At 43.9% G+C, this 132576-nt stretch overlaps 2 protein-coding genes and 1 long non-coding RNA gene across 7 annotated transcripts; 2 read left to right on the forward strand and 1 right to left on the reverse strand.

Moving 5' to 3' along the window:
• The first annotated feature begins 2418 nt into the window (after positions 1–2418).
• On the forward strand, positions 2419–65269 carry PRDM15 (PR/SET domain 15). Of its 2 annotated transcripts, none has more exons than XM_030577257.1 (24): positions 2419–2499; positions 22009–22054; positions 25449–25542; positions 28273–28426; positions 31133–31385; positions 35064–35162; positions 36153–36377; positions 38576–38711; positions 39979–40160; positions 40713–40807; positions 42105–42192; positions 44429–44596; positions 46071–46165; positions 47083–47214; positions 48489–48623; positions 50270–50433; positions 51066–51145; positions 57841–57960; positions 58676–58807; positions 59270–59353; positions 59536–59711; positions 62481–62561; positions 63983–64189; positions 64638–65269. In XM_030577257.1, exons 2-24 carry the CDS (start codon positions 22018–22020, stop codon positions 65112–65114), a joined length of 3414 nt encoding a protein of 1137 aa, XP_030433117.1. In that variant the 5' UTR covers positions 2419–2499; positions 22009–22017; the 3' UTR covers positions 65115–65269. The 2 variants fall into 2 exon arrangements, with proteins under 2 accessions (XP_030433117.1, XP_030433128.1); XM_030577268.1 differs by having other exon boundaries at positions 39982–40160.
• A 17224-nt stretch (positions 65270–82493) lies between these two features.
• On the reverse strand, positions 82494–85625 carry LOC115658428. Its single transcript, XR_004002277.1, has 2 exons — positions 85246–85625; positions 82494–83149 (listed from the first exon to the last, which is right to left on the reverse strand). It is a non-coding gene; the product is annotated as an uncharacterized LOC115658428 (long non-coding RNA).
• Positions 85626–85771: 146 nt separating this feature from the next.
• LOC115658415 (histone H4 transcription factor-like) lies at positions 85772–104215 on the forward strand. 4 transcript variants are annotated; one of them, XM_030577279.1, is made up of 10 exons: positions 85772–85884; positions 87136–87312; positions 89643–89866; positions 94910–95024; positions 96127–96279; positions 97262–97339; positions 98399–98519; positions 100203–100341; positions 102500–102615; positions 103010–104215. In XM_030577279.1, the coding sequence occupies exons 2-10, from the start codon at positions 87162–87164 to the stop codon at positions 103407–103409; spliced, it is 1497 nt and encodes a 498-aa protein (XP_030433139.1). In that variant the 5' UTR covers positions 85772–85884; positions 87136–87161; the 3' UTR covers positions 103410–104215. The 4 variants fall into 4 exon arrangements, with proteins under 4 accessions (XP_030433139.1, XP_030433170.1, XP_030433161.1 ...); XM_030577310.1 differs by having other exon boundaries at positions 87160–87312; XM_030577301.1 differs by having other exon boundaries at positions 85772–85879.
• Positions 104216–132576: the final 28361 nt, after the last annotated feature.

Below are 132576 nucleotides of genomic sequence, written 5' to 3' on the forward strand. Positions count from 1 at the left end.
AAAAATCAAAATGTTTTGGTTCAACTTTTTCTTTAAAACAATTTTTTGAAATTTTCAGAATTTTTTTCAATCAAAGCACTTGGGCAAATTTGACCTGTTCACAAAATTTTGGGGGTCAACCCAAATCTGCGTTGTTTGGTGACAAAAAGTTTTGTTTGAAAAATTTCACTCAGCTCTACTTCTGGATAATCTTGCCAGCCTTTTAGCAGCTTCAATGCACATTTTAGCACTATAATTATTCACTATCCTCTTCCCTCTCTCAAAAGGTATGTAAATAGAACTTGTTTCTGAAAAGGATAGTGTTTTGATTTGTGTGGGGGTATGAAGCCAGGGAAGGGTTGGTTGTAATGATTTTTGTTCCCCCCCCCCACACACACACATTTTTCTGTGGTGACTCTTTGCCTAAACTGACTATTTTTTTCTGTGGGTTTGGCATACTGAACTAGAAATCTATCCAGTGGCCCCCAAAAATGCAGTTAGTCTTGCTTGATGGTATGTTGCCTCATCCAGTATATTGAGTTGGGCAAAACTCAAACTTCTGAAACAGGGTCTTGTAGTGGGAAGAGCCAGGCAACTTTAAGCATGGCCAGTGCTTGCAGTCTCAGCTGTAATAGCATTGTGGAAATAATTTAATGGCTTAATTTATTAATTCTGTGTAATCTGTTTCAACAGTCATATTACAGTAGCCATCCTACCTGTTTGTGAATGTGCTTTGTAACACATGGCATGGTGGCTGGGACATGTGAGGGTGTGAGTAATGCCCCATTGTTTACACTAACCGTGTACTGTGGGAAGGCTCCAGCCTGTTTAGTAATGCAGAAGATCTCATGTTTGTGTTAGCATCTATGGGTTTAATTGTATGGTGCTGGTGTTTAAATCCAGAGTATTCCAGTTAAAGCATAGAAGTATGTCTACACTACAAGCACTATGGTAGAGGGTAGACCCTTGCTACAGTGAGGGAAGTAACTTCTGTTACTGTAGTAAATCCAGGCTGTCCCTTATTTTAAGATGTATTGAAATGTATTAAAACCAAAAGCTTCCATTTAATATTTAAAATGGTATTTAACTGCATTGTATACAATAGAGCGGTGGAAATGTACACTAGAAAGAATATATGATATCCTAAGGGCAATGATGTTTCCCTGACATGTCCTTTAAATTAAATACAGCGTTGTCTTGTATTTTTCATGTGGTTTTCCCTTATTTTCATACACCACAGGTGGGCACCCTAATCCACCCCCTGTGAGGCAGGAGTTGGTCAATGGAAAAATTCTTCTATGGCCCAAGCTGTGCTTACTGAAGGGGTTAGGTCATCCTAACTGCATCATTTCCACAGCTCTGAGCGATGGAGCAGGTGGCTATAAATCAAGAGTTCTCAAACTAGGGGTATGTCTACACTACAGCATAATTTCGAATTAACTAAAACTAGTTTTATAATACCGATATTATAAAGTCGATTTTATGCGTCCACACTAGGGCACATTAATTCAGCGGTGTGCGTCCATGGTCCTAGGCTAGCGTCGATTTCTGGAGCGGTGCACTGTGGGTAGCTACTGTAAAAGAATGAGGCCAATAAGGTCGATTTGTGTCCACACTAACCCTAAATCGATATAGTAATATCGATTTTAGCATTACTCCTCGCATTGGGGAGGAGTACAGAAATTGATTTTAAGAGCCCTTAAAATCGATTTAAAGTGCATTGTAGTGTGGACAGGTATCGATTTAAAATCGATTTAACTGCGTAGTGTGGACCAGGCCTAGGGGTCAGGACTCCTCGGAATTGCCAGGTTATTATATGGCAGGGGCGTTGCAAGCTGTCAGCCTCCACCTCAAACCCTGCTTTGTACCCAGCATTTATAATGTTAAATATATTAAAAAATGGTTTTAAGGTATAGGAAGGGTCACACCCAGAGGCTTGCTGTGTGAAAGGGGTCACCAGTACAAAAGTTTGAGAACCACTGCTATAAGTGCTGGGGCAGAGCAGGGCTGGTCTGTGGCAGCCACACTCACACTGGGGTGAGCACCGGCCGCGTGGGGGAGCTGCAAAGGATCCCTAGGTGTGCAGCGAGAGAGGGGCCAAGAATAAGGAGAATCGTTGCACGAAGACGGGGAAAGCTGCCAACCCAGCTACAAAGCACGGACATAAGGGAGGGTCCCTTAAACTGGGGCAAGCGCCCCCTCCGCGCTGCACGCGAGCTTGCAGGGGCAGTGGCTGAGCTCTGCCAGGCAGCCCCGCCGGCGCGTACAGCGCCCTGCCCAGGGGGCCGCGCCCTGCCGGCTGCGGAGATCTCGGGGCGCGACTGCACCAGCGCTATGCGATAGCCCCGCCCCCACAGCCCGGCGCGGCGCAGGAGTAAGCGGCCCCCTCCCTCGCGAACTACGACTCCCATGGTGCTTTGCTGGCTAGGGGCCGGGCGGGCTTCCGGTGACGCGTGGTTTCCGGAGCGGATCGGAACCTGGAGTCCGGATTCGATCCGGGTCGGAACATTCCAAAAGCAGGTAACGCAACCCCCGGCATTCCAGCGCGGCGCGCGGCGCTGCCCGCCCCTGGCCGGCGCCCCCCACCCACCCCTACTGCCCCGCCGCCGCGCGGCCCCCGCCCCTGGGGCTGCCCCTGGCGCGCGGGGCCCCCGGTCCGGCAGCGCCCGAGCCGCCGCCGCCTCCATCTCCAGGCCGCCTGGTCTTTGTTACAGCGGCCGCGCCGCCGCCGCCGCCGGGGGGGCCGGGCGGGTCCGAGGCAAAACCCGGCGGAGCCGCTCCCGGATCCCGGCCCAGCCGCCCGCCCCCGCGGCGCCTTGGAGCTGCAGCCCGGAGCCGGGAGCGGCCGAGTCAGCCCCGAGTGGGGCCGCGCGGAGCCCGGCTGGGGCTCGGCAGGTGTCGAGAGCGCGGGAGGCTGCAGGCCCCATGTCGCGCTCTGATGGCTCGTGTGCAGAGCACCCCCCCATTTCCCCGGGCGCGGAGTGTAAATGATCCGCCCCCCCACCCCCAATCCCTTCCCAGGGCTGCAGCCGCTGTAAATCCGGGCAGGAGCTAGACGCGGGTAAATCCGATTTTAAATACAGCTCCCCCTCGCCCCTTCTGGAGAGCCCGACACAGACTCGCTGCTGAGACCGAAGAGAGATTGTATCTGTTGTCGCAGGGGTGAAATCACCGTAACTTAGGTGTTGATTAACAGACTCGTTGTGAGTCTTTCCAGTCCATAAATGCGCAAGCTGGTTATTTAAACAGCGTATTAAAATACAACGTGAAAACACTTTGCACGTCCACAGAGAGGCAGGATTTATTGTATATTTCCGGGGAGGGTTGTTTTTACTATTGTGTCTGGATACACAAGCCCTTTATGAGCTCTGTGAAGAGGTGAGATGTTTTGACTTCCAGTTTTAAGGGATTTGCTCTTCTGTCTTTGGGCTACACATTATCTAGACCTGAAAGCAGTTAGCTGTGACAAAGCATTATTCTGCCACATAAAGTGAAACCTGTGCTAAAGACCCCACCTCCAGTGAGGGAAACCACAGCTGTCAGAAGAAGCCATTTCAAAATCTCTCCAATTTTATTCGCACTTTAAAGGCCACCTCTACCAGGCAGTTGGGCTTTTTCTGTTTGGTCCCTTATATATTTTTGAAGGATGACTCACTACTCTCTTGCATTTAATATAAACAGGATCTTAGTTGGCAATGTTAACAGATAGGATTGCATCCAAAGCAATCTTAAAAGTTAAATTGCTATATACATTTCTTAGTAGTTTTACATTTAAAATAGCCCAGCTCTATTGGCCTCCATGGGAAATGTACTTTTCAGGCAGTGGTGGTGCAGATGAAAGTAGTCTGGTCCTCTCCACCCTGTAACTGTCATGGTTAGTTCTGTATTGTCATTCTGGCCTGTGGAAATGGAAGACACTTGAAAGTTTTGCAGTAACCTTATTTTATTTTGTAACAGTTAGATTTTAGCCTAAAATGTAATATTGTGGCCCTATTAGTATCCCATCTATATTTCTTCAAAAACATTTATCTGTTTATTGGGGTGCATTAAAATGGTATAAATGAATGTATCTGATACCTAGGTTTATTGCTAAAGTATGTGGTTTAAAGTCAGGAAGACAGAACTAAGGGGAGGGCAAGATAACCTTTGATGTTACTAGGAAGTGCTTTGAGTTTTCTGATGGCAGTTGGCAGTGTAATATTCTGGTTTTATTTCAAGCCATTTAAATTATAAAACATATTGGTCCTATCATTTTGATCCTGCTTTATAAGTGCTCGCCTATAACTAAGAACAAGGTGTGATGCTGTAGATTGAATTATAGAGGAAAAATGCCCTTTTCCTTGGTGCATTCAGTGCTCTTTCCTAGAAAACATTCATTCCTTGCTGATGCCTTTAATTAAATACTTAGTACACACAAGTGATTATCATGTTCACAGACGGTCTAAATAAAATATGCTGTTTTAAAAAGGTACAGCACAAACTCAGTACTTTACGTTTTGCTAATCTGCACTCTAAATGGCTGGGACATAAAAAATAAGACATTCTTTCCCCATCTCTCAGCAAAAAAATTAACAGTAGAATTGTATATTGAAGCCTTGTATTACTTAAACTTTATTACTTGACAAAATATACTGCAAAATATCTTTAGTATGGTAAGAAGTATTATAAGTAAACTACATCATGAAATAAGTGAACAAAGTAAATTTTCTGATGAATTTTTCTTGTTTTATGTGTGATTTGCAACCTTCATTCAGTTGTGTGTTCCAGTTATTTGTGCAAATTAGTGAAGTTCTACTCTAATATAGAAAGGGAAACCTGTATCATACACTCTCATCCTCATTTGTTTTCATGATAACATGTATCCTCATGTTGCCAGCAGATAACTGCCTGAGGCCAAGCAACAGCGGGGGGGGGGGGGGTCCGTGGCCTGGTGTGCCGCGCCAATAAACACACCAGGGTGGAGAAGCAAACCAAGTTTATTTGAGATCTCAAAGCGGTGCAGGGAGATTGACTCAGATCAAGCACACCTAAAACAAGCAGTCTGTTCCTTTATATCCATGAGAACTTTTCTCACTGACTAGCAATCCCCCGTTTCCCCTCCCTCCTCCTCCTTCCTCCCCCTGTAGCAATTACGTAAGTGCAGGTGCATTAAGTAATCTTGGCTGAGGCAGCTCGTTAGTAAGTTTTCCTTCTGCAAGTTATCTTGTCCTTCTGCTAAAGGTACACAGGCCTCATTATTTCTGCTTTAGACCAGTTAGAACTGTTGCAACTGATAACGGCTGTTACACCTGGCCTTTTAGGTCGATTAAAGTTCAAACATGGAGGGACTCTTGTCTGCTGAGGCCTAAAACCAGGAAGGCTCCATACTCTTGTGGCCTTCCACCCTCCCGAGTTACGTAGGGTTATGCTTAGTGACACCAACACTCATAAATTCAGACAGAATTAAAGGTTTGAGTCTATGCATCTTACGCTTGAGTTTTAAAAAATTATATTGTTTCCCTTTTTATCTAGGTTACTAGTTCAATTTGTGAAACCAAAATTGTGCATCTTGCCACTATGACCTACATTTTCAACTCTATGTTTTAAATATGTAACAATGTGCACTCACTCTCCTTTGCTCAGATAAATGGAAATATTTTTATAAGTGCAATTTAAATACGTAGGTTCTGATTGTGCAACTTGCACCGTGTGCCTGTATAGACCCTCAGTCAGGCTGACTTCAGTGAGGCTTCACGTGGATTTTATAGTTCGTGCATGTGGAAAAGCTTTCAGGATCGGAGCCTTAGTACAATTGGAAAAGGGGAGTTTACCTGGTTATGTGCTTAGAGCTCTTGCTTACATACAAAATTGCTCAGTTAGGTATAAAATCAGATAATAGGCATCACCTACATTTACAATCTGCCAATGATTATTACAGTAATACTGCAAATGTTTGACGGTTGGGTAAGATTCTCCCATTTACTTGCAAAATCTTACCTGATTTTACATATAATTATTTATAGAATGCTATTTATCACTTGAGTATAGTTATGTATATTGGTAACTAAAGGGACAAACCAACAGATTCTCTTCACTATTATATTTAAAGTAGATCAAGCTGATGATAGCTTGCTGTTTGTGGGCTGACAGAACTCATATGTTCCTTGGTGTAGATAATTTGCTCAAGAAACTTGGCTGTTCACACATCATTTCTTGGCCTCCAAAACAAGCGCAGGTTGATAAGTCAAAAATCTCACCTATCAGGCTGATGAGACGCCATTGCTGAGAGTACCCTCTGCACCTGTGATCTAATGGCCATTTGCCCCTGAGCTGAAATGATATTTGCAGAACTCCTCATGCATAGTGATGGCAACATTGCTGTTCATTTGCTTAGTCACCACTGTATTATTCCTGTGAATGTCGTTGGACTTCACAGAAGTTCATTATCATCTGTACAAGCAGATAACTATGTCCCGTGGAATGAGTAACTTAAGATTTCTCTGCTAGTACAAATGTTAGTATCTTAGGGAGGAAATGAATATAGTCTCAGGGTTAGAGCAGAAACTGGGAGGAACAACTACTGGGTTCTATCTTCAGCTGTGCCACACAGTGTGACTTGTACAAGTTTTTCCACCTCTTCAGGCCTCATTTACCTATGTGTTAAAGGAGTATAAAAACACATATTTCAAAAGGGTATTATGAAAACTTACTTCAGGTTTGCAAAGACCCTTGAGGTCCTTGCTTGAAAAGTTCTATGTGAATGCAAAGAATCATCATCAATCCAGTTTTAGGGTTACACTTCCTTCTAAGAATTTGGAAAAACCAAAGATGTAGATGACTAGACAGAAATCTGTATCATGAGAGTGCATATAGTAATGTACAAGCAGCAAAGAATCTTGTGGCACCTTATAGACTAACAGATGTTTTGGAGCACGAGCTTTCGTGGGTGAATACTGTCAAAGTTAGAATCAGGACTCACAATTTGTCAGACCACTCTGTTTATTAGCGCAGCGCTCCGCCAATAACATTCAGAATATGTGAGTGGCCATGCAAGGCCCAAACAGTCTTATTTATACAGATAAAAGAGCGGGAATTAGACAAAGGGACAAAGAAAGCAAAACAGGAAAATTCACCTGGGGCACAGCATGCATACCCTATTTCCTTACTAACTGTTATCGATTTAAGGCTAATACTTCACCAATTGCCCTCAAACGGTGCAATTGTTCTATGTTAATGTCTGTATTCCTGACACCTGGATTGCAGCATTCCAACAGTTTTGCTTAAAGGTACAGACAGCATTTCTTTAATCCTTTCTATTCTTACTATATAATTCATTCTACTTTCACAATCCCTCCTTTTGGTCAGGCGTACGCCATGACCAACCCTTACTGAGTTCCACAAATTAACCATTCCTTATCTCTTAGTTCATCAGCGATATTCAAAATCATCATATTAGCACTCTGTTTTGGGGCAGTCATCTGGGTGACACAATTCTGTATACAACAGGAGATTAACTGAAAGCATACAAAAATCACTAAGATTCCAAACAGGATAGTTAGGGCTCCCTGAAACAACCAGTTTCCTATGCCAGAGAAATTGAACAGGTTACTTAGCCACTTCCATAAAGAACTCGACTCTTCATGGGGAAGATATGTGATTTGTTCTAAGTGGCTATAGCGATCTATTACCTCATTGGTATTGTATAAACATAAAACATTGTTTTCCAGTGAGAGCACAGGTCCCTCCTTTGGCCGCCAGCGCTATGTTCAATGCCTGATAGTTCTGGAGGGCCACCTGTCCGATCGCCCCTGTTTCTTTGGCCAGGGCTCTTAAACTTTCTATGGTTTTATTTGCCATTATTTAACTACTTAGGAGCCTTTTTTTTTTTTTTTGCCTGGTGTATTGCTCCCCCAAGTGGGATAAAGGAACTGCCAATAGCCTCTTCCAGGTGTCATGACTGTTCCATATTGTGTTAAACGGACAAGGTCCTCCAGTGAGGTCTGGGGAATTGAGTGGGATAGCCAGGACAGGAACACCAGTTTGAGATTGGGCTGGGATGTGGCTGCAGACCCAGCATCTAGAAATAATAAGGGTCTGAGCTATCCACACTTGCTGCTGGATAAAAGAAGTGTCATTGTGGACTCCCCAGACCTTAAGATACCAGCAGCCAAAGAATAGGCACCACCAGAGGCGCATGTTGGAGGCAGGGCCCTTCTGGTTCTGACAACCTCAACTGAGGGAACTGCAGTCACAGTTTTATGTCCACCAGGCAGCAGGCGCTAAGCTCACTACTGCTTCTTCTTGGGCCTTGCTTTATGTAGTCATCTGCTTCTGGCAACCCTTACGAGAGCGTAGATTGTAAGTTATTGCAGGCTGTTCCTCTACGTCTTCTTCTAGAGTCAAAAAAATTGACTCTGCGTGGTCCTGAGATGGTGGTTGGTTCACTGGGGGTGGTGCATTCTTACACTGCGAACATGTATCCACTCTGAGGCCATGTCTACATCTAAAATTTTGCAGCGCTGGTTGTTACAGCTGTATTAGTACAGCTGTATAGGGCCAGCGCTGCAGAGTGGCCACACTTACAGCAACCAGCGCTGCAAGTGGTGTTAGATGTGGCCACACTGCAGCGCTGTTGGGCGGCTTCAAGGGGGGTGCCGGGACGAGAGAGCAAACCGGGAAAGGAAACCAGCTTCCCCGCGGTTTGCTCTCTCGGTCCCGGAGCCAGCCAGCAAACCGCAGGGAAGGAGACCTGCTTGCTCGGGGTTCCGGGACCGAGAGAGCAAACCGGGAACGCCGCGGTTTGCTCTCTCGGTCCCGGAGCCAGCCAGCAAACCGCAGGGAAGGAGACCTGCTTGCTCGGGGTTCCGGGACCGAGAGAGCAAACCGGGAACGCCGCGGTTTGCTCTCGCGTTCCCGGAGCCAGCCAGCAAACCGCAGGGAAGGAGACCTGCTTGCTCGGGGTTCCGGGACCGAGAGAGCAAACCGGGAACGCCGCGGTTTGCTCTCGCGTTCCCGGAGCCAGCCAGCAAACCGCAGGGAAGGAGACCTGCTTGCTCGGGGTTCCGGGACCGAGAGAGCAAACCGGGAACGTCCCGGAACCCCGAGCAAGCAGGTCTCCTTCCCTGCGGTTTGCTGGCTGGCTCCGGGAACGCGAGAGCAAACCGCGGCGTTCCCGGTTTGCTCTCTCGGTCCCGGAACCCCGAGCAAGCAGGTCTCCTTCCCTGCGGTTTGCTGGCTGGCTCCGGGACCGAGAGAGCAAACCGCGGCGAAGCTGGTCTCCTTTCCCGGTTTGCTCTCTCGGTCCCGGAACCCCGAGCAAGCAGGTCTCCTTCCTTGCGGTTTGCTGGCTGGCTCCGGGACCGAGAGAGCAAACCGCGGCGAAGCTGGTCTCCTTTCCCGGTTTGCTCTCTCGGTCCCGGAACCCCGAGCAAGCAGGTCTCCTTCCCTGCGGTTTGCTGGGTGGCTCCGGGACCGAGAGAGCAAACCGGGAAAGGAAACCAGCTTGATTACCAGAGGCTTCCTCCTTCCACGGAGGTAAAGAAAAGCGCTGGTAACTGTCTACATTGGATTACCAGCGCTGGATCACCAGCGCTGGATCCTCTACACCCGAGACAAAACGGGAGTACGGCCAGCGCTGCAAACAGGGAGTTGCAGCGCTGGTGGTGCCCTGCAGATGTGTACACCTTCAAAGTTGCAGCGCTGTAACTCCCTCACCAGCGCTGCAACTTTCTGATGTAGACAAGCCCTGAGATGCCAGACAGTTTAACAGCTGTCCCTTGACTCTGGCTGTAACAATGGCCTTCACACCTTGTCTTTTCCTGATGCATACATTCCTCATTCACACAAACAGATTGAGAATACAAACAGTAGTATTTTATATAGAACAAAAAAAAGCATTGCAAATTAAACCTTGGTAAGTTTTACAATTGATAACTAAGACAATTTACATTAAGACCCAGGCCTTCAATGTTTCTCTAATTTACTTAACACAGACACAATAGAGAATCCTGTTTCTTACTACCTAAATCTTAAAACAAAGAGTTAGAGAGGGCCCAATTTGTAATGCATATGGGAAAACAGAATCTTATAGTCCCAGAGGGTCATTTCTTTCTGGTATTTAAAAAAGGTGGCTGGCAGGATGAAATCAAATTATACTGTAATTCTTATGGGACATTATAAAATCCTGCTCCTACATATCCCCCTTTTGACACTAAGATTATTAATCGCCAAGATTATTAATCGCCAGTGTCACTTCTTATTTAGTCCATGTAATAGAAAATACTGGGAGATGATTTGGGCCTGTGGCTTTAGCTTTACATACATTTGTTTTATCCACCAGCACATTTTAAACATTTCAATTAAACACATACAATTTAAAACCAAAAACAATTAGGGGTAGTAACATTAGTGTGCCAGTAGTTGTGGGAGACCATCCAGAAAATATGTTATACCAATGGTAAGCTGTTATGCTTTTCTGCAGTGGCAATTCTTAACATGTCCCCATTTGCGTGTATAATATGAATGGTCCAGTTTCCAACTTTTTTTTTTTTTTTAGGAACCATGTTACCTTTTTACCTTTTAACAGATGATTGGTAACTGTTTGCCATTCAATGCCAAGATTGATAGAGAACTCAACTAAATCAGTGCTTACAGTAAGCTGAGACTCTTTTGGTGTTGTTGTTGTTGTGGCAAATAGTAAATGTGAATATTGGTAAACACAGTACTTACAGTACATTTACATTTGTCTTCTGGTAAGTTGCTAACACTTTTTAAACACTTTTCCCCAAGAATTAACACATACACATAACCCATTATACAGTACTTTGGATTATCTGAAAGACAAAAAGAACATTTTTCTACCCCTTTTGGGGTGGCATTGATTCTACTTTTTAAGGGTTATGCAAAAATTATTCCACTGTTTAGTTATTAAATTCATGAGGTGGTGTACCTCAAGTTTTGCCTCTTATATAGCAGACCAAGTTTGTAATGTTTTTCCTGCTGTGTTAAGCTTTAAGTTTATTTACAGGTAATAGCTGGGAAGCATCAGTACCATATTACTTTAAAGGATTTATTTCAAAAATCATACACACTACAAGTTGTTACAGGGGTACTTACTAACATTAAAGTTATTTTAATGTTTAATATTAACAGTAACATTAGCATCAAATTTATAAAAGGTATCTTGTTATACCATGCCTTTTATGTAGGCAGTTTGTGTGCTGACCAGGTATGTTCTTTATTTGCAGCTTCTTTTGTGCTGGTAGTTCTCACCTTTCTTTATCAGTTAGGTAATTTGCATCAACACAGGCTAGGCTTTTGGATTCAAAGCCATCAGCAGAGTTCAGAGACTCTGTCTTAACACACAGGGATCTGAAAAAGAAAACACAGCCTATTGCGGCTCTTTTTGGAGCTCTAATAGGATTTTAATTCAGCAGCACGTTTCATTTGCATTTTTTTTTTACATCCCTTTCTACAATATATGCTGCACATGTCCTACGGAAAATGCACATTCTTTCTATACTATAACTTTTCAAAAACATTAGCCATATTAATGTTTACATAAAGTATAACTGTTTCTTTTGTTCTGTGCACTTCACCTCTGCTGTTGCTTCAGAGGGTCACTGTTAATTTCTTATTCTTTCACTACAGCTCTTATCTGCTATTGTTACAAAAAAAACAAAACAAACAAACAAACAGACTCCAGAATCTCTACCTATTCTCCTGATTTTGACTGCCCTATTGCAGCCATGACTTGGTCTTTATTTAAAAACATTTTAATTTTTGTAAAGAATCAAGTTACCCCTTAAGGGTTAAATGCTAAATCCCAAAGCCAAACAACACTAATTACCTGTGTCTTGCAAAAAGGTCTGTCAGTTTTGCAACTTTGAATTAAAGAGTCAAATGAATTTTTAGTGGCATTAAAAACAAAAACAAAATCAATTTATCTTACACCTACAAAACAGTAGTTTTACAAACCAGATGTGCTGGTTTAGATTCTTAGAACTTTACATATTTTCACAGACATAGATACATACACATTTTCTTTTCCTTAACATTCCTTTACACTGTTTTGTTTTTACCTAGCTGTATATATATATGGATTATTTACAGGCACTCTTCTGGAAAAGGGCCCATTTCCCTTCAGAATGGCTGCAAAGAAACCAAGAATTCTCTCTCTTTAACATGGTCCTTTTTTAACATTTTCACAAAGTTTAACTGCTTAATTCTCTCCAGCCTTTGTAGAGTTAACTTTTCACTCTCTTTACTTAAATCACTTGTTTATGTCCCAAAATGACACCTTTATCACCTCAGATTTCACCATTTTAGGTATTGTTCCAGGGGTTCATGCCTGCACTTACTGCTTTTCTTACTTCCAACACTATTCCCTTAGGGCTTTCAACCTGTTTTTCAGTTTCTTTATCTGTTGCTTGCCTGCTTTTCTGGGCCCGATCCTGCTTTTTTTTTTTTTTTCTTCCTCCAATGAACCGTTTGTGAGTGCTATTGTGGTCACTTCACAATTTTGAAAGAAATGTTCAAGGAAAGGGACCAGGAAGGGTGGGGGCTAGTTGAGGAGCTCCCCCCGCCCCCAGCCTTGCTGAATTGGTAGTGGGACACTATAAAGAATCAGTTTCTGAGGCAGACAACAAAGGGGAACAGAACAAGGGACTTTTTGTCCTTTTTACAATGAGATGGGAGTATGAAGGGGTTTGGATCGATCCGGGGTTTGGAGAACAGGGTAAAGGGGAGCGCTCGGTCTAGTGGTGGGAGAGGAGGCTTTTAATAAAGCTTTTAACTTATTATTTGAATAATTGAGAGAGGCCAGTTTTGATTTTGTCCACCTATGATTTGCCTCTTGCCACCACTGCATGAAACAATTAACCTCTCCTTTAGCAAATTTAGTTTTAGGTTGGCCGAGTTTGTCTTTTAAGACATCCACTCAGTCTTTGTTCCAAGATTTTAACAGTGGCCACTGAGTTTTGGGATCCCCCTGAGTTAGCCTAGACCATTTTCCCAGAAATTTACAGGAGTCTGGACCCTTTTTACAGGAGTCTGGACCCATCCTAAATACATAAAATGAGCCGGCGTTCATTTAGGGAACTGTCCTGACTTAGACGTCTGGTTACCAGTACAGGAGGACTTTCACACACCAATCACACAAGAAGGAAATTCAGGTTCGTCAGAGCGATGCCTGCTGCAACACACAAAAGGAGCCCACAGGCTACTGCCTCAATTGCCCTTGCTTTCACACTAAAGGTTTTACCCAAGGTGTGGTGCGGCTGCAATTGTGCAGATTTCACTCACTCAGACCGCGGGGACAGGAACCCCTTGGTCGGCCGATCCCCAGACAGAGACGGCACCCAGACTCAAACACTCCACAAGAGGACAGATAGACACAGAGACAGAACAGTCCTCAGTCCGGACAAAACACAGAAATAATTACCTGACCAGATTCCTGATGTCAGATCCCGGGATCCCTACCAGAACAGAGTGGGAACCAACAGGTTCGATGGCGTAGACCTCACTGTGGCTGTGCGCCTTTCCGCTCTAGTGGAGGACCGCTTGGGCCAAATGCCCAGGTGCCGGCTGCCACGTTCATCCTACAAAAACAGTCAGGAATCACACAGCCCCAGTGAAGACGGTTGCCATCTCGGTGGAACCTCCAAATTGTCAAAGTTAGAATCAGGACTCACAATTTGTCAGACCACTCTGTTTATTAGCGCAGCGCTCCGCCAATAACATTCAGAATATGTGAGTGGCCATGCAAGGCCCAAACAGTCTTATTTATACAGATAAAAGAGCGGGAATTAGACAAAGGGACAAAGAAAGCAAAACAGGAAAATTCACCTGGGGCACAGCATGCATACCCTATTTCCTTACTAACTGTTATCGATTTAAGGCTAATACTTCACCAATTGCCCTCAAGCGGTGCAATTGTTCTATGTTAATGTCTGTATTCCTGACACCTGGATTGCAGCATTCCAACAGTTTTGCTTAAAGGTACAGACAGCATTTCTTTAATCCTTTCTATTCTTACTATATAATTCATTCTACTTTCACAATACCCACTTCATCAGATGCACGTGACATGCATCTGATGAAGTGGGTATTCACCCACGAAAGCTCGTGCTCCAAAACATCTGTTAGCCTATAAGGTGCCACAGGACTCTTTGCTGCTTTTACAGATCCAGACTAACACGGCTGCTCCTCTGATAGTAATGTAGAGTAGTCTTTGAAATCTCTCTCTGCACCTGAGGTGTTTCATTTAGCAAATTTTACTAGCTGACTCCCAATGGATATATTTACACAGCAGCTTTGAGTCTACTTGATACATAATTACAGCTTCTGGTTTTAAGGATTTTTTAATTTAATTTTTCAGGGCTTATTTTTAGCAAGTTTTGAGTTCCATGTAGATGTCCAAAATTGTTTTTTGGGAGGGGCTTTCTCTTTGTACATATCTGTAGTACTGTTTCCAAAACACTATGTTAAAGCGCACTAGGGAAACTTTAGTGCACCCCAGCAGTCTACACCAGTGGTGGGCATCCTGTGGCCGTTACCGGCCACTGGGAGCTGCGAGGGGCGGTGCCTGCAGATGACCAATGTCAGCAAAGTGTCTCACGCCCCACAATCAGATTACTGTGATGGGCCACAGGTTATCCACCACTGCCTTAGATACAAGCTGGAAAGCAGGTACATTGCCTTTTAAACAAACTGCACTTGGAAAGGGGTGATGTCAACATGAATTGAGTAACCATTTCTGGTGTTTTTCTGGTGTTCATGGGATAAACAGCAATTTATTTAAGTGTTTCATTGGTGAAACCCTAAAATGAGAAGCCTTATACATATTGCATTATCTGTTCTGTCTTTGCTCAACATAATACAGTAGATCATTTGTGCTAAACTTGCTGAAAAGACTTCTCATGCACCTGAAATCGTGCTGTGTAGGAAACAAAAACACTTGTTTAGAAAGGTGGACATCAAGTTGATGTAAAACATTTACTGAGAGTTGGTACCTTCCTATCAATTAATTAATGGTGTATTGGGGTGACCCCCTGTTTTCTATCCTCATCTCCTTAAAGGGTAGCATTATGATGTTACCGTATTCCCCCCTTTCTCTGTTAAATCACTTGCACTTTCCCAAAGCAAATAGCAGTTTTGGTTCTTCCACAACAGTACACATCTGCAGCCTCATTATTATCAAAAACATGTTTTGATTTATTCTGCTGTTTGTGAAAAATGCCATTCTGATAATCCTGGAGCCAGAGTTGCTTGCACAACAAGTCTGACACAGGCAGTGTGCCACACCAATGAGTCTCAGCCCAGTTCTCTACTAATCTAAAGGGATTACTTTAGGACTCATCCACATGACGTATGGAAACCATTGCAAGGGCACAGACTATGTATAACCTGGAATTCCACAAGTGTCACAGCCATTGTCAGCACTGAGCACGCTACGGAGAAGCTGTGTGGGTTCCTTTACACTAGAAGAGTGGTTCTCAACCTGTTTACCATTGTGGGCTACATATGCAGCTCTCTGTGTGTTATGTGGGCTGCATCCAGGCAATATACATACTACGTGTATGGCCCTGAGGATGTCACATGGGCTGCAGCTGTGTACTGATTGGACCATGGGTTGGGAACCACTGCATTGAAAGTACATTTCATTAAAGCTTGAATGAGTGCCAGTGGTTGGAAGTGGTGTTTGGTGGAATTAATAAGGAGACTATGGAGATCCAGATTATCATCCCAGGGGGATGTTACCTGGAGGACAGATCCAGGAGGAGTCTGAGTGACCGGACAATAGCGGCCCACCTGGTCCTCTTTCTTGCTATGGAACTTGCCCAGTGGAGTGTTAGTTCGGATCCACTTGGTAATGAAACAATGTTGTGCCTATTTGATTGAAAGTAGCTTCTTGATTTCAGGAGGAAGAACATGTTTAGTAACACCAACACCCTGATCGTTGGGGCGCTGAGTGCCTGGGACCCCTGTAACGAATGTGTACTTAGGGCCTGTGGGGTGGGCCGTCGCTATGCACGGCTCATGAGACATTTGATGGTCTCGGACACTGTGTGGTGGTCTAGGGACATTTACACAGAGGACATCACCGGCCACCGCCAATACCAGGAGTGAGCCGGCGTGGCTTTGTGCACCCACGGGCAGGAGGAGGCCTATAACCCCCCCCCACTGAACCATATCCCCTGAGCCCTAAACCCACTGAACTGGATTCCACTGTGCGTGGGTCATCCTGTCCCCATTACCCGGCCCGCTTACTTATACCCATGACTGCGTGTAACCCACTGTATGAGCGATGTACCCTCACTGCTTCCTTACTGCTTCTTGATCCCACCCACCGTACACCCCGCATTGGGGACCTTAGAGACTGTATATATTATGTGCTAACCAATTTCCAAATACCAGCATCCCCCTATACTCTGTATGTTACCCCCAATGACCAATAACTGACGCTTCAAACTCTCTGTATCATCTTTATTTAAATATTCTCTAATAAACGTTTATATCTCTGCAGAGCTGACCCTGTGTTTCCGTGATCATCAATACAGCTGAGAGCTGTAGAGGAAATATCAGATATTGCTTTCTGGCACATATATGTAATACTGGCAAGTCTGCAGCTTGGGCTATTGTGCTAGGAGTGTGAATTGCAGGGAAGTCTTAAAGGGAGAAGGGATAGCTCAGTGTCTTGAGCATTGGCCTGCTAAACCCAGGGTTGTGAGTTCAGTCCTTGAGGGGGCCACTTAGGGATCTGGGGCAAAATCAGTACTTGGACCTGCTAGTAAAGGCAGGGGGCTAGACTCAATGACCTTTCAAAGTCCCTTCCAGTTCTAGAAGTAGGATATCTCCATTAATTTATCCCTGAGGGTCAATAGAAAGAGTTGAGCATGAGTTAACCTCGCTTACATGATAGGGCTGTTGATAAGAACATAAGAATGGCCATACTGGGTCAGACCAGTATCCTGTCTGCTGACAGTGGCCAATGCCAGGTGCCCCAGAGGGAGTGAACCTAACAGATAATGATCTTTCTCCTGCCATCCATCTCCACCCTCTGACAAACAGAGGCTAGGGACACCATTCCTTACCCACCCTAGCTAATAGCCTTTAATGGACTTAACCTCCATGAATTTATCAAGTTCTCTTTTAAACCCTGTTATAGTCCTAGCCTTCACAACCTCCTCAGGCAAGGAGTTCCACATATTGACTGTGCACTGTGTGAAGAAGAACTTCCTTTTATTTGTTTTAAACCTGCTGCCCATTCATTTCATTTGGTGGCCCCTAGTTCTTATATTATGAGAACAAGTAAATAACTTTTCCTTATTCACTTTCTCCATAGCACTCATGATTATATATCTCTATCATATCCCCCCTTAGACTCCTCTTTTCCAAGCTGAAAACCCTAGCCTCTTTAATCTCTCCTCATACAGGTCCTGTTCCAAACCCCTAATCATTTTAGTTGCCCTTCACTGAACCTTTTCTAATGCCTGTATATCTTTTTTGAGATGAGACCACATCTGTACGCAGTATTCAAGATGTGGGCGTACCATGGATTTATATAAGGGCAATAAGATAGTCTTCGCCTTCTTCTCTATCCCTTTTTTAATGATTCCTAACATCCTGGACGTCTTCAGAGAACTGTTCACTGTGACTCCAAGATCTCTTTCGTGATTAGTTGTAGCTAAATTAGCCCCCATCATATTATATGTATAGTTGGGGTTATTTTTTCCAATGTGCATTACTTTACATTTGTCCATGTTAAATTTCATTTGCCATTTTGTTGCCCAATCACTTAGTTTTGTGACATCTTTTTGAAATTCTTCACAGTCTGCTTTGGTCTTAACTATCTTGAGCAGTTTAGTATTGTCTGCAAATGTTGCCACCTCACTGTTTACCCCTTTCTCCAGATCATTTATGAATAAGTTGAATAGGATTGGTCCTAGGACTGACCCTTGGGGAACACCACTAGTTACCCCTCTCCATTCTGAGAATTGGCCATTAATTCCTACCCTTTGTTCCCTGTCTTTTAGCCAGTTCTCAGTCCATGAAAGGACCTTCCCTTTTATCCCATGACAGCTTAATTTACGTAAGAGTCTTTGGTGAGGGACCTTGTCAAAGGCTTTCTGGAAATCTAAGTACACTATGTCCACTGGATCCCCCTTGTCCACATGTTTGTTGACCCCTTCAAAGAACTCTAATAGATTAGTAAGACATGATTTCCCTTTACAGAAACCATGCTGATTTTTGCCCAACAATTTATGTTCTTCTATGTGGCTGACAATTTTATTCTTTACTATTGTTTCAATTAATTTGCCCAGTACTGACGCTAGATGTACCGATCTGTAATTGCCAGGATCACCTCTAGAGCCCTTTTTAAATATTGATGTTACATTAACTATCTTCCAGTAAATGGGTACAGAAGCTGATTTAAAGGACAGGTTACAAAACCGTAGTTAGTAGTTCCGCAATTTCACATTTGAGTTCTTTCAGAACTCTTGGGTGAATGCTATCTGGTCCCAGTGACTTGTTACGGTTAAGTTTATCAGTTAATTCCAAAACCTTCTCTAATGACGCTTCAGATTTGTCACCTACAAAGTATGGCTCAGGTCTGGGAATCTCCCTAACATCCTCAGCTGTGAAGACTGAAGCAAAGAATTCATTTAGTTTCTCTGCAATAACTTTGTCGTCTTTAGGTGCTCCTTTTGTATCTCGATCATCCCACTGGTTGTTTAGTAGGCTTCCTGCTTCTGATGCACTTAAACATTTTATTATTACCTTTTGAGTTTTTGGCTAGCCGTTCTTCAAACTCCTCTTTGGCTTTTCTTTTTACATGTATATACTTAATTTGGCAGTATTTATACTCCTTTCTATTTACCTCACAAGGATTTGACTTCCACTTTTTAAAAGATGCCTTTTTATCTCTCACTGCTTCTTTTACATGGTTGTTAAGCCATGTGGGCTCTTTTAATTCTTTTACTGTGTTCTTTAATTTGGGGTATACCTTTAAGTTGGGCCTCTGTTATGGTATCTTTGAAAAGTGTCCATGCAGCTTTCAGGGATTTCATTGTAGTCACTGTACCTTTTAATTTCTGTTTAACTAACCTCCTCATTTTTGCATAGTTCCCTTGTTTGAAATTAAATTCCACAGTGTTGGGCTGCTGAGGTGTTCTTCCCACTACAGGAATGTTAAATGTCGTTATATTATGCTCACTATTTCCAAGCATTCCTGTTATAGTTATGTCTTGGACCAGATCCTGCGCTCCACTCAGGACAAAACTGAGAATTGCCTCTCCCCTTGTGGGTTTCTGTACCAGCTGCTCCAAGAAGTTAGTCATTTAAAGTATCGAGAAATTTTGTCTCTGCATTTCATCCTGAGGTGACATGTACCCAGTCAATACGGGGATCAATTGAAATCCTATTGAGTTCTTTATTTTGATAGCCTCTCTAATCTCCCTTAGCATTTCATAGTCACTATCGCTGTCCTGGTCAGATGGTCGATAATAGATCCCTACTGTTATATTCTTATTAGACCATGGAATTACTATCCATTGAGATTCCACGGAACGTGGATTCATTTAAGATTTTTACTTCATTTGATTCTACATTTTCTTTCACATATAGTGCCATTTCCCCCACCCCTGCCCCGCATGACCTGGTCAGTCTGATATATTTTGTGACTCAGAATGATTGTGTCCCATTGATTGTCCTCACTTCACCAGGTTTCTGTGATGCCTATTATATCAATATCCTCCTTTAACACGAGGCACTCTAGTTCACCCATCTTATTATTTAGACTTCTAGCATTTGTGTACAAGCACTTTAAAAACTTTTCACTGTTTATTTGTCTGCCCTGATGGAGCTTGCATGCTTATCCTATGCACATTTTAGGAGCCATCACCCAGAATGACACTTGCACCGTTCAGAAGCAAGTGTTGGTGACTCTGAGATGGTTCTTGGATATTTCTGTTTGCTGGACAGGCAAAATGCATGAAGCATGAATTTTTAAGAAATCTGGTTTGTACAAGAAGGGACAGTGTTTCCATTATCAAGGGGGGTCTCTGCCTCACAGTGAACCTGGGTGACTGCTGTGCTAGATGTATCTTTGGTGAGCGTTTCCTATGGCAGCTTGAAGACCTTTCGATTCTCAGATCAGACTAGCTTTGCTGTTTGTCACCATCTGCTGGGGGTGTCTTTAGTCTTTCTCCCTCCTCCCTCTGTTTGCAGTTTTAATCTCTCTCTCAAATGCATCCAGCCTCTTTCTCTCCTTCCTCAGTTCTTCTGCTAATCATTTTGCCGCCTCCTCTCCCACTACAGCACTGGGAAGAGCCTATCCCTTGTTCGGGGGTTCTGCTTCTCTTTCTTATGCGTCTGGATATGTCACTACAGGACCAGAATGACCTCTCGGAGTTGGGAGAGAATTGATCTTCCTGACCTTGTTTGTGCTTGCCCATTTTTTGACAGTTTACTTCTCACTGATGTCTAAATAACATAATTATCCAATGATTTTCATCCATTAACACTCAAAGTGCTTTAGAAGTGAGGGTATGGGTTCTTAGCTTCATTCACTGGTGAGGGGAGACTTGTTTGCATAGAAGTCAAGTGACTTGAGTAAGAACAATCACACAAGTCAGTGGCAGGGCTTGGACTAGATTGTGCGTTTCCTAACTCCCAGTACCTAGACTGTAAGCTCTCTGAGGTAGAGACTGTCTCTTATTCTGTGTTTGTACTGCGTCTACCACCATGGGACCCCTGATCCATGACCGGGGCTCTCAATAATAATAATACTGCACCCTCTCCATCAAAGCACACTACCTCTCTGGACCAGATATGCAAAGGCATACGTGATTTACAGCCACCAAAATTTAACCCAGCTTGTGGTTGTTCTGTATCAAAGAAGTAACTTTCCTCTCTCAAAGAGAGTTTTTCCTTTGTTGTTCTGTAATACTAGAAATAAATCAAATAAAATCAGTCTTCCACATCTGGGGTTACAGTTGTGAATGCCAGCTCCTTAGCTCTGTGTCCCATGACCAAAAACCCAGCATCGTGACTTGAGCATTGGGATTCACATTGCAGCATTTCTCCATTCTGCTTGCTGTCTCCAATCTTCCTAGTGAACATAGGATTCGCGTTACGGATTCTTGTCATTTTCGACATCCTTCTGGCTCATGAGAACGGTATTTGCAGGTGGAGGGAGAAATGATGTGATGTGACTGTGCACCACTTCAAAGCTGGCAGACCTCATTTCACGCTTGTGAAGCAAAGGCATTGAGAAATGAGTTTTCTGCTTCATGCTCAACTTGACACTTCGTGGCTGAGAGATGTGTGGTATCTGAGCTCTTTGTGTGAGGTTATGTACCATGTGCTGTACTGTGTAGATGATAGAGGGTATGAGTTCCTGAATAGTTTGTGCACACTTAAAACATTTCTGCCCCCTTTTCTGTGAACCTTGCCTTAGCTGACACATTACTAACAGGTGCTGTTGCAATGTACAGTGGAGTGCACTTAGAGTAAACTCAGAGAGAAAGTCAGCTTATAGTGAAATGGAATAAAAGTTCCATGTTGTTTAGTGGGTGTCTATCCGTAGTGAGCCATTATGTGGAAGGGAAAAATACCTGACAATAAAAGAAAAAGTTAGATTGTGTTTATGTGCCTGCTTGTAAAGGTGTGATAGTGCATGAGCTGGTGTGAACTGTTTGTTCATAAATGCTTGTGTAAGGATTGAAATAATGTATTTGTTCTTTTCATTAAAAAAACTGCACGAACCAGAGTGGTTAGGAAAAGCATGATATTTATCATAGGAGGGGTCTTGCAAGGCACCTGACATCACCCTTAATATGGACATTAATGGATCATTAACCACTTTAACTTGTGTTTTACATTCTATGAATGATATACTCTGCTAGGGTTCTGTAGTCTCTTTGCACATGCATTGGGGTCAGTTAATATTATCACTCAGCAGGCAACTCTTTCATTAGATCTGCACTTTAGAACTGTCAGGAAGCATCATTTACATTATGCTCAGTTTTCTCCTTTGTATTTTGACAGGTTTCAGAAATGGCAGAGGATGGCAGTGATGAGACCATGTTTATTTGTAAGTACTAGAAGAATAATGATGGAGTCATAATGTGACGTGTATTTTGAGAGCATTAATTTTAAAGCTCAAACCATCTTACTCTTATATTGTTTTCCCAAAGTGATTATTTAAGAGAAACTTGAATAGTTTATGGCAGCGTGGAGGGAATCACACTAAAGTTAAGAATACAAATTCTCAGTTTTTTGTTGGGAAATGCAAGAAGTGGCTAGATATGAATTAGTAGCTCAGCTTTTTAATTGCTAGCCTCCAAGAGACTAAGGGTATGTCTACATTGCAATTAGACACCTGTGACTGGCTCATGCCAGCTGTCTCAGGCTCATGGGACTCAGGCTAAGGGCTCTTTAACTGCAGTACAGATGTTCGGGCTCAGGCTTGGACCCAGGCTCTAGGACCCTGCAAGATGGGAGGGTCCCAGAGCTGTGGCTCAGCTGGAGCATGAATGTTTACACCGCAACTAAACAGCCCCTTAGCCTGAGCCCCACGAGCCCAAGTCAGCTAACTGCAGTGTAGACATATCCTAAAAGCCTAAAGGTCTTCCATGGCTAAATTGTTTCTTTAAGTTAGGTAACTGCTGACACACTGGGGAAGGAACTGAGGAGCTCCAGAGTTAAAAGCTTGAGCTGCTACAGCTTGGGCTAAAGAGTCATGACTCTCTAGCGGGGGCTATGACAGTATTGCATCCTCTGTGGATATGGCACAGAGGTGGAACTGAAACACACACTCACCAATGAGCTGCACTTACATAAGTGGACGAGACCATGATCTATCTGGCGTGGGGAGATCAAGAGCAGAGAGTGCTGCCTTGATGGTATGTGTTATAGTCTCTTCCCCTCGCAGTCCCTGTAGGTGCACTTCAGGGTTGGAGCTCCAAAAGGTCAGGACGGGACTGACTGCGACATCTTCTCGCTTTCCAAAATTTGCTCGGGTTCCCCCCTAAACAGTAATGCTGATGCAGTTGATATAGTCTTCCTTGGATTGTTCAACTCCAGAGTGAGCCTTTTTCCCCTGCTCCTCCTCAGAAGAGCTGTAGAAGCTGGAGAGGACCAGAGGAAAGCAGAGAAAAAGGCTCTGATCATTATGAGTTTCAGGGGGGACAGTTATCTTGCCAGTTCCACAGATGGTGTATGTCAGACAACCCCCCTCCCTCAACCCCAGATGGGACAAGATGGTTGAATTCATGAAGTTTCTTGCCTCCTGTGTGAGATTTTTCCACAGAATTTAAGGGCCGCTTCTGTTGCAGAAAAGTGAATTTCTAGACCTGACATTGTGGGCTTCCATAGTTACTGACCATCAGTGAGTTTCATATCCAGTTACCTCAGTTTATAAGCCAGACAACTTGTTTCTAAAACGCCAGCTCTTACGTGCTCAGTCTGGGGTCTGAAATTGTGGCTGCCTCTTTCTGTTCCATGCAGCATCACCAAAATAAGGGTTGACAGTCATGTTGGTAAAGTTGAGGCCAAATATAATATGCGGTGGCTCTTCAGCAATCATGATGACTTTGCAGTGCCAACAGCAGTGACACTTTTTCCCTTCTGAGAGCAAACTAAGCATGTGTGACTGAAAAAATGCATGTAAAGTCCCATACTTTGACTTCAGTGGGAGCAGGGAATTCTGTCTTGGAATGCAGTAGGAGCAGGATTGAGCCATCATTAGGTAATAGGAGTATGCCGTGGAGGGAGTTTTAGTCTAGTGGTTAGAGCTGGGAATTGGAAGCAGACTTCATATGTTCTGTTCATAACTCTCCCAGTGACTGTTCCAAAGTTTACACAGTTGCAAAATGGATGTAATACCCACCTCATATGTTACTGAGACTTAGTAGTTTGCAATGTGCTCTGAGATCCTTGAATAAAAAGCACTGTATAAATGCAAAATATGAAGGTTTGTACTTTTAAAATATGTATTGATTAGAGTTATTCTTCTGACATAAATTCAATTTTAAAAGGCATCTTCACTGCTAAAGCCAAACCATATACACTCCCCTTAGAGAAATCTACGGTTTATCTATTTGTGTCTGACTTTGTATTTCTTCTGTGGTCATAAGCCCTTAAGTCTCACATATGGTGAGCACTCCGATTCAGGGGAGAGTTTGGTATGAGGCATCCTGTACAGATTCTGTAGACTTCAGAGACATATGTCAGAAAACACTAATGTTCCCCACTTTGATGATTGATCATCCGCCAAAGGATTAAAGAAAATGATATATGCTTCTTGTACTCCTAAATAGTGCTGGACAATAAGAAATGTGGAGAGCCCGAGGCTATACATTGTGTGCTATCTTTGCACACGTTTCAGGCGCTCTTAATTCCAATGCTGAACATTGAGTGAAAGCTACAGCTACAGCAAATCCTTTAAGGAAGTGCTATGTAAGTTTCACAGACATGAACACTGCTGGTGAGAGTTTGGTTTCCCATTGTAAAAGCAAGGTGTTCTGTCTCACTAGCTACAGTCTGGAATTAAATTCTGTATCATGTTAATTTACAAATGTATGTACTAATATACTTGTGCAACCTTACTGAAGTCCTCAAGGTTCCCCACGTTTGACTTGAAGTAGAATTTGGCAGCTGGGGAATATCCCCTCTGTGATGACTTCTTGTCCCTATCCAATCAACTGGCTTCACAGTAACATTTTGACAACTTTTTATGACATAGAAATGTATGTTTCAACTAGTCCTAAACTGGCTCTTACTTTATCATTATCCAGGGCTAAAGATTGTTTCTTGGGATCCCTTTAACCCTGGATAACGTGCAGTATTTTAAAATAAAAGTCAGATATGGGGAACTGAAAGCTAGTATTATTTTGCCCTGTAATAAAGAATTGCCAGATTATATTGGAAAGGGACCAGAGGTCCAGAGGAGCTGTTTCCATAGTGCCAAATTTCCTTCCCAGCCATACACATTGCAAGGGAGGGTTGCACAGGTACAACTGCGGGCAGAGCTTGGTACCCAGGGGGAAATCCAGTGGCAGTTTTGTCATGGACTTCAGTACGATCAGGATTTCACCCCCGTCTCTGAGAGCCCATCAGATTTTGACTCTGCGTTTTAAACCTCTGGCTCCAGTGAACAGAATAGGGATTTTTTTTTAGCTGAGAGAGAGTAGCGCAGTGGTTGTTTTAAATCCTCCTGCCTTTAAACAAAATATTTACTAGAGTTTTGTTTAGCAAATATTTTCTTCAGGAAAATATTTACATTTTTAAAGTGTCTTCTGGTAGTCCTAGGTATATGTTGAATGTTACCTTTGATTCAATTGTGTATATCCTTTGAGGCAGTAAAAATTACTACTTTATTGAATGTCATTAGTTTGGTGTTTGAATTTTCTGTCTGGCTGTTGACTGAGAGAGCACTGCCCAAGAACAGCTTTTACTTTGCAGCTCTATGTGCTGTTTACTTACAGGGTGCGAGGATTGTGGTCAGTACCATGATTCGGAGTGTCCTGAGCTGGGCCCAGTAGTGACAGTCAAAGACTCCTTTGTGTTGAGCAGGGCAAGGTAAGTAACTTTAGAATGATTATATGGCTTGTTCGTTTTTTAAAGAGAATTTCGTCTTTGTGAAAGGTGCCAGACTGACAGCTGAAAAATGAAGTCCTCTGTGGACAAAATAGATACAACCTCAAGTAAACAAAGAATTGAAGCACATCTTAAATGATTTCCTGAATCAAGGCTTAAGAGAGTCTGTTTATGCATTCCTTGGCAACTCCGAGATTGCCAGCAGAGGAGTCAGATAGTACCAGTTTTGGTGGAGATTTGTTTCCTATATTGGTTGAAAATCTTTGACATTTATCCCGTTCCTTACAAGTGCTGCACTACATTTTCAAAATTCAAAATGGTTCATGGGAATTTCCCAGTGGTGTTAATAAGAGTTACACAGTTTTGCACTGCCTCTGTAATTCCTCTACTGTGAGAGGCAAACTTGGGAACAGTTCCATCTTTGTAAATCTTCTAAAGAGTGATCATCAGTCCCAGTTTTGTCAGTTAATCTAGGTCTATAATAAAATAGCAGAAACATTTATGCTCCCCAAAAGAAATTAACAAATTAAGTATAGATTTAGGAATAGGATAAAACAAAATTGAGGAGTAAACTTTATATTGAAGCATTAAATGTTTCCGTTTGGAATTATATTCTGATGTAGAATGTTTGATTTTTTTACTAGGGGAAAGAGAGTTCACTATAATGGCTGTTGACATATGGTAGGAACACAGGAAATCAGAGGAGGATACTGATCTCTAACGTTCAGCAGGGGGGCAATGCAGTGAATGTTTGATCACTACCAATCTGACTCATTGAGAACTAAACTGTCCATATCAACTTTCTCTTCTTCATAGTGCCTCTGGGGACAAACACCCCCCTCTTATCAACAGCAGTGACAGTAATGCTTAAATAACCCAGCTGATGTCACTGTAGAAATGTATTATAAGATGAGATGGTCCCTGTCCTGAAGAGCTTGCGGTCTAAATAAACAAGATAGGCAATGGGTGGGAGAAATATTGCCATCCCTGGTTTATATTTGGGGAGCTGAGGCTGAGCGAGATTGACTTGCCTAAGGTCAAATGGGAAGTCTGCAGCAGAGCTGGGCGTGGAACACAGATCTCTTAAGTACCAGTCTAGTGATTTAACCACAAGATCACCACTCTAACAAACGTCCTTTCCTCTCTTATAACAACATGATCTCTTAGGATATTAAAACTGCTTTTAAAACTCTCCTTTGCTTTTAACTAAAAATTTAATTGGTTTGCTTTCTGTATTTCTCTCAGCCTTGACTGTGAAAATAGACTGGTCAGATTCACCTCTGTTTATAGTTGGTTTCTAGCCAATTTCATTCTCAGGTTCTCATGCACTAGAGCCATGTTGAGAAGTTGCATAGCTTGCAATGCAGGGGAGCATTTGTCTTTTTATAAACTTGGCTTAATTGGAATTTTAAAAATGTTTGGAAACCATTTCCCTTGTGCATAGGCTTTGTAACAACTTGCTTTTATAAAACTTATATTTGGGCCAAATTTGACTAGCCAGCATAACTTTTTGAAGGTTAAAGTTCTATAAATGCATGGGGTCAGATCACTCCTCCAGTGGGAAAACACACGGGGGGAATCTGGGGAGGGGAAGAAACTTTGAATTACCCCATGTGCCCCATCCCTCCCTTCTGAAGCGAGTTATTGAGGAGGGAGAGGGGCATGGATTTTGGAAGCTCTGCCCTATGTCAGCCCCACACATCTGGAGAACTTGGGAGTATGGAGGGAAAGGAACTCGCTGGCTTTTCTTTCTTGTAACACAGCTGTTACTGGAGCTGAGTTGCCATTGCCTCAGTCCCACTGCAGGTAAGGAGCGCCGCTCTGTAGGAGGCAATGACAGCATTAGCGGTAGTATTTGCTGCCCGGATTTGCATTACGAAATCTGAGCCCAAAGGAAGGGATGGTATTATGGAGAGCAGCCCCTCCCTGGTCTCTTTTTCTTACCCTTCTACAAAGCCATGTCAGCACAGCTCTCACTGAGGGCATCCATGAGGGACTGGAAGGGGGATAGTATAGAACAATACAGTCCCCGCCCCCCCTTTCTATGCCTAAAATTTGGGCCACAATACATTAAATAGGAAAACACTTAATGGGTGTGGCTGCAACACTTGAATATAAATGCATGCTTAAGCTTCTTACACCAACATATTTTTCTTCTGTTTGTTACACTAGTATTGAAGAACAATGGAGAATGGTTTACAGTCTCTTATATCAAGTTCCCATACAACTATTACCTAAACTGCATAGTAGCTCTCCTCACAGGAAGTTATTTTCAAACGTGTGTCACATTTGGGTATGGTTCCCCTTAAAAACAGATTTGGAAAAATGGTGAGGCACCAGTGACCAAGGCATCCCTAATCTGAAGGAAAGCCACTACCTCTGGATTTAGAAAAGAGACAGGATTCTGGTTAAAGAGGAAATAAAATATCTTGAAAACAAATGATCTTTGAAAAGATACTGGTGGCTCAGATTTGGACCAAAAAAAAATTTATTTTAAAAATCAGCTTTTATATAATTGAAGCTCAGTAGAAATGTTTCCATTGTTTGTTTGCTTTTTAAATTCCAATGGAAACTAGTTTTATTCAGCATAACAATCTCCGATCATTGCAGCATTGAGAAATGGGTACTGCTTTCGTTTGGACATTGCAAGAATTGTGTTCTGCACAGCTTCTTTACATGGTATTTCGATTCTCTCATTTTTGTTTTTAATAGGTCATCCCTTCCTTCCAATCTGGAGATCAGACAACTAGAAGATGGGACTGAAGGAGTATTTGCAGTGATGCAGCTTGTCAAACGTACCCAGTTTGGTCCATTTGAATCCAAGAGAGTTGCCAAACTGGAAAAGGAGTCAGCATTTCCACTGAAGGTACAGTATGGCACCAACAAAATGATATTGACATGAAGTTAGTTTTAAGGTTGTCACCTACAGATGATGTAAAGAAGCTGATAAGTAGAGACGGGTTCAAGCCACAAAACTTGGAGTCAGATATTGAACTGTGGGGTGCTCTGGGTATTTTTAATGAAGGGTTCAATTTGATCCCACTTCTCTAATAGGTAATCACAAAAGCCAGTATGCTTTTACCTTGACAAGAACATAAGATGTGGTGGTGCTGTTTACACAACATCCAGAAGAAAAGTTTGTTTCTTTCTCATTTTTATTTTGTTCTCTTCCCTTGAAAAGTTCCAGTGAAAAACTACTTTGAGTGTTTTCAATCCATTCTTCCCTTCACAGTAATATCTGATTCAGCAATAAAGATCTAGAAACCAAATTCAAAGGTAACAAGTGTTCAGGATTTTTTCCCTTCCCCTTGATAGGTAAACAGGTTAAATGACATTTCTGTTTTGAGGAAGGAATTGTAATCTAGAGGCTAAAGCAGCTTACTTTGAGTCAGAACTCCTGGGATCTTCTCCCACTTTGCCACTAGCTTTCTTTGTGACCTTGTGCAAGTCTTTGTGCCTCAGTTTACACATCTGAAAGCGTATGTGATGTGTACCTTAAAGGAGTGTTGAGGCTTACTTTGTTTCTAAAGCGTTTTGAGACCCATGGATGAAAGGCACCATCAAGGCACAAAATACACAGTCTTATTTATTATTAATAACAATGTTGTGTTATAGGGCTGTCAATTAATCACAGTTAACTCATGCGATTAACTCAAAAAAATTAATTGTGATTAATCACAGTTTAATCGCACTCTTAAACAACTGAATACCAATTAAATTTATTAAATATTTTGGATTTTTTCTACATTTTTAAATATATTGATTTAAATTACAACACTGTATACAAGATTGACAGTGCTCCCTTTATAGTATTATTTTTATTACAAATATTTGCACTGTAAAAATGATAAACAAAAAAATAGTATTTTTTAATTTACCTCATACAAGTACTATAACGGGTTCCCTTTATTGTGAAAGTGCAACTTACAAATGTAGATTTCTTTTATTATATAAATGAGCTCAAAAACAAAACACTGTAAAACTTCAGAGCCTACACCTCCACTCAGTCCTGCTTGTTGTTTCTGAGCATGGCTGAACACAAGTTTATTTACATTTGCACGAGATAATGCTGCCTGCTTCTTATTTACAATGTCACCAGAAAGTGAGAACAGGCATTCGCATGGCACTTTTGTAGCTGGCATTGCAAGGTATTTCCATGCCAGATATGCTACACATTCGTATGCCCCGTCATGCTTCGGCCACCATTCCAGAGGACATGCTTCTATGTGGATGATGCTCTTTAAAAAAATGTGTTAATTAAATTAGTGAACTCCTTGGGGGAGACTTTTCTGTCTTCTGCTCTGTTTTACTTGCATTCTGCCATATATTTCATGTTATAGCAGTCTTAGATGATGACCCAGCACATTGTTCATTTTAAGAACACTTTCACTGCAGATTTGACAAAATGCAAAGAAGGTACCAATGTGAGGTTTCTAAAGATAGCTACAGCAGTCGACCCAAAGTTTAAGAATCTGAAGTGCCTTCCAAAATCTGAGAGGGTCGATGTGTGGAGCATGGTTCCAAAAGTTTTAAAAGACCAACACTCTGGGCTGGTCCACACTAGGGGGGGGGGGGGAAATCGATCTTAGATACGCAACTTCAGCTATGTGAATAACGTAGCTGAAGTCGAATATCTAAGATCGAATTACTCACCCGTCCACACTGCGCGGGATCGATGTTCGCGGCTCTCCGTGTCGATTCCGGAACTCCGTTGGGGTTGATGGAGTTCCGGAATCGATATAAGCGCGCTCGGGGATCGATTTTAACCCGCCGATACGACGGGTAGTCTGGACGTGGCCTCTGATGCAGAAACTACGGAACTTGAACTCGCAAAAAAGAAAATCAGTTTTCTGCAGGTGGCATCTGACTCATGATGAAAACATGCCTTGGTCCTCACTGCTTTTCATCATTATCAAGTAGAACCCGTCATCAGCATGGATGCATGTCCTCTGGAATGGTGGTTGAAGCATGAAGGGACATATGAATCTTTAGCGCATTTAGCACTGAATATCTTGCATCGCCAGCTACAGCAGTGCCATGCGAACGCCTGTTCTCACTTTCAGGTGACATTGTAAACAAGAAGAGGGCAGCATTATCTCCTGCAAATATAAACAAACTTGTTTGTCTGAGCAATTGGCTGAACAAGAAGTAGGACTGAGTGGACTTGTAGGCTCTGAAGTTTTACATTGTTTTGTTTTATGAGTGCAGTTTTTTTTTTGTACATAATTCTACATTTGTGTATTCAACTTTCGTGATAAAGAGAGATTGCACTACAGTACTTGTATTAGGTGAAATGAAAAACACTTTTTTTTACAGTGCAAATATTTGTAATAAATATAAAGTGAGCATTGTACACTTTGTGTGTTGTAATTGAAATCAATATATTTGGCAATGTAGAAAACATCAAAAATATTTAAATAAATGGTATTCTATTATTGCTTAACAGTGTGATTAATCACAATTATTTTTTAATTGCTCAGTTAATCATGATTATTTTTTTAATTGCTTGACAGCCCTAATTTATTATTGTGTTTGTATGTATTTACATTTTGTTTGTATGGGTGGCTAACAGGTTTTCCAGAAGGACGGGCCCCTGGTTTATTTTGATACCTCTAACGAAGATGACTGCAATTGGATGATGATGGTGAGAGCAGCCACTGAATATGAACATCAAAACCTGACTGCCTTCCAGCATGACAATGATATTTACTTCACCACCTCCCGGGACATCCCACCAGGAACTGAGCTGCGAGTGTGGTATGCAGCTTTTTACGCCAAAAAGATGGAAAAGCCAGTGCTGAAGCAGGTCACTAGTATTGCCAATGGTACGTTTTGGGGGCCTTTTTCTTCTTCCCTAAGGGCCCAGTCCAACAAGGTGCTGATCATCCTCCTGAGCTCAGTGGCAGTTGAGGGTGCTCAGTACCTTGGAGGATCTGGTCCTGAATCTGTAAATTGTGTAAAAAATTGGACTCTCAGATGCATTTGTGCCCTACAAGAAAGAAGCCTAAGTTCTGCACCAAGAGGTATCTGAGTCTTTAAAAAAAGATGCACGTCCTAACTGATTTTGCAGCAGCTTGAGACCCAAGACTGGAGGCTTGGTCATTAGCTGCAGAATCAGTAATTTCATCAAAACGTTTCTTCATGGAAGAGCTTTCCAGTCTCTTCCCAAAGAAATTCAAATGTCAGCACAGTGCAGACACATAAATAGATCACCTGAGAAGTAGTCGTCTTTTCTTTTAATTGCAATGAAGCTTTCTGACCTTCCCATGGGGTGTTGTACAACTGGGAGCAATTACATGCACCTTCGGAAGTCTTTATGTAGAGCTCTGTGAAACGAGATGAGTTCAAACTGAGCTTTTGTTCCACATGATTACTCAAGCTTCTGCAAAGGACGGTAGACAGCTTTGTTAGAGTTCTTTAAACTGATGTTAAAGCTTCTATGCTTTGTGCTACAGTAATATAAATAATAATTTTCCCCTCAATTCTCTTCTACCTTTACATTTCTGTAGCCAAAAAATCCACAACTTTTAACATTGCAGAAGTGTTACTGTTGCCGTTTAGTTAAGAATATACAGTGTGGTTCCTGGGCTGAGAAGAATTTCCAGGATTATGAATGTAGCCATGATTGCTTAGTGATGTGCCGGCACCATTAGTGTGCTTGGTAACTTTGTGTTCTTGACAGCGCAGCAGGCAACCTGAAATGCCGTACAGCTGATTGATATTTAAGTCATTCTGGCAAAGTAGTTTTGGTCCCCCAGGATGTTTCTCAGTGGTGTAAATTGAAAGCCTACGTTTTGTTTGGTTGGGTTTTTCTGAGCAAAAGAGCACCAGAGTTGGTTAATCTTGTGACTGTGTTGCGATATGAAATCAAATATCCTCTATCCAAATTTTCTGATTAGCTTAGCTCAAGCTTCAAGTCTGTGCTAAATATTGAATGAATATATACATTTGTAGGTTAAGCCCTTCCAAATGATTTCAAAGTATTGGTGACTTATATAGTGTTAGTGATCTTTGTTATCGAATGAAAATATGGAGACCTTACATACCTCTGTAAGGTAGTATATCCATACACAGTGAAATCCATATGTATGCATCCTGAGTGTACACCTGTGCTGTGCGATGCCGCTGTATCCTGGATTCTAAACTGGAAACTATTCTGCAGAATTCAGGGATACGTAATGTGTTGCCTTGATTAGGCTCTCTCGCAGAGTAAGTTGTCAAAGACCTGCTGGGTGTCATAGCCTGCAGCACCCACATATATCACACTGGCATGACAGCAAAGATACCAGTCAAATATTGGGAAAATAACAAAAAAGGAACTATTTTTTCCTTTACTGCAGATATATGCTTAGTAGTGATGGAATGCGACAAGAAAGGGAACAAAATCGCTTCAAAGCCTCCCAGTGCAGTCTTCTCTCTTAAAAAAATCAAGAAGTCCAGTGTGCCTGTAGCTGACTTTGCAGATAAATAAAATATTTCATCCTCTGTTTCTGTCTGTGCTGTATGGAACCAATAGTGACAGAGTAAGGGCAGATCTAAATGGAGCAAAGGAGCTGCTCAGTGCACAGTGTTTCTGCGGTGATGGAAACATCATGATTATGTGACATACAGTAAATATGTATGAGCTTAATCCATCTCTGATAGCTAATGGGGAGAGAATTTAAGTGTATGGATTTTCATTTTATTACTTTCTTGGGTGCTGTGCCTAAAAATCCACTGAAGATAGAAAAGGGAGGGAAGGGACGCTGAAACATTTTTTTAAGCAAATGTTTCTTATCCTAAATGCCACTGACTGGTTTTAATTTATTTTTCTCATGTTACTTTTTTTTTTTTTTTTTGGAAAGACTTAATATCTGAAATATGGTAGAATACAAGAAGAAAACCAAAAAGATACAGCAGAGTGGGAGCAACCCCATTTTGGAGATGGCAAGAACAGTGGTTACCCCTGAATCTTGTGTTGGCTAAAGTAGAAGGATGTAGTTAAAAATCTTAAATAAACTTGTAAGCCAGGTGGATAATATTAATAAAGAACAGATCATTTGGAAAACCTAAATGTGTTATAAAAATTGGCTCCCACTTTCCATAGGCATGAAGCAGAAAAAAATCTAATCTTTGGTAACTGGGGCAGAGAAAATTTTTAAAAAGCATTAAACTTTTAGAAATTGCCACACTAAAAACCCAAATCAGGGTACAAACATGATCCTGGAATGCAGATAAAAAAGAGATCATCTGGGATTGTTCTTTGAAAAGTAGTTACACTAACTTTTGCACATTAATATTAAAGATGTCTTTTTCTTGCTTGCAGAAGTGTAAAACAGTCCACCAGAACATCCCCCCTTTGTTAGCTCCAGTACTGTTATTGCTAGAATGTAGAGCTGGACAGGAAACTGAAATTCAGTTCTGTGAGAAATTTTAAATTTTCAGAAAATTTTTCATCCACAGTTGGGACAAAATATAAGACTCAAGACATTTTCATGGAATTAAGCTCCTGCAATATTCTGTGTTGGAAATGGGACTGTGTTTCCAAAATGAAATATGGCCCATGGGATTCCTGGCTACCCACATGGCAGGCTGTGGGATTTCAATAGATTGTGAAATATTCACCTTTGGAGATCTTAAACAATCTGCAGAATGTTCTAGATTTCTCAGGTCCACCTGATGGATCTTTAGATGACCTGTTTCGAACTTAATCTCTATTCACAGCGCACAGTTATTTAACAGTTTTTCTGATTCTGTTACCTTCCTTTTCCCTGAAAAATCCCTAATGGCATAATGTGTTGCATGGTTACTTAAAATAACGTCCTACTTTTCTTTGTTTGTATATAAGAGCTGAGAAGTTGCTTAAGCAAAACATCAATATGCTCGTCTGGCAAAATATCCAGCTCACTAAACTATTCAAATATGTGATTTCCTTATCACCACCCTTATTTATTTTAACCCAAATGTTAGTGTTTCCATGATGCTTTTCAGTCTGTATCCCCAGTTTGTCCAGAGCTGGATAACTCCGGTTTTGAAGGTGCCCAAGATTGGTTGCTCCAGTTGTGCTTTTTGTACTGTTTCTTTCATCTCCACTTAATTTAGGGACAAGGAGATCCAATCTACAACTCGGATGAGTGATAGGAAGGCTCCTACCTCATAAATCTCTCCTGGTTTTTTTTTCCAGTTTCTATTTTGGCTCCTTAAATGTAGGTATGGGAAAGTCCCGTTTGCACCCTTCTCATGGAGTAAACATTAGTCTTTGAGTATCATTTCTGGCATTTTGTACATCTTAAAGTATCTGAGGAGGTGTGGTTTTTATTCCTCCTGTTCTTTACCAGTCTGCCATACTAGTGCCACAATAGCAGCAGCTGCCTCCTTGGGTCTTTCATGACTGATTGGTTGTAATCTGGTCTTCTGCAGGCTTCCTTACAGGATAAACAAGATAGTAAATCCCAGAAAGTTGCTGAAGGGTTTGCTATCTTCATTTTCAAAACTGTTAATAATTTCTCCTTGGCATGTCCTAGTGAGCGCTCCAGAGAGTAGTGGGCCCCTTGAAGCGGAGTCCAGTCAGTGGACGTGTAAAGTGTGTTCATCTGTTTTCCCGGAACCTCAGCTACTGACAGGTAAGGGGAATATGGCATTTGTATCAAAAATATACCCAGAAATATTCTGGAAGTTCTGTCCTTCCAAGCCAACAGATTATGGGCAGGGAAGTGGCTTCACAATACCATAAATTACACTTTTGTAGATTCTTCCCCTTCCTCCCTTCCCCCCGCCCCCCCGATCCTAACCAAAAAAAGAGTAAAACCGCAGTAGCAACTGATATTGACTATAGGCATCCTGTCTGATAAAATGTTTGTGTTATTGGATCTGGAATGAAAGAAACACTTGTATAACATATGGTAGATTAATGTTACGATTGTCAAAGGATAGGGAATTGTATATGCAAAATGGTGCAAAATTAGTGATGGGCTTATGCTGAGTGTTGTTGTCAATGAAGCGATTGGAGCTGAAAGCCAGTATAAGTAAAAGCTAATGGAACTTGACATTTTCATACTTTGTGTTTATAGCTATTGAGCATAATTTTTGAGAGCACCTAAAAGACTTAGCAGTGACGGTCCCATTGACTTTCAATGAAACTTAGGCTACTAAGTCATTTTTTAAAATGGCACACTGTTAAATCATTGAGGTACATCAGTGGGCCGCAGATCTGTTCAATAAAATATAATGTAATCATCTTGGCTAATACACCGGGGTTGAACCAGGAACCTTCAGAGCAAAAAGTATGAACTGCTACAACTTGAGCTAAAAAGGCAAGGCTCTGTAGCTGGGGTGTGTAACAATTCATATCCTCTGCAGAGTGGCTCAGAAGGGGGACCTGAGCACGCACTCACCAATTTAAAAACAAGTATTAAATCTCTAAAATTTCAATCCATCTCAATGATCAATTTAATTTATAATAGCATACTTTTAGTTAGAAAAGTGTTTTAACTGCAGTGAAATACTTGATCTAGGCAAGAATCAGTTAAATAAAGGAGTTCTAATTATAAGTTTTGGTGCTGGAGCCATCTACATGTTTCATGGCTGTGTTTCCCCCACACACATGCCTGCAGAACATCTGTTGAGTCACCTGGAACAAGCCAAAGGAGTCCCCCAGACAAGCCAAAATGATGCAACTCCAGAGAAGCCTGCAGAGGCTCCCATTGCTGATCAGCCTGTAACTGGCGAAGGTGCTGGTGCCAATGTAGACTCCAGGAGGACTCCACGAAGGGGAAGAAAGCCCAAAGCAGCAAAAGCAGAAACACCTCTTGTCATCGCTGAAGATAAAGACCCAGCAGGTGAGATGAGAGAGGTTTAATAAAAGCAGTTGCCAAACGTGCTTCCACCTTAATGATCTATTCTCAGCAAAGTCTGCCGAGTTCAGAGTCTAAATGGGGAAACCTGGAGATTTTTTTAGTTCACATAGAAAACCCTAGTGTCAATACGGAAAATGATTCAGTCTTTTCTAGATGCCTCAGTGCTAAACACTGCAGCAGCTGCATTTAATCTGGTGGGCAAATTTACTACTGGGCAGCCAAAAGAAAGCCCAAACTTTCAAGTTCAGGTCCAAGTCCCTTTCCTTAGGGCTGGTTTTATTAAAGCAGAAAATGCAGAAAACCTCAAAGACACACAAAATACTGGGTAATGGAGGCCTAACTTGCTTTCCACAAGCTGGGAAGGGAAAGGACACATCCTTCTGCCTAGCCTGTCCTGGCTGTCCCATAGGCCTTCTGTCTTGTTCCCATGAAGGGACTTCCCTCAGGGTCTTGCCTTGACCCTCATCTTTCCAAGATTGAGCCAGGAACCTTCCTTTATATTGTCTCCAGTAGTGCATCACATAATGCATGATCAGCCAACCCTTCATTGACATGTGCCCTGTCTTGAAACCACTGTTCTTAAAAGGCTATGCCCCTGTGACAGACACATTGGCTGTGCCTCGGTTACAGTCTGGCACTCTGTTACATGATGTGTCTGTTATCAGTGAAGCTGTTGAATGTGCCAGTGCCGCACAGGGCATAGCACCTTTTGTCCATGCCCTGAACACCAAACTGAACAGCTCTAGCTTTAACACTCCCTAAGCCTGCAAAATAAACTTAACTCCTCGTCCTTTGCAGTACACTGTTGTATGGGTGTAAAGTTTGTCTGAGGCCGTTAGCTCAGCAGGAGGAAAAAATAGATTGGACATTAATGTGGCTAACAAGAATATCTATAGTTACATTAAATAAGATGAAAACAAAATTTGGAAAGGAGCTAAACCCCCTGCTTCTGGGAGAATAAGCCAACCTCTAACTTGAGTTTGTTGGCAGAAACGTTTCTTATGGGCAGATTTTTTCTGTAATTGCCTACTTCCAGCTAAAAATCTGAATCCTGAACACTGCTGGTGCTGACTAGAGGCTGTGACAATTCTCTTGTTCCTGTTCTTATTGTAGATCGGGGTGGGCAAACTTTTTGTCCCAAGGGCCACATCAGGATTGTGCAACTGTATGGAGGGCCAGGTAGGGAAGGCTGTGCCTCCCCAGACAGCCTGCCCCCCCTTCCCACTTCTCACCCCCTGTCTGCCCCCCTCAGAACCCCAAACCCATCCAACCCCCTGCTCCTTGTCCCCTGACCGCCCCCTTCCAGGGCCCCCACCCCTAACCACCCCACACCCTATCCAACTCCCCTGTCCCCTGACTGCCCCCTGGGACCTTCTGCCCCTAACCAACACCGCCAACCCCTGCTTCCTGACTGCCTTGACATCTATCCACATCTCTGCCCCCTGACAGGCCCCCCCCAGTAGTCCCACGCCTGTCTAACCCCCCCATTCCCCTGACTGCCCCCTCCCAGAACCTCCACCCCATCCAACTGCTCCCTGTCTCCTGACCACTCCCCTGGGGTCCTCCACTCCCCACCCCCTTACCGTGCCGCTCAGAGCAACAGGAGCTTGCAACCACGCCACTGTGCTGCCCAGAAGAAGCACTGGGCCAGAGCGCTGGCGGCATGGTGAGGTGAGGCTGCGGGGGAGGGAGAACAGCAGGGGAGGGGCTGGGGGCTCAAGGGCTGGGCAGGATGGTCCCATGGACCAGATGTGGCCTGCGGGCCATAGTTTGCCCATCTCTGTTGTAGATAGATCTGTCTGGAGACTTGGTCTCTCTTATGTAAAGAAGGGTCCTGTAGAGAAAGAGAAATGTTTTCTTTTCCTTCTGAGAGTAAATTGTTCTAAAAGAGTCCTGCCCTCCTCACATAATCGGATGGTTTTGTTTGTCTTGGAGGTGTCTGTTGAGTTGGGTTCCCATTATGAACTTGAATTTGAATCTTCATTTTTGACTGTCCTGTCTATTTTGAAGTCAATTGGATGCCAAGAGTTGAAGCTCCATTTCAGTTTATTTCTGGATCAAGAGTGTTTCAAAGTAAATATAATGGTTGACATCTGCCTCAGAAATATTCTGAGTTTTAGTCCTCTGTGTGTGTGTTTAAAACTCTTCATGTAAAAATTTTTATAATAATGTATTCACAGTGGATCGAGTAGCTGAAATTATAACAGAGATCCCCCCTGATGAGGCAGCCCTTCCCTCTGCAGCGGAAGAGAGGATTATGGAACTGGTTTTAGGAAAGCTGCCAAGCACCACAAACAACATCAGTTCAGTAACAAAGTAAGTCAGAGCAAGATGCAATCCTTCATAACTGGATAGAACCTTCTCTCCTAATATCTGTAAAGCACCATTGTAGTTTCCCCCTGTTAGCATGGAAGAAGGGCTCATTTGGAGCAAGTGATGAGAGCCATATACACTTAGACAGACTTCTTCAGAGTATAATGACTCTGATGAGAACTTGGACACATAGCCACATCCATTCAAAGCCTTCTGTCTTGCATGTGCTTGCGCACACATGCATGCTGCCAGTGGAACAGCTGGTCAAGGAGTTTCTGCACCCTTGTATGCCACAAAGGGGGATTCATGCAGGCCTAGTGCACTGTAAGCTGATGCTGGGTTGTAGCCATGGGTGATAGGAGACTGGTGACATGATTTTCACCCTTAGAGTGCAGTGCGATAGGATTATTTCTCTATCTTGCTACAGTTTTGTACAATGGGATATTTGAAACCCGTAAGAGGCTGCAAAGTTAAATGTTACTCCCACTGAATGTTGTTGCTAAAGAAGCTAAAGATATGAATGTTTAAATAACATGCCTGGGAGAGATTTTGTGTCTCACTGATATTTGTAACTTGTGAATCGCATCTCTTGCATCACTGCGAATGACATTTCAGAGTTTGTAATAAACCTTGAGCAAAGGGGAAAAATGTCTGTGAAATTTACAGAGCTTCACAGAGGCCTTTGTTGTTCATTTAATTACATATTTAAAAACTTGTTCCAGTGAAGCTAGCTTCTTGAGAGACTTGGAGGTGATCGATCCATTGCTATTTTAAGGTTCTAGTTCATAGTGCTATAAATAAATTGAAGTCCACAGCAAGTAGATGGCAATAAGAAAGTACACATTCAAAAATATGTGCAGAATGGCATTTAGGCAGTGAAACGGAACAGCGCTGCCTGATGGTTCCACGCATGCTCATTTTGTACGGTTCTTGCTTGAAGACTATAAAGTTTTTAAGTGAAAAATGATATTGAGATACGTTTTGGAGGGTGAGAAGAGCAGTTCCTGTAAGAGCCCTGAACATACAGTCTTTGACTGTGGTGGCCACTGTTTTTCTGCTTGAGGGAGACTGGAGCAAATTCTCTTCTGACAGATGAGCTCTTCTTCATATATGGCCAGGAGGAGTCACCATTGTCCGAACGAGAGGCTGACTTCCCCCTAATGGCTAAGGTAGCCCTCCTAGCCTTTGTCAGCAGATGGAAGTGTTAACTTTTTTTCTTTTTTTTTTAAACTATGGAATACTGTTCACTCCCTTTCTTTCTCTAATCCAGTAGGTTTGCTCATCACCAAAACACAATGTCCCTCAAAAGAAGTTTAATTCTCTCCAGTAGACATGGAATACGTCGAAAGCTGATAAAGCAACTTGGGGAACACAAACGGGTATATCAGTGCAACATCTGCAGTAAGATCTTCCAGAACAGCAGCAACCTCAGCAGGCACATCCGGTCTCATGGTGGGTTTGCCTTCAAGCTCCCTACCATGCTGTGGTTCTCTCCAGTCAGTTCAGGGATTCAGTAGAGGTATTCGAGATGCAGATGTTTTTCACAGGTTCCATCATTAATTACTAGAGGGCTCCTTAATCAAGTGGACAAAAGCATGATAAGATCCAATGGCTGGAAGTTGAAGCTAGATAAATTGAGACTGGAAATAAGGTACAGACTTTCAACAGTGAGACGGTGTAGGGTGTTCTCCGCCACGCTGAGTCTTTAAATCAAGATTAGTTCTCTCTAAAATACATGTTCTAGTTCAAGCAAGTGTTATTGGGCATGTAGAACTAAATGCAGGAATTATGTTGGGGAAGTTCTATGACAGTGACAGGAGGTCAGACTAGTTGATCTGACTTCAAACATCAATGAATTAATCCGTGTAATGATTGAAGCTGCCCACATTTCAGCTAGCCTGTTTGTTTGGAGCAACCTATAGAATTGTTTAGCTATCACATGTGGAGTTCCCAGTTGGTTACATCAGTGGCTCACTCTTTATTTTGTCTTGATGGATCCCTCAGGTGACAAACTGTTTAAATGTGAGGAATGTGCAAAGCTCTTCAGCCGTAAAGAGAGCTTGAAGCAGCATGTTTCATATAAACACAGCAGGAATGAGGTGAGTAGAAACAACCAGGTGGTTCTTCATGAGGAGAGATGAAAATATGCTGAGAGTTCTGTGCTGATGATTGGGGTGTGTAAGTCAGTCCTGTGTGAATGGATCCCTGGTATGAATTGCCTAGGACAGTGGTTTCCAAACTTTTTCTGCCACTTGTGCAGGGAAAGCCACTGACAGGCTGGGCCGGTTTGTTTACCTGCCACGTCTACAGGTTCGGCCGATCGTGGCTCCCACTGGCTGCTGTTCACCATCTCAGGCCAATAGGGGCTGCTGGACGTGGCAGCCAGTAAATCCCTCGGCCTGCGCTGCTTCTTGCAGCCCCCATTGGCCTGGAGCAGTGAACCGTGGCCAGTGGGAGCGGCAATTGGCCGGACCTGCGGACAGGGCAGGTAAACAAACTGGACTGGCCCACCAAGGGCTTTCCCTACACAAATGGCGTCCCAAGTTTTGGAAAACACTGGCCTATGGAAAAGTGCTCGGGCATTTCTTACCTCAAGGGGGAGTGTCACTGATTCAGAACTAGCTGGAGACTTGGGGCAGGATGTAAAGGTGTGCTCCGACTGCTGTTCACTATACTAAGTAGAATTGTTTCACTGTTGTCTTGTTTGCGTGTCCTCTCTGGTTACTGCTACCAGTTGTCTCTTGTTGTATGTTTAGACTGTGAGCTCCCTAGAGCAGAGACCGGTGTGTGTGTGTGTGTGTGTGTGTGTGTGTGTGTGTGTGTGTGTGTGTACATGTACTTACACTGTTACTTACAGTGGGGTTCTGATCTTTGATTGAGGCCTCTGAATGCTATTGCAGTACAAATCATAATGCTAGTAAAACCCATTAATGGCAATGAGAGTCTTTCCGTTAACTTTAGTCAGTTTTGGATCAAGCCCTAAATTCTCAGATTACTGGCATCTGATGCCAAGAATATTGTGGAGCCTGACTATGAGTCAGAAAACATCTTGTTTTTCCTAAATCAAATTCTTCATTGCAGGGCTCAGAGTAGCCAAAAAGACACACACTCTCTCACCTACACATGTGTATATATATGTCTTTTATAGACCAGTAAGTACAGCACAATATATTTTTGCAGCAAGTTTAGAATGAGGAGTCATGCTCTGAAATTTAAAATGTCAGAATTCTGCACTAAAATGTACTCAAATGTTTTGAAGAAAAAAATTTCTGTTGAAGAAAATGAAATGGCTATCACAATAAAAAAGTAGCCTAGAAGTTTTTGCAAGCTCTCTTTCCATTGTGATGGTTTGTGTTTCTTTCCCTCTTTTAAATGTTTACTGTTTACAATCCTCAGGTCGACAGTGACTACAGGTACAAGTGTGCTACATGTGAAAAGGCCTTTCGGATAGAAAGTGCATTGGAATTCCACAATTGCAGAACAGGTGATAACTGTTCACCAACGTTATCTAAACTTGAATCAGCTTTATTAATTTCCCATATGTGATGGTATTTACAGACCTCTCACTAAGACTAAATGAGCGATGGAACAGTACTGGGCCAAGAGGGCCCTGCCCTTCAGCCACTGTCGAACTTACTCCAGATGTAGGACTGGTTTAAAAGGGGACTCTGGCACTCAAGCAGGCGGGAGAGTGAAGAAAAAACTGTTTGCAGGAACGAAGCTAATTTGTTGGTAGCTTTTGGGACAGGAATCCACAGGGGAAGGGCCTGGACTGTGGGTAAGACCTGACCTAGCAGCCAGAGGTTCGACACCTTTTTCTCTCCCCTTCTCTCTGACAGAGGGAATCACTGGGAAGCCCTGAATGACTGTCTGAATTATTCAGAGTGTTTGAGCAACCCTCCCCGGGGAGGGAAGCTGTGACCCTGTGACCCTGCCCCAAATTGAAGAAAGAATAGGGAAGATAGAAAGTAGTCCAATGGTGGCTGGTCTGGTGTATCAGCAAGAGGGCGGCTGAGACACTCCTCACTCTTTTCCCCCTTGGGCTGGGACCCAGTGGAGAGGGAGAGCCCAGGTCCCTGTACCCTTCCCTCCCTTCTCCACTTTGTCCAGCCGGGAGAACCCAGGGAACACCGAAGGAAGACAGCTGTAACTCAGCTGCCAGGCCCTCAGATTGCCTGACAAAGCCATCCCATGATTTTGGGAACTGTTGAGCCATGCCTGTGGATCCCCAAGTGAAGTCTGCTACACCATAATTCATCTCTATAGCAACCAGGAGGGAAGAGTAGTCAGGCTTCACCTTCCTCACATTACAGTAGCACTGTAAAAACAAACATCTGTTACCACATCATGGAAAACTATTTCAGGCAATCTGTACAGCAGCTGTTCCACCTATGCATTGTATTTTATCTCTTTCCCTCTCTCGAATCTCACATCCCAAGCTGTGTCTCAGATATCTCCTCCCAGATATCCTACCACTTTCTCCTGCTTGCTTTTTCTAAAACTAAATTTCACACCTTTCCTCTCAGTCCATCTCTGCTTTCTCTTATCTTTGTCACTGTTGAAGGCTCCAGACTTGCAGCCTCCAGTTTTCCAGCCTTGCACTCTTCATCTGCTTTCTCATTCCTTCTCCCAGTAAATCCAGTCTCCCACTAGGTCCTGTTGTTTCTTTCTCTGTGATATCACTAGAACCTATCCTTTCCTCTGCATCTCCTCCCTAGAGCCCTTAGTCACTCCTTGGACACAAAATATCCATCAGCCTGGAATCCTCTGGGTAGTTGTTGTTCCTCCAAGCACAACTGGAAGTAACCTTACTTAAGACTTTTCTTCCAAGGGACAATGCTTGTATAAAAGGACAGATGGTGCCAAGACCTCCCAGTAATCTGCCTTTCATCAGTGGCAGCTCTCTCTCTCACAGAGTTGATTCTTTCCAAAATCAAAAACATTTTGGACCTATTGTTAACTGGCCTAATACCTCTTTCTTCTGTCTTATCCCTGTGGCATCTGCAGGACCATGCAACAACCCTCAGACTTCTGAACAGCTTCTGAGTTAGGAAGAAACTTCCCCAGTAGGCCTATTGTTGTATAACTGTCCATTATGGGGGTTTTACGCCTTCCTCTGAAGCACCTGGTACTGTCTGTTCTTGGAAGTCAGGTGCAGACTAGGTGCGCCTTTGTTTGAAGCTGAGGTAGCAATTCCTATGCTACTGTGTTCCTCAGACAGTCCCGCTCCAAACGGGATGTTGTATTTGGAAAACCTGTGACTGAACCCAGTTTGGACAGAATTAATGAGAGTATACCAGACTGCAGGGTCAGGGGCCTATATGAGGAATTTATTGTGCTAGAATCAATGTACATGTTAATGTCTTTAGTATTTACCATTGCTGAATTAACTTCAGAAGCAATTTTGGTGTGTTTTGGTGACTTCTAGACTTTCATAGGGCAAGACAAACCTGAGGGAGCGAGGTTGGAATCTTTAGTACAGTTGCTGTGATTGGTTTTGAGGAGCAGATCTTAACCTGTCGAGACTCTAGATTGATTAATTTGATTTGTCAGAAGACAAATTGACAAGTAAGAACAAAAAACTGTCATGTTCTGCTTTCCCCAGTTTCATGTGTGGTGCTTTGTAATGCTCGAGCTAACTATAGAATAAATTTCTTATCATATTTAAAAAAAATACCATTTTTATCTTAAAATTATTGCTTTTTTCCCATTACCTACAGATGACAAGACATTCCAGTGTGAGATGTGTTTCAGGTTCTTTTCCACGAATAGTAACCTCTCAAAACACAAAAAGAAACATGGGGATAAGAAATTTGCATGTGAAATCTGCAATAAAATGTTCTACCGGAAGGACGTCATGTTGGATCATCAAAGGAGACACTTGGAAGGTAAGTACACTTGGCATGAACCTGACTGTTGCTTTTGAAGTGTCAGTTGACTTGAGGAAATTAAGTAAATCATTCTGCATCAGTTTTCACTTGATGCTGGCTATCATTTCAAAACTAATTAGCTGATCTGGTGTAGCTTGTCCTTGAGGGAGGGAGCGGTAGCAAATTTTTAACAATAAGGAACATGAACCATTGGAATTGATTACTGAGGGAGTAGATGCTCCATCATTTGGAGTGTTTAAATGAAGATTGGTTGTCTTTCTGGACTATATGCGGTAGTTCAATAACCAGTTGTTGGGCTACATGCATTAACTGCCTGGTGAAAATTGTGTGGTTTGTGTTGAATAGGAGGTCAGACTAGATGATCATAGTGATCTCTTGTGATGTTAAAAATCCAAGTCTTGTGAAATTTTTGTGGTAACTGAAAAGCGTGTTGGTAGAGTTGCTGTCTTTTATTGGGAATTGGACGGCAGTGAGTAAGCACAGATCCATTCCAGAGAATAATATGGGATTAAGACTATCAATTTAACAAATAAATTGAATGTGGTACAGTATGTTGCCTTACAACATTTAGAGCACTTATGAAACCAGACCAGAAGAGCTGAGCACACTCAAATCTCACTGAAGTCCGTGAGTGTTGCAAGTGCCCAACACCTTTGATAATTAAGCTGTAGTCTCTGAAGGAAATGACAGCCACAAAGAAGAGGTTAAAAATGAGAACATACAATGAAATCTGGGTATTTGTTTTAAATTGTCACTAGTAGTTTTTAGGGACAAGGTTGAAAGTAGTTTAGAAGCAGGGCCAGATTAAACAATCTGGGCCCTAGGCACATAGCAAGAGAGGCCCCTCCTTTTGTCCTACCCCCCGCATACCACAGCCCCATCCCCCACTTTGAGTGGTGTTGGGGGCAGTGGGTCTCCCCTCACCTGTCACAGAAGCTGGGCCAGTGACCTGGGGCCCCCTTCTCTCCCTGGGAATAGAAGCAGGGGCCCTTCTCCCCTCAAAATCAGCAGGGGTGGCAATAGGGGTCTTTGTTAAATATGAAGTACCTGGGGTTGAGCAGCTGTGCATCTACAGCACCCACTGACTGACTGGCTGGAAGAGTTTCTAGGTTAAACTTCTCACCACCCTAGATAAAACACCTCACACCGGGTAGATTTTACTGAAACAAATAATGAAAGTGATTTGCTTACAATAGAAGTATCTTTTCTCTCACTTTAAGATTGGTACATGTAACCAATAGGAAAACAAAATTATATCTTCAACACGCCTCTCATATTTCTAACATCCCTTTCACCACTGTAACTAAGCATTGGTTCGTTCATTCAGAGACAAAATTACACATAGAGTGCTACTCCCCTATCTCACTGGGCTTTACAGGAACGGTGTGTATTCAGCTGAAAAGGCATACAGGAGTGGAAAATGTGGTTTATTTTTTTTTATTTTTTTTTTGGTGGGGACTGTGACGTTAAGGGGTGAGGCGTGTGAAAAGAGAAGACTTTGAGCACAGCACGGAGAACATGGTGCGCTACAAGAAGGAACCCTCGGGATGCCCTGTGTGTGGGAAGGTAGGCTTTTTTTGCCAGTTTGTGCCAGGTAGAGCTTTGCATTCAAGCTCCAGCAATCCTCCAGTCCTCATTACAGACGCACCAAGAAAAACTCTGTAGCCAGCGTTCTGAGGAGCTTGTCACTTAAAGCAGCATTAAACAAAACCCTAGTCCAACCTCATATTTTCAAAGGACCAGTTATAAACTATTACACTCCAGATTTGTCTATTAATACAGTCTCTTTATTTGGCTTAGGTTGGTATGAAGGGTTTGTGGTGGAGGGAGAGGAGCTGGATGTGTGCTTTGTGAGCAATTCTGCGTTAGAACTGAAAGTGCATGTGTTGCGTAGTGATGGAGGCCACAAGTGCAATTGGTGGTGTTGGGTGGTAAAATATGCAATCCAAGATTAGTGTGAATGTGAATGGCATGGACGTGAATGTGGGCTTAACTACTGTTTCCAAGATGTTTATTGATTTGTGGTGGTGGAATTTGTACTCAAACAACCTTATTTCTAAGTAAATAATGGGTTTTTTTACTTGGGAATAGCTAAGTGTCACTGCAGTGTAGCGTATATAGAAGGGACCACCCTTCTTAGGCAATCTTGTTTCAAGATACCATCCCCAAATATCTCCAAATGTATTAATTGTAATTCTACTCCACCTATATAAGATGTCCACCTCTGTTACATACCGATCTCTGCTAATTCTTTGAGTGATTGTTGATGCGTAAGTCACTATGTTAACAGCTTGTGTAGCCTGGTGTGGAGTGGATGATGGGAGCTCTTACTTCTCTGAAACACAAACAAATAGGTTGCCCTGCCCAGGAACAAGTAGAGCAGTATTAAATACCTCGTAAACCTAATTGCAAATTAAGTTATGAAGAGGAGTAGCTCAGATGCCTCTTGAGGCATGACATTCTTCAGTGTTCTTCTACCCTAGGTATTTTCATGCAGAAGCAATATGAACAAACACCTCCTGACACACGGAGACAAGAAATACACCTGTGAAATCTGTGGACGTAAATTTTTCAGAGTGGATGTTCTTAGAGATCATATTCACGTCCATTTTAAGGTATTCTGTTAATATTCTGATAACTTGAATTTTTTATTGGAAAGCTGTTAGAGAATACTAAGGTGGTATGATCGTGCGGGCCATATAAGAGGGATCACATACATCTCCTTACCCTCTACGTACATCTCTATAAGGGTCTGTTATACCTGTTTCTCAATTCAAGCCAGAATTTGGTGTTTGGAATCTCAGAAACAAGAGTTTTGGATTTTTTTAAGGTAAAACCTTTGCAGCTTATCTTCAACACTGTGGGTGGTTAAGTATGAGAAAAAACTATGAAGTAGGAGAGTTGAGAGAACCATCACTTTAAACATTAATAGATAGGTTACATAAAGGAAGTGTGGTCTAATGGTTATGGCAAGCAACTGGAAATCAGGAGGACAGCGTAGTTCAGTTCCCAAGATTGGCCCCTGACACTCTGCCTGACCTTGGGCATGCCACTTAACCACAGTGCTTCAGTTCACCCACCTAAAACAAAGAAAACACTTACTTCCTTTGGAGGGTGTGGAGGCTCAATTAACTAATGTTGTATGATCCCTTTCAGAGCTTTGGGTGGGAGGTGCTATGCGAGTGTTGGGTAGAAGTATTATTGATTATTATAGCAGTTGTCACACTGATCCACGGAGCACAGACTGGTGGTCTGCAGACATGGTGCTGCTGCTCCTCCTCCTAGTTGCCAGCTGCTAAACTGCATTCAAAGGCAGCTATATTCTGAATCTTTTCTTGATGTTACTTTTCCATATAAGCAATTGCTATAGTTGCTACAGGGCTGTTAAGCAATTATGAATGGGAGGGGAGGCATGCCTGAAATAGGCTCTCTGCTATAATGTATTCCATAGTCAGAAAGTCTTTCAGAATCCCTGAGGTATTACAGGATCCTCATGGGGAAACATCTTGCCTGGAGAACCCTTTTATTGCAGTTAAGAGTCAAGTGGTTTAGTGAAATGGTGCAATTTCTTTAACACAAACTGAAAGGTGTTACACTCTTCAATGGTGCCATTAAAATGGTGCTATGGATTTAACACTGCTGCGGTTTAGTCCCTATTTATACTAATATTCATAAAATATGCATATATCTGGCATTTTAAAAATAACAAAATTGTCTCTGTCTACAAACTGGGGAACTTTTGCAGGGATTTTATTATATGGGAGAATGCCTTGAATCATGTTATTGTTGCTGTTTATGTAGTTAATCAATGTGGCAGAAGGTTTGGGGCTGTATTAACTTTTGACATTAGATCTGATTAAGATGGAATCTCCTTCCCTACCCTGTATAGGACATTGCACTAATGGATGACCACCAGAGGGAAGAATTCATTGGTAAAATTGGAATCTCATCAGAGGAAAACGATGACAACTCTGATGAAAGTGCAGATTCTGAGCCTCACAAGTATAGCTGCAAAAGGTGCCAGGTAGCTTTAAATTCTCCTTTCCAACTAAATGTGTGTGTTAGTTTCTTCTGTCAAAGAAGAAGTTGTTATAATCAGAATTTCACAGAACATTGAAAATAAGCTAAGAGAGGGCCAGTCTGATGGTCTGGCAGCAGCACTCCAAGACCACGACCTAATACTGGTCCTGCACTCCCACGTCAGCAAGAGTTGGTAGCAATGAGAGGTTGCCACACTCCTCCCTGGCATCCGACGCTAATGGAATAGCATTCATGGCCTCTGGAGCATACTTGATTGAGCCATCCACTGTGGGAGGAAGAGATGATGATCACAGGACAGGGCTTTTGGGAGTTGGAAAGAAGGGGGGAGAGGCGTGGCCAGGGGGAAAATGTCATCTTCAAGATTCTTAGAATTCTCTATCAAAGAACTGATTGGTTGGGACAGCTGAACTGACTGATGATTGCTTATGTCAGCAAGGCAGAATGGCTTTGTGGTTAAGGCACTGGGCTGAGATTCAGGAGATCAGGGTTCAAGTCCTAGGTCTTTCACAGCTTGTGTTACCTTGGGCAAGTTATTTAGTCTCTGTGCCTCATTTGTTCCCCATCTGTAAAAGTGGGATAATAATACACCCCTTCTCCCAGCCTTTGTCTGCCTTGTCTATTTAGATTGTCATCCCTTTCAGACAGGGACTTACCATCTACACCACCTCGCACAAAGGGGCTCTGATCTTATTTGGGGTTTCTAGATGCTGCTGTCATACAAGTAATCATAGGAAGATGTGTGACCTCAGCAGTGACAAGCCTCACTTTCAGCTCAGTACAGTTTAAACAGCTGAGAAGCAAAATCCCTGAGACAGTGCTTTGTGGTAACTCTTCAGGCTGCCTGTTGTGCCAGGCTAACCGTGATATAAACCATTTGATAACGTAGGCGTCAAAATAAGAGAATTCACGAAATTCAGGTTAGAAAGCTGTTTCTTTGTCAGCTCTGGTATCAAGCGTCCCTGCAGTCCTAGGCAAACGGAACAATCCACTATCAGAGATGACAGCAACAGCTGTGGAAGATGGGTAAGTGCTGGGAAGGAAAGGTTCTTCCTGGCTGGAAATGTCTCTTCATGCATTCTGAAGGGAGAACAGAAAAGTAAATCTTAGCAAAATAAGACTCCTGCATGAGGAGACAATTTTTCTTTTTCCTCTCCGCTTTCCCTATGAAATGAGAAAGATCCTTAGAGTCCAAAAGCTACTCTCTCCACCTGCAGGTCTGCTGCACTGATGGCTAAGGGAGGTTGGTTGTAGCTCCCCTCAGGGCCAGAAATAATCAGAGGATTCCTAGCAGAGCAATGTGACACATTTTTTTCCATTTCCAGCGGCTGAGTGAACTGCCTCTGCAGCATTCTCAGCCCCTGGGAAGGGAGCACCAGCCTGTGCTAGTATCCCAAACTAGTCTCCCATGTGGAGGGACTGGTTTTGGATGTTCTTTATAGGTATGCTTAGTACTTCAGTGACAAAACAGGTTCCAAAAAGGAGTATAGATTTCCCTGGACTCTTTGTCTGATAGTGAGGACAATATTTGATTATTGGCTATTTATGCTGTAGATCCAAGTCCTACATTAACTGGTCACTATTTCCTGAGAGATTTTTTTCCTGTGCATTCACTATTGGTTCATTCTGCAGTTAACCTTTGGCAGAGGGAAGGAGTACCTAAAACACATAATGGAGGTTCACAAGGAGAAAGGCTATGGCTGTAGCATCTGTAATCGACGATTCGCCTTGAAGGCAACTTACCATGCTCACATGGTCATTCACCGGGAGAATCTGCCTGATCCAAATGTGCAGAAGTAAGATGACATGTCTGACTAATATTGTATGAACAACTACTTTTTTTTTTGAGCTCAGGGTGGTTGTGCCAAATAGGGGTGCTTGGTTAGTGAGGGATAGACACGCATTGATATTCTTGAGGCTTTTCTCTTTAATGTCAAGGTACCAGGAGAAATCCCTTCTTTTTTCAGTTTCTTTTGTGATATGAGTAGCTGATGTTTTCTGATATTGTCTCAGGTTTATACAGTCCTACAGTTCTTGTGTCCCATTGGGACCTCTTGCTTCATTAAGGGCTGTAAAATCAGGTCCTCATTTACTAAAGGGTTAAAACATACCGCCGAATGTCAATATGTCATGTCATATATAGCAGGTACACCATTGGGCAGATAATAGTTCTGGATTTTTAAAGTAAAGATCTTTAATCAAATTAAAAAATGACTGTATAATTTGAGAGAGCAATACTGTCTGGCCATACTTACTTTCTGATGCACTTGTATGTTTTTTTAAGGCTTATTTTACCATATGCTTATATTTCAAGGAAACCTTTCCAGTAACAGTCTTTTCAAACAAATTTCAGTTGCTGATTGAGATTGCTGAAACCACAGTCATGTCAAAAAGAGAATGGCAGAGTCTGCTTCTTTTTCTGTTTCAGATATATCCACCCATGTGATATTTGTGGAAGGATTTTTAACAGCATCGGGAATTTGGAACGACATAAGCTTATACACACAGGTAACATGTTGTTGTTGTTGTTGTTGTTCCTTTATTATTAATATCAAAGACTTCCTTTTCTGGATGCTTTCTGAGGCCATATTTTTACTTGTCAGGAAGAAACTGCTTATGGTAGTTTACAGTAAGAACCCATACAATATTGATACTTTCATGGTTTTATGGCAGGCCAATTTTATAAAGTATGTATTGTGACAAAGTTCCTCCTCTACCTTGGTGGATCCTGCGCCTATTCGCGGATTTGCTCACCTCAGTGATCTTCCCCTCTGGTGGAACCCACGGTCTGGGTCAACTCCTCCTGTGTCTGATCAGGAGTTGCAAAGTTTGGTGGGAACCCGAGCCCGCCCTCTACTCCGGGTTCCAGCCAAGGGCCCTGTGGATTGCAGCTGTCTATATTGCCTCCTGTAACAAATGCATGACAGCTACAACTCCCTGGGCTACTTCCCCATGGCCTCCTCCAAACACCTTCTTTATCCTCACCACAGGACCTTCCTCCTGGTGTCTGATAATGCTTGATTGTCTGATAATTCCTCAGTCCTCCAGTAGCACACCCTCTCAGTCTCAACTCCTTGTGCCTCTTGCTCCCAGCTCCTCACACGCACTTCCTTTCCTCTGGATCCTCCCCGCCTGACTGGAGTGAGCTCCTTTTTAAACCCATGTACCCTGATTAGCCTGCCTTGATTGGCTGCAGGTGTTCTAATCAGTGTAGCTATCTCCACTGCCTTCTAGAAAGATCTTACTTGGCCCCAGGTGCCTTGATTAACCTGGAGCAACTGCCATTTGGTTACCACGGTACTCGGGATTTGTTTAGCCTGGGGCTAACATACCTGTTCCTCAGTACTTTACTGTAGTCATCTGGCCTTGCCCCATCACGTATCTCCCCCCTCTGCTCAACACCATAGGGTTGGGCAACTTGGGACGCAAGGTAGTGTGCTCGTGAAAGACCATCAGCGTTGCCATGGTGGCATCCAGCCCTGTGCCGTATGCAGAACTGGAATGGTTGGAGGGATAAGAACCACCTGGTGACCCTTGCATTCTTTTCCTTATTTCTCTGCATCCACTGGAGGGGTGCATGATCCATCACAAGAGTAAATCGCCGGCCTAAGAGGTAATAACGCAGTGTCTCCATGGCCCATTTGACAGCAAGGCATTCTCTCTTGACTACTGCATACTTCTGTTCTCTTGGGAGCAGCCTTCTGCTTAGGTAGAGGATCGGGTGTTGTTCTTCTCCAAACATTTGTGACAGAACCGCCCCCAACCCCACCTCAGAAGCATCTGTCTGTAAAATAAATTCCTTGATAAAGTCTGGGGCTATGAGTATGGGGTCATTACAGAGGGCCGTCCGAAGGTCTAAAAATGCCCCCTCTGCTGCATCGGTCCACTTCACCATGTCTGGACCTCGGGCCTTCACCAGGTCCTTTAGAGGACTTGCCCTACTGGCGAAGTGGGGAATAAAACGGTGGTGGTAGCCTATCACGCCTAGGAACGCACCGACCTGCTTCTTTCGGGTCAGCCGGGGCCAGTTTTGAATCGCCTCTAGCTTATTAGTTTGGGGCTTCTCTATACCCCTTCCTACAATATATCCCAGGTGCCTAGCCTCTGCTAGTCCTATGGTACATTTAGCAGGATTAGCGGTGAGGCCAGCCTGCCTTAAGGTGCGTAGTACTGCCTCAACTTTCTCCAAGTGGGTTCCCCAGTCTGGCGTATGAATGATGACATCATCTAGGTATGCAGCTGCATAACTAGTAAGGGGCGCAGCAGCTTATCCATGAGGCGCTGGAATGTGGCTGGGGCCCCATGTAACCCAAAAGGGAGGACAGTGTACTGGAATAGCCCGTCTGGGGTGGAGAACACTGTCTTTTCTTTAGCTTCTTTGGTCAGGGGAATCTGCTAATACCCTTTTGTCAGATCCAATGTAGTCAAGAATCGGGCACTACCCAGTCGGTCAACCAGTTCGTCAATACGTGATATGGGGTGTGCATCAAATTGGGATACTTCATTCAGTCGGCGAAAGTCATTATGGAATCATGTGGTACCATCAGGTTTGGGCACTAGAATGATTGGACTGCACCATTGACTGTAGGATTCTTCAATAACACCTAATTTTAACATTTTCTTTACTTCGGCCTTGATTTCTTCTCTTTTGGCTGCTGGGATTCGGTAGGGTCTCAGTGTTACCTTGGCTCCGGAGATCGTGCGGATATGGTGATAGGTCTCAGTTGTCCGCCCCAGTTTTGTAGAGAACACATCTCGGTTACGATTAATCATATCGGCTGCCTCGATTTTTTTGGATTGGCTTCAAGTCGGGTGATATCTTCACTTGCTCATGTAAGTTATCCTCCTGGGGAAGGGTCTCCTGGGTGACTAAGCATGCCTCTCGATCATGCCAAGGTTTTAGACGATTGATGTGGTAAATTTGCTCCGGTTTCTTGCGGCCTGGCTGCCGCACCTTATAGTTTACCTCTCCCACGCTTCAATCACTTCATAGGGTCCCTGCCACTGGGCCAACAGCTTGTTTTCTGCTGTGGGCACCAGGACCATTACTGGATCCCCTGGTTCGAACCGTCGAGGCTTTGCTTGGTGGTTATAATGAATCCGTTGGGTCTCCTGTGCTTTCTCCAAGTGTTCCCATACAATGGGTGTAACTCGGGGTATCCGATCCCTCATCTGTAGTACATGCTCGACTATGTTCCTTCCGGAATTTGGCTCCTCTTCCCAGGCTTCTCTGGCTATATCCAATATGCCTCAGGGGTGGCGCCCATATAGTAGTTTGAATGGAGAGAAACCTGTGGAGGCTTGTGGAACTTCCCGGATGGCGAACATGAGGTACGGTAATAGGGTATCCCAGTCTTTCCCATCCCAGCTCACCATTTTCCTGATCATGGCTGTGAGGGTCCTATTGAACCTTTCTACAAGGCCGTCTGTTTGTGAGTGGTATACAGAGGTCCGTAGGGCTTGTACATGGAACAATGAACAGAGATCTTTCATCAACTTCGATACGAAAGGTGTCTCTTGATCAGTCAGTATCTCCTTGGGTAGCCCAACCCAGGAAAAGATCTGTACTAGCTCCTTAGCTATTGTCTTGGAAGCTGTGTTGCGTAGGGGGACGGCTTCAGGGTATCAGGATGCATAGTCTAATACAACCAGCACATATTGATGGCCCAGAGCTGTCTTCTCTAGGGGCCCAATCAGATCCATGGCTGTGCGTTCAAATGGTACCTCTATTATTGGAAGAGGTATCACAGGCCCATAAGTGTGGGCGAGGGCTATGTAGCTGACACTCTGGACAAGAGGTGCAGTATCGCCTGACATCTTCATGTGCTCCTGGCCAGAAGAACTTCCGCAGGATCCTGGCCTGGGTCTTCTCTACCCCTAAGTGTCCTCCAAACAGGTGACTGTGGGTGAGGCTCAATATGGCTTTTTGATGTTTTAGTGGCACCAGAAGTCGATGTATTTTCTGCTCCTGCATTTGCACCACACAGTACAGGAGATCTTTCTTCACTATAAAGTAGGGTCCTGGACCCCGGACCTTTCCCTCCACTGGTATCCCATCTATCTCAGCCACCTCTTTCCTGACGTTATCATATTTGGGGTCCTCTGCCTGGTCCCGTCCAAAATCTCTCTCCCAGGACTAACCTGCCTGAGCTCCCAGGGGCCGGTTTTGCTTCTTCCAACCGCTCGTCGCCATCACGGCTGGGGCCAGCCTCCGGCTCACCTTCCGTGTTGGTAGTTTCTCTGATGGCTGCTTGTGTCCATCTGCCCACTAGCGCGGTCTTCTGGCCCTGGGTCAGGATCCGGGTTCCCAAAGCCTTCACGGCCTTCCTTTCTTTTTTTGTCTTCCGGGCCTTTTCGGGGGCTGAGAATAGATCCTGAGAAAACTCAGAAGACATTGGGGGTTGACATTCCCCCAATGATGAGTCGCTGCCAACACGGTCTCCACCTCCCTCCAGCCTCTCCGAGGGGAGTAAATTATCAAACCCTGGATAGTCCCTCCCAATAACTACCAGAAATGGGAGTTTAGGAATTACGCCCACTGTCACCTCAATGGGGTTCCCCTGAACCTCTGTCTCCACTGGGATGGTGGGGTAATGGCTCATGCCCCATGCACACACGTCATTGCAAGCCAAACACGTAGCAGCAGCTGGCTACTTTTTACCAGCTTACCCAATATAAGGGTAATAGCACTCCCCGAGTCCACAAGTGCTGTAGTCTCTGCTGCATTTATCTTCACCGGCCTGGTAGTTATGCGGGGCTAATGTGACGCCCGCAAGGTGGATAAGGGAGCATGGGACCTCCCAGTCCCCCAAGTTGCATTGCATAGGCTCCTCGGTGCTGGGACACTGTGCTGCTATGTGTCCCCACTCCCCACATGCATAACATCTATAATTGTTTGTAATCCTTCTCATACCATGTGGGCTAGGAGGTTTAGTCCCAGGGTTCCCCCTGCTCATGCCAATCCCTTCCTTCTAGAGTCTCTGCAGGTTTTCAGCCCCCCTCTTCCTCCACCTAGGACTCCCCAGGGGTTTGGCTGTCCCACCTTCCAGAGCTGGGGTTGGATGTTTGCTATGAAAGGGGCTTTTCTTGGGTAGTTGGGTCAATTCCCTGGCTGTCATGCGTCTTTCTACCAGCGTGATCATCTCGTCATAGGTGGACGGATCGTTCTGGCCTACCCATTTGCGGAGGTCTAGTGGCAGTGCCCTCATGTACCGGTCGATGACCAGAACCTCTAGTATCTCTTCCAGACTCCGGAACTCTGTTTGCAACCACTTTCGTGCGAGATGGATGAGGTCATGCAATTGGGACCGCGGGGTTTTGTCTTCCTGGTACCTCCACTCATGATACCGCTGGGCCTGCACTGCGGTCGTTACTCCAGATCTGGCCAGGATCTCTGCCTTCAGCTGGGAGTAGTCTGCTGCAGCCTCTTCAGGCAGATCATAGTGAGCCTTCTGGGCCTCCCCACACAGGAATGGGGCAAGGATGCCAGACCACTGATCTCGAGGCCAGGCCTCCCGTAGGGCTGTCCTCTCAAAGGCCAGAAGGTATGCCTCTACATCATCCTCCCTCGCCATTTTCCGCAGCCAATGGCTAGCCCGTATGAGCCGTGTCCCATCATGGCCACGGTTCAGTCTGTAAGGGTCTTTACCTGGTTTACCAGTTCCCACAACATAGCTTGGTCTTGAGCAGCTTGGTCCATCAGCAGGCGATTAGTCCTTGCCGCAGCCTCACTGCTTCTTGCTGGGCAGCTGCCTGGACACAGCTAGCATCCTGCTGGGCTGCCGTGGCTTGTATCAGTGCCCACACTACATCATCCATTGTGGTGACAAAAAAAAATAAAAATTAACCCTCTCTTTTTTTAAAAAAAAGGAAAATCACCCTCCTTCTTTCACCGCGCTGTGCGCACCAAAAATCCCCACTTCTGGTACCAGTTGTGACAAAGTTCCTCTTCTTCATTGGTGGGTCCTGCGCTTATTGGCGGATTTGCTCACCTCAGTGATCTTCCCCTCTGGTGGAACCCACAGTCTGGGTCAACTCCTCCTGTGTCTGATCAGGAGCTGCAAAGTTTGGGGGGAACCCGGGCCCGCCCTCTACTCCAGGTTCCAGCCCAGGGCCCTGTGGATTGCAGCTGTCTATAGTGCCTCCTGTAACAGCTGCATGACAGCTACAACTCCCTGGACTACTTCCCTCATACGCACTTCCTCTCCTCTGGCTCCTCCCTGCCTGACTGGAGTGAGCTCCTTTTTAAACCCATGTACCCTGATTAGCCTGCCTTGATTGGCTGCAGGTGTTCTAATCAGTGTAGCTATCTCCACTGCCTTCTAGAAAGATCTTAATTGGCCCCAGGTGCCTTGATTAACCTGGAGCAACTGCCATTTGGTTACCACAATACTAGGGATTTGTTTAGCCTGGGGCTAACATACCTGTTCCTCAGTACTTTATGTGATGGGGCAAGGCCAGATGGCTACAGTTATGTATGTATGTATAAAATTGATGAGGGTAAATGATATCAGGGCATGATTTAAGAGATTCTCTGATTATATAATTTAGCTTTCATCCATTAAAAATTTGGCTCTCTACTTGTCTCTGCTTAAATACTCATCCGGGCCTTCATTTCTTCTCACCTAGAGAACTGCAGTTCCTTCCAGCTCTTTGGCATCCCAAAGTGCCAGCTCTTTACTCCAGCATGTGCAGAAGGCTGCTCCCCATCTCCTCTGAGGTGGAGAGGAGCACATCCACATCCCTTCATCCTTAAATGACTTTGCTGGCTCCCCACTGTGCATTTCAGAATGCAGTTCAATCTAGAGCTCTTTGGTCTTTAAAAATCTCCAGTCAGACTTCTGTCCCTTGTCTCCATCTACTCCCCCCACCTGCTCACTTAGCACCACTCACTCTTCTGTCCCTTTACACAATCTCAGCACTGTTGATACAGAAGCATAAGTCTCTACGGCTCATCATGAAATCCTTCTCTAAAGCTTTCTTCTAGCTCTCTCTGCCTTAGTCTTGTTTCAAAGCTCGGATGAAAACCTCTTCTCTCCCTTGCCTATTTCTCATAATTCATTTTGGGATTCAGTTTGTCTGAGAGGAGCTGTTTAGGAGACAGTTGGATTATTGCTCAGTGAATCTATTGCCAGAGGTTTGTCAACTTTTAGCAACACACACATTTTCCCCTAGAGATTCTGCAATAACTTTTTTTTTTTAAGGTGTAAAAAGTCATGCGTGTGAGCAGTGTGGAAAGTCATTTGCCAGAAAGGACATGTTAAAAGAGCACATGAGAGTCCACGATAACATCCGAGAATACCTGTGTGCGGAATGTGGTAAAGGTACAGACATTGCCTTTGAATTAGACATTTTGTTTAGTTACATTTCCCATATTAAAACCAATAGCTTCATTAAATACCAGGAAAGTCCTCAAAATAATGAGTCTTGTATTTTGAATAGGAAGCCATGCTGATCAGGATGTTAGGGGCCTGCCTTAATTTTACATCCATCAGTTCCCTGGCCTGCAGCAAGCAAATATCACTTCTAAAAGTTCTTCATCTGTCCTGCTGCTAATTTCAGGAATGCTTGCCTGCCTGACTTCCATCACATTTATGTCCCAAAAAAGAGTCAGAAAGAACATAGTTTACCTGTGCGTTCTAGGCTGAGTTTTCAGGAGTCAGCAGTTAGAATAAACATTTTTCTTTACTTTTGTTACTTGAACAACCTTGAACTGGAATCCCTGCAAGACACTAATATGGTGCCTTAGATTATGTTCTTGTCAAATTCCCTGTCTCTCCGTGCTTTTCTCTTACCCTCCTTAGTGATTGTTTAAATGTTTTTCATAGATTTTTTTTAACTTAAAAAAACCCAAACACACTATTTAAAGAGCATTTCTAGATAACCTCTGGGCATTCGTGGACATCTTCTGTTAGGGATGAAGTTAGGATCATCTGTTTGAAACATGCTCATCTTCAGTCCTTACTCAGGGTGGGGGGTGAAGGGTAATGCAGATGAATTTTCCCACCATATCTTCAGTTACATGTTCATGGCTCATAGGAATGAAGACAAAACATGCTCTGCGTCACCACATGAAACTCCACAAAGGGATCAAGGAATATGAATGCAAGGAATGCCATCGTAAATTCGCACAGAAGGTCAACATGCTGAAGCACTACAAAAGGCACACAGGTGAGAGCAACCCACAGGACTGGTCATCCTGCAGAAATTGCACTTAATCAGTTAAATGGTTGTTTTGGAAATATATGACATTACCCTGCTCTGAGCGGTCAAAGAGCATGAACAAAACAGTTAAAAAGAATATGCATATACTGTATTTTAAAAGGTCTGAAGACTTTGACCTCTCATGAGCAGAGACCTGCCCACTATGTCATGGTTTGTTTTTTTTAACATAGACCATTGAGTCTAGGATACACTTTTTGTTTTGGATTAGGGTTTGAACTCTGATCCCCAGAGACAAATGTCTCACCCACTGCACCAGCCCCCATTAGTGCCTGCATTTCCTACAGTACTTTTGCAAACAATGGAAAAAGTGGTTAATGAAACTGATTTTTCATAACCTAAGATTTACAATTGTACCAGATACCTTTAGTCTATTATCACTCCAGTTTTAAATGTAATCTCTCTGTATAGGGATCAAAGATTTTATGTGTGAGCTCTGTGGGAAGACATTTAGTGAGAGAAACACAATGGAGACCCATAAACTGATTCATACAGGTACGTGCTCTAATGCAATGTATTGAAAGACAACAGCTTGACATTCCACTTTTCAAGCAATTCTGAGTCAGCATTCTGCACTACGTATTTTTTTTTTAAAAGATGTGTTCCTCTTAATGCACTATTACAATATTCACCTTTAGGGATCTCCACTAACTCCTTTTCATTTCATTTGCCACCAGTGGGGAAACAGTGGACGTGTTCAGTCTGTGATAAAAAGTACGTCACCGATTACATGCTTCAGAAGCACATCCAGCTAACTCACGATAAGGTAGAAGCTCAGAGTTGTCAGCTCTGTGGAACAAAAGTTTCTACCAGAGCTTCAATGAGTCGACACATGAGGCGCAAACATCCAGAGGTGAGATCTGTGGCAGATGGATTGTGGCTTATTATAAAATCACTTGGCTTAGCTGTGACTTGAAGTGAGTCATCTACTTCCTCCTTCTTGCATTCTGACAGGATTGATCTTGGTTATTTGTAGACCAAGTGTCTGTGTTAGGCTTGATTTTCTGCAATTAATGGCAATTCCACAATCCCTTGCCCCTCTGTTTGTGTTCCTTCTAGTTGCTGATTCATAAACATTTAATAATTCCTTTTTTCTATTAATTCAGCTAATTGTTTCTGCTGTATCTTAACTCCGTATTTTTCTGTTTTGTCCTCATCAACTAGTGTGAATAATTGATCCCTGTTCCTTTTAAGGCATCCCTTTCACAAGTTTGTGGATCATTGTCTATCATGTCTTCCCTCAGAATTCCTTTAATCTAGCTCAGCTATGTCCTACTCTACTTTTTTCCCTTGGAGATCTTGCTTTATAAACCGTTTATCACTATTATTGCTCTTCCTTATAGATTCATAGACTCTAGGACTGGAAGGGACCTCGAGAGGTCATCGAGTCCAGTCCCCTGCCCTCACAGCAAGACCAAATACTGTCTAGACCATCCCTGATAGACATTTATCTAACCTACTCTTAAATATCTCCAGAAATGGAGATTTCACAACCTCCCTAGGCAATTTATTCCAGTGTTTAACTACCCTGACAGTTAGGAACTTTTTCCTAATGTCCAACCTAAATCTCCCTTGCTGCAGTTTAAGCCCATTGCTTCTTGTTCTATCATTAGAGGCTAAGGTGAACAAGTTTTCTCCCTCCTCCTGATAACACCCTTTTAGATACCTGAAAACTGCTATCAGGTCCCCTCTCAGTCTTCTCTTTTCCAAACTAAATAAACCCAATTCTTTCAGCCTTCCTTCATAGGTCATGTTCTCAAGACCTTTAATCATTCTTGTTGCTCTTCTCTGGAACCTCTCCAATTTCTCCTCATCTTTCTTGAAATGCAGTACCCAGAACTGGACACAATACTCCAGTTGAGACCTAACCAGCACAGAGTAGAGCGGAAGAATGACTTCTCGTGTCTTGTTTACAACATACCTGTTAATGCATCCCAGAATCACGTTTGCCTTTTTTGCAACAGTATCACACTATTGACTCATATTTAGCTTGTGGTCCACTATAACCCCTAGATCTCTTTCTGCCATACTCCTTCCTACACAGTCTCTTCCCATTCTGTATGTGTGAAACTGATTGTTCCTTCCTGAGTGGAACACTTTGCATTTGTCTTTATTGAACTTAATCCAGTTTACCTCAGACCATTTCTCCAATTTGTCCAGATCATTTTGAATTTTGACCCTGTCCTCCAAAGCAGTTGCAATCCCTCCCAGTTTGGTATTGTCTGCAAACTTAATAAGCATACTTTCTATGCCAGCATCTAAGTCATTGATGAAGATATTGAACAGAGCCGGTCCCAAAACAGACCCCTGCGGAACCCCACTTGATCTCCTTTGTTTCCCAGTGAAGGCTGGAAAACAAAGTAAGGGGCAAAGCTCTTGCCCTCTCTCTTCTGCATTAAAACCAAGCTGAGTAATAAGTACCTGAAATGTGGAGAGCTGGTTGTTTCTATTCTTCAGTGAACTGAGATTTATAGATCCTGTTCTGTACAGTGCAGCATGCCACACTCCGAGACTTATAGTTCAAGGGCACTGTAATTTTTGTTGCTCACTGAGGCATCAGGGCAGGTACATGATGGTTTGTCTTCTCCTGAAGTCCTTCAGTTTTAATGGGGTATTGTCTGCCTAGGAAGCAAGGATAAAAAGATGGACTGCAGCTGCTGTTATGTTTAAACTAAATTTCCAAGAGTCTGGTCACTTTGTTCATATGGTAATATAGTGACCCATATATTATGCTTATTTTTTCCCATAGAAAGCAATGAGATTTGATGGAAACTGAATGTTATGGAATTGGTTGCTGTGGTGTCAGTGAGAGGAGGGAAGATTATATACCATAAGATTATCATCAATGAAAGTAAAATACATTAAACTCATAGACTTTAAGGTCAGAAGGGACCATTATAATCTAGTCTTACCTCCTGCACAACACAGGTCACAGAATCTCACCCACCACTCCTGTATCAAACCTGTGTCTGAGCCATTGAAGTCCTCAAATCAAGGTGCAGAGAATCTTCCAGCAAGTGACCCATGCTCCACGCTGCAGAGGAAGGCAAAAATCCCCCAGGGCTTCTGCCAATCTGCCCTGGAGAAAAATTCCTTCCCAACCCCAAATATGGCAATCAGCTAAACCCTGAGCATGTGGGCAAGACTAACCAGCCCCCACCCAGGAAAGAATTCTCTGTAGTAACTCAGATCCCACCCATCTAACATCCCGTCACAGACCACTGGGCATATTTACCGATAGTAATCAAAGATCAATTAATTGCCAGAATTAGGCTATCCCATCATACCATTCCCTCCATAAACTTAGTCTTCAAGCTTAGTCTTGAAGCCAGATATGTCTTTTGCCCCCACTACTCCCCTTGAAAGGCTGTTCCAGAACTTCACTCCTCTGATGGTTAGAAACCATCTAATTTCAAGTCTAAACTTCTGATAGCCAGTTTATATCCATTTGTTCTTGTGTCCACATTGGTACTGATCTTAAATAATTCCTCTTCCTCCCTATTATATTGATTTAACTAAATCAATTAAAATGTGTTGTGTTGTTACTTGTCAATGGATCTCTCCATTGTTGTTCTGTACTGGCCATAATTTATCAAGCTGACCAGGATCTGTTTATCTGTAGGTTCTTTCAGTTAGAATTGATGATTTAGAGCAGCTCCCAGAAGCTACCACCATTGATGCCTCCTCTATTGGGATTGTTCAGGTAAAGTAACTGTGGCAGAATCCTAAATTCTTCTGTGACTTTGGGTCCTTGCCATTCACATGCTGTTTCCATGGCACTGAATGACATACACCATGACATACACCATCACTGGTGAGTGACCCCGGATAAAACTGGAACCTGCTCATGAATGCTGGGGTTGGATTCAGGATCCTATATGCACTATGGGCAAGTGTTTTGCATTTGTCCCAAGCTTAGTCTTAAATGAGGATGAATAAACTCCTTCTTCTGAAGGTGGAAAAACAGGTTTGAAAACTTTACTCTGACACTGTAGCTTATTATTACAGTAGTGTCTAGAGACTCCAGTGGGGTTTGGGTTTGTGCTCTGTTTATAGAGACAGTGAAAAAAGAAGCAGAGCGAAAATGCAGTGGAAAAATGGAGCAGAGAGTGGGAAGAGTTAACAAACATTATTATTAAGCGTTTCAATACTGTCATTGTGTTTGGCTTTGTACTGAATAGATCAGAGACGGGCCCTGCTCTCCAGGTTAACAGACCTGTGGTGATCAGACTGTGGAAGAAGCATCGCAGGGCAGATTTGAGCTGGGGCTTTATAGGCCTTGTGGAAGAAGTGTGTTTTAAGGTGGGACAGTAGAGAGAAGAGATTGATCAAATCAGAAGCAGGATTCTGAAGAGGAAAACAGAAGATGAAGCCCTGGTCTTACTGAAGTCAATGGAAAAACTCCCATTGACTTCAAATGAGCCAGGGTTTCAGAGAGGAGTAGGAGAAGGAAATGAAAGAGGGATGTTAAGTGCTCAGGTAGAGCAACAGGGAGCAAGTGAGCTTGAATAGTAAGAGATGTGGTGGTTAGGGAGCAATGCTGGGCAGAAGATGAGGACAGGGAGTTTTAATTTTATTTTAAGTGAGCAGAAGGGAGTGGAGGGATTCAGAGAGGCAACAAACATGATCAGACTGCGTGAAAAATGGAGCAGTGAGAGGACCAGCAAAAATGCCAAGAAAAAATAGAGTTGAAAATAGAAGAGGGGAGTGGGCAGAGTGGAAAACAAATCCAGAATGAGTGTGAAAGACATTGTAGAGAGAGGAAGAAAAATTCTAAGGGAAACCAGATTCTGTGCCTATTGTAAATAAGAGTTGTGTCCTTTGCAAATATCTTAATCGTGTTCAGCATGATTGGTGGGGAATGCATTCTTTAGTGACTCAGTTGGTATAGGTCATCTTTTGACTGCACTGCAGAGATGCTAATAACCCCTCTGCTTTGTGGTTTAGTGGGGGTACTGGTATTGTAAAGAGTTAATTACAGGGAGAAAAACCATTCCCTCGAATCTGGTCATCTTCACCTGGGGATGGACAGCGAACCAACCTCTGGTGACACTCTCAGATCTATGCTGAGCTAAATGACTTGAGCAGCGACATTCAGTTGTATTGAAAACCCTGTTCTTGTAGCCTGAGTTAACCCTGGAACAGGGAGAGTTACCCGAAGGCAAGCATATGAAAACTAAACGTGGCCATAAGCGAAAGCAGAAGCCGGGTGAAGAGGAGGAAGTACAAGTGCCTGAGGATCCTGCCTTCAGTGAATACACAGAGAAAGAAGCTGAATTCACAGGGAATGTGGGAGATGAAACCAATTCAGCTGTACAGAGTATTCAGCAGGTGAGTTCCCATGAAAAGCTACTGGACAGACATTGCAACAGGGGTTGATGCTGTTGGAATCTTAAGGGCAAATGTGAATGAGCTAGAGATTTAAAGCTGAAGGTAGAAATCACAATTCAAAGAGATGTACAAAGATGAGGAAGGAAGAGGGGTCTATTTAATCCCCTCCACTTCCACTAAACTCCTTATCTTCATTTCAGCCCATTTGGTGCCACTGCCTCTTGCTGAAGCTAAACTTGCAAGTTTTGAATTAATTCAGTGAATCATTATCAATATTACATTTGTCTCTAGCTTGTTAGTTGCTTTCTTCTGCTTGCAGCAGCAGATTTGCTTCAGCATGATATCCATGGCCAGCAGTAGGGGCACCAAAATGGTCTGCATCCAGCTAACATGTTTTATTTCAGAGAGCCAAACAGAAGGTTCAGGTTTTATTTCTGTTTTCCCTTAGGTGGTGGTGACCCTTGGCGACCCAAACGTCACGGCCCCTTCTAGTTCTGTTGGGTTGACAAATATTACCGTCACCCCGATTACCACGGCAGCTGGAACCCAATTTACAAACCTCCAGCCAGTGGCTGTGGGCCACCTCACTGCTCCTGAACGCCAGTTACAACTCGACAATTCAATCCTTACTGTGACGTTTGATACTGTCAGTGGTTCTGCCATGCTGCACAATCGCCAAAACGATATTCAGATACAGCCACAGCCAGAGGCAGCCAATCCTCAGTCTGTGGCCCATTTTATAAACCTGACAACCCTGGTGAACTCCATTGCTCCTCTAGGGAACCAGATCACAGAGCAACATCCATTGACATGGAGGGCAGTGCCTCAGACTGATGTCCTGCCGCCCCAGTCGCAGCAAACACAACAGCAGTCAGGACAGCAGCAAGTTCAAACAGAGCAGCAACAGCAGATGTACAGCTACTGATTTATACTTGAAAAGTCTTGAAATGGACTGGACTATGAGACAATTTTTAAAAAAAAGTGGAAAACTATAAGTGAATTGTTTGCTGGATACCAAACAGAGATGGAAAAATGTTTATACAATGAAATGTAAACTAAAATTGGCATAGCACCCTGCAACACTGTGGTCTTTAAATTCACACACTATTTCTAAAGGCAGCACCATGTAGAAGTCTTATTCTAAATTCAGCACCCCAGTGTGGTGGTGTGCTTTGTGCAATGATGGTTCTGGGTTTTGACAAGAGCATCACAATAGACCTTACACAAAGAGGGGAAATCACAAATAGTAAATATGACTAACCCCTCAGCCATACAACTCAATTGTTTTCCAATCTGGAGGGAATGTATACACTGAGCTGAGGTTCACTAGTTGTCACCTTCTAGAGACTGAAATGTAAAGATATAATTGAGCCCCCCAAAAAAGGATTGTTTTGCTTTTTCCATCCTTAGAAGGTTTTGTATCTCTGGTAAAGTAAGGGTGAGGGTTTGGGGCTGGAAGTGGGGGAAAGTCTATGGGGTAAAGAAAATGTACCCAATTTCACACAGTATTTCCATTGTGGTGATGGAAAAATCTTTTATCAGTAAAACATGTCAGTGCTACCTGAAGCAAATAGCCAGTCTTATGTTAAAACAACTTTACTAGAAGCCCATAAAAGTTGTTTGAATCAAACCGGTTATGAGCTGAAACCATAATGTGATAAAATTATATAGAAATTTTGACAAAATTACCTTTCAATATTGCTTTTAGCTGGGAGGCCTGAAGAGCAATCAGTCCCCTTTGATCAAGTTCAGGATGTGAATTTACCAATTAGTCTTCTTTCATCATGTAATAAACATTTGAGAAAGTACTTTTTTATATAGCCTTTGTATTTCACTGTGTGTTCTTGGTGGATATTTATGTATTAACGGCTGGTCTGACTTGGTTCCATGTATCTTTTCCTCTCCTTATTCTTCTGCTTGGCAGAACTAGTGTGTGGATTCTGCTTGTAGAACTTCCAAATCTCATAGCCACACACGGGCTGTCATGAAGTCATAAAGTGCAATGTCTAACATTCATGTAGACTGCCACAAGGAGGCAGTCTGAGCCAATGGATATAGGCTTGCCTGGATATACGGGAAATGAAGGGCAGATACACCCATCTATGCTGAGACTGCCATTTCCAATGCCTGATAAGCTATATCCTCCATATCTTCTGTTTCTGCCAGTGTGCAGTCTGGATTGTTGCATATCAAAATGACAATGATATCCTCCCACACAAAGGACAAAGCACTGCTGTTGTCAAAGAGCAGCGAACAGTAAAAGTTGCTCTCTGCCACTGAACACCTGAAAGGCAAATTTTCCAAACCAGCAATGGATGAAGAAAAAGTTCCTTTGCTGCATTACAAACAGAGGCACTCAAACTTGCTAAGAGGGATATTCCTTGATATGGCAATTGCTGCACTTCACAATGGAGACAGACTGATGTTAGTGAATAGCCTATCTGTGCCTAACATATTACTGAAAATGTTCAATTTGTAAACAAAAACGTGATGAGGAATGAGTTAAACTTGAAAGTGTGTGTCAGCAAGATCTACCTCACCCTTAGAGAATGAATTATAATATCCACAGAAGAATAATTCTACTTAGAAATAAAAACAGATCCCTCAGAAGTATGAATGCCTGGAAATGAACAGTTAAGGGATATGCAACCACTTTGCTCATTATTAATTATTTGTATTGTAGCATTGTCCAGAGGCCTGAAATAGGAGTGGGACCCTATCGTGCCAAGCTCTGTACAAGCATTCAACAAAGAGAGTCCCTGCCCCAAGGGGCTCACAACAAAAATAAAATTCAGAACCATATATTCTATTGCCTCATGCAAATTACACCTTCCCATGCAACTTAAATTATGCACCCTTGTGTGAAATAATAACAGTGTTAGCAAGATAAAGAAGAAATAACATTCTGTTTAATTAGAACTAAAGATTTCAAAACTAACAAATCCTGCAACTTGGCAGGGTGTTAGACTAGATCAGCATTTCTCAAGTGCAGTCACAGCCTCCTGGGCAATGATTTGGGGGAGGGGGCAAAGCAGCAGCCTCTCCCCCAGCAGGGGTTGGGCCCTGTCATCCTCTGCAGACACAAATGCTGGAGGAGCAGGCAGCTAATGAGTTTCCCCACCTTCAGTGGGATCAGGTTTCAGCCCTGGAGTGGTGGACAGCAGGCTCCAGCTGCGGGGCCCCTGGCTGCAGTGCTTCAGGCTCTGTCTCCAGGCCCCATCCCCTAAATGCGGGGCTTCAAGCTCCATCCCCCAGCTGCATGATGACAGGCTCCAGCCCCAGGCTCATCACCCCTCCCTCATCACCCTTGTGTCCCACTGCCTTCTCTGGCTCCCGCTTCAGCTGCACCATGGCAGGCTCCAGCTCTGATGGCCTTCGCTGCCTCCTCCAGCCCTAGGCTTCAGCCACGCAGCAGTTGTCGGACACTGGCCCCTGCTGCCTTCCTGTCCACCTCCCCATCCAGGGCTTAATTTGTCCTCAGGCTTACCAGGGCTGAATAAGTCTGCAGTGAAAGTGATACACCTCTACCCCGATATAATGCGGCCTGATATAACTCAAATTCAGATATAACGTGGTAAAGCAGTGCTCTGGGGGGAGGCTGCGTGCTCTGGCGGATCAAAGCAAGTTCAATATGATGCGGTTTCACCTATAACGCAGTAAGATTTTTTGGCTCCCGAGGACACCGTTATATTGGGGTAGAGGTGTATTTGTAGGTTTGTTAATATCACTGTTCATAGCAAACTTAGTAGCGAGCTGGGAGGCTGTGAAAAGAGGTATTAACTTACAAGCATCACTTTTCATAGCAGCAGACAAGTCTAAAATGAAAAAAAGCAACCAAAAAGCAAAAGGAACACCAGAAGAGACAAGAACGAGCAAAGCACCTTATTTGTGTTTCTGTTCTGTTTAGACCCAGTAAAGAATAGAGACAACTGTACATTATTTTTATTATTGAGTCTGCAAAGAAAGCCAATCCTACATAAGTAAATTACATACACCTGTCCAAATCATTGTACATTTGTTTTTTCCTAAAGTTAATTAAGTATTTTAGGAAAAATTGACAAGAATGGCCACCAGCAAGAGTTGGGGCTGCACTCTGAGGCCACCAAAAAAATTGAGAACCCCTGGACTAGATGACCCTTGCTGTCCTTTCTAACTTTATGGTTCTAGGATTCTGTGCCCCACGGTACATTTGCTTATGTTGGAACTCAGTTTTCTGCAAGTGTGTTGTGCTGATTGAAAGTGTTTTTTAGAGAGAGAGAGCGAGCGAGCACTGGCAAAAAAAAAAAAAAAAAAAAATTTTTGGCTGAGATTTCATTATGGAGTTACAAAATGTGATGATATATGTTGGTGTAAAGTTAACTGGTACATTCTACCTAAATTTACTAACAAACGTGTAGCTTTTTTAAAAGTGTACTATATGTTAGAGCCATATCACACTGAAAATAGACCTCTTGATAAGGAAATGTTTGGGGGTGGTTTTTTCCTTCTTTCATTTTCCTAGAAATATGTTTTCAACTTTATATGCATTTATGCAAACTGAAATTTGGCTAGGAGGTGTAAGTTCATCAGATGGCAGTAAGTAAAAGGAGTATGTGGCAAGGGTGTGTATTTAGTTTCTTTCATTTCTTCAGAGCCTAGTAGATTGGTGTTTCTGCAGTATAAATAATGAGGACTGTGGCTTCATCCCTTAACTGTTCATTCCCAGACTATTATTGAGGATTTTTGAACCAGAAGCATTATAATACATTTGCAGTGGGACAGGATAGGCTCTATTGCTAAATGCTTTCAAAATCAACTCATTCCTACTGTAGTTTGTTGTTTGTGAATTTCCCTGCTTTTTTTTCCTTTAAGTGCCAAATGTTGAAAGAGGGTTGATGTTTATATGGTTTGCAATAGAGAGAGCCCTACTGAGACAGATTTTATGAGGGCCAATTAAGCAGAGCTTTCCTCTGGATGTTAGCAAGGCCACAGAAGGAGAGTCCAGGGTGGGGAAGAGTTCCCTGTGGGTGGGATCAGAATAGGCACAGTGGAGAAGGAAAGGCTTTTATCTGTGTGATCATATAATGAATGTTTGCATGCCAACCATTCATCTGATCTACTGTAATCATATCAAAAGAAATGTCTCTCTTTTGATCCTCCAATAGCCTTCCCCTAATCCTAAAATACTAAAAGGCATTTCACCACAGGAGAACAAAAAGCAAAAACATTGAAGTTCCTTGACCAGGCCACTTTGAAGAGATTATGAGCTAAAAAAGTATTAGAAAGTTTTTCAAAAAATAAACTTCAGCTAAATTTGTCAGAGCACCACAACTTTAAAACTGTTCTACGTGGGTCAGTATACTGCAAACATCACGTTTATCAGAGCATTCCTCTTGATTTTTTTCACTTCCCCCCAAAAAGCCATGTACCCAGGGTGAGATGCAACGTATGGAACTGCAGCACGATTGATGTCTTTTTGGAGAAGTTGGGGGTGGAGGATCTTAAAAATGAGCTGATCTTGGAGAGCTAGTGAGTGCTGCAGCTTCACAACTGTTCTCCCTGTGAAAACGTCCTTTGCAATGCTCCCTCAGGATTGGCCTGCTTTTAACGTTTTTCCACAGAGTTTGTCAAGGATTTTTCTTTAATACTTTGGCCCAATATGAGGAACTTGCTTATCTGAGCAGCTTATATATCTCCTATGCTCAAGAAATATTGTCTTTAGATAAAATGAATACCAAAGTTATGCCACTTTTGTTTCAAAGTAAAAATACAAGGGGTGTGTAATCAGCACAGAGACGTACATTTATTGAACAATATCTTTGCCAATACATCACCAGCCTTTTTTGACTAACGTTAAGTTATTTCCTGTCTTTTCAGCAATGATTTGGGAATTTTGCACATTCATAATAGCAAAATATTGAATTATTTGGAGCCAAAATAGCAACATTGTATAGCATTCCATGCACATACAATTGTCTAGTGGTAAAATATTTATTTAGTTGAACGGTGCTTATGGCACATTGACGCTGAAACAAAGGAGCCTCAAGCTGCAGAATCTTTACTAGCGCTATCATTCAAAACCAAAAAGGGATTAGTGTACCACAGGGCTTTGCCTTCAAGTTACATAGAATTGCTCTAAAGGCAATAGGCTTACTCAATAGTTATGTCACGTTACATTTGTACATACCACAGAATACAAAAACACAGGGTACAGTTTTCAAATAATTATACTATAGCAGTGCCATTGTAAAGAAGTGGGATGAGGAAGAGGTTAAGTCCTCCTCACTTGTAGTCTGAGTTCTCTCAGGAAAACATACTGTATCAAGTGCTATTACACTGTCTACTATTAAACTTTTTTGAGACTTCTCAATATGGAAAGTGTATATTTTATGTAGAAACTTGTATCGCTTTTCCATCTGTCTAAATTGCCAAGTTCTCCATACCTTCTTATGTTCTGGAAATTTTGTCTGAAGTTGACATGTGGGTAGGTATTCAGGAGTTAAGTTTTCAGAGAAGATTTCCTACCACTGTGTAATAGAACAATCCAGTAAATGGTGCTGTGTGTGTATGCAAAGGTATGTAACTGAATTTCCCATCCTGCAACCCATGAGTAGAGCCATATACGCAGACTATGGATGCCATAACATCTCCAATTCCTGGCTTCCTTACACTGAATTTCCCTTCTTTATCTGCTGTGGACTGGGCTTCCCACTGCCATGCAGGGGCCTGCAGAATTTTGTAATTTTGCCTTCAGTTAACAAGTTGTGAGTCACTGATTTCATTCATAGTATTGTTGTCCTCACACAGAAGCCAAAGTAGCAATGGTAAAAAGAACAAGAAACAGCTGCAGACTCTTCTAGATTCTGTTGTTACTTTGAGAATCTATATAAATTTAATTTACAGCCATTTGAATATTATGTAGAAATTTACATTTTTGTTTATTCCCGATGTAACAAGTAAAGACACTCCCTGGTGGGGTGTCACAGGTATGAGGAAATACTAAGAGTAAAAGAGGGAAATCAAATTCCTATTTTTATTCTTGGAGCAAAATAGCTACTTTATAGCATTACAAGTGTAAAATCTAACAAGAGGGCATTGGAGGACATCAGGAACTTAGTAAAGAAATGAAACTGAATTCCTTGCAGAAGGGCAGGGGATGGGTTCAAAATACCATTGAGACAATATCCAAAGGAGAAAATCTTATCGAAAGTGAGGATACTTATTAGGCCACTGGAGACAGTGAGCCTTGCAGGGGCGAATGGGCAACGTGGAGCACCAGGAGAGAGAGACTTCTCACAACAAATGTGGCATTTGTACTTTGTAACTCCATCACTCTGCAACCCCAAACAACAGACAAGCTCATGCCAACTAATGTCCAAAATAATCAAAAATTATCAGTTTCAAGAAGACAACTGAACATGGACAAAGACATAGGTGGTGTTTATCAGGTCTTCCAAAGGGTGTTTCCTCCAGTGCTGAGATGTTTTATTTTTCTGCCACTAACCCATTTGCACTGCTATAGGTAAGAAGAAGCTGCAGTTTTCTTGATTAAACCCCTGATTTGGAAACCTTTATAATGCTGCTGTAAAAATTTACTTCAGGCTCTGACTTACACAAAGTGTAGCATACAGCACATTTTAAAACAAACTTTGAGAACATTGTCTTGGATGTTTTCTTTGTACCTTTCTACACGCACTACTTGTTTGAGCTATGGAACTCACCATTTCCATTTCAAACTGAAATTCATCAAGCAGCCATAATGTAATCAAACCACATTTGACGTTTCGGATTGTTTTCTGAAGAATCCAAGAAATCCCCCACTGCCCTTGTACAGGGCCCTGAGCTCTCTCTTAACACTCTGCTATCCTCGGTCCTGAGTGTTCTCATGCATGCTCTCTCAGCACCCACACACGCAGTCCCCTACTGCTGCCCTGCATCCAGCTCTGAGCTCTTCCCCAGATAGATAGGCTGAAAAGCACCATCCTCACCAGGGGCCCAGCAGTTCTGGGAACCCAAACTGCATTCGGTGTGTCTGCTTCTCCAGGAGCACTAAATACCCAGATTCAGTCCTCCCATGCATCTGTGACTGGGGATTCCTAGTTAGGGTGACCAGATGTCCCAATTTTATAGGGACAGTCCTGATTTTGGGATCTTTTTCTTATATATGCTTCTATTACCATATAGCCCCGTCCCAATTTTTCACACTTGCTGTCTGGTCACCCTATTCCTGGTGCTCCCTGCTTTGCTTCTCCCAAGGGTTGGGAGTGCCCAGGGACACCAGGACTACAAAAGAGGTGTTGCAATGTGGCACATGGAATTTTAGTGCCTTTCAAATTTGGCTATGGAAGGGTCTGGACTGCTTCCTCATTGTGCCCCAGCCTAGCAGTGGGTCCTCTAGCCCCACGCACCACCACAAAGCTCCTGGGCATGACTGTGCCGGTACTCCTCCAAGAGCTGTGCTACACACGCTGCAAGGCTTGACTCTGCAATGCGCTCAGCACACTGGCCCCAATTCAGCAACTCATTTAAGCACATGCTTAACCTTCAGAAGCATGGAAGTTGAGGGGAACTACTTAAGCACATTCTTCACTCTGAGGACATAAGTACTCTGCTGGCTGAGGACCAGAGTGCTCATCACCTTGCAGGATCAAACCCTCTCACCTTTTCTCCTGCCTGCCTGTTATGTTTCTTGTGCCCTCCTTCCTCCAGCACAGCTCTCCACCATCTCTGTGCATCTAGAGCAGAGAGAATACATATGCACCAGCAGCAGACACAATTTTCTACACTCTGGGTCCTAGTGGCGTGCCTCCCCCACCCCCACAGTCTGACACCTGAGGTGGTCGCTTCAGTTTGCCTCATGGCAAGGCCAGCCCTGGCTATCATGGTGCACCCAGCATGGAAAGCAGGTTCCAGGTGGTTCTGGCGCAAGTATGGGACAGGCCTGGCCCTTGCACTGTGTCAGGGGTGGGTGCAGCCTTGTCACAAGTCTGTGTCCCAGAAGGTATGGGAAGGGGGGCTGCAGGATGATCCCCCACCTCTGGGATCAGAATTTTAAAATATTGTGCACCAAATTTTTGGTTTTTTTGGTGCAGAATTCCCTCAGAAGTAGTAAGGGGAAGGTTAACACAGTTGTATGGATTCAGAAGTTGGCTTTTTTTCATTTCACATTATTTTTACTATAAAACCAGAACACAGACACTAAACCCATTTTAACAAATGTTTCCTGATAAAGTAATAACACAAAACTTGCAGAAATTTACAAATTATATAAGAACATTTATGAAACATGAAACAAAGGCAACTTAAATGTCTTTAAGCATATGTCTTACTGGTATAAGCACTTTTATACTGATATAACTATTGTCTACATTAGAGGGTATTGGCCTTGTCCTCACTAAGATTTAAAAAAAGGGGGTGGAGGTGTTCTTAACTTGTTAGTTAACTCACATTAACCAACTCAAGGTAAAATCCCAGTGAAGACAAGGCAATTTGCAGTTTTCATACTTGTGTGTGACTTTTGAAATAGAGTTACCGGTTAAATAAACTATTCCAGTATGCCATGTGATTTTTTGCGCAGTATTTAAAGAGACATATTATACCATTAGATCTATCTCAATAGCTTAATAGATGGCAATTCCCAATGCCCAAATATTATTTGATTTTGCTGTAGAAATTATATACTATCAAAACATGCAGGCAATACTTCCTGATGCAGACAAAACTCTCTTATTTTTCTAGTGTAGCTGGATAAGAGAGACAGGGCCGGCTCCAGGCACCAACAAAGGAAGCAGGTGCTTGGGGCGGCCTATAGAAAGGGGCGGCACATCCAGGTCTTCAGTAGCAATTCAGCGGCAGGTCCCAGTCCCTCTTGGAGTGAAGGACCCGGTGCCGAATTGCTGCCAAAAAATGAAGCAGCGTGGTAGAGCTGCCGCCGAAGTGCCACTTTATCTTTTTTTTTTCTCCTTAGCTGCTTGGGGCGGAAAAAAAGCTGGAGCCAGCCCTGAAGAAAGACAATCCACTGACTCATTAGAGATACTGAAATTGTGACAGGAATATTCTAAAACTTTTCAAAAGTTAGTTTTTAATATGTATTTTTATTACTGTAACGCCCATGCAGCAAAACATCACAACTAATTCAAAGTCCCAGGCCCTGGCATTCATTCCATTCAAGGAAAAGTATCTGATTTGTATCATCTTCCTTGCTCTCATTTCAGTTTTTTTTTAATACTGACCTATTTATTTGATCTAGCTATTTTGACTTTAAAATGTTTTAAAATAAACTGTCACAGTTTGATAGAGCTGGTTTAGCTAAACAAATACAAAGAAGAAAAAATGCAGTATTGACAAGATGAAGGGTTTCCAAATTTTTGCTTAGAATTGCCTAAATTGAAAGCAGCTTTAACTTCCAATTATGCCTAATGTGATCTCTGAGTGGCCTTTGGTTAAACAAACCTTTTACCACAGTGCTGGCATAAAAAAATGTGTTCTGAAGACTAAAATAAGTGAAGAGAGAAAATACTTAGCTGGTAGCATAGAACTGTATGTTGAATGCATTGTGAGGGTCCATACCATATTAAAGACTGTTTTAAACTAAATTTCAGTGTTTATCATTTCCAAATAGTCATTCCTGGAAGGGCTCTTGTTCTGCACTCTGAAAGAGAGATACAATTTTATCATATTTAGTTCAGCAGCAAATTAAAGGTGAAATGTACTCAATGCAAATAAGTTTGAGATGCTAAAATGATAAGGGAATGACCCAGATCCTCATTTTGGCCATGTCTACATCTAAAATTTTGCAGCGCTGGTTGTTACAGCTGTATTAGTACAGCTGTATAGGGCCAGCGCTGCAGAGTGGCCACACTTACAGCAACCAGCGCTGCAAGTGGTGTTAGATGTGGCCACACTGCAGCGCTGTTGGGCGGCTTCAAGGGGGGTTCCGGGAACGCGAGAGCAAACCGGGAAAGGAGACCAGCTTCGCCGCGGTTTGCTCTTGCGTTCCCGGAGCCACCCAGCAAACCACAGGGAAGGAGACCTGCTTGCTCGGGGTTCCGGGAACGAGAGAGCAAACCGGGAAAGGAGACCAGCTTCGCCGCGGTTTGCTCTCGCGTTCCCGGAGCCACCCAGCAAACCGCAGGGAAGGAGACCTGCTTGCTCGGGGTTCCGGGAACGAGAGAGCAAACCGGGAAAGGAGACCAGCTTGATTACCAGAGGCTTCCTACTTCCACGGAGGTCAAGAAAAGTGCTGGTAAGTGTCTACATTGGATTACCAGCGCTGGATCACCAGCGCTGGATCCTCTACACCCGAGACAAAACGGGAGTACGGCCAGCGCTGCAAACAGGGAGTTGCAGCGCTGGTGGTGCCCTGCAGATGTGTACACCTTCAAAGTTGCAGCGCTGTAACTCCCTCACCAGCGCTGCAACTTTCTGATGTAGACAAGCCCTTTGTCACTTTGTGGGATGGGCAGCATGCTGCAGAGCTGTTATACATACTGTTTTGTGGATGGTCTCAGAAGAGAACAATTGAGAGATGTGTTTGTTCGTCCTCCCTCATTCACTCAACACCCCTACATATTTAAGGCCCTTTTCTGACCTTTCAAAGGAATGCCTGTTTCTGACTTTAGAGAGACAAGGTGAGTGAGGTAATATCTTTTATTAGACCAAATTCTGCTTCTCAGAGATGCAAGCTTTTGAGCTACATTGAGCTCTTCTTCAGAGCTGAGAAAGTTACTAAGAGCATCATAGCTAAATACTAGATCAAACAGATAGTTTAGCATATGCTAAACTATCTGTTTGATCTTGTATTTAGGTGTTTTCCTGGTACATGTGAAGAAGTCATGATTAGTCAATTTTTGCCCTAATCCTGCAGGCTTTACTCAGGCAAAAGAAAAGTTGTTGTACATATGCAAGCTAGAACTATTTAACTTGAGTAATCAAAAGAAAAAATTAGAAACTTGCTCCTGAGGGAAAATGTATCTTATTTTAGTTCACTATCCTCCCCACATTTTCCCATGCAGTACATACAGATCTCAACATGAACTACGTTTTCCTGTAGGCATAATTTATTTATGTGGTTAGCTAAGTGAGAAAAATGAGTTAAACAGGTGACAATCGCCAGAAATAGGGAGATACATAACATGCTGCTGGCAGAACATTTTTTACAAGGCACACCGTATTTATTGGTCTTGTGTTAGAGGAATCCTATCATTCCTGAAAACATGGCTGGCTGACAAATGGACAGCTATTATTTTCATTTTATAATGCATTAAATTACCTTCCTATTTAACATTCTGTTCTTGCATCATAGTCAGTAAACCAAGTGCAAAGACTTCACCAAAATGAACATTGACCTAAAAACTAATTTCAACTGAACCCTGACTAGCTGTATTCAGTTGAAGTTTGTAACAATCTAAATTCTGACTGTTTGATCATCGTGCACCTTGGCTTACTGCTCAGGCAATCATCACAGTGTACAGCAAAATTAACCAGACATGTGGCTTTGATCTAGCTACGAATAAAGGCAAGTCCTGTAAACACATACACATCTCTTTAACTTGAAATGTGTGCATAAGTATTTTCAGGATTGGGGCCAAAGAGTGTTGAAATTTACAATTTTATTTTATTTTAAGGACTTAGGACTGCAACGTAAGCAACACATTCAATGCTGCCATCCAGTGTAACAGCAATATTAATGGCTGGCCACAGTGCTGCAGAAAATGCCCTGAGGAACCAATATCAGCTGAGTTAAAATGGAACGAAGTACACATGAAAAAGTAATAAGGGGCAGAAAAGTCCCACTTTGTTTACAGAGGTTCTCTTTTCTTCGCCAGGAGTAGGGGATGGGAGTAAGGCTTAAATATCTAAACTTTTTTTTTTTTGCCTCAATCCAAAAAGGTCTCAAAGAGAGACCAATTATAATTTATTTAGTAAATCATGCTGTGACAGACCATGGTACAATCCAGAGTAACGAGCAAGTGTGTCGCACCTGCCCAGCAACCTTGGGTGCCTTGCTGAAGTAGCTCACACCTGGGCTGCTCAGTCACAAACAGCGTCCCAGCATGCAAGCCACACCCTGAGTGTCTGTGTGTAACTGCAGCCTGCCAGCCACACTTTGGTTACAGTCTGGCTCTCACCAGCCTTGGTTATGCTACAGAGTGACTCCAATGCCCTCCCCCCTCAGATTTCCACCCCCAAAATGTATATCATTTATTGCTAACCCTCTCCTGAACAGTACAAAATATTTGAAGTCCATTATTCCTTAAAGGAAATATGACATTTTATTATCTCAAATAATTATCAAACACTTCAATTTAAACACACCGGCTTAGCTAAAACAGTCAAATAAGCTTATTAACAGCCCAAGCCAGCACTCAGAACAACCTGCTCAGAAAATTAGCTGGTTCAACCTGGGGGCGAGCACCCAGATGCTTAGAACATCAGCCCTTGCCCTCTGCTACTCAACAGCAGAGTAAAGTGCTCCTATCTGGTGTTGCTCATCTATATGGGCGGTGGGTAAAACTTCCTCTGGGGGAGGCAAGATCCTTGTCCTGCCTCTTCCGCCCACAGCCCCATCCACACTCCACCCCTGCTCTGCCCCAGGCCCCGCTCCACCCACCACTGATTCACCACTCACCTCTTTACCCACCTACTGAGATTTCCCTCCGCTCTCCTCCTTCCCCGCCTGTCTGCCGCTCACCTAGTCACCCCTACCCCTCCAGACCCTTTTCCGGCCCATCATGAGACCCCAACACCCACCTGCTGTGCAGCTGACTCGCTGCTCACCTCCTCACCCACCCTCGTGACACCCTCTGCCTTTTCATCTTAAAGCACTAATAACATTCCCCAAGGGAACTGAACAGGTAACACGCATAGCACCATTGCCAGACCGATTCTCCTCTGTGTGGCAGGGAGTTCGGTGTATGCTGTATAGAGAGCAGGGGCAGCTTTAGGAAGTGTGGGGCCCAATTTGAACATTGCGGCGGGGCCCTGGCAGGGATGACTAAAAAAAAAAAGTGTAAAAAAAAGCCTTTTGTTTCTTCCATGTATTTACTTTCCATTACTATATAAATAATACAATTATATATTATGTATATTGCATCATATATGCTGTTGATTGCTTATTAATGACCACGATTTCACATGTGTGAGTCCCTGCCACTCCCTGTGGGTGTGCACATGTGTGGGTCCCAGCTGCTCCCTGCCCCCCTCATTGAAGCAGGTGTGCAGGGTTACTGCCCTGGGAACTGCAGGGCAGCTGTGGACATGAGGCTGGTTCGAGGCAGGACAGGGGCTGACTGGAGGTAGGGTCTAGCTGCAGGCAGGGCAAGGGGTGCAGGGCTGGCTGGAGACGGGGGTGTCGGATGGACTGGCTTCAAGCAGGGCTGCATGGGGATGCAGCAGGGGTTGGGAGGGCTGGAGACAGAGGAGTGCGGAACTGGCTGGCTTCAGGCAAGGGAGTGCAGCGGGGTTGGCTGGAGACAGAGCAGGGGGTTTGAGGTTGGCTGTGGGCAGAGTGTGCAGGGCTGGTGCGGGCAGGGCTGTGGGAGGGGGCTGGCTGGCTTTGGGCAGGGCCACAGGGGTGTGTGGCAGGGGGTGGCTGGAGACAGGGCAGGGGGTTTGGCAGGGGCTGGCTGTGGGCACGGGGTGCAGAGCTGGCTGCAGGCAGGGCTGGTCAGAGCAGGGCAGGGCATGCAGCAGAGGCAGCTGGAGCCCCAGCCCTTTAAATAGCCCCCAAGCCTCCTGCTATCCCAGGGCTCTGGGGGTTATTTAAAGGGCCCGGGGCTCTCCTGCTTCTACCCTGCCCCAGACCTTTTAAATAGCCGCGGGAGCCCTGGAGAATACATGGGAGCGGCAGGGCTCTGGCAGCTGTTTAAAAGATGGGGCGGCAGAGGCTGCTGGAGCCCCAGCCCTTTAAATAGCCCCCGGAGCCCCCCGCTATCCCAGGGCTTTGGAGGCTATTTAAAGGGCCCAGAGCTCCAGCCGGGAGAGCGGAGCTGCAGGGCAGCTTGCCGCGCTCCGGCCGGGGCTCCAGCTGGGAAGTGGGGCTTGCCGCGCTCAGGCCGAGGCTCCAGCTGGGAGAGCGGGGCTGTGGGGCTTGCCGCTCTCCGGCCAGGGCTCCAGCCGGGAGAGCAGGGCTGCGGGTCTTGCCAAGCTCCGGCCAGGGCTCCAGCCAGGAGAGCGGGGCTGCAGGGCTTGCCACGCTCCAGCCGGGAGAGCGGGGCTGCGAGGCAGCCGCGCTCCCGGCGGCGCTTTGGTCAGGGGAGCGGGGCATGGAAGACCCCGGAGCAGACCTCAGCGGGTATAAGTAAAAAAAATTTAAAAGGCGCCTAAGGCGCGGGGCCCTCTTACGCATGGGGCCCGGTTCCCGGGAATAGGCTGAATCGGCCTAAAGCCGGCCCTGATAGAGAGAGAGGAAAGCCCAATCTCTCCTTTTGAAAAAGTGCTTGTCATTGACAGCCTGCTTTAAAGCAGAAGTTTAATCATCTTTCTTTCAGAGAATCCCCTGCCAGACCCATTTACTTAAACTGGGTTTGAATAAAATGACTAGATCAAGAAATAAACTCACTGGCTATGTCAGCTCCTCCTTGAGCCAGGTTAGCAGCTACTTCTTCTGGGTACAAAGAATAATGGAAGGGTCGGCATTTGGAAACTGTTTTTAACCCCAAGAACACATTTTCCTATGATATAAAAGCCAGCTGAATGTGTCCAAAGGCTTCCTGGGCATTGGCAAATGCCTGTTAAATGGGTTCATTACCACTTTAATGGCTCTTTAACAGTTTCAATGATCTCTGCTACTAGGTATCTGGAAGGCTTTTTCACTATGTATAGTTACTCGGGGATCCCCTCCACTTGCCTCCTCACTTCCCTGTCTGCTGCTGACTCCCTGCTCGCATTCTCTCTCTCTCGCTCGCACACACCCACCCCATGCGGAGGTGGGGTGAGCAGAGATGCAGCCGGCAGCTGCAGAGACCTCTGAGGGAGAAAGCGGATGGGGGTGAAGGAGAGGAGAGGAGGAAGACTCAGCCCAGGCAGCAGCAGCAAGCAGTGGGAGCATTGGAGAAGGGTCAGAGCAGGTAGGGGAAGAGGTGGGGGGCACCACGGCCCAGGTGTCAGGCAGCAGGTATGACTGTGCTAGGGGAGGCAATGCCCATGCTCATCTCACATGAGGCTGGTCGATGTACAGCTTAACAAAGCTATGTGTATTTTTCTGGGACTTTACAGGCCACTCTGTTGCCCTGGCTACCGATACTTAGTAAGATAGCACTGTTCCATATTCGCCATGAGAAAACCTGTCATGCTGTGAGAACAACATCCTGCCTTTGTACGCAGACCTCTTCAACTACCTGTCAACTCGCCTGTCTTCTAGACTCCCTTTATGGTCATTTATGCTACCACAGACATGATCGTGGAATCTTCTTGGCACAATGAATGGTCAGCGGCGACAGTCATTAATCACTTTCTCGTCACTGACCCAACCATCTGCTCACCAGGTTTTGATCTATCAAGGCACCAGTGGTCATCTCTGAACCGCTTTCAAACAGGGCAGGAGAGCTGTGCAACCAATCTCTTTAAATGGGGTTTTTCTAATGATCTGAGATGCAGCTGCAGTCAACTTCAGACTATGTTGCATATCCTTGATGAGTGCCTACTGACTTATTTTGATGGTGGGCTACCAGCTCTCCACCTGGCTGATGACAACACCATCAAATGGCTGGGCACACTGTAGTTAATATATCAGGTTATGCACAAAGAGAGGGATTTTAAATGAGTACAAGTAATGAGGCAGAAAAGTCAGAAATGATTACAAGAAAAATGAAGATAAGATGTTTACTAATACCTAATTGGACAAACTATATCATATTCAAGAAGTCTACATGCTTTCAGAAGTCTTACTGAACAAGCCATATAGGTCAGGACCCCTCTCCCAGAGTCCAACAAACGCTTCCTTTGTTACTTTGGGCCAGTGAATGCAATAGGCAGGGAGAGAGGTAAGTGGATGACTTGGGATGTTTGTCCCTCCTTTTTATAGTTTCTGTCCCTCTCATGAAAAACATTTCCTACTGGGCACTAGGAGACAGAGTCCATGTGGAAGGATGTACCCTGCTGGCTTTTTCTCACCTTTGTTTCCCTTCCTGCTCAACAACTCTGATCGCTGCATAAATGCAAATTAAGCAGAGCACACATTCCTTTGTTTAGAACAGACCTGTCTGCTAATCTCAGTTTGGAACACGCAGGGGCGGCTCCAGGCCCCAGCACACCAAGCACATGCTTGGGGCGGCAAGCTGCAGGGGGCGCTCTGCCGGCGCCGCGAGGGCAGCAGGCAGGCTGCCTCCGCGGTTTGCCTGCGGAGGATCCACTGGTCCCGCAGTTTCGGCGGACCGCCCACAGGCGTGCCTCTGGAGAGTCCGCTGGTCCCGCGGCTTCGGCGGACCTCCCGCAGGCACGCCTGTGGAAGGTCCGCCAAAACCACAGGACCAGCAGACCATCCACAGGCACACCGCGGAAGGCAGCCTGCCTGCCATGCTTGGGGCGGCAAAATTCCTAGAGCCACCCCTGGGAACACGTTAATAACATGATCAAGGGAATTTTATAACTTTACAATGTTGTTGCCACACATATTTTACCAGGAAGATACTGACCAGCAAATTATGAGTTTTCAAATGATAACTTACAAGACATGCCTTGTACAAAAAATATTACAATAGCAAGTCTATACACTTTCCTCTCAAAAGTAAATTAACTCCCTGTTTTGCATTTACCAGTCTAAAAAAAGCAAACCTATTTTGTCAACTAAAGCTAATCCCAGCAATATTTGATTTGTTAACCTACTAGGCTCAAAATAGAAATAGCTATTAGATACAGGCTAGATTATCAACTCCGCAATCATGTGAATAGTACATTACAATTTGAGTAATTCCATTGAAACTCAGTGGGACTAGGTGTGAAGTAAAGCACATGATCACATCCTCAAAGGAAACCTCCTCACAACACCTTCAAAAGGGGAGCCTGGGAATTTAAATTCAAAACCCTGCTAGAAAACAAAAACTTAACAGGACAAAGACATTGGTTTTATGGCTCATTACAACAATCTTTAACACACTACCCTGCCTGCTACCCTTAATTGCCCACTTCAAACCCAGTATGCATAACAATCTAACCGTTAATTGCCATTTCTAGTAATGGCCTACAACATGCATTACCCCTTATACGTTACAATCTATTCTAAACTGTATTTAGCTCAGACACTGTGATTTCCTTCCCCAGCTCTGAAGAAGAGCTCTGTGTAGCTTGAAAGCTTGTACTTCTACTAACAGAAGTTGGTCTAATAAAAGATTTTAAAAGTGTATTAATATAATGTTTTAAAAAAAGTGAATGGTACAGAGTTTAAGTGTAGACGTTTCTGGTTATCAGGGAATAATGTACAAATTATCAATGGGTGCGAAGTTTGGTTTAAGATCGGGTGGTATAAGGAATACATAAACTGCAATATCCTCTATTGGGGGTAAAAGGTTAATGGGACAAAGTACAGACATTGAGATATGAGGGTATGTTGTTCATATCATGGCTATGTTCAGGTGTGGAGTATAACGAGTGGTTATGATGAGGAGGATGGACTGGCTCTCATTTGGTGAGATTTAATGTTCAGTGAGTTTATGGTTCCAGTTCATATGGTCCAAAGGAAAAAGTATCTCGGTCCCTTTCTTGTAGTGGATGCACGATGTTGCTTCGGCTCATGCCTCCTGGTACTGTCGGCGGACAGTGTAGAGTCCCTGGACCATCGGATGGTGTCTGAGACCATGAGGTGCCATACAAGCCATGTGCAGCGTCGACCGATCCCGCAGGTCCGCAGGACACGCTTGTTGCAGGGGTCCCAGGCATCCAGGACTCTGATGATCAGGGCGTCCATCTGCATATTACCTCACCTACCAGATCTCTTTTTTTCCTTCGTTCCACGCAATACTCTATTTGGCTTAGAAAAAAATTCTATTGAAAACAGGCAAAACAAAGATATAATGGAAAAATAAAAGTCACAAACAGCAATTGCTCAGTTGGCTACCATGAAAATGGTATGACATCAACAACATCTCACATTTATTATGTGTATGTATTGTGATAGCACCAGCTACAGACCCCAGTCAGGACAAGGGCCTTATTGTAATGGAATTATACAGTTACATAGTAAGAGATAGTGCCTGCCTAAAGTATTTATAATCTAAAGCCCCAATCGCGCAAAGATTTACATGTTTAACTAAGCATGAATCATCCTATAAAACCCCAATCCTATATACACTTGACCACATGAATAACTTTTAAGATCTTGAGTAGTCCCACACTGACTTCAACAAGTCTACACATAAGTAAAATTAAACACTAATGTTACTTAGCACAGCAATGGCTTTCTAGACGGGGCATCACAGCTGACCTAGGCCTAAACCAAGCAGCCCAGGCAGAGGTGAAAGTAAGTAGGTACGGGCAGCTACGGAGGACCAGTCAGAAAAGGATACTGCCTGAGGGAGGGAGAAGCCTGCCCCCTGCATAAGAATAGTTTAAACTCAGCTGTTCCCTGAGTGGTTCAGCCCTCAGGGTTAGGAGTGGTTTCTAGCATCCTTGTTAATTTCACTCACAGTAGCTGGGGGGAGTGAGGAGGGTGTGTTTGACCATGACAGGGGCAGTCCTTGTCTGCCCCCAGGATGAGGGGATCTTGTCTCCAATACTAATATACACAACAAATACAAGCATTTGGCTGCACTGCTTAAACCCAGAACTAATAAAAAGCAGCTGGAAGGGGAAAACTCACTGTCATATTGGTTTCTTGTCTCCTCCCTCCCGCTCCTCCACCAGGCTGCAGACAAGGATCTGCATTCCTCCCCCCTGTATGGGTTCTCTTCCAGGTTCTAGTCTGCAGTAGGGACACTGGCTGAGATGCCTGCTGCTGCTGCCTGCATAAGAACAGTTTAAACTCAGCTGTTCCCTGCGCAGTTCAGCCCCCAGGGTTAGAAGACGTTTCTGGCACCCTTGTTAATTTCACTCCCAGTTGTTGTTGGTGGGGAGGGTGTTTGTTGACATGGCAGGGGCAGTTCTTTTCTGCCCCTGCGATGAGGGGATCTCCTATACACAAAAAACACAATCAAAATCAGGAACCATTTCCAAGTTCAAATCTATTTCATTCCCTCCCCAGAGAGGATCATGGTTGTGATGTCCACACTGCTTGCAGATCCTCTTTGAAATGTTATTGAAACACACAGGAAACAGCTGAGTTTAAACTGTTCTTCTGCAGGAGGCAGACTTCTTCCTCCCTCAGCCAGTCTCCCTGCTGCAAGCTGCAAGCTAGAGGGAAGCCCCTGCAGTTGCTGCTTAGTGCTAGGCAGGGAGAAAGCACGGAGCCTGGTGTCCGCAGCCTGGCTGGAGGAGGAGGGAAGACACGGAGAAAAATGTGACAGTGAGTTTTCACTTTTTCAGGCTTATTCCAATAGTGAAGTTTTATTACAGACAGTACTGGTAGTAGTAATAGTAGCTTTATTTTCTCTATGTCATGCAGTGGGAGGGATCCATGAAGTATGTAGGAGAGGTGGGTTGCTTGCGATTGGACCATATGGGTAAGAAATGTAAATTACTTACACCCCTGCCCAAACCCCAGGGCTCCCAGCCACCTCTGCAGCTGGTAGTTCCAGGGGTGATTTAAAGGGCCCAACTCCTAGCTTCAGCTGAATCCCTGAGCCCTTTAAATCCTGATTTAAAAGCCCTGGGATTTAAAGGCCCCACCTCTTCTGATAGAGGCCACACCTCTTCCGGTTGAGCCCCCTCCACCTCTGCAGGACTCTGGAGTACTGGCAAATCCTTTAAGTTACTTTCACCCCGAGCCCAGGACTCTGCTGTTCCTTTTGGAAAAATGGATTCTTACAATCACCCAGTTACCATAGGAACGCTGCATCCACCCTTTCTAGATGAGCGCAGCCATCGCTGGCAGGATCAAAGAAGAGTGATTATATTTAACGCAAGTTGCACAATGCCTTTCTTGTGTCCCATACAATGTCACAGCTGATAATTTACAAATCCCACATACGATTTACAAATCTTACCCCACGCAAATCCAAGCAGGCTAGGAAGGGAGGCCACACAGGTGGCAGCTGCGGCCCTGTCTACACTAGGGAAATCTGGGCTGTGTGGCGGGAAGAAGACGAGAGACCTGGATCACGGCAGTGGGACTTGGGGAACTGGGGGGGGCAGGTCGCTGGCATGTGAGGAGGGGAACAGAAGGGACCCTGCCCCTGGCTTGTTCATTTTACCATGGGCGGGGCTGGCCTCCTCCATGTCCCCGCCTCCCTCTGGCGCGTGGAAGGGGCGGGGCCTACTCCAGGGGGCTCCTAGCCCCGCCCCTAGCTGATCCCAGAGGGCCCGGGGTGGTTGATCGAGGGAGCGGCGCTCAGTCAGGGCGGGGGAGCGACGGGCGCTGAGTCCGTCCGTTGGCGGCGGCTGCGCGTAGCCCCGCCCCCCGCGCTGAGGCGAAGGGGCGGCACCGCAGGGGACTCGGTCACTCGCAGGAAGTCTCGGCCCCGCCCCCCGGGCTGCTATGACGAGGCGCCGCCTCCGCCCTGATCGGCTGCAGTAGCCCCTCCCCTCTCCGCCGCGCGAGGCACGCGAGTTCTCGGGGCCCGCCGGCGGGAGCCTCGATCCCGCTGCTAGAGCGGCTACGGCGCGCGGGCTCCGGCCGTTGTAAGGTGCTTTCCCGCCCGTGACGTGTCCGTGCGCGCGCGTGACTCGGCCAGCGCGTGCTGTGTCCGCCCCTCGCTCCCCTCCCCCGTGTCCGCGGGGCTAATGGTGGGGGAGGCGCCTCTGAATGGCAACACCCCCCTCCCTCCCTCCCTCCGTGAGTCCCTAGGCGGGGGGTGGGAGCAGCGACGGCGAAGTGACGTATTCGGACCGTTGTAATTCCAATGCATCGAGCCGTTCCCGCGGCCGGGACCGCTGCCGCCAGGGGCGGCTGCTCTGGCACAGCGCTCCTGAAACACCGCCCCGGTCCCGCGGTCCTTTCCAGAGAGCAGGACTTGCCTGGCCCGGCCTTGCCGCAAGTGGCTCTTGTTCCCCGGGGAAGTTCTCCCCCGCCCCCCGGCAGCGTGCTGGCTGGCACCTTTGGGTGCAGCGAGGGCTCAGTTAAAGAGGAACGATCATTTGGGATTTTTTATTATTCCAAATGTGGGTCATTTTATTAATTCAGTGTTTGAAAATGGAAGGATCCGTGGGCAGAGTGCAAAGGGGGGCAGTCAGGACACATGTAGGACCATCCCTGCGTGGACTCAGTGACACGGAACAGTACAATCAGGTGTAACTGCTGAGATGACACTGTTACAATTTGTTAGAGGCGCCTTTCACAGTATAACATTGTCAGCCATGTCAGTGATTTTGGAAAACAGTGGTTAGTTAGCATCTGTTCCTTTTGCTAGCACTTTCTCTGGTCAAAGTACCGAAATACTGTCAGCAAATGCACTGACTACCTATTTAATTTCATGATGTTGAAATAGAGAAACTGATTTAGGACCCATTTCCTCAAACATCTGCCTAAGGCCTAGTCTTCACACAGATTTTGTTTTGGTATTCTGTTGAGTAGGGATGAGGTTTTTTTAGCCATATATAGTTATACCAGTACAAATCCCTAGTATGTTTATGCTGCTATACAGGTGCTTATATCAGTATAGCTTAGTCCCCTTCCTATATGGGAATAAGCTATACTAGTATAAACAGATTTATATCAGTACGGTGCCTGCACAGTGTGTGTACTGCTTAAACTATACCAGTATTGTTAAAGAGGTACAACTTTTGTGTGTAGACAAGGCCTGTGCACATGCGAGATTAGGCCATAGAGTCTGAAAGATATTATCCACCCAGTTATAAAAAGGTACATATCATAATTTGGGGGGTAAATTATATGATGGTTGTTTTCATAAGAGAAATTTCTGTAAATCTAATAACAGATAAAACTACTCTACACTTTTAAGTAATGGCCCGTGGAAACAAATTCAAGAACTCAGAACTGATATTGCTGTGTGAATGGGAAGAATGCCTTTTTGTAGGAAAATGTATGGAGGAATTTTGTGATCACGTTGCAGAACACTTGAAAGAGTGTCGACAACATCCTCTGGAAAGAACAGGTAATATATCTGTCTCATTCACCATACAAATAATATTGCAGTATTGAGGATTTTTGTACTTTGTGGCCCTGATCTTGCACTGGCACTTTCCTGGTAGAAAGAAGTCAATAGGACTCTTATGCGTGTGCTGGTGACTACACACCAGAGTCACTTGGAGGACTGGGGCCTGTGTTTGTTTTTTATTTGCATCTGATTTTGCTGGTTTTCTCTTTTTCTAAAGATATAGTACTAAAATAGAAATTATACTAATGTAGCTGAAGTCATGAATCAGAAGTTTAAACTCAATTTCTTCTTGAATTAGGGCTAAAGTGTGTGTTTTTTTTAAATTGGTAGTCTCAAAAAAGAATTTTTGGATTTCTGGAACTTTTGTTACTTAAGATTTCTAACTTTAAGGTGTAGGTTGGAGAAATCAACTTAGAGGAAACTTGCCCTTTTTTGTATCTGTTTTGTGAATGAATAAACAGTGTTTACTTGCTCCTGTTATGTATCTTGCATCTTTCTTCTAATGGTATTACAGTTACTTAAAAGAAAAACTCAGAAGTTGTATCCCGCAGAAAATTATAAGCAGTCTTTGTAGACTGTAATAGCAATAGTGTAGTACAGTGGTTCCCAAACTTGTTCCGCTGCTTGTGCAGGGAAAGCCCCTGGTGGGCCGGGCGGGTTTGTGTACCTGCTGCATCCGCAGGTTCGGCCGATCGCGGCTCCCAGTGGCCGTGGGCTGTTGCTCCAGGCCAATGGGAGCTGCTGGAAGTGGTGCAGGCCGAGAGATGTACTGGCCGCTGCTTCCAGCAGCTCCCGTTGGCCTGGAGCAGTGAACCGCGGCCAGTGGGAGCCGCGATTGGCCGAACCTGTGGAAGCGGCAGGTAAACAAACCGGCCCACCTCGCCAGGGGCTTTTCCTGCACAAGCGGTGGAACAAGTTTGGGAACGACTGGTGTAGTAGATATTTTTAATATTGCTATTGTAGCTCTTATGAATCCTGACCTTTATTCTTAACACTATTTTCACATATTTAATTGCTGGTGTAAATACTGGATTGAGTTTAATTAAAGGTAAAGTAAATGGAAAGTAAAATTGAACCAACAACAATATGCACTTAATGCCTCCTCTATCCAGAGTGATAGTATTTTAGCTCATACATAAGTAAAAGTTAATCTTTACAACATTCTGTATTGGTCCTCTGAAACCACTGGGCTTGTCCTGGTTTGCTTTGGTGCTCCAGAATGAATAATTCTATGATGTTACAGCTGCGTATAACCTACTGGAGTACTGGGCATGGGAGACTCAAGTAATTCCTGTGTTAATTTTTGTTTTGTTGCCTTATTATGTGGGCCCTATCCTGCAGTTGAATCAATGTGGGCAGATCCTTGCACCCACATGGAGTCCCTTTCAAATTTAGAGCTTCTTCCAACTCACTGGATTGAAACAAGTAGGCAGAACAAAGTGATGACCGTGTGAAAGCCTGCAAACTAAAAATGCCAATCAGTTTCCGTATCAGATATTCTTAACAGTGTCCTTTTGAATTCAAGATTTGCACTGTCAAAAATCAAATATTGTGCAACACTCAAATATCCAAACCAAAATTATCAGAAACTCTTTTATCTGAAATAGATATATCCTCTTCTTTTTATGACTTGGGATTTCCTTTGTGTTTCCATACTTATTCATTGTGCCCATTACATTTGGATAATCCAGTTTGTACTATATAACTAACTACTCAAGTGGGTTCAGGAAAGATTATTGAATAATTAAAAGTTTGGTTGGCTGTTATACAGGTTGGAGTGCAAATTGATTGTAAAATTTGAAAACATAATCAAGATTTTTGAAGGAAGGACTGTCATTTGCTAAAAGTCCAGTGCCTATGAATCAGGCCTCAGGTGTTTACTATTATCATTTATATTGTGGTAATGTGTGATAAGTTTTATATGCAGTGTTCTTGTAGCCATGTTGTTCCCAGGATGTTACAGAGACAAGGATATTACTTCGCCCAACTTGTCTTTTTAATAGTAATCAATAACACTGGAACCATTCAATAGTCCTTACTCAGACATTCTAAGCCCAGTGCTCTCTTTCTGAGGAAAATTCCACTAGAATTATCTGAGTTTTGAGAGAGTGAAAAATCTTGTTCATTGCTGAGGCTTAAAATCTTTAAATACTTAATTATCTGAACGTAGCCGTTATCCATCACTCTAGTTTTACCGATGGTTCAGTAGATCATCACCTAAAATGTAAGTAATAGTTATCTTCTGGTACCTTCTTGAAGATTGTCTCACACAGTTCCTAACTTAATACAACATTCCATGAAACATTATTTCTTTTTTTTGTGTTTAGAGCAGTACAATTGTTGGTGGAGAAATTGTGAATTTTTGGCTGCAGGTCCCAGGGAGCTGGTAACCCATGTAAATTTTCATAGTTACCACACCAAGCTGAAATTCCTAGGCTCTCAGTTAAGGGCATCCCACCAAGATTGGCCAGCATGTTCTCAGAACAGCCATAACCGGAATCAGATACCAAGGATTTCAGAGATGTATGTTTGCCAATGGGAGAATTGTGATGTAAGTGAAATGAATGTTGTTTCCTTTCTTTTCTTCTAACTCTACCTTAGCCTTCCCGAGCTCCAGCACCTGGAAAAAAGAGGTTTCACTACTGAATTTTTTTATTATTTATTATTCAGTGGTGTTCCATTCCATCTTCATAAGTAGAAATGGTAATTATTGTGATAGTGTTTGCCAAAGTATATACTGTATATAAACATCATTTATTTTAGTATCTGCAACCGATTTACTTTAAATCCAAGTATTCTTCCTTTTGTTAGAACTAAAATGATTTTTTCCCCACTGCACTGCTTTTTCTGTGTGTTAGAAATATATCATACAAAATTGCAAGGTAAGCAGAAATATTCTAAGCCAATGAATATGCCATCAACCTAGTTAAGAGACCCACTGTATTTACTTTGACCATTTTCTGGAACAAAAATTAGACAAGAATATCTGATATTTTCTCAGATATTTGCAATCTTTTAATGATTCTGGAACTAGATGGCTCAGAGGATGTGTTAATGAGTCTTTCATCTTTAGGTCACTAATTAAAATGTGACATAGCCTGGAAGCAACTGAAAAATGTCAGCTTCTTACAGCTCTTTGGTGGAATATGTAAAATTAATTAGTGGTCTCCATCCAATTCCTAGTGGACAATGTCTGTATCAAGAGTTGTTTGCAGTGTTGTACCCATGTTGGCTGTTGAAGAGAGCTCTCTGTAAGCTTGAAAGCTTGTCTCTTTCACCAGCAGAAGTTAGTCCAATAAAAGATATCACCTCGTCACTTTGTCTTTCTATATCAAGAGAGTGATTACATTTTACGCCAATTAATATCCTCTTTGCCAGTGTTTGCATGGTTGGTAATAATTGAATGGGCTCTGCTAGGAGTGGGACCATATTAGTAGGGCAGTGTGGGGAAGCATGTTGTCTGTCATCTTTGGCCCCTAAACTCAGTTCTTGTCAGTGGGTATTATTTTTGCATCCATTGGGTTGAAGCCCTGCAACTGATGCTCCATCTGGAAGAGGACTCCTTAGGCATGCCCTTTAGATTGAGAACACTGAGCAAGGTAGGCTTCAGAGAACCTTCCTTCACTACTACCTCTTTTTAAAGGTTGTTACCCGTGTCCAGGTTGGTTTTCATGAAATTTACAAACATCAAACTTTGGTTCAAATAGTTTAATAAATAAGTCAATGAAGAATATAGAGAGAATAAGATTAAAACAAAAGACTTGGCATGCAGAACACAGAAACGCTATGAAACTCACTCTGCAAATCTCCTCTAGATAGGTTCACGTCAAGTTTAATTCTACAGAATTAAAAATAAGCAGATGCTTACATTTCTAGAAGAGCTCTCTCTCTCCTTCCCGCCCCCAACTCTTTTGGCCTTTCAAAGTCACATGGTTTCAGGAGTCTCAAGTATATGTCCCCCCTCCCCATCAGCTTTCAGTTGTTTCTTGTTTGTGACCATTTTTCATTTTAAAGGTGTGCCAATTCTGGTTGTGGGTACAAACAATGATCCTGATTCTTCAGTGAAGTCCATGAAATGTACTCCCATTGATTTCACTGTTGCTCTGCCGAGGCACAGAGGTCTGCCTACATGGAGCTCAATCCTGAGTTTAAGTCAGTGTAATGTTTGAACACATGTACTATCTTGAGGGAGTGGAATAGTTTCCATTCTCTGTATAATGACTATTGTCCCATGTTTCTATTAACATTCCCCCTATCTATCACTGGAAGTATTTCCCAATTTCTTCTGTCAAAATGTAATATTCACAAGCCCTTTGATCTTAGTCTGCCTAAAGGGTGACTGGATCCTGGTCTGTGTGTCTTCTGAGATGTTAACCTAGAAGAAAGCGCATTTGTTCCTTTGACTCTGAATTTAAAGAGACAGTGCTCATATAATTCTTAGATTTCTCTCTTCATGTTAATGCATTTCTACATCAAATAAGAATTATTGACAGATTAGTTTTAATCTGTCACAGCCTCTACCTGTATAAATAGAGGATTTTAGTCACCAGGGCCTGGATCTACAAAGGTACTTAGGTGTCTGACTCCCAGATTTAGGTGCCTGTATAGCATTTTTAGGTGCCACTGTGATTCACAAAACCCCTGCTTGGTTGCTGCCTAACCCTGTAGGTATCTAAAGTCACTCAGCATCTAAATTTTTGCAGTAAAAGTTACTTAGGCACCTATGTTTCTGCCCCTGGGCAAGCACATTGCTGCCTCATTGTAGGTGTTCATGTATTCTAAGGGCAGAAGAGATCATTGTGACCATCTAATCTGAAAATTATTGGTACAAGTCCTTAATGATAATTGAAATCGCAAACCCTCATTTATAAGGCCAGTGTTCTGATCCATGTGCTAGAGGGCCTTTATGGTATGGATGTCTATCTGCCATCTAAGCCTCCATGTGAGTCATGACTCAGGAAGATGGGCATCCCTCTGACTAAATTGCATGTGGTGCTCAATCCAGTAAGTGTGGTTCATAGGCCACCTAACATCACACCAATAATGGGGGGTTGGCAGGTAATGAAAGAACCTTTATCTTTATCCCAGTGGTTAGGACACTCACCCAGAGTACTGGAGACCAGCAGTTTAAGTCCCCACTGAACTGTAATGATTCTCACTCTTTCTCTGGCCAAATTAATATTCAGTTATTTAAAGTGGAACAGCTTAAAAAGGAAAGAATGAGGAAGATCCACATGAGAATAGTCTAGTGATTAGAACATGCACCTGAGAGGTGGTAGACCCTTTGTTCAAATACCTTTTCACTGGGCAGAGGCAAGACTTGAACTGGGGTTCCCACCTGCCCACCCACCGTGTTTCTGTGCAGAGTTGGTGGCTTAAGAGCATGTCTACCAAATCAGGCCCCACGTGTGACTTAGGCAGAGGAATGCTTATCTTCTCCCAGTTGTGGATCATAAGCAGAAATAGATACCTCCCTGCAGCACGAAATTAGACACTTATCTCCATGACAAGGGTGAGGCTTAGATCCCCTCTCATGGCATCTCCCACTGACTAACTTAAGCAGTTCTGTGCCTAGTGTGCTGAGTTTTGTGGGTGGCCTTAGGCACCTATCTCTCCCCATTCATTGTATAGAAAGCCGTAGGTGCTTAACTCAGGGTTTGTGGATCACAGTGTTGTTCTTGTGGTTTTCTAGGCACCTAAGTCCCTTTGTGGATCTGGGCTCAGTGTATGAAATACAGAACCTTTCACAAACATTCATTTCTCTTTAAAGTTAAAAACCAAAACAGATATAATTAATTACTGTATCATAAGATAATTGGCTGTGTAGCTTGACCTGCAGGTTCCATTTCCATTGAGCCCCATAACTTATGGAGGTTACTTTTCCCACGGTGATTGTTATTTTTAAAATATAAAGGTTAAAAAAAAAAAGTCCTTGTGTATGTACTTACTGGAACTGATCTTGCATGTTGCTAGGCCTTTAATTTTAAGAAATACCAATAAAACTCAAGAGATCTCACATTTTTTCAGGCCACGAATCAAGAGCCGCCCTGGTTGTGCATGTCAGGAAACTCTTTCTCTTTTGTGGAACATGTATTTTTAAAAAAAAACGTTAACATTTATGGAAGTTGTTCTGATGGGGTAGTAACTTCATTTTCAGTTAGTATATAATCAGTTTTTATGGGTAATTGGGGTTTTTGTATGGTTTTCTTCACTTAAGATGAAATATGCCCTTTAATTTTATTTCTTTCTATACGTAGCACTTTGCTAAATATTTCTATACATGTTCCTTCAAGCTTAAACTGCTGTTATGAATTGTATTAATTAAAACAGTGTTTCCCAACCTGGTAGGCAGGCTAGACTAGTCCAGAAAGGTGGGGTAAGATGCAAAACGAGGAGAGAGAGGGGGCAGGGAAAGCTGCTAACCATTTCCATACCCATAGCAATGGATGAAGTCCTCCTTGAAAATCACCCATTTTGCCTCCCAGCTTCTGTGGTGGCTCCTAATGTATCAAACTGCAGATTGACTCTTTCTCTCTCCTCTGCTGCAGCAACACTTAAATGTAAAGTTACTGAGATGATGTACCACCTCTGCCCGCTCTGAGCAACCTGCACTAGTAGGTTTCTGGTGACCAGGAGAGTGTAGGGGGGAAGCAAAAAAAAAAAAAAAGAGAGAAAAGAAAGAATCTAGGGAAAAAGGAGAGATAGAAAAACAATTTTTAAAAATGAGAATAGGTAAAGAAATACGGAGAGTCAGTGACAACTATACCAGGGCATGGTGCAATGGGATGGTGAGGGCTCCTATTTGCTAATCCATCAGAAGAGGGGGCTTCCAACAAAAGAAAAGTCGGGATCCACTAGACTAAAATAGACTGACTTTATCTTTAAGCTACTACAGCAGAGATCAGCAACCTTTGGCACGCAGGCCATCAGGGAAATCCACTGGCAGGTCGGGACGGTTTATTTACCTGCAGCGTCCGCAGGTTCGGCCGATCGCAGCGCCCACTGGTCGCGGTTCGTTGTTCCAGACCAATGGGGGCTGCGGGAAGCAGCATGGGTTGAGGGATGTGCTGGCTACCACTTCCCACAGCCCCCATTGGCTTGGAACAGTGACCCACAGCCAGTGGGAGCTGTGGTGGGCTGAACCTGCGGATGCTGCAGGTAAACAAACCGTCCTGGCCTGCCAGCGGATTTCCCTGACGACCATGTGCCAAAAGTTGTCAATCCAGTGCAAATATCTGTAATAAAAATAATATAAAGTGATCACTGTACACTTGTATTGTGTGTTGTAACTGAAATCAGTATGTTTGAAAATGTAGAAAAATGTCCAAAAATAATTAATACATTTCAGTTGGTATTCTATTGTTTTAAAGTGCAATTAATCATGATTAATTTTTTTAATTGCAATTTTTTTGAGTTAATCTCATGAGTTAACTGCAGTTAATCAACAGCCCTATTCAAAATTTCTTCAACAGATGAGGCATCATTTACTCTGTGTAAATTCTCTAGAAATCACTTCTCTTAGTGTGTTTTGTTTTTGTCATTTGATTTCCTGCCAATACTACTCATCGTCTTCATGGTTCCATTTTGTCCTCAGGTTACCTACAACAACCCAGAATGGTTTTATCGGCATGTTGCCATGCATGCATACTCTGCAGAGAAAGAAAACATTTCAAATAACAAGAAAGCTGTTTGTTGTTGTCACTGGAAAGGTAGCTCACATTCTATATTTAATTTACAAAATATGGACTAATGCCCTAGTAATTTCACTGCCACTATAACATTTACTGGGTTTTTCATGAAGCACAGGAATATGTTAGATATCTTCATACAGTCTTTTTCCAGCAATCTTAAATAATTAAAGTACTATTCCTACATTGTAAGCTCCTGATTAATTTAAATGGATTGCACTAGCAATGCCAAATCACTTATAAAAGCCTAGTATGCCAGAGTCCAATCCTTCAAGGTTCTGAGCATCCTTAATTCCCATTTGACCTCAGTGGGAACTGAAAACTTTCAGCACCCACAGGCTTTGGGGTCCTACACGGAAGGCATATTTTTGAGCTTAGAGTAACAATGTTGCTGCCCTAAAACTTTTTCACACTTTGTAAGAATTCAAAAACAGTAATTTAATGGGCGTTCTGCACATAACTTCAATGGGAATTTTGCCTAAACCAGTAGTCCCCAAACTGCGGGGCACGCCCCAATGGAGGGGCATGGAGAAGTGTTTAAGGGGATGCATGGTGGGGCCCAGGCCAGCTCCAACAGGGGGCATGGAGGGAGTGCCATCCAGCCCGTTCTGCCCCCAGCCTAGCGCCAGCCCTAGCTCTGTTTGGCCCTTCTCCAGCTCCAACCACAGCTCCACTCTGCCCCCAGCCCAACTCTGCCCTCGATCTCCCTCTGCCTCGCCTCCAGGCCAGCTCTGCCTGCATCCTCAGTTCTGTGCTCATCTCTGCCATCGGCTCAAGCGCCTCTGCTGAAGAAACCTTGGCTAAGGAGTAATGGAGCGGGGGACGCAGACAGGAAAAGTTTGGGCAACACTGGCCTAAGCCAATGCCCACTGAAGTAATTGGGAATCAGTCCATTGATTTTTAGTAGGCTTTTGAACAGGCCCTGTGTAGCATTTGCAGAACTGAACTCTTTGTAGTGCTTGCAGTAGTAATGTTCTGACTTTTCCTAAAAACATTTTAGTTGTGCTCCTCTAAAAACTGATTGGCAGGCTATATATAATACAATCTTTCCTGTTTGTACTCAAGAGAAAATAAAGTGCTCATGTGCAACTGTTCTGTAATCTTATATAGGATGTGTTTTTAGATTGTTCAGGAACATTTAAAGGAAAGCACAAGCTGTGGGATCACTTAAGAACCCACACTCAAGAAAGAGTGGTGGCCTGTCCCTCTTGTGGAGTGATGTTCTCCAATAATACCAAGTTTTTTGATCATGCCAAGCGACAGGTTTCAGAGGATCGTAAGTGGATTTGCTCTATTTCTGTTTACATTTATTTAGGGGTTTACTTTTGGACTGGTTTATAACAGTACATATATAACACCTATTACTATTTTTCAGAAATGTCAATTAAATGCAAAATTGACTTTAGGAAGGAAATGATCTTCCTGAAGCATGGAAGTACTTTTGGCTTTGCAATGATTGTTTCATATAAATGATGAATTGGGGTAATGGAGGAAAGAGAGAGAGCACTCAGATGCATATTTAAATATAGTGGCTGTCCACCTGACAATTGTGGCATTCCATTGTAAAAATAGAGATTGCTTCTGACTCCATGCCCATGGCTTCTCAGGGTAACTGCATTCCACTGGAACAGTGAAACTGATGACCAGTGGGAGAAGCTGTTTAATGCCAGAGACAAAGCTCTTACAGGAGTTGGACTTAAATTATGGAATTCACTTCTGAAAGTGATCTGAATGATCATGGAACTAAGCACTTTCAGAGCTAAATGCAACACTCTCTCTTGAGCTTAGATTTTACTCAATATGTTCTTCTCTGCAGCACATTCTCATACCACCCCCCACCACTGTCCTTCAGCAACTATAAACTAAGCAGAATATTTTTCCTACAGGCCAGAAATGGGGAGAGAGATTTTTTTTTTTTAAATATTTGGAAAATGCTCAGGTACTATGGATGTTACGGTGATGGGGTCTATATAAGTACTGAACCCATAAAGCTCCAAAACTTGGCAGGTTTCAAACTGTTAATATTTGTTAACAGATTGTTGTCTTGTTAGGAATAAAATTAATATATTGCTAATTAAAATTCTGCAATTACCCTAAACCAGATTTTTTCTGAAAAACATCTGGAATACAGAATAATACTGAAATTGTCCCACTGCTGTGACAGTTTAGTGATCAAATTGACAACCCTAATCTATGTGTTTTAAAAATAGATCAATAAATATCAATTGCATCACTGATCAGTTCCCATTAAATTTCAGAACAAGTATTTGTTTGTCAGAATTGTGATAAACACTTTGCCAATGAGAGGTTACTACGAGACCATATGAGAGGACATGGTGAGTCAGAGCTTTTTTAAATAAATGTTCTACTAAACTGTAACACAACCATAGATAGATGAAATATTATTAAGATACCTTTTCATATGTCAGTTGAGAGAAGCAGTATACAGACTCAAGGCAATTATGATACAATTGTGGGGAAACAGAAGTCTTACTATCAGATAGACAGTCCATATGAGATGGCTTTCTCCTCTTCGCATGCCCACTTGTTTAGGACTTTCTCCTCTTTGTGTCCTCACTTGACTACAAAGTTTGAATATTACAATTCCCTCTTAGGGTTTTTCTTCATGGGGAGGTTATTCTAGAGTAAGATAAAGTATAAATCTAAAGTGCTAAAGCTATTCTGGAATAAAAGTGACTTATCTGTAATTTAGTTTAATTAACTTTCCAAGTGGATTAAGCTCAATAAGAAAAGGACACTTGCTCCGGGATAAGAGTCCATATGTGGATCTACCTAGTAGCTAATGAGGAATAGCTTATTTTTCAGTTGCTATTCTGGTTACTTTCCCCATCCAGACAAGCGGTTAGCATGAGCACATTGTGCCAACCATACATATTTTATATTGGCTGCCCATAAAACATCAGATTATAAAATGACACACTTTTTTAAACTCCCCACCAAAGAGTAGATCCTGCCTACATTCAGAATTTCCTGTTGCATGCACTCTCACAACATCCACCTTTTACGAATTCCCGCTATTGTGCCATAAGCAAGTAGGCAATTAGGCCTTTGTTTTACTAGTCCCTAGAGAGTGAAACAAACTCCCCCTTCCCCTCTGAAATTTGTCTCTCTCTCCGTCAACATTTTGAAAATACCTCAAAATGCTTTTTCACATGCATGTTTATTGGAATGCCCACTGTTTGGCCCATATTTATTACCCTTCTGTTCTCTTTCTTTCCCCCTTTTTTTTCCTTATGCATTGTATACCCAAATTAGCGTTAGTTGTTAATTTTAGTGTGAATGGGTTTTTCTAAATGTTTTTATTATATTGCACTGCAGACTGAGTGTCTTGGCAAAGGAGTGATATAGAAATAAAAATAGTATTATTTCTCCAGTTACCCGTGTTACATGTCCATTTTGTGATATGGTATGTACAAGTGTCTCCTCTCTGAAAGCGCACATCAGATTCCGACACTGTGATGAACGCCCTTTCCACTGTGATCTCTGTGAGAGTAGGTAAGAAGATTTGGAACTCTTAGCTAATCAACAGAAGTTTGGAAATAATTCAGTGTTCAATGAATGTAAGAGGTAACAAAGGTAAGAAAAAGGTTCAACTCTTAAAATAGCAACCCTTTGCTTGAAAAATATATAGATAGAGGGATGCATTAGTCTGTTGGAACACATAAAGGCACTTCTTGAACTTATGGTGGAAGTAGGATTGATACTTGATTTCTAGTGCCAAAAGATGTCTTCCAAGTAAGACTATGCATACTGTAAGAAAAGGCCATCAATGATCAATTAGGTCATATTTAGCAACTATTTCCCCCCTCAACTGATCAGCTGCAAGGGTTACTGGATACTTCTGTGAGAGTCAGATGCTCCTCTTCTGAATTGTCCTCCTGCCGCTGGATCATTTTACTTATTTCCTCTCAGCTACCTCTATTTTTCCACTCCCCATTTGATTCTCTTAACTTCCTGGTAGCTCTCACAACTTTCTTTACTTTTTCCAGTTCAGTCAAAGGGAACACTAACTGTGGCATTACTAATGGAGCAAGACGTAATGATATAGGACACTTACATACGTAGGCAGGGTCCCATTTAAATAGGGCCTTGAAAGGGAGGATAAGAAGTTTAAACCTGATGCAGGGATGGATTCCAGGAGAGGTCAGATAAATGGATAACACTTTCATGTGCATGTTTTAGATAGACTGGAGGGAGTAATATGAATATTTGAGGGACTAGAGCGGACGGAGGAGGTTGCTCTTATTATGATAACATTTGATCAGTGCATGGACAAGAGATTTAGAGAACAGAGAGGCATGGTTGGATCATTGAAAAGTTATTGTGGGAAAAGTGGCAAGATTTGGACATAGCCTGGATACCTAGGAAGAAAGTAGAATCAGAGATTAACCCCAAACCATAATAATGAGAATGTTGGAAGTATATTCCCCTTTCACAGATTGTGAAATGGTCGTAGAGGGGATAATTGATTTGTACAAGATCCCCATTGCTCATCATTGTCAGAACCAGGAATTTGCTTCATATAAATGAACTCAAGAATTTGTGAAACCCACTCCTGTGCTTCAACCACTAGATCAGGGTTTCTCAACTTGTGGGTTGGAACCCAGCACTGGGTACCTAGAATGTTTCCAAGGGTCACATGGCAACTCCTGTCCCATGAGGCTGGCTGGGCTTGCCTCCCTGCTCCAGGCACTGCAATTTTTGGGGTCCCAGCACCACTCAGATTTGGCCCAGCTGCCATGTCAGGAGTCTGGGTAGACCAGATTTGAGTGAGTGGCACTACAACCCCGTGAGCCAGATCACAACTCCACTCAAACAAATTTGGTCCAATCAGAGGGGCAGGGCCAAACTTGAGTAATGCTGCAATCCCTGAGGTTGCAAAGCCTGGAGCTGAGCCAAGCCCAGCAAGCCCCACAGCACAGGAGCTGCCACTGTGAGGTGAGTGCCGGGCAGGACCCAACCCTCCCCTCCCCCAGGTGGGGAGGCAGGATCCAACCAAAACCATCCCAGGGCCTCCACCCTCAGAGTATTTCCTGGGTTGCAACAGGCCATAAACATTTAAAAAGGGGCCCTGAGCCCAAAAAAGTTGAGAACCACTGTACTAGACCACACCCTCTCTGCTATTATTGCTGTTATTTGAACAGTAAAAGTAATTTGTTTCACCTATATGCTCCTCAGTTTTAAGAATGCTTATGATCTCCATAAACATGTTGAAACACACAATGATTCAAATGCCTACAGCTGTGATGTAGAAGGATGTGTTTTTACTTCACGGACTTCACAGATCTTGAGACAGCATTACAAGAGAGCACATATGGTGGGTATTAAATAAGTAGACGGAAGTATCTTTTAATAGACAATAGGGGCTGATTTTCAAAATGCATGTATATGTCAAAATACCTGACTTGTGCTTGCATCTAGGCTATTTGAGTGCATAAATTAACCCTACACAGTTGCATGTTCCCAATCTTGAAAACTGGGCCAATATCATGTTTTTCTTTCCTGTAAATCAACAAGCCATTCCTAGCCTGAGAAGCAAAATATTTGAGGAATATACTTCTATGTCAATTTACTGCACTCTGTCCCTAGAACTAGTACAGCACACAAAAACAGAACTAGAACCGGTACATATTTATTATGTGGATTTTAAACTTGTGTGAGTTATAATCAGGGCCAGGCAAATGGGGCCATGCCCAGGGCGCTGTACCCAGAGGGTTGCCACAAGGAGCTCAGGCTTCCCCTGGCTGTGGCTGGACTCCTCTCTTCTCCGGCCCCTCCCCCATGCTGGGCCAGCGGGCTTCTCCCCACCCCCTTAGCCCCTCCCACACTCTCTCCTTAGCCAGGTGACTGAGGGCCCCGGCTCTGCCCCAGCCCCTGGGAGCCCAGAGCAGCGCGGCCAACCGCTCACTGCCCGGAGCGGAACCAAGTCTCTCCCTGCCTGTGGCCCTGCACCATTCGGTCTCTGACGGGGCCAGCCAGGAGGAGCAAAACTTCCATGGGGGTGTGGAGGATGGGGAGCTGGGAGGAGGGGGGACTTAAAGTGACAGTGTGTCTCAAACTCCCTAGCACACACAGGTAGGGTGACCAGATGTCCTGATTTTATAGGGACAGTCCTGATTTTTGGGTCTCTTTCTTATATAAGCTCCTATTACCCCTCACCCCTGTCCTCATTTTTCACATTTGCTGTCTGGTCACCCTACACAAAGGCTCTCACACCCACATACATTCTGTCTCTCACAATCCCCCAACACACTGTCTCTCTCACACACAGACTAGCTCTCACACCCACATACTCTCTGCTTCTCACAGTCCCCCAACACACACACACTGTCACACAGTCCCCCAATACACAGTCACACACACACACTGGCACTCTCTCTTTCTCTCACACACACACACAAATACACGCTCTGTCATGTGCACACGCACACTTGTATTACTGTTATTACTGCTTGGTACTTCCTGTCAAAATGCTTGTGGTGAGCCAGCAGTGGCTAGGGGCTGCAGGAGAGCTGTGGGCTCCAGCAAGTTGCAGCCTCCATGTGACAGTGTGAAGCCTGCCTTGAGCCACAGGCCAGGCGCCACAAGCCACTGCAACAGCACAGAAGTAAGTGTGGCAATACACCATATACCATGCCACCTGTGCTGCTGCTGACAGTGGCCTAGGAATTTGCTAGTTGCAGCAGTTACTCATTGTGACGTTATCTGATTAAAACACGACCATGCAGATCATTTTTGCAACCACTGTTATATATTTGCAACAAATCTTGTACAAAATGTGGCATGTAAGATGTCTATAAAAAGGTTACAATTTTCTGAATATGTTTATGCTCTCTGTATGCATGTATCATTTTTGTACTTGAAGTTATAAGTATTGGCTCTATACCTGTATTTCAACTGTTTGCTCCTGGGTAACGCCCACAAGGTAGTTAGCAGCACCTCTTGAAGGGACTAGTCAGAGTAAGTGGCTCGTCAAGGGACACTTAACTCACAATGGACCATGAGAGATGCCCGTCTACATTGAATGGGCTTTCCTGTGGACATTCTATATGAAGTATAGGTAATGGCCGGGGGGAGCCCAGGATGCCTGTGGGAGCCAGGGGTGATGAGAGGAGAGGGAAGGGGGTGCCAAAATGCAAATTCGCCCAGGGCACCATTTTCACTAAAGCTGGCCCTGGTTACAATGGCTGATGTATTGCAATCCAGTACTATCCAGCTGATGTTTTGTTTAAGCTGCAGTTGTTTGAGGGGAAGCCATAGACCCTGCTATCAAGACTGAGGTATTTGCAGTATAATTTTAGATCAGAGAATTGCAATATTCAGTGGAGGTTATCTGTCAAAAATGTGTACTTAGAAAATAATGTAAGTATTACAGGAGTATAACATATAGTTAATATTAATTTTTTCTTTCTTCAATTTTACTTTGTATTTATCATCAACCTCAATTACTGATTTCCACACCATCTTTTCCTCAGAATAATGGCAATCTAAAATATAAATGTCACATCTGTCAGAAATGTTATTCCTGGTGTTACACATTGACTCTGCATCTTCGCAAGGTGCACAAACTCAGCAGTCATTCTCGCTTCAGGTATGTTATCAATTCTTACCCAAAGAAAAAATGAAATCTTTTTTTCCTGGGAGGTGGGGCAGTCTTGTATAAGGGATACAGATATTTGGTTGATTACCATATAATACTCAATTTAAAGAATGAGGAGCTCTTCTAATAAAATATATTATGAATAGATATCTCTTCTATGCAGGTTCATGTTTAGAGTCGCACAAAGTAGTTAGTGCCATTATGTTTGTTTCTTTGCATAAATTTTGTTTCCTTTAACTACCATTTCATACATTGCAATTTATTATTTGGGTTTTAAATGCTAGCTGTTTGGATTTAGTATGCATTTTTGTAATTTTGTATTTGTATGGATGTATATAAAGCTACAGTCATTTTTATTTTCATGACTTTAATTTTACTCTCTTAGATACAAAGAATATGATGATGGGTACTTGAAGCTGAATGTAGCAGTTTATAATGCTGTCATGGGTTTAGATCAGGGTCTTGAGAACAAGATGGCACCAAAGAAGTCTTCAGTAGTTCAAAACAGTACTGGAAAAGACAGCTATGCCTCTTGCGAAAGAAGCCATTCATCAGTGGAACTACATACCCCAAGATGTCAGAGATGGTCACAGACTACTGCAGAAAAGGTTGTGGTAGAATCAGACACCTCCATAATGGAGCCAGTGTATTTTGAACTTCAGACTACACCACAGTCATTTGAAAACTCTGCTGCTTCCTCTGAATTTGATCAAGCAATGACACTGAATACAAAGGAAAAATTAATAGAAATTGCAATAGGCTTGGGAATTCAGGTTGCTGTTTAAGAAAAATGCATTTTTTTGGATGTTACCTTGGGACCTATTTAGTACTCCTGGAAGAGTTCATTATTTTAACTAAATATGGAATTTACAAAGAGTCTGCATTGTTTTCACTTGTCAAATTTTGTATGTAACATTGTGTATGTATTTGTTAAATATGCTAAATATACTAAATTATTTTACTTGAATAAATGATAGTACACCAGAAAGGTTTTGCTATATGTTCAATATGTGATACTTAGATGACTGACTGACTATTCCAACAAGAAGGTATTGGATTTCATTAATCTGTGTGCTGTTGTAGTCTGTCTATACAAAAGAAACAAAGCTATCCCTCAAAGGCAAAATTCTGAGCCAGTACACTAGACAAAGGGTTTGATCTGGTAGATTGTGCATTGCTATTTTTTGATTAGATAAACATTTTTCATAATGCATCTGGTCTAAGAAGTGTCTTTGCCTTTAGTTAGTGATGTTAAGTATATTTCAAGTATATGCTAGAGTAATTTTAAGTGTCTTTCAAGTAGTTTACTTTGGCTTTAAGCTATGATGTGTTTTGTAAATTAATATAATTTTAAAACCTTTTTTTATTGTTTAAAGGTGATTACAATTCAAGAATTGTTTGCATTCATAGAATAGTGAAAAAGATGTTTAGAGAACTGACCTTGGTTTCAGATAGCACTCATTATAGTTGAGAGATTACAAAGTATTTCATAATAATCATTTGGGCACTAGAACTGATGACTGTAGTTTTCAGAAATAATTCTATGCAGCCATGGTTATAGAACCTGTTAAATAAAAAATGTTGGATGTGACTCCAGTATTATTTAGTTTTTTCATTCACTTATAAAGGGTGCCAATAATTTGACAGCTACTGCCATGCAATAAAATACCTTAAAAAAGAATAAGCTCTCCAAATAAAATGTACAGGGATATACAGTTTCAGAAAAACGGGGACAGGATCATACCCATTACAACTTAGAACAAACCTAGTATCCATCTAATCACCCAACCTACGGAGCGATCAGTTCTTGACCAATAAGAAGAGTGGAGAAACAAGAGTAGCAGATATAAAAGCAAGGGGAGGGAGCCCAGACAGCCAAAAATAGGCCAGCTGAAGTAAATGAAAACTTGACCTATACCCTAAAGGCAGCTAAGGAGGGGTTCTGGCAGACTTTTTCTGGGAGGGAATTCCACAATAAAGAATCCTCCTTTGAGAAAAATGTGTCCCCATTCCAGTCCTAATTGAATTAGCCACCAAGTTCAAACCTGCCCCTTATCACCTAATTGTTTCAGAAATTGTTATAGGATCTTTTACTTCTAATTAGATGCCTACCAGAGATGGAATTTTTGAGGTATTTAACTAAACAAAAGCCACAGAAGTTTTTCATTTTTTTGGTCAAAATAATGCACTTTTTGACCAAGTTCCAATCCATACATCTGAACCTCCACCACTGCAGCACAGACATCTACCACTTGAGCTACAGTGCCTATGCATTATGGTTGGAGTCCAGCTTGGCTCACTCTCTCCTGTCCTAAAAATTGGGGGAGTACCTGCCCCATGTAGTGCTCCAAGAGGAAGTTTGATTTGATGGGGCCATATGCTGGGTCAAGAGGGGGTTTTGTGGGAATCCCAGCTTGTCTCTCTCATCGCTCACCCTCCAGGAGTTGGGGGAGCATATGGTGATGCATATGGTGCCTCCTGAAGTGGGGTGAGTAGAAAATGGGATGCTGGGGTGAGATTGGAGGGATTGATGGGGAGGAGCCCAGCCTGGCTCTCCCCCTGCAGTTGCTTTGGTAGTTCCTAAATGTTCCCAGCTGCTGCAATGTGTTGGCTGCTGCAGCTGCTTTAGGGGCAGCATGGACCAGGGTGTCTAGAATAGTGATTGATCTTGGCAGGTTGCCAATACTTTTCTGTCGCATGCCAGTAAGAAGAAAATTGGGATTATTTTTTGTTAACACTTTACATCTCACCTAAATCTGAATGGAATTTCACTAGGCAAAAAAAAGGCACCTCTGTGGCCTGAGGGATTTCTCCCTGCTGACTATCAAAGGTCTGCTGCAAACAGCAGAGCTATTAATGCTTCTCAAAGAAAATAATCTTTTAAAATGGAAAATGTTAAGCAACCTAAATCAACCGGTCATTACCAGTTCCCCAAAAGGGGCACTAGAAAAATGTTAGGCCTCAATCTTGCCACTGATTCCCACAGCAGACCCCCACTGCCATCACTGGGGACTCCATGCAGGTGCAGGCATCTACTTGCATAAAGTCAGTTGCAGGATTAAAGACTTAACATAAAATCAAAAGTCCATGTAGTGAATATCAATACAGAGGATGAGAGGAGGATGTAGCCCCCCCACCCCATTCAATGGGGTAGGTTATACTCAAATTCATCTAATCTGTGGAGTTGCTGCTCTCCTTGTGGAGCAAGTGGGTGATAGCTCTCCCCATGGGGATGGGAGGGCTCTGCCCTGTATGTGTCCAGGAGCCACTTTCAGCCCTGCTTATTCCTGAGCTCCAGCAGTGCTGTTGGTAGGAGTGGTGCCCCAAACCCCACTCTTACCTCTGGGCTATTGGCTTGGTGGATTGCCTTGGTTGGGTGTGGTGATGCCAGCAGCAGCAACAATAGGATCAGGGCCCAGTCGCGCCAGGCAAGTCCCTCCCCACGTTCTCATGATGGAAAGGCAGCAGACCAAACCTGAGATGGGTCCTGTGTAACTGGATAATCTGGGCCTGATTTCTGTGGGTGCAACTGAACCCATGCTACAGCTGTCTCTGCATGAGACAAGTAATAGGAAGAATGCATGTAGTGGAGTAGTTAGTCTACAAACTCACTGTATATTATAAGCCTGCAGGAATTGCTAATAGTTAATGTGATCCTATTAAATGTACCGTTGTAAGGTAAAACAATTCTGTTAGATCAGCCACCATGCAATGATAAGTTTTTTCAAAGGGAAATCATCCCTTTGAAAATCCATACTTTTATTTCCTCCTTTAGTTACTTTATTAATTACACCATATTCCCCCCATGCTGCAAACAGTTATACACATGTTTAACTTCACTATCATTCACGGTGGTAAAATGAATCGTGCATGTTTGCAGGACTGAGGCCTCAGAAAGCTGAAAGTGAAATTTGTTTTGAAATCAGATTTGTAGTTCTCTGGCTTAATAATATGTTCATATACTAATTCCTGTGCAGATCAAGAGGCTTTGTTTACACTGCTTATTTTTACTGCTCATGTGCACCACTACTTAGATCCAGTTGATAGGCCAGATGGTTTTCAGGGTTTATTGGTTTTGTTTTCAGCTGCATGTATGTGCCTATTTGCACTATGCAAAACAAAATATAATATAAAATGTGATTCTGCTATTTTTTTAAAGCTCTTCAGTGAAAAAAAACCTTTCATTTCAATTTCACTACAACGTTGTGATTCCAAACTGCAAAACCTATGTGTTAGTCATTCAGTCCGAAAAACCTGAAAAGTAAAGTCACCAGGAATGCTCTGGTGTTTGTAATTAGTTCCTGTTTAGCCTTTACTTTCAAGTTGTTTTCTTCTTAGGTTGCGCAGCTGTATTAAATATAATTGGAGGCTATAAAAGGTTGCTGTTTCCTGGAGAGGCCTGTAGAGGGTGCAGGTGTACTGAATGCTCATGATGATAACCCAAATCTTGCCATTAGTTTGGTGTTATGCATTGTTCTGTGCAGTCTCTGTGTGTATATATATAAACAAGATAATTTAATAAATGTTTTAAGCAGCTATTTATTAGCGAGGAAAAGCTTTGTTAGAAATGTAAAATCATGTGATGTGCTGTGTGAGACCCCCGGCTGAAAAACTGCTGCTTTATTCCCACATATCAGGTATGAGATGGCTATGATTCACTTAGCTATGATTCACTTAGGGCCAGATCCTGTTCTCATGGAGTCAGATCATCAGTCAGTGTAAACTGGCATAGCACGATTGAAGTCTATGCATCTATGGAAATGTATACTAGCTGAGGATCTGGCCTTTTAGCTTTAACAGATGTCAGAGCCATAGGACTGTGCCCTTGGCTTTGAGGAGATAAAGGGAAAGCCAGCTCAACAGCGCTGCAGTACTGACGGACAAACAGTACAAACTAAACTCATTAGATGCCCTCCTGCTCACCTTGCAGCAGGAGGAAATGCACCACAAGGTGGTTACACCTGCCAGAAAGCAGCAAGACTGAGGGTACGTCTACACTACGGGATTATTCCGATTTTACATAAACCGGTTTTGTAAAACAGATAGTATAAAGTCGAGTGCACGCAGCCACACTAAGCACATTGATTTGGTGGTGTGTGTCCATGTACCAAGGCTAGCATCGATTTCTGGAGCATTGCACTGTGGGTAGCTATCCTGTAGCTATCCCATAGTTCCCGCAGTCTCCCCCGCCCATTGGAATTCGGGTTGAGATCCCAATGCATAATGGTGCAAAAACAGTGTCGCGGGTGATTCTGGGTGAATGTCATCACTCATTCCTTCCTCCATGAAAGCAACGGCAGACAATCATTTCGCGCCCTTTTTCCCGGGATTGCCCTGGCAGACACCATAGCATGGCAACCACGGAGCCCGTTTTGCTTTTTGTCACTGCCACCGTATGTGTACTGGATGCTGCTGACAGAGGCGGTACTGCAGCGCTACACAGCAGCATTCATTTGCTTTGCAAGATAGCAGAGACGGTTATCAGTCATTCTGTACCGTCTGCCATGTCATTGTAAATTGGCGATTAGATGACTGTTATCAGTCGTTCTGTACCATCTGCTGCTGTCATGGGTGCTCCTGGCTGACCTTTGCTGAGGTCAGATGGGGGTGCAAAGACAAAAATGGGACTGACTCTTCAGGTCATTTCCTCCTTTATATTTTATCTAAAAATAGAGTCAGTCCTGCCTAGAATATGGGGCAAGTGTACTAGAGAACCAGTGTACCAGTGAGCACAGCCGCTCTGTGTCAGATCCCGCAGAAATGATGAGCTGCATGCCATTGTAGGGGGTGCCCCTGCAACAACCCCACCCGTTGCTTCCCTGCTCCCCCAACCCTCCTGGGCTATTGTTGCAGTGTCCCCCCCATTTGTGTGATGAAGTAATAAAGAATGCAGGAATAAGAAACACTGACTTTTTAGTGAGATAAAATGAGGGGGAGGCAGCCACCAGCTGCTATGATAGCCCAGGCAGGATATTAAAAGGTGTGGGGGAGAGGAGCCCAGCATCCCACTGCTATGATAGTCCAGGCAGTACAGAATCTTTTCTTTAGACATGAAAGGGTGGGGGCTGATGGAGCTCAGCCCCCAGTTGCTATGATGAAGAAAGTTACCAGCCGTTCTATACCATCTGCCGGGAATGACCAGGAGTCATTCCTGTTTTTACCCAGGCGCCCCTGGCTGACCTCACTTGAGGCCAGCCAGGAGCACTCACGGGATGATGATGAGGAAAGCTACCAGTCCTTCTGCACTGTACAGTCTGCCACCAGGGAAGGGAGGGAAGAGGATGCTGCTGTTCAGTGCCGCAGCACCACGTCTACCAGCAGCATGCAGTAGACATACGGTGACATTGAAAAAAGTCAAGAAATGATTTTTTTTCCTTTTCTTTCACGCGGGGAGATGGGGGGTAAATTGGCGAGCTATACCTTGAACCACCCTGGACAATGTGTTTGACCCTACAGGCATTGGGAGCTCAGCCAAGAATGCAAATGCTTTTCGGAGACTGCAAGGACTGTGGGATAGCTGGAGTCCTTGGTACCCCCTCTGGCCCTCCATGAGCGTCCATTTGATTCTTTGGCTTTTCGTTACGCTTGTCACACAGCACTGTGCTGTGGACTCTGTATCATAGCCTGGAGATTTTTTTCAAATGCTTTGGCATTTCATCTTCTGTAACGGAGCTGTGATAGAACAGATTTGTCTCCCCATACAGCGATCAGATCCAGTATCTCCTGTACAATCCATGCTGGAGCTCTTTTTGGATTTGGGACTGCATCGTCACCCGTGCTGATCAGAGCCCCACGCTGGGCAAACAGGAAATGTAATTCAAAAGTTTACAGGGCTTTTCCTGTCTACCTGGCCAGTGCATCCGAGTTCAGATTGCTGTCCAGAGCGATCACAGTGGTGCACTGTGGGATACTGCCCAGAGGCCAATACCGTCGATTTGCAGCCACACTAACCCTAATCCGATATGGTAATACCGATTTCAGTGCTACTCCTCTCGTTGGGGAGGAGTATAGAAACTGGTTTAAAGAGCCCTTTATATCGATATAAAGGGCCTTGTTGTGTGGACGGGTGCAGGGTTAAATCGGTTTAATGCTGCTAAATTCAGTTTAAACGTATAGTGTAGACCAGGCCTGAGTTAGTGGAGATGGTAGAAGAGCAGCAATCTTTACTCAGGGGCTTGAGGAGCCCAGTGGGGAAGCAAGAGCTGCACATTTTTTCTTAATACTATAGAAACAACTTTGGTTTTCAGTTATTTTTTTTAATAATATTCATTTGTTTTATTTTATTCATATTTTGCACTTTTATATGTTCCCCCTTCATCTGAGGATCATGTTATTGTGGGCGGAGCCGGTAGTGACACACACAGTTAAGGTTTCCTAACACTTTCCATTATAAGGTCCTGATTTGAGTTGTGTATATGTTTGCCAAATGTTAAGAGTTCTGACTGAAATTTCTCATGCTAGATGTCTACCTTTGCCTGATTTTGAGGGAAAATATCAGCAAAAATAGTCCAGCTCTTTCTAAGAATGCAGTTAGGAAAAAACACAATGTTTTCTTCATATTATACGTATTATTACAACTGTTTAATTTAAAAGTATGGATTTGAAAATTGGCAGTGGCATCTGCCTGGTGTCAGGGATGTGCCTTTTGCCATCCCCATGGAAATCTGCCCATTAATGATAAGTCTCTAAAAAAAAATCACAATCATACATGCTCAGTAGAGGCTTATTGGAATTTCGCAGCTAAATTCTCAGAAGATTCTGTCTGTACTGAGCATGCTTTATTCCCAGAAAGTGATGGAACATGCTCCTTCCCAAGGCTGCAGGGCTGAGTAGAACTTCCCCTAAAATTACTATTTCTGGCTGCAGAAACTATTATGGTGACTGGCACAAGAACTGAGAGCACAGAAACTCTCTCCTGTGCTCTTGATACCTGCCTTTTTGGTGCCCAGGAGAATGGAGGTGAAGGATGCAGCCTAACTGGAATGCAGAGGGGTGAAAAGAAATTTTTGTGGGGGTGGGGAGAGAGTGGAGTGAGCCAGGAAAGGGAAAACCAAGACAGGAGCCTTGGGTGATGGTTGTGGGAAAGGGCAGAAAGGGGCTGCTTGGAGATGGCTAGGACAGGAACTAGTTGGAGGGGAGAAAGAAAGAAAGGGTCAATCTTGATGGAGGGGGTGGAGAAATGGTGGTAAGAAGGGTCTAGTCTGTACCACTAGCGAATATTCACCTGCAAAACCAGAATTCTCCAATCTCACCATTCTTCTGTTGTCAACAAATGGGTATGAAACCCACTGATAAAATCTGCATCTCAGCCCTTCTCTAGTGATTGGTCCATGTAGAAAATGACAACATACTACTGCTACTATTAGTTGCTCCTTTAGCTCAAGTGGTGGAATTTGTGCTGTGGATCTAAAGGTTCCAATTCTGCTGATGACCCATGCAGAGGTCAATATGTTTTCACACAACGTATTTCTTTGTTGTTGTTGCTTTTTTTTTAAAAAAAAACATTGGATATAACATTTGAAACAACAAGTTAAAAGAATATAAGGTTGCAAAGTCAAGCACTTAAAAGTTAGGAAATTCCAGAATTAGGGTTGCTTGTGCAACCTTAATTATGTGATCACCTATAATTTTTGCTACAGAACCTCTGCCTCACTCAGTGCACTATTTCTGGCATTCCTGAACTTCTGAGTGCTTGACTTTGCAATGTTACTGTTCTTTTAATATTTAATATAATTACATAAAATTGAAGTGTACTAAATAAAGTTCAAAGCATTCTTTGTATGCTAAAGTATAGAAACATTTACCCTCTTACTACAAAATATCAGTTCTTCTTCGAGTGCTTGCTCATATCCATTCCAGTTAGGTGTGCGCGCGCTGCGTGCACGTTCGTCGGAAGATTTTTACTCTAGCAACCCCCGAAGGGTCGGCTGGGTCGCCCCCTGGAGTGGCACAGTCATGGAGCCGGATATATACCCCTGCCGACCCGACCGCTCCTCAGTTCCTTCTTACCGCCCATGTCGGTTGTTGGAACAGTGGAGTGCAGCTTAGCTGTCCTCCACTTCCCTAGCTACTCCTTGTTTCTTTGCTATCTTTGTTGTATATAGTTGGTTTTATATATAGTTATAGTTAGTTTGAGAGTTCTTAAATAGTTAGTATATATAGTTCAGTGGGGTTTGGGCATTAGCCTCTTCCCCGCATCTGGTGCCGGGGCCCATGCCTAGTTCACTGGGGTTCAAACCGTGCTCGGCCTGTCATAAGCCAATGCCCACAAGCGATCCCCACGACTCTCATCTAAAGTGCCTTGGGGGAATCACACATTACAGATAAGTGCCATATTTGCAAGGCATTTAAATCGAGGACAAAGAAAGAGAGAGACTTTCACCTAAAGAATCTCCTCTTGGAGGCAGCTTTGAACCCTCCGTCCTCGGCACCGAGCGCTGAGCACTCTGCTAGCAGCACTCCTCCGGCACTGGACCGTGCCAGCACCGCCAAGACACCGTGGCACCGGCCATCTCCGGCGCAGGGACCTGCTCAGCACCAATCTCTCTCCCCGAAGCAGAAGAGGTCAAAGTCCTCCACTACCTCTGTGCCCTCGGTGCCACAGATGCAGCCTCGTTTGGACTGCCCGGCACCTACATCTGCCGCGGCACCGACTGCTTCGGTACCGTCAACTCCGGTTCCGCGGGGGCCGTCGACTCCGGTCCCTGAGAGCTCCCCATCGAGGCCTGTGGTTGAGCTTATGGTCCCCTCTACACTGGAGACATTCTCCACATCCAGGGACCTTATAGCCATGATGAAATCTGTCCTGCCTCAGCCCCCAGCACCGCTGGTGCAGGTATTACACTCCAGAGGCAAGCCAGCCGTAATGAGACCTCCTTCAGTCGGTTCGGCAGACCAGCACCAGTCACAATTCAGGTCCCAGTGCCGTTTGCGGTCTCATCGACGATCACGGTCCTGACGCCGCTCTCAGTCCCAGCACCGCTCGCCTATTCGGTACTGGTCGTACTCGTGGCATAGATCGACGTCTCGGCCTCCAGCCTGGTACTCTCGGTACCGCTCCAGCTCCCGGCACTGCTCCTGGCACCGCGACTCTCGCAGCCATTCCTGCTGCAGACCTTCGAGATCCAGGTCGACCTCCCAGCACCACGCCGGTCACAGGTCCCGGTCTCGCTCTCAGCACCAGTATGACTCCAGGTACTGATCCCCGGTGCCGAGGAGATCACCAACGGCGAGAGAGAGGGACTCTTACCATGGTCTTTCAGCTCCTCCCTGGCCGTCCTGGCACCCGTCCGTGTCTTCACAGGCGGACAGCGCGTATGCCCAAGACAGAGATGCCGATGTGCCCGCCATGATATTCCATGAGCCCAAGGCTCAGGATCACGGACCTCATCAGTGGGCATTCTGGACACCTTGGGCATATCATCAGGCCCAAGGTGCACATCCTGGCCCGTCACGCTCTGCCACATCAGAACACTGGGTGCCGGAAGCCACTATAAGCCACCTTCCTCCTTCTGCTTTGGAGGAAGTATCGGTCCAGCCACAGGACTCCCAGATCTCAAGGGAGACAGAGGCTATCCACCAAGAAGAGCCCTCCACTGACCCGCTTGTCCCAGGTCTCTCCTCATCCTCCTCCCCTGACCAGGCGGTAGCCGGAATGTCGTCTGTAGGCCCTCCACCAATTGACCTGAGGGCCCACCAGGACCTCCTCAGGTGTGTGGCACAGAATATGAACTTGCAAGTGGAGGAGGTCCTGGAGGTAGAGGACCCAGTGGTGGACATTTTATCATCTGATGCCCCCACGAGAGTGGCCCTCCCCTTTATATGGACGATCCAGGCCAATGCCAACACGATTTGACAGTCTCTGGCCTGGGTCCCACCTGCTGCCCGGGGAGTGGAACGTAAATTTATGGTGCCCTCCAAGGGCTACGAATACTTATATGTCCATCCATCCCCCTCCTTGCTCCCTCGTTGTCCAGTTGGTCAACGAGAGAGAACGCCATGGCCAGCAGGCTCCAGCCCCGAAATCAAAAGATGCGAGGCGCATGGACTTGCTGGGGCACAAAGTTTATTCTGCAGGGGCACTCCAACTCTGCGTGGCTAATCAGCAAGCCCTCCTTAGCCGCTACAATTATAAGACCTGGGCGGTGGCAGACAAATTCAGGGAGTTGCTCCTGCAGGACTCCCAACAGGAATTTGCGGCCATCCTGGACAAGGCAAAAAAGGTGACTAGAACTTCCCTCCAGGCTTCCCTGGACGCCGCAGACTCAGCGGCCAGGACCCTAGCCTCTGGGTTTCTATGAGGCATATCTCATGGCTGCAAGTTTCAGGCCTTCCCCCGGAGCTCCAACATACAATCCAGGACCTTCCCTTTGAAGGGCAAGGCCTATTCTCTAATAAGACAGACCCTAGACTGCAAAGCCTAAAAGATAACAGGGTCATTATGCGCTCACTAGGCATGCACACGCCAGTGACTCAGCGCAGGCCCTTCCGCCCCCAGCCACACCGCTCTTACCCTCAGCCCAGACAGAGACAGGACTTTGCTAGAAGGCGGGGTAGAACCAGTCGCTGGAGGCAGTCAGGCAACAAAGGGGGCCAGAACCAAGGTCCTTCCAAACCTCCCACAGGTCCAAAACCCTCCTTTTGAAGGTGCGCCCGAGGGCGTCGTACCAGTATCAAAGGATCCGTTCCCTCCTTTCTCCAACCGCCTCTCCCTTTTCCTCCCTGCGTGGTCCCGGCTAACGTCAGATCGCTGGGTCTTACGCATGCTGGAATTTGGGTACCACCTCCAATTTATTTCACTCCCTCCCTTCCATCCCCCTTCCTCGTCCCTCTTCAGGGACCCCTCTCATGAGCAGCTCCTCCTCCAGGAGGTGCAGATGTTCCTTGCCAAAGGAGTCATAGAGGAAGTACCAGAACACGAATGGGGCATGGGGTTTTACTCCTGCTGCTTCCTAATCCCCAAGGCAAAGGGGGGTATCAGACCTATCCTGGATCTGCAGGAACTCAACAGATACATGATAAAGTTGAAGTTCCATATGGTATCCCTGGGGACCATCATCCCATCCCTGGATCCTGGAGACTGCTATGCCGCCCTCGACATGAAAGATGTGTATTTTCACATAGCCATCTACCCACCTCACAGGAGGTTCCTCCGGTTCGTAGTCAACTGCCAACATTTTCAGTTCACGGTCCTACCGTTCGGCCTCTCTACAGCCCCAAGAGTATTTGCGAAATGCATGGCTGTAGTCACCGCCCACCTCCGCCACCGGATACACGTTTTTCCGTATCTAGATGACTGACTCATCCGAGGGACCTCCGAGGCACAAGTGATCCATCACGTCGGCATTGTCAAGGACCTTTTCCTACATCTAGGCCTAATGATCAATGCTGAAAAATCCACTCTGATTCCCACTCAGAGGCTAGACTTCATTGGCGCCACCCTGGACTCCAACCTCGTCAGAGCCTGCTTATTGCTGCCCCGATTCCAGGCAATGGTGGCCATCATCCAGAGTCTGCAAGCTGCTCCGTTGACTTCAGTTCGCACTTGCCTCAGTCTCCTGGGTCACATGGCGACCTGCACGTTTGTGATGAAATACACCAGACTGCGCCTCCATCCCCTCCAATCGTGGCTCAACTCAGTGTACCGACCAGGCAGGGATGCCATAGACATGATTATCACCATCCCCCGAGCATCCTAGGCTCCTTCGAATGGTGGCTGACCCCCTCCCTGGTGTGTGCAGGGCTGCCATTCCATCCACCCCAGCCCTCTGCGTCCCTGACGATGGACACATCATCTCTCGGCTGGGGTGCTCACCTCGGGCATCTATGCACGCAAGGCCTTGGGTCATCTCAGGAACTGGCCTTGCACATCAATGTCCGAGAGCTGAGAGCAGTCCGCCTTGTTTGCCAGGCGTTCCAACAGCACTTGCAAGGCCGTTGTGTGTCAATATTCACCGACAACACAACAGCCATGTACTATATAAAGAAACAGGGCAGGACAAGGTCCTCCACCCTTTCTCAGAAGGCCTAACGACGCTGGGACTTTTGTATAGCCCACTCTATAGACCTCATAGCCTCCTTTCTCCTGGGGGTTCAGAACACTCTGGCGGATCGCCTCAGCAGATCCTTCCTTTCTCACGAGTGGTCGCTTCACCCGGACATTATTCTTTCAGTCTTCCTGAAGTGGGGATTTCCCCGTGTAGACCTCTTCGTGTCCCGCTAGAACAGGAAATGCCAGATGTTCTGTTCCTTTCAAGGCCTCTCACAGGGTTCGATAGCGGGTGCTTTCCTGATACCGTGGATGACTCACCTGCTATATGCTTTTCCACCGTTCCTGCTCATCCACAAGGTCCTGCTGAAAGCATGCAGGGACAGAGCCCGCTTGATTATGATCGCTCCAGCATGGCCCAGGCAGCACTGGTACACCATGTTGCTAGACCTGTCAATAGCCGACCCTATCCCACTACCTCTTCACCTGGACCTGATAACTCAGGACCACGGCAAACTGCATCACCCAGACCTACAGTCCCTTCATCTCACGGCATGGCTCCTGAGTGGTTGACCCAATCTGAGTTATGTTGCTCTGCCCCAGTGCAACAAGTACTCTTGGGTAGCAGAAAACCTTCCACTAGAGCAACATATCTGGCCAAGTGGAAGCATTTCACATGCTGGTGTGGAGAGCACAACATTCTTCCTGCCGAGGTCTCCATCCCCACCATCTTGGACTACCTCTGGTCCCTTAAACAACAGGGCCTACCGGTATCATCTTTGAGGGTGCACTTGGCGGCCATCTCTACCTTCAACCCGGGGGGAGAATGGCCGCTCGGTGTTTTCACATCCTATGGTATCTAGATTCCTCAAGGGCTTGGAGCGCCTATGCCCCCAGGTACGCCGCCCCGCCCCAATCTGGGACCTCAACCTGGTTCTTACCAGACTTATGTCGGCCCCATTCGAGCCATTAGCAACTTGCTCTCTTCTCTACCTGTCCTGGAAAACCGCTTTCCTCGTGGCCATCTGTCATGGTATAAACCCCCACTCTGAACCTTAGCATTCAAAAGATGGGGTACCAGCATGAATTCCTCTAAGCTCAATTACCAGCTTAGTACTTGTAGCGCTGCCACCAACCAGGAATTCCAGTGCCTGGTACACTCCGGTCCCCCCAAAACCTGGCCCGGGGACCCCCAAGACCCAGTCCCTCTGGATCTTAACACAAGGAAAGAAAACCCTTTCCCTCACCATTGCCTCTCCCAGGCTTCCCCTCCCTGGGTTACCCTGGAAGATTACTGTGATTCAAACTCCTTGAATCTTGAAACAGAGAGGAAAATTCACCTTCCCCCCTCCTTCTCTCTCCCCCTCCCAGACTCTCCCTGAGAGAGAAAGTAATCCTAATACAAAGAGAAAATAACCTCTCTCTCCCCCTTCCCTCCTTTCTCCCCACCAATTCCCTGGTGGATCCAGACCCAGTCCCCTGGGGTCTCACCAGAATTAAAAAAACAATCAGATCCTTAAACAAGAAAAGCTTTTAATTAAAGAAAGAAAAAACAGTAAAAATTATCTTTGTAAATTTAAGACGGAATATGTTACAGGGTCTTTCAGCTATAGACACTGAGAATACTCTCCCAGCCTAAGTATACAAGTACAAATTAAAATCCTTTCAGCAAAATACAAATTTGAACTCCTTCCAGCCAAATACACATTTGCAAATAAAGAAAACAAACATAAGCCTAACTCGCTTTATCTACCTAGTACTTACTATTCTGGACATATAAAAGACTGTATCAGAGAGATTGGAGAGAAACCTGGTTGCACGTCTGGTCGCTCTCAGAACCCAGAGAGAACAACGACCAAATTCTAACAGCATACACACAAACTTCCCTCCGTCAAGATTTGAAAGTATCCTGTCCCGATTGGTCCTCTGGTCAGGTGACAGCCAGGCTCACAGATCTTGTTAACCCTTTACAGGCAAAAGAGATATGAAGTACTTCTGTTCTATTAACTCTTACTTATCTGTTTATGACACCATCACATCGGCAAGACAAGTTTCCGAGCTCCGGGCTCTCACGGCAGACCCTCCATATACTGTGTTCCACAAGGACAAGGTGCAGTTGCGACCACACCTGGCCTTTCTCCCCAAAGTGGTATCGGCCTTCCATGTTAACCAGGAGATCTTCCTTCCGGTCTTCTTCCCGAAGCCACATTCATCGCACAGGGAGCAACAGCTGCACTCCCTAGACATCCGTAGAGCGCTCACTTTTTATATTGAGCGAACAAAGCCCTTCCACAGAACTCCCCAACTCTTCATCGTGGTGGCAGAGCGTATGAAGGGCCTACCCTTTTCCTTACAGAGGATTTCATCCTAGGTGACATCGTGCATCCGCACCTGTTACGACTTGGCTCATGTTCCGTCGAGCCACCTCACTGCCCACTCTACCAGGGCTCAAGCCTCATCTGCTGCTTTCCTGGCTCACGTGCCCATCCATGAGATATGTCACGCAGCTACCTGGTCCTCAGTCCACACCTTCGCCTCTCACTATGCCCTGGTTCAGCAGTCCAGGGATGACGCAGCCTTTGGCTCCGCAGTATTACACTCTGCGACATCTCACTCTGACCCCACCACCTAGGTAAGGCTTGGGAATCACCTAACTGGAATGGATATGAGCAAGCACTCGAAGAAGAAAAGACGGTTACTCACCTTTGTAACTGTTGTTCTTCGAGATGTGTTGCTCATATCCATTCCACACCCGTCCTTCTTCCCCACTGTCAGAGTAACCGGCAAGAAGGAACTGAGGAGCGGTCAGGTCGGCAGGGGTATATATCTGGCACCATGGCGGCGCCACTCCAGAGGGCGACCCAGCCGACCTACCGGGGGTTGCTAGGGTAAAAATCTTCCGACGAACATGCATGTGGTGCGCGCACACCTAACTGGAATGGATATGAGCAACACATCTCGAAGAACAACAGTTACAAAGGTGAGTAACCGTCTTTTGTTGCTAGGTCATCAATTAGGTGATGACAATAGATTTTGGGGGAGACCCAAGTGTGACGATTCATTCCCTTTTTTTATACTGATCTTGCTCTAACTATGCTGTTTGCAGTCATTATTATGTTTGAACTAGCTTTCCCTTCTTTTGGTTCATGGTATGTTAGTGTTGCAACAGGCATTTTAATAGAATATCAAACTGTTGGGCAAGTCCATCTTTTCTGTGCTGGATTAAGTTAAGCAAATGAAGAGGAAGAATGGTCTACTGAGTCAGGCATAGGAATAGAAAGCTGGAGTGTTCTGTTCCAGTTCTGACACAGGCTGCCCCTGTGATCTGGAGCAAATCATTCTGGGTGGGATCCATGAATGTTTCAGACTCTAACTTTTAGTCGTCTAGAAAATCACAAGAACACCACTGCGATCCGCAAAGCCTGAATGAGGTGTCTAGGCTCCCTGTACAATGAATGGGGCTCGAGGCTTCACACTCTGATCCACAAAGCCAGCGCACTAGGTGGGGAGCTGCTTAAGGTAGCCGATGGGAGATGTGGGTGAGAGGGGTGTGCACCAAGCTCTGCCCCTCTCTCAGAGATAGGTGCATAAGTCCAGGGTGCTGGGAACTGGGGGAAGATAGGCCTTCAGCGGCTTATGTTGCATATGGGGCCTGACACAAAATGGTTGGGAGAGAGGAGTAACTCCCTTATAGCCCTAGGGGATAGGCTATTCACCCAGGATGTGGGAGCCCCCCCCCAGTTCAAGTTCCCCCTTCTCCTAAGTGGGAGAAGGGATTTGAACAGGACTTGGCTACTCTCAGGTGAACTTGCTTTTGTATGACCTCACCTGAGACTATCTGGAAGGCATGCTTAGAGGTTGCTACCACATCAGGCCCCACCCACACGTCTTGGGCAGCCAAATGCCTATTTATCCCAGTGTGTGAGTGGCTCTAGAGCTGAGGAGATAGGTGCCCGGATGGCTATGATGAGGCTGTAGAGTGTATGCTCAGGCAGAAGATAGGCTCCCTGGGACCTAGAGTGAAGCTGCAGTGAACATTTATAAAGGGAAAAACACAGGCACCAAGTGAATTTAGTTGCCTACAGGGATAGGTGGCAACCAAGCCGGAGTTTTGTGGATTTCAGTGGTGTCTAAAAACAAGAATTAGGCACCTAAGTACCTTTGTGGATTGCACCAACTGTGCCTCAGTTTCCACACCTCTAACATATTTCCCTACTTTCAGCTTGTTTATTTGTTCAAATATTACAGTAAAAAACACAATCAAAATGCCTATAAAGGTCCTCACATTTTCAAAACCAATCATTGATATCTTATGCCTCAGTTTTTGCGTGCTCAGGCTGAAACATATAGCATGGGGCACGGGTCGCTTGCTGGTGGTTTCTCTGTAGCTTGAGGTCTTCAAACCAATTTTGAGGATTTCAATAACTCGGTCCTGGGATAGGGGTTGTTATAAAATTGGATGGGTGGGGTTCTGTGGCCTGCCTTGTGCAGGAGGTCAGACTAGATGATCAGATTGGTCCCTTCTGACCTATGAGTCTATGGTTTTCGGGATGCTGAGCACAGACAGCTTCCATTAACTTACTCCCTGAACCTACAAAGATACATGCACTTGCTTTTCTTTACATTGGTGAACAGCTCAGTTAAAATCTTTACTTGACTTTAATTTAAGGGGATTGTTAAGTATGTGGAAAGCTGAGCATGTGCATAAATGTTTGCAGGACTGGGGCCTTAACCTGGAGATGTGAGTACTCTGCATGTATGGGTACCCAAGGTGTCACATGTTGGGCACCCAAAGTCTGTGGCTACTTTTGACCAAATTCTGTATAACAATATATTGGTTTGGACTATAAGGTCATGTAGTTCCATACCTGCTATTCTGTTTTACAGTACAGTATAGCAGCCTAATATCACAGATCTTTGATGCATAGGGCAGAGCTGAAATCATAGAAACTTCAGATTGTTTTATTCCGTGTATATTGAGTAATATTTAAAGGAGAATCATCCTGAAAGAAAAGGTTGAAGTGCAGTACAAAATCTTGTTCTTTGGCATGACTTGGAAATGTAAGTCAGTGACAATGGAACATAACTAAGGGAGTGAGATTTCTTTGCAATAGCCACAGCAAGTGGGAAGGTGGAGAAATAGAGGGTGGAGAAACACACCAGAGAAAGTTTTCCAAATCCATTTTTCCGTGTGATAATAAATGAGTCCTGTCAGGGTTAGGGAAAGCTAACATAATGTGCTGAATAAGTACTGTTTGTGCAAGTTAAATATACATCAATGTCTAGCTGCCAGTCTGGCAAACACATGCTCATGTATCATCCCCAGGATGAAAGTTTCTTTAATTGACACCTATAGTTATTATAGGGACATCAGCTTGAAAAAAAACACTTGTGTGAAAATACTGTACCTGCTATAGTTAACAAGTAACCTTTGAGATGACTAGAGCTGAAAGAAATTCGGCTCCAATCCTGCAAACACATAGACATGTGCTTAATTTAAATCTCACTAGTAAAATTAAGCACATTTAAAAGTGCTGTCTCTCTCTCGCTTTCTCTCTCTCAGTATGTTTATTTTAGGTACTTAGCATTTTGTACACAGTCCTTTGCACTATTTCTCCATTATAGTCAGACAATCAGTCAACTTATTTCTATACACTTCTGTATAGAAAAACAGCAATTAAAATAAATCAGGACACATTATCTAAAGGGACTTGTGAGAGATCTGCCTGCAGGAGACCTGGAGCAGGCTTGCTAAATGACCCAGTTTGAAACACCTGGCATGGGTAGGGCACCTCAAGCAGTTTATAAGAGAGCTGAAGACTTTTTTTTTTTTTTTTTTTTTGTGGGAAGCTGACTCTGAGATGGTTCTAAGGGAGTCAGTTCTGAGGAGCACAGCTGCAAGCTGACCCCCAAAGTTACATCCTCTAAGAACTGATCATCAGGAGCCCTTTTACTCATCTAGGCTCTGAGGTAAGAGCTAAGGGGCCGGTCAACTCATTTATAACTCTATCAGAAGCTGGAATTTTGCTACATGACTGAATTTTAAACAAGTAGATAGCGATGACTATGTGTTGGTAGCCCACGGTACTGCTTGGGAGTCTTAGGATGACCAGATGTCCTGATTTTATAGGGACAGTCCTGATTTTGGGGTCTTTTTCTTATATAGGCTGCTATTACCCCCCACCCCGTCCTGATTTTTCACACTTGCTGTCTGGTCACCTTAGGGAGCCTCACTTACAGTGCTGCTGCCCCTGCTGTGCCTATTCTGTGGGAGGCAGTCTTTTCTCCAGTGCTGTCAGTGGGGCATGTCTCAAAAGTACTGAAGTCACCTATGACTTAACTTTTGTGCTGTTGCACAGGTGTAACTTGGCTGAGAAATTAACAGCTGAATGGTAATAAATTGTGAATACCAGTGATGATTGAACATGGAGGGATTCTAAATAAACAAAGAGCTCAACCATGTGTGTAGCTGCTTCTATTGCTTCACACTGACCCAACAGACAGAGTAGGCTCCAGAGTGATATTTGGGGTTAAAATGAGTGTGGGTGGGCTGTGTTGTGTGGATTTGTGTGGGTGTGGGTGGACAATGAGGGGTGTGTGCTGCAGTGAGGGGCTATGTGTCTTTTGAATTATCATGTGTGCTGGCTGTGTCAGGGCTGCCCAGAGGATTCAGGGGGCCTGGGGAAAAGCAATTTTGAGGGCCCCTTCCATTAAGAAAAAGTTGCAATACTATAGAATACCGTATTCTCATGGGGGCCCCTGTGGGGCCTGGGGCAAATTTCCCTACTTGCCCTCTCGCCCAGGCAGCACTGGGCTGTGTTGCTGCTGTGTGGATGATTCTGAAGAACAGTCTCCCTCATGCAACAGATGAAACTAGCATCCACATAGCATATTGGTGGTGATTGGCTGAGTTACCTCTGATATCACAGTGGTCTGGGACTTTTGCATAGCATGGATACCTACCTTATCGTAGCTGTACAGTGCACAGGTGTAATTCATAAAGTGAAAATGGCTAAGAACTTAAAAACTAGATGTTAACAGACAGTGAAACCCAATGATGAACCAACCTGGTGATGCTCTGAACACAAAGAGCTCTCAACCCTACTTGCAGAAGTTTCCATCACTTCACACTGACTCAGCTGGCATTTTAGGCTTCAGAGTGAGATTCCTGGAATGTTGTTCTAGATTCATAAGCTTTTCTTCAAAAGAAAAAAGTTAATGTACAAAACATTAAATGGCAGAAAGTGCCCAAATCAAGTTCCCAGGCTTTTTTTGCACCTTTGATTTCAAATGCCTCTGCTCATTATCAGGCAGCTGTAAGGAGCTAGGGCCCTCAGTGAGTGGACATTTCAACAAGTTACCTAGGAGATCCAGACCCATGTGGAATTCTTGTCCTATCTCCCAGGGTCATTGCCAGAAAGGGACAATTTGGAGGTAGTAGCTGGTTTGACAGCATAAATGGTGGCTCTCTGAGTTCTAGAACCATGGCCAGACTGCAGTGAGGTAGCTTTACTGTCACTTTAGAGTTAGTGAATGTACCTTTCTCTCCTCGACCACAGGATGCTATTCGAGGAAGGACTGCTAGGAAGAGATGGCGTTCACCTTTCGAAGCGGGGAAAGGCCTTATTTGCGCACAGACTGGCTAACCTAGTAAGGAGGGCTTTAAACTAGGTTCGACGGGGACAGGTGAGCAAAGCCCACAGGTAAGTGGGGAACAAGACCTGGGAGATGGGTTGGAAAAAGGAGGGAGCACAGGCTATAATGGCAGAGAGGAAGGAGGGTCAGGGCGAAGCTGGGAGGCAAGATCAAACCAGTAACTTAGATGCCTATATACAAATGCAAGAAGTATGGGTAATAAGCAGGAAGAACTGGAAGTGCTAATAAATAAATACAACTATGACATTATTGGCATTACTGAAACTTGGTGGGATAATACACACGACTGGAATGTTGGTGTGGATGGGTATAGCTTGCTCAGAAAGGATAGACAGGGGAAAAAGGGAGGAGGTGTTGCCTTATATATTAAAAATGTACACACTTGGACTGAAGTGGAGATGGACATAGGAGATGGAAGTGTGGAGAGTCTCTGGGTTAGGCTAAAAGGGGTAAAAAACACAGGTGATGTCGTGCTGGGAGTCTACTACAGGCCACCTAATCAGGTGGAAGAGGTGGATGAGGCTTTTTTCAAACAACTAACAAAATCATCCAAAGCCCAAGATTTGGTGGTGATGGGGGACTTCAACTATCCAGATATATGTTGGGAAAATAACACCGCGGGGCACAGACTATCCAATAAGTTCCTGGACTGCATTGCAGACAACTTTTTATTTCAGAAAGTTGAAAAAGCTACTGGGGGGAAGCTGTTCTAGACTTGATTTTAACAAATAGAGAGGAACTTGTTGAGAATTTGAAAGTAGAAGGAAGCTTGGGTGAAAGTGATCATGAAATCATAGAATTTGCAATTCTAAGGAAGGGTAGAAGGGAGTACAGCAGAATAGAGACAATGGATTTCAGGAAGGCGGATTTTGGTAAGCTCAGAGAGCTGATAGGTAAGGTCCTATGGGAATTAAGACTGAGGGGAAAAACAACTGAGGAAAGTTGGCAGTTTTTCAAAGGGACGCTATTAAGGGTCCAAAAGCAAGTTATTCCGATGGTTAGGAAAGATAGAAAATGTGGCAAAAGACCACCTTGGCTTACCCTTGAGATCTTGCGTGACCTACAAAATAAAAAGGCATCATATAAAAAATGGAAACTAGGTCAGATCACGAAGGATGAATATAGGCAAATAACACAGGAATGCAGAGGAAGATTAGAAAAGCAAAGGCACAAAATGAACTCAAATTAGCTATGGGAATAAAGGGAAACAAGAAGACTTTTTATCAATACATTAGAAGCAAGAGGAAGACTGAGGACAGAGTAGGCCCACTGCTCAATGAGGAGGGGGAAACAGTAACAGGAGACTTGGAAATGGCAGAGATGCTTAATGACTTCTTTGTTTCGGTCTTCACTGAGAAGTCTGAAGGAATGTCTAGTATAATGAATGCTTACGGGAAGAGGGTAGGTTTAGAAGAGAAAATAAGAAAAGAGCAAGTAAAAAATCACTTAGAAAAGTTAGATGCCTGCAAGTCACCAGGGCCTGATGAAATGCATCCTAGAATACTCAAGGAGTTAATAGAAGAGGTATCTGAGCCTCTAGCTATTATCTCTGGGAAATCATGGGAGACGGGGGAGATTCCAGAAGACTGGAAGGGGGCAAATATAGTGCTCATCTATAAAAAGGGAAATAAAAACAACCCAGAAAACTACAGACCAGTTAGTTTAACTTCTGTGCCAGGGAAGATAATGGAGCAGGTAATCAAAGAAATCATCTGCAAACACTTGGAAGGTGGTAAGGTGATAGGGAATAGCCAGCATGGATTTGTAAAGAGCAAATCATATCAAACTAATCTGATAGCGTTCTTTGATAGGATAACGAGCCTTGTGGATAAGGGAGAAGCGGTGGATGTGATATACCTAGACTTTAGTAAGGCATTTGATACAGTCTCGCATGATATTCTTATAGATAAACTAGGAAAGTACAATTTAGATGGGGCTACTATAAGGTGGGTGCACAACTGGCTGGATAACTGTACTCAGAGAGTAGTTGTTAATGGCTCCCAATCCTGCTGGAAAGGTATAACAAGTGGGGTTCCGCAGGGGTCTGTTTTGGGACCGGTTCTGTTCAATATCTTCATCAACAATTTAGATGTTGGCATAGAAAGTACGCTTATTAAGTTTGTGGACGATACCAAACTGGGAGGGATTGCAACTGCTTTGGAGGACAGGGTCAAAATTCAAAATGATCTGGACAAATTGGAGAAATGGTCTGAGGTAAACAGGATGAAGTTCAATAAAGATAAATGCAAAGTGCTCCACCTAGGAAGGAACAATCAGTTTCACACATACAGAATGGGAAGAGACTGTCTAGGAAGGAGTATGGCAGAAAGAGATCTAGGGGTCATAGTAGACCGCAACTTAATATGAGTCAACAGTGTGATACTGTTGCAAAAAAAGCAAACGTGATTCTGGGATGCATTAACAGGTGTGTTGTAAACAAGACACGAGAAGTAATTCTTCCGCTCTACTCTGTGCTGGTTAGGTCTCAACTGGAGTATTGTGTCCAGTTCTGGGTACTGCATTTCAAGAAAGATGTGGAGAAATTGGAGAGGGTCCAGAGAAGAGCAACAAGAATGATTAAAGGTCTTGAGAACATGACCTATGAAGGAAGGCTGAAGGAATTGGGTTTGTTTAGTTTGGAAAAGAGAAGACTGAGAGGGGACCTGATAGCAGTTTTCAGGTATCTAAAAGGGTGTCATCAGGAGGAGGGAGAAAACTTGTTCACCTTAGCCTCCAATGATAGAACAAGAAGCAATGGGCTTAAACTGCAGCAAGGGAGATTTAGGTTGGCCATTAGGAAAAAGTTCCTAACTGTCAGGGTAGTTAAACACTGGAATAGATTGCCTAGGGAGGTTGTAGAATCTCCATCTCTGGAGATATTTAAGAGTAGGTTAGATAAATGTCTATTAGGGATGGTCTAGACAGTATTTGGTCCAGCCATGAGGGCAGGGGACTGGACTCGATGACCTCTCGAGGTTCCTTCCAGTCCTAGAGTCTATGAGTCTATAAGTCTCCCCTCCCTAAAGAATTCACTTGTTTGGCATCCTGGAAAATTCCAGTGCTTTAAGGCCAAAGAGTTCCTGTGCATTACCTGGGTGTTAAAGGTACCCTTTCCTATCAGCAAAATGCCATGTGAAGTGTTTGTTAAAGAATATCATGCTCATCTAAGACATACAAATATTTACATTGTACATATGAAATTGCCCAAAAGACTAAAATGCTCCCTTTTTAGGTGGCAAAAAATTAGAATCTCTGTGCTCTTATTTGAAACCTTCACTGGCACATACCATCATCTGTACCCTACCCAGAAACCAGGACGTAGCTGTCTACTGTGGCTTTTACTTAGGAAGAAACAATATTATACAACTAACTCACCCATCATGATCTTCAAAATAAAGCCAATATGGGAATAAGTCAGTCGAGGCAGAACAGTGTTAGATCACTTTTTATTTTTGGATATAGTGAAATATGAATGTGTTTGTAAGGTGGAGGAATTTTCCTTGCTAATTTTAATGTAATTGCTTACTAGTAATGTTATGGAGTATGAATCTTGATTAATTAGAGTGCACAAAATTATTTGGCTCTCTAGGCTCCAGTCCTGCATGTGCTTAGCCTCACAGTGTGTAAAGTTATCATAGTGCATATGTCACAGTTCAGAGCAACTGCACCTGTATTCACCTCTGTGGTGCAGCAAGGGCATTGGGTCTAGGTTTCTGGCTCCTCTGGCATCACCTTTCTGGGGACAAAGACCTTCATTTTTCTTCTTCTTGATGGGTATTTCAAGGCTGCACAGTTTTTTGCCTATCCTGGCAGTTCCCCAGCAAGCCAGACTGCTTAAACAGGACCGTGTCTGTGCTTTGCTTTCTCTTTGAAGGCTATGAACTGCTGTAATTGCCAGTGGTTATAAATTATCACATAGGCCTTTCTAAGCAAGCACACTTATTCTTAAGGAAAAAGCATTACAAAGAGAACATTTTAAAAATAATGCAAGAACCTACCCCTCACTCCAAACTCAGGTTCTGGCAAGTGTCAGTCCTTCCAACCCTTCACTAAGGATTCAGGATCTGCCTTGGACAGAAAATTCTTTCCATTTGCTGGATCAGAAAGAAGGTCCTGAGTCAATTCAAACTCTTTATCCAAAAGTCCTTTCTTTGTCTGTTGGTATCTGGAGAAGCCACTTCAAACCAATATACGTGAACCTCTCCAGGTGGTGGTATCTTTCTAGAGGTGTTACAACCTGAGTGAATTTGCCTAATCACTCCCCACTGTTTTAAGTTCCTGGAGGACTGCAATCATCCTCCCCCATGGGTTTACATTTAATCTCTGGCCCACAACTTTACACAAACTTAATGTAGTAAGATATTGCATGAAATTGCTGTAACTGTCACACCATAAAGTTAAGCAGGTGCTGTTGCAGGATCAGGCCTTAGAGAACTTTCTACTAACAATAAAGCAGCTTTGGTGCATAATAATCGTGTGTTGTGTAGTTTTCTAGGGCTTTGGTTGCATGGGGTTCAGAGTCATGCTAACTGAATTCTAATGGCATGATTTTATAACATGGCTCTTTGCAGAAAAAGACTTTTGTGCTTTGATCAGACAAATGCTGATGGAACCTGGTTAGCAACACTCCTATTTAAACATGACTGGAGCTGGCAGGCACCTGATCCGAAAATAGACAGGACCTGGTTTCATATGGCTGCTTTTTTAGGCCTTGACCCTTCACTACTGCAGTATACCATTCTTTAGCTCTCAGCTAAGTGCATCTGGATTGATTTCCCCCTCCCCCCGTTAACTCGTATTTTTGCTAAAATATCGTAACTAGCTTAGTTCTAACAATGTTCTCAATTATTCCAGTCAGGCAAATGTTTGTATATTACTTTATTATTATTGGACTGGGGCCCACAGGCCCCATTGTACTAAGTGCTGCACAAAGAGTGTACAGTCAGTCTAAGCTCCTGATTCTGCAAATTGCTCTGACTTACTGGGGCTCTCTGAGGGCACAAATGTCTTATCTGATTCCATGACTGTGGTCCAATTCAAGACAAGAAACAAGTTAGCCCAACAAACAATAGGAGGGAGGGCAAGAGTAACACTAATAAGATAGTGTGGTTACATAGGCTGGATAACAGCTTGTCTACACATGAATTTGTTCCTGATTAACTCTTAATCCAAGCAGGAACTGTGGAGTGTTGTGGACTGTTAGAATTACAAGCTATCATGTTAAGAGGGGAGGGGTTTCTGGGTTCTATTTGCATGTTAGAGGCTTTGTAGCAAAGTTTGTCCAGCAGGCAGTCTGGAAAGGGAGTTTAAAGCATGGTGACTGATGTTTCTCTGCATTGGAGAGCAGGCTGTTTTCTCTCTCTCTGTTTTGGGGTTTTCAGGTGATGTTCTGAATTCTAAGTAATTAGTATTATGTTGCAAGTGTCCAGTAAAAGTATTTGTTTTTATCCAATGTCTTTGTCCAGATGCTGTGAAAGTAACAGGATGTAACGCCCAGTGGCCAAAGCAGACTAGAGTCAATCTGGAGCCATGGTCATGTGGTGTGCATGTGGTCTGGAAGCTGGGAGATCAATTGGTATTAAAGGCAGCCTGGGGCAATGGCTGGAATTCTCACAGGGGTCAGTGACCAGGTTGCAGGACAGGGAGACAAGGTCAGTCAAGCTGGCAAGGCACAGTCAGGCGAGACAGCAGGACAACAAGGCGGTCTGGGCAGCAATAGCCTGTTGCTCAGACAACTTCCTCTGCCTGTTGGGATGTTGTATAATCCAGGTATCCACTGGTAATGCTTTCTGCCCAGCCAATCAGGGGGCTTGGCTGCTGTGGTGCTGTAGACCTTTAGCATTAATGCTGCTGATCAAGGGGAGAAGCAAAGTGTTACCGCTCTGACATGGAGTCTAGGGATGCCATTTTGGGGGCCTGGGTTCAATATTAGGGTCCTGCCACAGAAACAAGGCATTGTCATTTCAGAATGAGCTTATCACACGTGGAGTTAGTCAAGAACTACTCTGTGTATAGACAAGCCCTTAAATCCCAAACTTGATGTTCCTGAATCATTTTAAGGCTGTTTTTTTAAATGCCTTAAACAATTGCCTTTTAAACACAGATCTTTGCAAAGACAAAATGGAAAAGGGCTTCATTTGGGTGACTACTGGGCTGCTATCCCTAATTAATAGATGTAGCACACATTTTGTGTTTGATATTTAATTTGCCAGATTAAATAGTTCAAACACTAGCTGCCAGAACAATAGCCTCAATAGTCTGGTATTCACTTTAAAAATCAGAGATTTGTTTTGTGAGATGACTTTGCATGTTGATTGTTGCCCTGCATCATGTGACCTTCACACCTCTTATATTTTTCATGTGCAGAGCACCACAGTAAAGAGAATATAACAAAGGTTACCAACTGCCTTCTTCCACCCCCAATATCTCAGATAATCCCTGCTTGGATTAAGGCTACTGCCTCATTTCTTTTCCTTCATCCCTTTGGGTCAAATCCCACAGTATTTGCCCTTCCTCCAGCAAAACCTCCATACTCTCAGTGAGTTCACTGAGAGTGTTGCTTGAGTAGAGACAAGATTTGGCCCTTTGCCCATCAGGTTGCAAGATAATATCCCTGCTGGATCTGGAGATTACCTCTCCATGAGAGAGGGGTGGATGTGTGAGACTGATATAAAACCTTTGCTGTCACTTGAACAGACCCTTGCTTTTTTTAACTGAAAACAAAGCAGGACATTTTGAAGAATGACCAAATTGGTAGCCCGTTTCTGAGGACTTTAGTTGGGCCTACTGGTAGCTTTTTGCCAGATGGCATTGAGTTTAACAATATGAGTGAGAGAACTGGGACTAGATCTGCAAAGGCACTTGGGTGCCTAAGGGCCAGATTTAAGCGCCACTGGTGTCCACAAAACTCCTGCTTGGCTGCCACCTAACTCTAGGTGCCTAAACTCTCTTGGCACCTAAGTTTTTGCTATAACAGTTCTCTAGGCACCTACATTTCTGCCTCAGGCATGTGGAAGCCTGCCCAAGGCAGCAGTACATATTCTCAGTCTCCTTCCTAAACCCCACTGCAATCATCAAATCAGGGGAAGATAGGTGTGCCTCCATGTACCTTGCTTGTGGGGCATACCTAGCTCCATACACAACAGCTGGAGGGGTGGGGGGAGGCAAGACCCACCCCAATAAACTTTAGGCTGGTGGTTAGAGAGCTCACCTGGGATGTGGGAGATCCTAGCCTAAGCAGTGACTCTGTGGGTGCTTTGGGCCTGTTCAGGGGCAGGAAGAAGTGTAACAAGGGTGGAGTCTTGGGTGGAGGAAGGGGCAGATTGGGGCAGGATCTCAGGGTGGAGTGGGGGTGGAGCACCCACCCAGAAAAATGAAAGTCAGTGCCTGTGGACCCCAGTTCAATTTCCCTGGTGAGAACGGATTTGAACAGGGTTCCCTGCTTCCCAGGTGAGTGCCCCAACCATGGAAGTATGGGATACTCTGATTGTGGGGGTTTCTCAGGCCATGTCTATGCTTACAAGCATACAGTGGGACAGCTGTACCGATGCAGCTGTGCCACTGTAAGAGCACTCATGTACCTGCATTATGCCGATGGGAGAGAACTCTCCCATCAACAAATCTCTCCCATTAACTTCATAAATCCAGCTCAACAAGCAGCGGTAGCTATGTTGGTGGGAGAGCGTCTCCCACCAACATAACTCTGTGCACACGAGCACCTAAGTTTTGCTCGCATCTGTTGCTCAGGTGTGTGTTGTTTTTTTCACACCTCTGAGCAATAAAAGTTTTGCCAACATAAGTGCTACTGTAGACATGGTCTCAATGTCTCTTGTTGAAGCCATTCGTCTCTAACTGAGGCAGAGCAAAACTCACTCTGGTAGTCCAGTGGTTAGGCATTCCCTGAGAGTGGGAGGTCCTTATTCAATTCCCTTCTCCTTATCAGGCAGCAGAAGGGACTGAACCAGGATCTCCTACATCCTCAGTGAATACACCAACTACTGGGCTAAAGGTTAAATGAGAGACTCCTGCCTTGTCCTCCCATGCAGTGTTGCAACACCACCTAAGTCCCTTTGGGGATCTAGCCTTTTATTTCCAGTGACTAAGCAAGCAATGAAAACACGCCCTCTGCTATATTCCTTCGGGGGTGTAGCTCATATTCTCCCCGGCTGGACTGAGCATGACCCTGCTTCCTACCCCTTGTGCCATGGTCAGGAGAAAGATACAAGGAGCTGAGCAGTCTCTGCCCTCAGGAAAGCCCAGAGACTGACTGAGGGCAGTTCTACATTTAAAAAGCTGCCACTGTAGCACTTTAGTGAAGATGCTTGTAAGTTGATGGGAGAACTTCTCCTGTTGACATAGAGCTGTCTACATAGTGGGTTAGGTTGGTATAACTATGTCACTCAGAGGAGTAGAGTTGTCAAATCCAGAGTGACATAGTCATACTGTTGTAAGTTTGTGGTTGGCTCTCCCATGGGGGCTGTTGGGGCACCTAGCATCCCACCTGGTTGACCGCACTCAGAGGAGACAGCTACTGTCTGGTTCCCAGTTTTACTACTCAGGCAAACTTCCATTGACCTCAATTAATCAGAAAAGGGCTTAACTTTATGCTTGTGAAGTCAATGGTGCTCCTCAGAGTCTTTGCAGGATCAGGTCATGAGCAACAACTTCAGGATTTGTCCCATTATGATTAAAACGTTACATTTTTGTGTGCATCTCAATTTATTTTTGTCAGAACTCAGCTGAACCAAACCCACAATTTTATTAAAATGACAGGGTTGGTCCTAGGAAATGTATATGCAGACATATCAATGACAATTGTTCTGTTTTGGTAAGTAATGGATGAGATATCTTATGAATGATAGAGTATCTACAATATAATTTGGCTAAATTGTACTTGGTAATAAGAGGTTTAAAACATTAAACATTCTCACCTGACATTGGCAGATCAAATTTGGCCAAAATTGACACTTTTTAAAAATAAGCTTTAATGAAACCTAAGACCAGTTAAATAAGATTTAACATTGTTCAGCCTGATATATTTTTTTAAACACCTAATCCAACAAATTGTTGTTCATGGATGGATACATCATGGAGAGCTTTGCAGAATCAGGGGTGAACAAAATTCCCTGGGTGACACTGTATGCTCTGTTACAATACTACCAACCCGAATTATTAAAAATTAATGTGTCAGACTCCCCAAATCATCATTGGCTTAAAAATAAGGAGATTTAAAAATATTGGGTTCTTTTTATTTCCTTCTAGTTTTTGAGTGTTTAGGGGTCACATTTACAAACTTTTCTCCAGGACCA

This window comes from Gopherus evgoodei, chromosome 1 (assembly GCF_007399415.2).
Source record: "Gopherus evgoodei ecotype Sinaloan lineage chromosome 1, rGopEvg1_v1.p, whole genome shotgun sequence".
Classification (NCBI taxonomy): domain Eukaryota; kingdom Metazoa; phylum Chordata; order Testudines; family Testudinidae; genus Gopherus; species Gopherus evgoodei.

Coding starts and splice junctions, on each gene's coding strand:
- PRDM15 (XM_030577257.1), top strand. CDS start 22,018: ATGGCAGAGGATGGCAGTGATGAGACCATGTTTATTT. Junction 35,163..36,152: donor GGAACCTCAGCTACTGACAG/GTAAGGGGAATA, acceptor ACATGCCTGCAG/AACATCTGTTGAGTCACCTG. Junction 47,215..48,488: donor ATATTCACGTCCATTTTAAG/GTATTCTGTTAA, acceptor TACCCTGTATAG/GACATTGCACTAATGGATGA.
- LOC115658415 (XM_030577279.1), top strand. CDS start 87,162: ATGGCCCGTGGAAACAAATTCAAGAACTCAGAACTGATATTGCTGTGT. Junction 95,025..96,126: donor TTGTTGTTGTCACTGGAAAG/GTAGCTCACATT, acceptor ATGTGTTTTTAG/ATTGTTCAGGAACATTTAAA. Junction 98,520..100,202: donor TGTGATCTCTGTGAGAGTAG/GTAAGAAGATTT, acceptor TATGCTCCTCAG/TTTTAAGAATGCTTATGATC.